At 44.3% G+C, this 144,179-nt stretch overlaps 2 protein-coding genes across 3 annotated transcripts; one reads left to right on the forward strand and one right to left on the reverse strand.

Moving 5' to 3' along the window:
• Positions 1–44,487: 44,487 nt before the first annotated feature.
• LOC121572437 (ataxin-2-like protein) lies at positions 44,488–93,344 on the forward strand. Its single transcript, XM_045222422.1, is given in 24 exon segments — positions 44,488–45,343; positions 59,285–59,324; positions 61,203–61,259; positions 61,528–61,599; positions 66,375–66,528; positions 69,746–69,867; positions 74,058–74,149; positions 75,066–75,308; positions 75,823–76,238; positions 76,623–76,709; positions 77,079–77,192; positions 77,558–77,635; positions 78,099–78,160; positions 78,570–78,892; positions 79,720–79,789; positions 82,585–82,722; positions 83,116–83,179; positions 83,665–83,840; positions 84,085–84,223; positions 84,515–84,588; positions 84,591–84,630; positions 85,012–85,190; positions 85,904–86,078; positions 92,713–93,344. Coding segments are annotated over 24 exon segments (3,081 nt in total). The 5' UTR covers positions 44,488–45,227; the 3' UTR covers positions 92,763–93,344.
• A 2,272-nt stretch (positions 93,345–95,616) lies between these two features.
• Positions 95,617–110,384, reverse strand: adprh (ADP-ribosylarginine hydrolase). 2 transcript variants are annotated; one of them, XM_041884548.2, is made up of 9 exons: positions 109,878–110,384; positions 104,666–104,780; positions 104,121–104,229; positions 103,898–103,996; positions 102,054–102,159; positions 100,878–101,144; positions 100,145–100,359; positions 96,707–96,770; positions 96,177–96,263 (listed from the first exon to the last, which is right to left on the reverse strand). In XM_041884548.2, exons 1-8 carry the CDS (start codon positions 109,883–109,885, stop codon positions 96,748–96,750), a joined length of 942 nt encoding a protein of 313 aa, XP_041740482.1. In that variant the 5' UTR covers positions 109,886–110,384; the 3' UTR covers positions 96,177–96,263; positions 96,707–96,747. The 2 variants fall into 2 exon arrangements, with proteins under 2 accessions (XP_041740477.1, XP_041740482.1); XM_041884543.2 differs by lacking the exon at positions 96,707–96,770 and having other exon boundaries at positions 95,617–96,263; positions 109,878–110,381.
• Between the last annotated feature and the right edge of the window lie 33,795 nt (positions 110,385–144,179).

Here is a 144,179-nt window from a genome sequence, read left to right on the forward strand (position 1 = left end):
TTCATTTTTTTTTTAAATAGTAAACTTGAAGGCAAAAAAGGGAAGCATGATGTAAGGTGCGAACCTGGCAATCCAACTGATTGTAGGCTATTTAAGCCAATGATTTACCGCTGCGCCATGGAGGGACGGAGTTTTGATGAAATTGGTAGAGAAAAAATAACCTTTATCTGATAATCACACATTGCTATTTATTGCTGACCAGCAGATGTCACTAATGAGCATTGTGATCGGATAATGAAGCTCAGAGTAATTAACCTATTTTCGACACAATTTCCTGGAAAGCCTCAATGCTTCAGGAAGCTTAGTTTCCCCATCACTACTAAACAGTTAATATTCTTGATCGCCAAACCATTTTTGGAGTTGCATATTTATTATTGGCAATTCTCTCCCTACAATTTTGATGTTTGCGCTGCATCCGAGCCACACGACCTGTGTTGATTGACAGTTTGTTGGTCCAATCAAAGGGCCGAGTCTGCGTTTCACTAGCCAATCTGTTGCCCAGTTTTTGTTGCAAGGGCGATGATGCGGCTACTTTCTCTGGCTGCGTGGAGAGTAAGTACGGAGACTGTGCCACAAAATGAATGACAAACGTTACGAAACCTGGCCAAATCAAATTTGTGACTGGAGTCAGTCGCGAGTCCAAGTCACAACTCTGCCTGCCATTTTATATTTACATTTTAGGCATTTAGCAGACGCTCTTATCCAGAGCGTCTTACAGTTAGTGCATTTATCTTAAAATAGCTAGATGGGACAACCACATATCACAGGCATAGAAATAAATGTTTTCCTCAATAACGTAGCTATCAGTATAGTCAGAGCTAGAAGGGCGGGTGGGGGGTGTCTAGTGCACGTGCTGGTTAAGTAAAGAGGAGGATTGTTTAAGATACTGTTTGAAGAGGTAGGGTTTCAGATGTTTTCGAGAGATGGGCAGGGACTCTGCTGTCCTAGCTGTAAGATAGCGCAAACAGACATGGCAGCTCTGCTTCTAGTTCCTAAGCAACTTTGCAGTATTTTGTTTTTTTGTGTGTTATTTCGTACATTATTAGTTCAGAACGTTTGTGTTATTACATACAGCCGCAAATAACGTTTGGATATCAGAGCGGCGGTAACTCACCAGCATTACGACCAAAAATACAACTTTCTCAAATTGGATCCTTTGTTCGTGCCCCCAGGGCAATTTAACTTATCCCAGAGGCTGCTCCAAGACACCGCCGGCGGAGAAGAGGTATTCGGAGTGGCCTTCTAGTCCGACTCAGGAGGCGTACACACCATCCACCGCGTCCATGTATATTACTCGCTAATGTTCAGTCCCTGGACAATAAAGTAGACGAGCTCAGGGCGAGGATCTCCTTCCAGAGAGACATCAGGGACTGTAACATACTCTGTTTCATGGAATCATGGCTCTCTCTGGATTTACTGTCCCAAGCCATACAGCCAGCTGGGTTCTCAGTACATTGCGCAGACAGGAATAAAGAACTCTCCGGCAAGAAGAAAGGCAGTGGTGTATGTATCATGATTAACTACTGATGGTGTGATTGTGATAATGTACAGGAACTGGAATATGTTCCGGGTTGCCTCCGAGAATAACATTGACCTATACACGTACACAGTGAGTTCATCAGGAAGTGTATAGGGGATGTTGTTCCCACTGTGACTATTAAAACCTACCCAAACCAAAAACCGTAGATAGATGGCAGCATTTGCGCAAAACTGAAAGCGTGAACCACCGCAGTTAACCACGGCAAGGTGACTGGGAATATGTTTGAATACAAACAGTGTAGTTATTCCCTCCGTAAAGAAATAAAACAGGCAAAAACGTCAGTACAGAGACAAAGTGGAATCGCAATTCAACGGCTCAGCACGAGACGTATGTGGCAGGGTCTACAGACAATCACGGATTACAAAGGGAAAACCAGCCACGTCGCGAACACCGACGTCTTGTCCCGAACAACCTAAACACCTTCTTCGCCAGCTTTGAGGATAACACAGTGCCACCGATGCGGCCCCCTCCCAAGGACTGTGGGCTCTCATTCTCCGTGGCCGACGTAAGACATTTAAGCATGTTAACCCTCGCAAGGCTGCTGGCCCAGACAGCATCCCTAGCTGCGTCCTCAGAGCATGCGCAGACCAGCTGGCTGGAGTGTTTACAGACATATTCAGTCTCTCCCTATCCCAGTCTGCTGTCCCCACTTGCTTCAATATGTCCACCATTGTTCCTGTACCCAAAGGTAACTGAACAAAATGACTATTGCCCCATAGCACTCAATTCTGTCATCATGAAGTGCTTTGAGGCTAGTTAAGGATCATATCACCTCCACATTACCTGACATCCTAGACCCACTTCAATTTGCATACTGCCCCAATAGATCCACAGACGATGCAATCGCCATCACACTGCACACTGGCCTATCCCATCTGGACAAGAGGAATACCTATGTCAAAATGCTGTTAATTGATTATAGCTCAGCCTTCAACACCATAGTACCCTCCAAGCTCATCATTAAACTCTGGGCCCTGGATCTGAACCCCGCCCAGTGCAACTGGGTCCTGGACTTCCTGACGGGCCGCCCCAGGTGGTGAAGGTAGGAAACAACACCTTCACTACGCTGATCCTCAACACAGGGGCCCCACAAGGGTGAGTGCTCAGCCCCATCCTGTACTCCCTGTTCACCATGACTACGTGGCCACGCACGCCTCCAACTCAATCATCAAGTTTGCAGATGACACAACAGTAGTAGGCCTGATTACCAACTATGACGAGGCAGGCTACAGGGAGGAAGTGAGGGCCCTGGAGGAGTGGTGCCAGGAAAATAATCTCTCCCTTAACTTCAACAAAACGAAGGAGCTGATCGTGGACTTCAGGAGACCCCAGAGGGAGCATGCCCCTATCCACATTGACGGGACCGCAATGGAGGTGGTGAAAAGCTTCATGTTCCTCAGAGTACACATCACTGACAATCTGAAATGGTACACCCACACAGACAGTGTCATGAAGAAGGCGCAACAGCGCGACTTCAACCTCAGGAGGCTGAAGAAATTCGGCTTGATCCCTAAGACCCTCAAACTTTTTCAGATGCACAATTGAAAGCATCCTGTCGGGCTGTATCACCGCCTGGTACGGCAACTGCACTACCCGCCACCACAGGGCTCTCCAGAGGGTGGTGTGGTCAGCCCAACGCATCACCGGGGGCACACTGCCTGCCCTCCAGGACACCTACAGCACCCGATGTCACAGGAAGGCCAGAAAGATCATCAAGGACATCAACGGCCTGTTCACCCCGCTTTCATCCAGAAGGCGAGGTCAGTACAGGTGCAACAAATCTGGGACTGAGAGACTGAAACAGCTTCTATCTCAAGGCCATCAGACTGTTAAATAGCCATCACTAGCTGGCTACCACCCGGTTACTCAACCCTGCTGCTGCCCTATGTACATAGACATGGAATCACTGGTCACTTTAATAATGCAACACTAGTCACTTTATTAATGTTTACATACTGCTTACTCATTTCATGTATATGTATTCTACTGTATTTTAGTCAATGCCATTCCAACATTGCTCATCCTAATATCTATATTAGGTTAGATTTGTGTGTATTGTTGTGAATTGTTAGATACTACTGCACTGTTGGAGCTAGGAACACAAGTGTTTTGCTACACCCGCAATAACATCTGCTAAATATGTGTATGTGACCAATAACATTTGATTTGATTTAGCTTCAGGGTTCCACCATCGGGGTGCCAGGAAAGAGAAGAGCTTGGACTAAGCTGAACGGGAGCTGCCCTCCCGTAGGGGTGGGAGGGCCAAGAGACTCGAGGTGGCAGAACGGAGTGCTCGGGTTGGGGTGTAGGGTTTGAGCATAGCTTGAAGGTACGGAGGGGCAGTTCCTCTTGCTGTTCCATAGGTAAGTACCATGGTCTTGTAGTGGATGCAAGCTTTGACTGGAACCCTGTGGAGTGTGCGGAGGAGTGGGGTGACTTGGGAAGGTTGAAAACCAGGTGGGCTTCAGCATTCTGGATAAGTTGCAGGGGTTTGATGGCACAAGCGGGGAGCCCAGCCAACAGTGAGTTGCAGTACTCCAGACGGGAGAGGACAAGTGCCTGGATTAGGACCTGCGCCGCTTTCTGTGTGAGGTAAGGTCGTACTCTACGGATGTTTTAGAGCATGAACCTGCAGGAGCGGGTCACTACTTTGATGTTTGCAGAGAACGACAGGGTATTGTCCAGGGTCACGCCAAGGTTCTTTGCACTCTGGGAGGACGACACTGTGGAGTTGTCAACCGTGATGGAGAGGTCTTTGAGCGGGCAGGCCTTCCCCGGGAGGAAGAGTAGTTCCATCTTGTCGAGGTTGAGCTTGAGGTGGTGGGACGACATCCAAGTTGAGATATCTGCCAGGCACGCAGAAATGGGTGTTGCCACCAGGGTGTCAGAAGGGGGAAGGAGAAAAGTAGTTGAGTGTCATTCGCATAGCAATGGTAGGAGAGACCATGTGAAGATATTACGGAGCCGAGTGACTTGGTGTATAGAGAGAAGAGGAGAGGGCCTAGAACCGAGCCCTGGAGGACACCAGTAGTCAGAGTATGTGGTGCAGACACAATTCCTCTCCACGTCACCTGGTAGGAGCGGCCTGCCAGGTAGGATGCAATCCAATAGTGTGCATAGCCTGAGACGCCCAGCCTTGAGAGGGTGGAGAGGAGGATTTGATGGTTCACAGTGTCATCTAGGATGATGAGGAGCTGAGGTGGTCAGCTTTGGCAGTGCGGAGAGCCTCCGTGACACAGAGAAGAGAAGTCTCGTTTGAGTGACCCGTCTTGAAGCCTGACTGGTTAGGGTCAAGAAGATCGTTCTGAGAGAGATAACGAGAAAGTTGATCAGATACAGCAAACTCAATTGTTTTGGAAAGAAAATAAAGGGACACAGGTCTATAGTTTTTGACGTCAGATGAGTTGAGTGTTGGTTTCTTGAGGAGGGGAGCAACTCTGGCCATTTTGAAGTCAGAGGGGACGCAGCCAGTGGTCAGGGATGAGTTGATGAGGGAAGTGAGAAATAGAAGAAGGTCTCCAGAGATGGTCTGGAGAAGGGAGGAGGGGATGGGGTCAAGAAGATCGTTCTGAGAGAGAAGGGAGGAGGGGATGGGGTCGAGCAGGCAGGTTGTCGGGCGGCCAGACAACCTGCCCGCTCGACCCCATCCCCTCCTCCCTTCTTTCTCTCAGAACGATCTTCTTGACCATAACCAGTCAGGCTTCAAGATGGGTCACTCAACCCTGCTGCTGCCCTATGTACATAGAAATAGAATCACTGGTCACTTGAATAATGTTTACATACTGCTTTACTCATTTCATATGTATATGCTGTATTACACTGTATTTTAGTCAATGCCATTCCGACATTGCTCATCCTAATATTTATATATTCTTTTACTTTTTGATTTGTCGCAGGATGTTGTCTGGAGAGAGAGGGGAGAAAAAGATCAAGGCTTAGGGTAGTTCTGTGTGAGTGAAACCAGTGGACTCAATAGTGAATGAGTAGCGGATGTCGTTAACCTTTTTTTCAGAGTGGTTGACAAAGTCGTCCGCAGAAAGGGAGGAGGGAGGGGGAGGGGTGGAGGATTAAGGACGGAGGAGAAGGTTAAGATGCAGAATCTTGAAATGTAAAGTGGTAGAAAGTGGCTTTAGCAGCGGATACAGAGGAAGATAAGGTAGAGAGGAGGGAGTGAAAGGATGATAGGTCCTCCGGAAGTTTAGTTTTCCTCCATTTTCGCTCAGCTGCCCGCAGCCTGGTTCTGTAAGCTCGCAATGAGTCACTCAGCCATGGAGCAGGAAGGGGAGGGCCGAGCCGGTGGGGAGGAAAGGAGCAGTGCGAGTCATCGGATGCGGAAAGGGAGGAGAGTAGGGTCGAAGAGGCAGAATCAGGAGACAGAAGGGAGAAGGATTTAGCAGAAGGGAGAAATTATAGGATAGAAGAGGAGAGAGTAGTGGGAGAGAGAGAGAAGATTGCGACGAAGCATGACCATCTGGGTAGGGGCTGAGTGGTTAGGTTTGGAGGAAAGGGAGACAGAAAAGGAAACAAAGTAGTGATCAGAGACCTGGAGGAGGGTTACAGTGAGATTAGTAGGTGAGCAGCCTCTAGTAAAGATGAAGTCAAGCGTATTGCCTGTCTTGTGAGTTGGAGGGGATTGGGAAAGGGTGAGGTCAAAAGAGGCAAGGAGGGGAAAGAGAGAGTTGGAAAGAAATTAATCGAAGGCAGACGTCGGGAGGTTGAAGCCTGGTCTCATAGACTAGACGTAACATAGTAAATGTAAACCCGAGATGTTACCTTTGGTATGGTTACATAAGACAGATGGTTACTTGAAAGTATGGTGGTTTAGATTTACGTACAGAATGATACGTAATTCATAACAGCCACACCTAAATTTAAGCAGCATATTTACAAAATAAGACATTCCCGGCGACCCTGTGTGGCCACCACATCAGAGGCAGGCAAACAGCAGTGTCAATACGGATGGCACGTCAGAGTAGGGTCAGTCCACTGTAACAAATCATGTGGTTGGGGAGGCTCCCCCACAGAGGCGAGCCAGGCCCCTAGACGGGCCAGGACAGCCCCTGTGACCAGAGCCGGGGAGGAGAGCAGGCCCAGCAGCAGCGGCTCCCCAACTGAGGCAGACCATACCATAGCAGAGAAGAGCAGATGTGCCCCCTTGGCAGGGGCAGCAGAGGAGAACAAGCCCAGCGGCGGAGGCTCTCCAACTGAGGCGGGCTGTGTCCCAGCAGAGGATAGCAAGCGTGTCGGCAGTGGATCCCCAACAGAGGTGGGCTGTGCACCAGCAGAGGAGAGCAGGCGCGGTGGCGATGGTTCGCTAACCGAGGTAGGCAAGTCCCCCTGCGCAGGAACCAGAGGTGGGCCCAGATCAGGAGGTAATGGTAGTAAGTCCAGTGCAGATGGCAGATCAGACTGAACCCCAAGAGCAGGAACAGGTAGTGTCCCTGGAATGGTGGTCGCCCCCGATGAGGTCTGGTGTGTCCTCCACAGTCACGTCAGCAGGACCAGGACTGGAGCTGGGTCAGGTGGTGCACGCTGGGCAGAGGCAGCCTGGACACCTGGAATGGGACCCAGGGCTGTGGCTGGGTCAGGTGAAGTTGTACTGTCAGCAGCTGGTTACAGTGGTGTGGCCGGGTCCCCCGATGGGCCCAGGTCAGGGCTGGACCGGTCATCGGAGGTAGCAGCAGACAGTTCCGGCGCTGCTGGAGGGCCCCATTAGTGCATGGACAGGCAGAGAGTCATAGGGAGACAGGGCCTCTTGCTGGCGACGGCTCGCCGGGTAACTTTGGCTGGTGATGATCTGGTGGCGGTGCGGAATAGGGTCTGGTCAGCAACATAGGCTCACTACCGCGTAGCGTTGCTGCCCGAGTCGCATAGGCCGCCCGAGCCGGGGAGAGGGTTCCCCCAGACTCCACAGCAGTCGAGGGGGGATTGGAAATGACATCCGGTGTGGGCTCAGTCTCTATAGCAGGCAGCTCCTGATGACCAGCGGGGGTTGGGGACATGACGTATCCCAGGGCCGAAAAGGTAGAAAGCTCACACCCTAGAGTCACAGTTGTAAATTGCAATGTTGCCAGGGCTGGAGAGAGGGCATCTTGCTGCCGCACTCCATATGACTGTCCCATGCCCTACAATAAAATCTGTCGGTTCTGTAATGTATACCGAATGAATACACCAGGGCATGCACAGATACAGAATCTTACAGAATAAATGGCAAAGGACTATAGATTGCATATGCTACCTGCAGAGTATTACACAACACAGTAAACACAGAGGGGCAATAGTAGTAATTAACTATGAAGAACAATATACAAACGTTAGACAACTCACTTTGCACTGGAAGTAGCTTTCTGCCGGAAAAACACCCTAATGACGCAAATCTGAATGGTAGGACACTATATCCTATTAGCAGAGTATCTGAGGATTTCACCTTTATTTAACTAGGCAAGTCAGTTAAGAACAAATTCTTATTTACAATGACTGCCTACACCGGCCAAACCCGGATGACGCTGTGCCAATTGTGCACCGCCCAATGGGACTCCCAATCACGGCCGGTTGTGATACAGCCTGGAATCGAACCAGGGGGTCTGTAGTGACGACTCAAGCACTGAGATGCAAACCTTAATGATATGACACTGGATCATATTAGCAGAGTGTCTGAGGATTCCAAATCACCCCCCTTTATTGGAGAAATCATCTACAGAATTAACAGTACAGTAGAAAATAGATGTATAGTACTGTAAGAGAGGTCTGTATTGCAAATGGCGATTTTCGCCAGAGGTGGCTGTAGTTTTCTGCCGGAAAAATACCCTAATAATGCAAATCTAAATGGTATGACACTGGATTCTTTTAGCAGAGTGTCTGAGGATTCAAAATCAACCCCCCTTATTGGAGACAACATCTATAGAATTAACAATACAGTAACTAAGACCTGTATAGTGCTACAATGAAAAAACGGTTTTGGTAACAGTTGACAGTGGGTTTTCCTCTAAATAACTATTGAACGTCACATATCTTTATGGTATAACACCAGATCCTATTAGCAGAATGTCTGAGGATTCCAAATCACCCCCCCTTTATTAGAGACAACTTGTATAGTTCCAACAGTACAGTTACTGTCACGATCGTCGAAGGAGGACCAAGGCGCAGCATGGAAGGTGAACATATTTAATTTAATTAGAGCATCACCCGAACAAAACAACAAACGATAACGTGAAGTCCTTGGTTTAACAAATATAAACCAACACGGAACAAGATCCCACAAACACTGTGGGAAAACTGGCTGCTTAAGTATGGCTCCCAATCAGAGACAACAAGCAACAGCTGATACTCGTTGCCTCTGATTGAGAACCACACTGGCCAACATAGAAACACAATACTAGAATAGAACGTAGAACCAAAACACATAGACTCTACACACCCTGGCTCAACATATTAGAGTCCCCAGAGCCAGGGTGTGACAGTAACAAATAGCTGTATAGTGCTGTCATAGAAGCCTTCATTGAAAATCAAAATGTTAATCAGCGGTGGCCGTAGTTTTCTGCCGGAAAAAGACCCTAATGACCAAATCTTAATCGTATGACACCAGATCCTATTAGTACAGTCTCTGAGGATTTCAAATCACCCCCCTTTATTAGTGACAACTTCTATAGAATTAACAATAGAGTAACAAATACCTTTATAGTGCCCCCAGAAGGTGATTTTGATAAAGAACCGAAGCAACTCAACAAACATGAGGCGCGTATATAACGTGAGAGAAAACAATAACACCTAGTGACTGAAGACAACTGAGGGCTAGATAAATGTGGAGTAATCAAGGAGAAAATGATGAGCAGGTGTGCCCAATGATGGTTGCCAGGTTTGCGCAATGTGAGATGCCAGGACCGGTGGTTAGTAGACCAGACCGGTTAGTAGACCAGACCGGCAACGTCGAGCGCCGGAGGGAGGGAGCAGGAGTAGGCGTGACAATGACAGCAAAGCCACTACACAACACAACACTAAACAATGCATTAATTGCACTATACCGGTGACAAATGGTGCCCACAAACTGTTAGGTCCTACATAAAGCTGTCCCAACAGTAGAGCTTTCTTTTCAGCACCATGGAGTGAATCCTTACCACTGCTACACCTGGCTATCAGCGGAGCCTTGTCTGGCAGCAAAACAGTTCATTCAGCCTCATTTACTGCCTTCTTAAAAAACATAGCTGATATGTCTGACTTGCTTAAACAAATGTGGTTTCTACTGACAATTGAGATGTACAAACTATGGCATAACGGAACGATGAGCGGATAAGAGGCAATCCGTAATTTCGATTAAGACATCAATGAGCAAGCTAAGACGAATGTAGTCAATATAACTATTTGTTCAGCACTTTTGAAATGTACAGAGACAGAATTCAGAATATGGGCCATTCTTACAGTATTCTCCCTGTACACCAAGTCAGAACCATAGAGTAAATAAAGGGGGCATATAAGCAGACAATGAAAGCTCTTACAATATTCAATGATGACATTTCTCTAAAACAGGCTATAGGCTACATGTGCACCACCAAGTCAGAACAGTAGGCTAAGTTATGAGGGGGAAAAGGAACCAAATTATTAGGGTGAGACACATGAGCTAATAACAGCTTACTGCACAACATAAACGTAGTATTACTTTTTTAGATACAGTATACAGTAGCTGGCATATTACATCATTTATGCAGCAGCATACAATACATTTTTGGACTCACCGTTGTGCCTTGCTCACTTGAACTGGAAGGTGGCACGACGGTCCTTCTTGTGGGCAAATTCTGTCATCAAAGTCTGTCATTCTTTGGATTTATGGTGCTTTCAAGACAACTGGGAAAAACAAGGTCAAATTATGACGTCAGTGATCTTCAGGTCGGAGCTCTACAAAGAGGCCTGAGTTCCCGACTTTGAATTCTAAGTTGGATGACCATTCAAAACATATTTTCCCAGTCGGAGCTCGTTTTTTCCGAGTTCCCAGTTGTCTTGAACTCACTGAAGTCTGACATTTCCCAGTTCTGAGTTTCCAGTTGTTTTGAATGCAGCAGAAGTCATGCTGGATTCACAGCATAGCCAATGTATTCAACCTTTTCTGGCCCATGGTGACCTGTGTGAATGTTTATCCTTTTAAGCTTGGAAAAGAGACACTTAAACCCATACTTAGACCACATACCCTCTCCACCTAATAGCAGGCAGGGGAAGCAAAATTGTGATTGCTTTGCAACGCTTGCAGTTAGCCACTGATTCCTTCCAAACCACTCATTGTTGAATTTGCGATTTCCAACTTTTTGTCGATGAGCACTGATACAGTGAGGGAAAAAAGTATTTGATCCCCTGCTGATTTTGTACGTTTGCCCACTGACAAAGAAATGATCAGTCTATAATTTTAATGGTAGGTTTATTTGAACAGTGAGAGACAGAATAACAACAACAAAATCCAGAAAAACGCATGTCAAAAATGTTATCAATTGATTTGCATTTTAATGAATGAAATAAGTATTTGACCCCCTCTCAATCAGAAAGATTTCTGGCTCCCAGGTGTCTTTTATACAGGTAACGAGCTGAGATTAGGAGCACACTCTTAAAGGGAGTGCTCCTAATCTCAGTTTGTTACCTGTATAAAAGACACCTGTCCACAGAAGCAATCAATCAATCAGATTCCAAACTCTCCACCATGGCCAAGACCAAAGAGCTCTCCAAGGATGTCAGGGACAAGATTGTAGACCTACACAAGGCTGGAATGGGCTACAAGGCCATCGCCAAGCAGCTTGGTGAGAAGGTGACAACAGTTGGTGCGATTATTCGCAAATGGAAGAAACACAAAAGACCTGTCAATCTACCTCGGCCTGGGGCTCCATGCAAGATCTCACCTCGTGGAGTTGCAATGATCATGAGAACGGTGAGGAATCAGCCCAGAACTACACGGGAGGATCTTGTCAATGATCTCAAGGCAGCTGGGACCATAGTCACCAAGAAAACAATTGGTAACACACTACGCCGTGAAGGACTGAAATCCTGCAGCGCCCGCAAGGTCCCCCTGCTCAAAAAAGCACATATACATGCCCGTCTGAAGTTTGCCAATGAACATCTGAATGATTCAGAGGAGAACTGGGTGAAAGTGTTGTGGTCAGATGAGACCAAAATGGAGCTCTTTGGCATCAACAACTCACTGTGTTTGGAGGAGGAGGAATGTTGCCTATGACCCCAAGAACACCACCCCCACCGTCAAACATGGAGGTGGAAACATTATGCTTTGGGGGTGTTTTTCTGCTAAGGGGACAGGACAACTTCACCGCATCAAAGGGACGATGGACGGGGCCATGTACCGTCAAATCTTGGGTGAGAACCTTCCCTCAGCCAGGGGCTCATTATAGGTGTCAACACAATGTGGCCGTCAGATCCCAAACAGCCAATGACAGAAGACTGTCAAAGATCACCTGCTGCGAGGCAATGATTACCTGTACTCTGCTGACATAGGCTGACAAGACCGGAAGATTGAGCAGGTGGGTCAGCGATTCACATGTCTAATAAACCTGTTTGTTAATCCAGTTATCCCTTCTTTGTTCTCTGACTCAATTTGACACAATTCTGTGTGTGGTTGGTCCCAGGAGCAAAGACCCTCATCTTCTGGAATATTCGGCCTTTGTGTGCGTGTACAATGTACACAACCACAACATGTTTGTGGCAGACGCCCTCGGGCACAGGGATGTGGGGGCCAAAGCCATAGAGACACTGACCCAGCTCTTTGAAATCGGGCACTCCCCCTCATCTGCCCTGACGGTCCTGAAGAACGACCTGCAGATGGAGTACTGAGAGGACTACATCTTCACCTCGGCAAACAGATCCCTCTGTCCAGACCTCCAGTTCTGTTACCGGTAAATTCATATTTTTTAAGATTGGTGACTATGAAACTGGGTGATATTTTTAGAATTCAGGACAGTCTTGTGTTATGATGATTATGATCATTTCCTTTTGTATCGTGGTAAGTGCTACAGTATTAGTAGCGAACAGGTGTAGGAAGTTCTGGACACATCGTTGTGCTACTTTTACCTTTTGCACAGATTGTACCACAAAGTGTTCAGGAAGGAGTATAGGGAACAGAATGGTTCTGAGATGCTCTCAGTCCTAGAGAGGCAGGTTGAGGAGTATAATCTCTGGTGTGGCGAGATCTGCGCCAGTATTGAGAAATCTTCTGGAGGAACCCCTCTCGTGGCTATCTGCTCCCCAATGATGAAGCATGTCCATCAAACCAGACACAGCTCTGCTTCATTGATTCCTCTGGGAACATGGACAGAGAAAACTGCAGAGTTTTTCTTCTCCTTTCCCACACCTGTGCTGGCGGTCTCCCCCTTGGGGTTATCCTGACTCAGTCTGAGGATGAGCCCACAATCCTTGAGGGCCTTCAACTGTTGAAGGACATGCTGAGGAAGGACGCCTTTGCAGGGAGAGATCAGGCTGGTCCTCGCCTCTTCATTACAGAGAATTAGGGAGGGCATTTCCAGGGGCCAAACTGCTCCTCTGCACCTTCCACCTACTCCAGGCAGTGGCTGTGGAGAAAGGCGAGTGGAGTAGACCTGAGAGACAGGCAGACCCTCTTCACTGTTGAGAAAGACATCATGTATGCCAGGGAAGAGATGGTTGAGCCCCTCTATCTGTAAGGAGTGCTGTATGTGGAATGTGGTGCAGGAATCAGGCGCAGGACACAGAAGCTTAGTCCAACAGACTTTAGTAAATCAAAACAAGAAACGAGCCTCAACGAGCCCGGAGATGAGCGATTACGCAACACGCGTAAACTAACACAGAGCAAACTAACGCGCACACACGTGCAACAAACTCTCCTAAACAAAGGAGCAAAAACACGCACAGTCAACAGACGACAGAATGAGCAACCACACACAACACATGACTAACAAAACGAGAACTTATAGGACACATAATAAACGCTAAACGATAACAGGTGTACACAATCAGACAAAACCAAACGAACATCGAAAACATACAACGGTGGTAGCTAGTACTCCGGGGACGACGACCGCCGAAGTCTGCCCGAGCAAGGAGGAGGAGCAGCCACATGGAACGAGGGGTTAATATTCTTATACTCAATAGGCAGTAGTAACCTGTAACACACCTCGTTCAATCTCCTCAGGACTTTAAAAGGCCCTACAAACCGCCGACCCAGCTTCCGGCAGGGCAGGCGGAGGGGTAGGTTTCTGGTTGAGAGCCAGACTCGATCTCCAGGTGCGTACACCGGCCCCTCACTGCGGTGGAGATCGGCGCTCGCCTTTTGTCGACAGATGGCCCGCTGCAGATGGACGTGTGCAGCGTTCCACGTTTCCTCCGAGCGCCTTACCCACTCATCCACCGCAGGGGCCTCGATCTGGCTCTGATGCCACGGTGCCAGAACCGGCTGGTAACCTAACACACATTGGAACGGGGTTAGTTTGGTGGAGGAGTGGCGGAGAGAGTTCTGGGCCATCTCTGCCCAGGGAATATACCTCGCCCACTCCTCCGGCCGGCCCTGGCAATACGACCTCAGAAACCTACCCACATCCTGGTTCACACGTTCTACCTGCCCATTGCTCTCCGGGTGGTACCCCGAGGTAAGGCTCACAGAGACCCCCAAGCGCTCCATGAACGCTCTCCAGACTCGGGAGGTGAACTGGGGACCTCGATCAGACACTATATCCTCGGGTACCCCGTAATGCCAGAAGACGTGGGTGAATAGTGCCTCAGCGGTCTGTAAGGCAGTAGGAAGACCCGGCATTGGGAGTAGACGACAGGCTTTAGAGAACCGATCCACAACGACCAGTATAGTGAACAGGAGGAGACATAGACCCTCACATCCCTGGCTAACGTTGGCCACCAGTACTTAGCGCTAAGGCAGTGCACTGTCCGGCCAATACCTGGATGTCCAGAGGAGGGTGACGTGTGAGCCCAATAAATAAGTCGATCCCGAACCTCGAGGGGAACGTACATCCGACCCACCGGACACTGTGGAGGGCTAGGGTCGGTACGCAACGCCCGCTCAATTTCAGCATCGACCTCCCACACTACCGGTGCCACTAGACAAGACTCCGGCAGTATGGGAGTGGGTTCAACGGACCTCTCCTCTGTGTCATACCGCCGGGACAGGGCGTCTGCCTTACCGTTTTGGGACCCAGGGATGTACGTGATCTTAAATACAAACCGGGTTAGAAACATGTTCCACCGAGCCTGGCGAGAGTTCAGTCTCCTAGCTGCCCGAATGTACTCCAGGTTACGGTGGTCAGTCAAAATGAGGAAAGAAAGTTGAGCCCCCTCAAGCCAATGCCTCCACACCTTTAGGGCTTGAACCACGGCTAACAGCTCCCTGTCACCTACGTCATAATTACGCTCCGCCGGGCTGAGCTTTTTGGAGTAAAAAGCACAGGGGCGGAGTTTAGGTGGCGTGCCGGACCGTTGAGATAGCACGGCCCCTATACCGGCCTCAGACGCGTCCACCTCTACCTGAAATGGTAAGGCGGGATCCGGATGCGCAAGCACCGGAGCCGAAGTAAACAGGGCCTTCAGTCTCCCAAAAGCCCTGTCCGCTTCCGCTGACCACTGCAAGTGCACCGGACCCCCCTTCAGAAGAGACGTTATGGGAGCTGCCACCTGTCCAAAACCCCGGATAAACCTCCGGTAGTAATTCGCAAAACCCAAGAACTGCTGCACCTCTTTAACGGTGGTTGGGATTTGCCAATTACGCACGGCTGACACCGGTCAACCTCCATCTTCACCCCTGACGCGGACAACTGATAACCCAGAAAGGAGACCGACTCCTGGAAAAACAGACATTTCTCTGCCTTGACATACAGGTCGTGCTCCAACAGCCTACCCAACACTCGACGCACCAGGGCTACATGCTCGGCTCGGGTAGACGAGTACACCAGGATGTCATCTATGTACACGACCACACCCTGCCCCTGCATGTCCCGGAAGATCTCATCCACGAAGGATTGGAAGACTGAAGGAGCATTCATCAACCCGTATGGCATGACGAGATACTCGTAATGACCCGAGGTGGTACTAAATGCCGTCTTCCATTCATCGCCCTCCCTAATGCGCACCAAGTTATATGCACTCCTGAGATCCAGTTTTGTGAAGAAACGGGCTCCGTGCAAAGACTCTGTCATAGTCGCAATCAGAGGGAGTGGATAACTGTACTTCACAGTGATCTGATTGAGACTACGGTAATCAATGCACGGGCGCAACCCTCCATCCTTTTTCTTCACAAAAAAAGAAGCTTGAGGACACAGGAGAAGTGGAGGGCCGTATGTATCCTTGTCTCAGAGATTCGGCTATGTAAGTCTCCATAGCCCTCTTCTCCTCTTGGGACAGAGGATACACATGGCTCCGTGGAAGCGCTGCTCCTGCTTGGAGGTCTATCGCACAATCCCCCTGTCTATGAGGAGGCAAACGCGTCGCCCTCGATTTACTGAACACAAGTGCCAAATCCTCATACTCGCAGTGCGGACACCTGGTTTGGACTCTCCACCGAGGTCGCCCCTACGGAAACACCCAAACATCGCCCCTCACACTGGGCAGACCACTCCTTAAGAGCCCTCTGTTGCCACGAAATAGACAGATTATGGGTACTCAACCAGGGAATTCCCAGCACCACCGGATACGCAGGAGAGTCGATCAGATATAGCTGGATAGTCTCCTCATGACCCCCCTGCGTACACATCCTAAGTGGCGCTGTGACCTCCCTGATCAACCCCGATCCCAACGGACGGCTATCTAGGGCATGAACGGGAAATGGGACGTCAACAGGAAGAAGGGGAATCCCTAATTCTAAACAAAACTTTCGATCAACAAAATTCCCAGCTGCGCCTGAATCTACTAGCGCCTTATGCTGGGAATGAGGTGCAACCTGTGGAAATCGCACAGATATACAGAAGTGCACAACAGAGAGCTCTGGGAAAGTGGGACGCCTACTCACCTGGAAGGACTCCCCAGTGCGTGGCCTGCCGTCTTCTCCCCTAGGAGACCCTCCCCAGCACCTAGCCGCGGTGTGTCCTCCACGGCCACAGTTGGTGCAGGGGACGGCCCCCCTCGTGCTCCTTCCCCTCCTCTCTCTAGCGCCAGCACCCCCAAGCTCCATAGGGCTCGGCTCGGAGGTGCTGGAGGGTGGAATGGACGAACCCCACTCGGAACGTCCGCGGGTGGCCAGCAGGGTGTCCAGCCGGATGGACATGTCCACCAACTGGTCGAACGTGAGGCTGGTATCCCTGCAGGCCAGCTCTCGACGGACGTCCTCCCGTAGACTACAACGGTAGTGATCGATGAGGGCCCGCTCATTCCACCCTGCATCCGCCGCTAGAGTCCGGAATTCTAAAGCGAACTCCTGGGCGCTCCTCTTCCCCCTGCCGGGAGGTAGAATAGACGCTCCCCGCCGCCTTCCCCTCAGGTGGATGGTCGAACACGGCCTTGAAGCGGCGGGAGAACTCCGCGTATGTGATCGCGGCGGCGTCTATCCTCCTCCATTCGGCGTTGGCCCACTCCTACGCCTTGCCGGTGAGACAGGTGATGAGGGCGGAAACGCTCTCGTGTCCCGAGGGTGCCGGGTGTACAGTGGCCAGGTAGAGTTCCACCTGCAGAAGGAACCCCTGACACCCGGCAGCGGTGCCATCATACGCCCTCGGGAGCGAGAGCCGAATCCCACTGGGTTCCGGAGCTTGGATGGGCGGACTGGCCGATGGTGATGGCAAGGTAGGTGGAGGTGTGGGTGTCCCTCTGTTATCCCATCGGTGCAGAGTGTTGATAACTTCCTGAAGGGCGGTCCCGATGCGAAGGATCTGGTCGTTCTGCTCGCGGACGCGCTCCTCCAGTGACTCGGGTGCTGCTGCTGCGCCTGCTGATTCCATCGTTGGTGTGTGATTCTGTCAGGAGTGCTGTATGTGGAATGTGGTGCAGGAATCAGGCGCAGGACACAGAAGCTTAGTCCAACAGACTTTAGTAAATAAAAACAAGAAACGAGCCTCAACGAGCCCGGAGACGAGCGATTACGCAACACGCGTAAACTAACACAGAGCAAACTAACGCGCACACACGTGCGACAAACTCTCCTAAACAAAGGAGCAAAAACACACACAGTCAACAGATGACAGAATGAGCAATCACACACAACACATGACTAACAAAACGAGAACTTATAGGACACATAATAAACGCTAAACGATAACAGGTGTACACAATCAGACAAAACCAAACGAACATCGAAAACAACGGTGGTAGCTAGTACTCCGGGGACGACAACCGCCAAAGTCTGCCCCGAGCAAGGAGGAGGAGCAGCCTCGGCCGAAACCGTGACACTATCAGCAGGCAAAACAAAACCCAGTTGTAGCCAGGTTAGTGTATTATAACAGTATAATGAGGCGCAATCTATTAACTCATGCTTTATTCTCAGTAACTTTTTTACGGTAAAAAAAGGACTTGCTGATCAGTTTTAGTCTTTTCTAATTGAAATTTGCCCAGTCCTTGTTTGAGATATGTTGTTATTTGGGATACATTTTCCCTTATATTTTGTAACCAATATGTGATAGTACTAGACATTGTTCATTACATATTTTACCCTAATTACAGGTACAAGAAATTCACAGCAGACTTCGATCGACTGTTCAGTAGTCAAGACTGTTGGGCACTCAGCTATTGGGAGGAGCTGCCAACCCGAGTGAATGACACAAATAACTTTGTGGAGGCAGCAATGCAGGTCCTTAAGGATAAAATCCTCCAGAGGACGAAAGCGTTCAATCTCCCTGCCTTATTTGACCTGCTGACATCGTGCCTGGAGAACTACTATGAGGCACGGGTGACCAGTGGTGTAAAGTACTTAAGTAAAAATACTTTAAAGTACGACTTAAGTAGTTGTTTTGGGTATCTGTACTTTACTATTTATATTTTTGACAACTTTTACTTTTACTTCACTACAGTCCTAATGAAAATAATAACAATAATTCCCTGACACCAAAAAGTACTTGTTACATTTTGATTGCTTAGCAGGACAGGAAATGGTCCAATTCACACACTTATCAAGAGAACATCCCTGGTCATCCCTACTGCTTCTAATCTGGCCAACTCACTAAACACACATGCTTCGTTTGTAAATTATGTCTGAGTGTTGGAGTGTTTCCCTGGCTATCCGTAAATAAATAAAAAAATTGAAAATTGTGCCGTCTGGTTTGCTTAATATAGGGAATTTGAAATGATATATACTTTTACTTTTGATACTTAAGTACATTTTAGCAATTACATTTACTTTTGAAACTTAACACTTTTATACTTTTACTAAAGTAGTATTTGACTGGGTGACTTTCACTTTTACTTGAGTCATTTTCTATTAAGGTATCTTTACTTTTACTCAAGTAAGACATTTGGGTACTTTTTCCACCACTGCGGGTGACTGACGTTGCCCTTGGCCGCTGGGAAACGTTCCAGTGCTCACGTTTTCTGGCCCAGGAGAGCAACGTCAACCCATCTGACATAGAGCAGGTAAAATAGTGATGAATACAGGTTTGTTATATTACAAAAATCCATCATGTGGTCTTTTATTATTTGTGGTATCTTATATTATATTAGAAGAATGTCTATCCTCTCTCTCCTAATGTCTGTCAGGTGGGGGAGAAGCAGTACAGGGTGAAGGGCACCACACCAGGCCAGACCTATACTGTGGACATGGAGATGGACCTCTGCAATTGTCCAGTAGGGCACACAGGAGCTCCATGCAAGCACCAGGCTGCTGTGGTCCAGATATACAAATGCCTGTCCAGCAACTTCCTCCTGACAACACCGGAGATGAGGGCTGAGTTGCTGAGGATAACAGGAAGTAAAATAGTGGCTATTTTATTTTTGTTTATGGCTAGACAATCATTTTCATGTGAATATTTTATGTACCAAATCAGAGTGCTGAAGTTGATTAAATATCTCTTACAGTAACAATACTTCTGGATTTTCTGCTGCCACTGAGACAGCCAAGTCAGTCATTAGATGGTGAGTGAGCACACAAAACAGACAATTTATGAATATGAGGCAACAATACAGAATGTCATGTTTTATTTTAGTGTATTTTTTTATAGATATCTATTTTAGCATTTCACAATGAAAACATGCAACTGGTTTGAAGAGTTTCAAATCCCCATTTGAAGAATTCATAAGCATCTGGACAAATTGGTGACGTCACACCCCAGCTCGTGACAAGTAACAAGTTTGATGCAGTCCTTTTATTACTTTAGAATTACCACAGCTATGTTACTTATTTGCTTTATGAAACAGTATTATAAAGTATAATATTTGTTTTATTATTGAATTTATACAGTATATATTATGTCTTTAACAGCTACAGTTCAGGCGACGCAACGACTTCCACAAGACGACCTTGCAAACGGTTGGTTAACAGATACATCATCTAATAATTTCAACATATCTAGATTCTAGACTAACAATCTTCTGTTCATGCCGAGACTAACAATGATGTTACTGCACTCACTTGACAGACATACCCACTGGCTTGGAGAGGGAAGATGCAACCTCCAGTGCTCCTGACCACCAGCCTCTCGCTGTGCCAAGCGACTCAGAAGGGGGTGAGTAAATAAGGCCAGATCTTCAAAGAATTTGCTATTTTCTGTTATTATAGGATAATATATATGTATCGCTACAGCACATATATAAATTGGTATATCAATAGTTAATGAGTTTAAGTAACTAAAAGTCCCAGCATACAACATTTGACTCAAATCCATTTGAATGATACTGTTTGTCTCGAAGAGTGCATGCAACATTTAACTCAAATCAAATCACATTTTATTGGTCGCGTACACATATTTAGTAGATATTATTGCGGGTGTAGCAAAATTCTTATGTTCCTATCTCCAACAGTGCAGTAATACCTAACCATACAAAACAAAACACTCAAATCAGAAAAATATAAAAGGAATGAAGAAATATATAAATATTAAATTTGAATGATACTGTTTGTCTCGAATAGTTTGTTTAAGTTCCCCTCTCATCTATATCATGTGTTTATGTAACAGACATTCTGCCCGATTCGTCTGACCTGGTGGAAGGCATGCTAAAGGGTTTTTGTTCCTTGACCAAGGATGACTACTACAGTGAGGCTTTGGTAGCAATGGCCAAGCAATACAGAGCAATGAAAACAAATCCATCAAGGCTGGTGTCTGCAATGCATTGCTTCGGCAAAGCCCATGTCAGCCCAGCAGCCAAGAGAGCAACTGCACTACGATGAGCAGCTAGACGTCCCGGCCCCATGATCCCCTGTCAACCTACTGCAGTTGGCTGTAGAGCAAGCAAGGTTGGAGCGAAGAGGCGTCTGACTGCTGGACGTCCCAAAACCAGGAACAGCGGTCCTGAGCGCCCTTACTACTTAGACAAAAAGAGGAAAAGGCCTGCCAGTTTTGGGCATCACAAGTTGTCAGAGTCTGTGGCAATGAATTGTTCACACCAGAAGTGAGGAGTTAGTTGTTAGTTTTTATGTGGTTGCTTCAAGTTGTCTATTTATGGTGTTTGATATTCTGTTGTCATAACATCTGGCAGGAGAGCATGCATGGATGGATGTTCATACTAGCCGTTGAAGATAGGCATACTAGTTTATTAAATATCATGCAGTAACCTAGCCCATTTCCCAGATCACAGTGGAACTCTGGTCTAGCTGTATAACATTTAGCCACCTTGCGAGTTATTTGCCGACCCGTACTTGTGCCTGTTTACCGACGCTTTTCCAGTGGTTGGTGGGCGGTTCTGATAAGGAATGTGTCATTTGCGTTGCCGAGCGGTGCCCAACAAAGAATGAAATCCAATTTTTAGATGCTACCACCACACTCCAAATCAAAAGCAAATATGGATGTCAATGTTTGCGTTTCATTCTTCCTGACATGGTAAAAGTGTCGCCAAACAGGCACAGGTTGGCAAATATCTCGCACGCTTCTCCAATGATATGCCCTAAGACAGGATTTTTACTGTTAAAATAACTGTACTTACTGTTATTAACTGTATACATGATGGCGAGCTATGTAGGACTAGCAGTAACCCTATAAAAGGCCTAGTTATAATAAATTCTATACTAACAATTTTCCAGTTCAGATAGAGCCCAACATATGTTTAATAATAATAATTGATATGTTAAAATATTTACTTATTTATTCATTTATTTATTAATACATTTAGTAAATTAATAGATTGCTTTATTGTGTTCCTCTTTTATCACATGGTATTTTGTATTGTGACAGATCTCTCATTACAAGGTGGATCCATTCCCATATTGATTGCACCTGTCAAATCCTTTCAGATCTCCACAAGTGCATATGGTCTGGGGGTCCATTTGGGATTGGGCCTTAATCTGAAACCATTGCTCCAATTGTGGACCCAGCTGCTCTCTATACTCCTACCTGAAAGACATTGTGGTAGGTTTGCTCACACATAACTTCTCAGGGAGTCCGGGGTTGATGAGTGAAGGGCGTTTGCTCAGGGAGAGTGGGATATACAAAACAACACATTTCAAATTCACACATGAGTATTAACACACTACATTTGTTAAATAGTACAAATATAAGCACCCACCAAAATTATTATTATAATACCAAAAGGTTTAACACAAGTCATGCATAATATCAAACTTAACCTGCCAGCCAGATTTTACTGAGTTATAGTTCATATAAGGCAGTGGTTGATGATTGTTGTCACACCAGCCTTCGCTTTGGCTGCCCTCCTGTCCAGCTCAGGCGTTCGGCGTCGCCGGCCTTCTAGTTGCTGCCGAACCTACTGCTGGCAAACGCCATTCACTCATCAACCCCGGACTTGTCTCATCATCATTACACCAGGCCCGGCGACAGGATTAACTCGGCAAGGGGGCATCAGAAATGACTAAGGGAGCACAACTATTTTCGCTTGCTTATAACACAGGATGGATAATAATTGATAGTACAATTACACACAATGTATTTGCAGCCACGCACGGCTGTCTTGCCGCAAAAATACAGGCTACTGCACCGCTTTACAAACATGGACAATTCATAACCGGCTCCAGAAATTGCAAGTTATGACAACGCTACACAGCTACATGCACAATACCCATCAATCCAATGCAAAACTGTTGCTAATTACCGTAATAACACTTCCCCATGCCAATACAATGCATTTCCAATCGCGGAAAGCAAACAATAATGTACAATGCACTACCACGACTTATCGGTACAATGCAGCTTGGACTCAGCTACCAAGCTGTCTTCCCACAAGAGTGCGGTACTACGCTGCGTATGATAACAGAGAAATTAGTGTTCCATAGCAACAAGTTGTTTATGGCAACACTATAGCTACATCATTACTCAACCATTGGTCAAGGTCTGCCCACCCTCATCAATGTAATGCAAAGCACCTCTTCTACTATATAAAACATTAAAAACAATCTGATTATAATATAAACCAAACATTTCCAATCCAATCACATCACAGAAATCAAGCAGTAGACTTGGCAGCAACGCCAATAAAGAAAATCACGTCTACGCCTATTTCTGACATTTGCCACGCATTTCCAAAAGCTAGCAAATAACAAAATAATACAAGCCCAGCCAGGCTGCCTGTTCTTACCAAGATTCAAAAGAGTTGCAGCCGCCTTGATGCTGTGTTGAACCTCCTCAGCAGTCTCTCGTTCCACTCCCCACGGAATTTGTTTGTAAGATCCCTCTCAAATGCCAGTTGAATCAGCTGCGCTTTCCTCCTGTGCAACATGCTCCATCTGTGCTCACTGAATACGTTTTTCAATGTTGAAAAAGAGTTCTCGCAAGTTGCCGTGGATGCTCCAAATGTTAATCCCAGCTTCAATGCCATCATCACAGTAGACATTGCTGTTAGAGGCCCGGAGTATCTATCCAAAATGCTCTGCATTGTCCTTTTTTCTACTACAGATCAGGCGATTTCAGTCTGTAGAAACTGGCGTGCGACAGTAAACTCAGTTTCCACAAAATCTCCTGAGATTAAGTCCAGCAGTGGTTTCACTTTTTCCAAATCCATAAAGGTTTCATTCTCTGGGTGCAAGGCACACAGGGCCTCAACAAGTTGGCTGTTTCGTTCGTTAAATCTTGCTGACATTTCTCCCAGTACAGCATCCAGAGTGCTGAAAAGCAGTCTTTTGCCCTCCCTCTCATTATCCTCTTCATTGTTGTTTCGACCACATACTCTTTCAGATTACTACTCACTACTCTTTGCCATTTGCTTGGAGTGGGGGTGTCCGTGTGCTTGTATTTCTCCCATAACTCATCAAATAGCATCTGCCTTGCAGGTATATTCCAGTTACTCTCTGCCTTTGAACCACGTGCTACAAAATACCAATTTTCTCCCACAGTACAGGTGGGTTAGGTATTTCCCCAACGGAGGCGTCGGTGCTTGTAATATACTGGTGGTGCTGCTGCTAGGTTCGGTCTTGGCGGCTGCAGGCCCCTCCTCGGGTTGGTTACCTCCTATGTCACCAGGCCGCAAGACGGTTGCGCAGGTGCCTTTGCTGCTGGGCTCGGCGGCCTTGGCTTCGGTGATTAGCGTCGGCTCAGCGGCCTTGGCCTCTGTGGCAGGCTTCTCCCCCTCCCCGCTGCTTTGATCCGATGCTGCCGTTGTGCCCTGGCGAAGCCACTTTCTAATATCCATCAAACTATCAGCTACCTACCTAACTGTTAACATTAGCTAAATTCCATCCAGCTGCGCTGTGATTATTTATCTTTTTTTGTAGTACGTAACTTTGAAAGTACACCTAAACGGTCAAATTGACCCCGCCCTTCTAATGTGAAGGCCAATCAAAAATATATATTTTTTTCAACAGGTAAAATGTGTATGACGTACGTATGATGCATGCAAGGGAGTTGCATGAATGAAGCATACACAACAAATCCGTTGGGCATGACGGAGGGGGCAGATTGTGGGACAGAATAGGGATACAAAACTGAGGGGGCACAATATTCCAACTAAGGGGGCATTGCCCCCTTTTGCACCCTCGTGGCGCCGGGCCTGCATTACACACACCTGGTTCCAATCCCCACTCTATCACTGTATATACAGTTGAAGTCGGAAGTTTACATACACTTAGGTTGGAGTCATTAAAACTCGTTTTTTTCAAACACTCCACAAATTTCTTGTTAACATACGATAGTTTTGGCAAGTCGGTTAGGACATCTACTTTGTTCATGACACAAGTAATTTTTCCAACAATTGTTTACAGACAGATTATTTCACTTATAATTCACTGTATCACAATTCCAGTGGGTCAGAAGTTTACATACACTAAGTTGACTGTGCCTTTAAACAGCTTGGAAAATTCCAGAAAATGATGTCATGGCTTTAGAAGCTTCTGATAGGCTAATTGACATAATTTGAGTCAATTGGAGGTGTACCTGTGGATGTATTTCAAGGCCTACCTTCAAACTCAGTGCCTCTTTGCTTGACATCATGGGAAAATCAAAATAAATCAGCCAAGACCTCAGAAAAAAATGGTAAACCTCCATAAGTCTGGTTCATTCTTGGGAGCAATTTCCAAACACCTGAAGGTACCACGTTCATCTGTACAAACAATAGTACGCAAGTATAAACATCATGGGACCACGCAGCCGTCATGCCACTCAGGAAGGATACGCGTTCTGTCTCCTAGAGATGAACGTACTTTGGTGCAAATCAATCCCAGAACAACAGCAAAGGACCTTGTGAACATGCTGGAGGAAACAGGTACAAAAGTATCTATATCCACAATAAAACGAGTCCTATATCGACATGACCTGAAAGGCCGCTCAGCAAGGAAGAAGCCACTGCTCCAATACTGCCATAAAAAAGCCAGACTACGGTTTGCAACTGCACAAGGGGACAAAGATCATACTTTTTGGAGAAATGTCCTCTGGTCTGATGAAACAAAAATAGAACTGTTTGGCCATAATGACCATCCCAACCGTGAAGCACGGGGGTGGCAGCATCATGCTGTGGGGGTGCTTTGCTGCAGGAGGGACTGGTGCACTTCACAAAATAGATGACATCATGAGGAAGGAAAATTATGTGGATATATTGAAGCAACATCTCAAGACATCAGTCAGGAAGTTAAAGCTTGGTCGCAAATGGGTCTTCCAAATGGACAATGACCCCAAGCATACTTCCAAAGTTGTGGCAAAATGGCTTAAGGACAACAAAGTCAACGTATTGGAGTGGCCATCACAAAGCCCTGACCTCAATCCTATAGGAAATGTGTGGGTAGAACTGAAAAAGCGTGTGCGAGCAAGGAGGCCTACAAACCTGACTCAGTTACACCAGCTTTGTCAGGAGGAATGGGCCAAAATTCACCCAACTTATTGTGGGAAGCTTGTGGAAGGCTACCCGAAACGTTTGACCCAAGTTAAACAATTTAAAGGCAATGCTACCAAATACTAATTGAGTGTATGTAAACTTCTAACCCAATGGGAATGTGATGAAATAAATAAATGCTGAAATAAATAATTATCTCTACTATTATTCTGACATTTCACATTCTTAAAATATAGTGGTGATCCTAACTGACCTAAAACAGGGAATTTTTACTAGGATTAAATGTCAGGAATTGTGGAAAACTGAGTTTAAATGTATTTGGCTAAGGTGTATGTAAACTTCAGATTTCAACTGTATACTCCCACTGCCATTTGTCTTTGTCGGTCATTGTAAATGTTACTTGTTTTGCTGAGAGGAATCTCTCCTACTATTTCCTGAGTACTTTATATTCCTTTGGGTTCGCCCTGTGCCTTTTGTTTATGAAGATATATTTTGAGCACAACAGCGTTTGGGTTTCATCCCGTTTTGATCTATGGTGCTTAAATAAATTCAGTAGTTCTAAACCTGCGACTGCCTCCTGTCTACTCCTCTCTACACCAGTGACAGAATGACCGACCCAAGAAAACAGGAAGCAGCAGGACATCCCGACCTCTCCGCTGTAGGAGTGAAGCTCCGCCACCACGACTCATGCCTGGAGCGCCTCTGGACTGCCATGGATGAGGTGCTCCGGGCCTAACGCCAACTGCAGGCTACATCACCACCTTCCCAGCTCCCCGCGGTCGTTCCAGCCACCCCACCACCATCTACATCACCCGGTCTGATCAGCAACGTCCACCTGCCCCTCCTGGAGCGGTTTGACGGCACCCCAGCTCACTGTAGGGGGTTTCTCCTGCAGTGTGACCTCCACCTTGCCCGTCATGCCGGGACGGCCTCTGTCATGCCTTGGTGATCCCTGTGCTGACAGGCCGGGCTCTGGAGTGGGCGCACGCTGTCTGGGAGAGGGGTGGTCCAGAAGTGCAGTCCTATGAGCGCTTCACCCAACTCTTCCGTGCTGTCTTCGACCACCCAACAGTGGGCCGAGAGGGAGGTGAGCGTCTCCTCCGTCTACGCCAGGGGTCTAGGACAGCGTTGAAGTACGCTCAGGATTTCCGGACGGTGGCTGCGTCCACTGGCTGGAACGACCCGGCCCTGTTGACAGTTTTCCACAGCGGGCTACAGGCGGACGTCCAGACCAAGCTGGCCTGTCGCGATGAGGACCTCACACTGGACCAGCTCATTGCCATGGCCATCTGCCTGGATAATCTCCTGCGAGCCCGTCGTCGCCCATCCCGGGGGGTCGGGTCTCTCCCAGAAACCTCCAGTGAGACTGAGCCCATGGAGGTGGGCACGACGCACCTTCCTTCTGCGGAACGTCAACGCCGCCGTCAACAGGGTCTCTGCTCCTACTGCGGGGAGTCGGACCACCCCTGGAACACCTGTCCCAGAAGGAGAACCAGGCGAGGAAGCGGCAGGCCGAGGAGCGCTCCTGCACCTTCCCAGGTAGGCGTGGATGTGCCTTGCTCCTCTCTGTCCACCCAGCCTGTCCTCCAACCTGTCACCTTCCCTGACTATCCTGGTCCCCCACTGAGTCCTGCCCTAGTGGACTCAAGTGCTGCAGGCAATTTCCTAGACCGGTCAGTGGCCTTATCATTACGCATTCCTCTAGTCCATAGGGTGAGCAGGTTCTCCGCTTTCTCTCTGTTTATCGCACTGGTGCATGTGTGATCAGGTGTGTGTTGCTTGTGTGTGTTTGCCATTTCACTGGCAGAGCTTATTTTTTCGGGAAGCGGGGTGTGGGTTGTGTTTGCGAACTCATTTTAGCTCAGAACAAGCTTGTAGCGTGGCTAATACGAGACAGAAAAACGCTGAAAAGCTCAATGCGGAAGAGGAATACGTATCAAGCACTACACTCCATTAACTACTCGATCAACAAAAATAGTTTATTTTTTATTTAACCTTTATTTAACCAGGTAAGCCAGTTGAGAACAAGTTCTCATTTACAACTTCGACCTGGCCAAGATAAAGCAAAGCAGTGCAGAAAAAACAACAACAACACAGAGTTACATATGGAATAAACAAAACGTACAGTCAATAACGCAATAGAAAATCTATATACAGTGTGTGCAAATGTAGTAAGTTATGGAGGTAATGCAATAAATAGGCCATAGTGCAAAATAATTACAATTATAATTTAGTATTAACACTGGAGTGATATATGTGCAGAAGATAATGTGCAAATAGAGATACTGGGGTGCAAATGAGCAAAATAAATAACAATGTAAATAACAATATGGGGATGAGGTAGTTGGGTGGGCTAATTACAGATGGGCTGTGTACAGGTGCAGTGATCGGTAAGCTGCTCTGACAACTGATGCTTAAAGATAGTGAGGGAGATAAGTGTCTCCAGCTTCAGAGATTTTTGCAGTTCGTTCCAGTCATTTGCAGCAGAGAACTGGAAGGAATGGCGACCAAAGGAGGTGTTGGCTTTGGGGATGACCAGTGAGATATACCTCTGGAACGCATACTACGGGTGGGTGTTGCTATGGTGACCAATGAGCTAAGATAAGGCGGGGATTTGCCTAGAAGGGATTTATAGATGATCTGGAGCCAGTGGGTTTGGCGACGAATATGTAGTGAGGGCCAGCCAACGAGAGCGTACAGGTCACAATGGTGGGTAGTATATGGGGCTTTGGTGACAAAGCGGATGGCACTGTGATAGACTACATCCAATTTGCTGAGTAGAGTGTTGGAAGCTATTTTGTAAATGACAACGCCGAAGTCAAGGATCGGTAGGATAGTCAGTTTTACGAGGGCATGTTTAGCAGCATGAGTGAAGGAGGCTTTGTTGCGAAATAGGAAGACGATTCTAGATTTAACTTTGGATTGGAGATACTTAATGTGAGTCTGGAAGGAGAGTTACCAGTCTAACCAGACACCTAGGTATTTGTAGTTATCCACATATTCTAAGTCAGAGCCGCCGAGAGTAGTGATTCTAGTCGGGCAGGCGGGTGCAAGCAGCGTTCGATTGAAGAGCATGCATTTAGTTTTACTAGCGTTTAAGAGCAGTTGGAGGCCACGGAAGGAGTGTTGTATGGCATTGAAGCTTGTTTGGAGGTTTGTTAACACAGTGTCCAATGAAGGGCCAGATGTATACAAAATGGTGTCGTCTGCGTAGAGGTGGATCTGAGAGTCACCAGCAGCAAGAGCGACATCATTGATATACACAGAGAAGAAGAGTCGGCCGAGAATTGTTCCCTGTGGCACCCCCATAGAGACTGCCAGAGGTCCAGACAACAGGCCCTCCAATTTGACACATTGAACTCTATCTGAGAAGTAGTTGGTGAACCAGGCGAGGCAGTCATTTGAGAAACCAATGCTATTTAGTCTGCCAATAAGAATGCGGTAATTGACAGAGTCAAAAGCCTTGGCCAGGTCAATGAAGATGGCTGCACAGTACTGTCTTTTATCGATCGCTGTTATTATTTCATTTAGGACCTTGAGCGTGGCTGAGGTACAACCAGCTCGGAAACCAGATTGCATAGCGGAGAAGGTACGGTGGGATTCTAAATGGTCGGTGATCTGTTTGTTAACTTGGCTTTCAAATACTTTCAAAAGGCAGGGCAGGATGGATATAGGTCTGTAACAGTTTGGATCTAGAGTGTAGGGGTCCAGATTTTGCAGCTCTTTCAGAACATCAGCTATCTGAATTTGGGTGAAGGAGAAGCGGGGGGGCATAGGCAAGTTGCAGCGGAGGTTACAGAGCTGGTGGCCGGGGTAGGGGTAGCCAGGTGGAAAGCATGGCCAGCCGTAGCAAAATGCTTGTTGAAATTTTCGATTATCGTAGATTTATCGGTAGTGACAGTGTTTCCTAGCCTCAGTGCAGTGGGCATCTGGGGAGGAGGTGCTCTTATTCTCCATGGACTTTAGAGTGTCCCAAAACTTTTTGGAGTTAGTGCTACATGATGAAAATTTTGGTTTGAAAAAGTTAGCCTTTGCTTTCCTAACTGATTGTGTATATTCGTTCCTGACTTCCCTGAAAAGTTGCATATCGCGGGGGCTGTTCGATGCTAATGCCGTACGCCACAGGATGTTTTTGTGCTGGTCAAGGGCAGTCAAGTCTGGGGTGAACCAGGGGCTATATCTGTTCTTAGTTCTGAATTTTTTTAATGGGGCATGCTTATTTAAAATGGAGAGGAAAGCACTTTTAAAGATCAACCAGGCATCCTCTACTGACGGAATGAGGTCAATATCCATCCAGGATACCCGGGCCAGGTCAATTAGAAAGGCCTGCTCGCTGAAGTGTTTTAGGGAGCGTTTGACAGTGATGAGAGCTGGTCATTTGACCGCGGACCCATTACGGACGCAGGCAATGAGGCAGTGATCGCTGAGATCCTGGTTGAAGACAGCGGAGGTGTATTTAGAGGGTAAATTAGTCAGGATGATATCTATGAGGGTGCCCATGTTAACGGATTTAGGGTTGTACCTGGTAATTTGTGTGAGATTGAGGGCATCTAGTTTAGATTGTAGTACGGCCGGGGTGTTAAGCATATCCCAGTTTAGGTCACCAAGCAATACGAATGCTGAGGATAGATGGGGGGCAATCAATTGACATATTGTGTTCAGGGCACAGCTGGGGGCTGAGGGAGTCTGTAGCAAGCGGCAACAGTGAGATACTTATTTCTGGAAAGGTGGAATTTTAGAAGTAGAAGCTCAAACTGTTTGGGCACAGCCCTGGATAGTATGATAGAGCTCTGCAGGCTATATCTACAGTAGATTGCAACTCCGCCCCCTTTGGCAGTTCTATCTGGACGGAAAATGTTGTAGTTGGGAATGGACATTTCAGAATCTTTGGGGGCCTTCCTAAGCCAGGATTCAGACACTGCTAGAACATCAGGGTTGGCTGAGTGTGCTAACGCAGTGAATAACTCAAACTTAGGGAGGAGGCTTCTGATGTTAACATGCAAGAAACCAAGGCTTTTGCGATTACAGAAGTCAACAAATGATAGCGCCTGGGGAGCAGGAGTGATACTGGGGGCTACAGGGCCTGGGTTAACCTCTACATCACCTGAGGAACAGAGGAGGAGTAGAATAAGGATACAGCTAAAGGCTTTAAGAACTGGTCTTCTAGTGCGTTGGGAAAACAGAGAAAACAAGGGGCCGATTTCCGGGCGTTGTAGAATAGATTCAGGGCATTATGTACAGACAAGGATATGGAAGGATATGAGTACAGTGGAGGTAAACCTAAGCGTTGGGTAAAGATGAAAGAGATAGCATCACTGGAGGCACTGATTGAGCCGGTCTCCACGTGTGTGGGGGGTGGGACAAAGGATCTATCTGAGACAGGTTGAGCAGGACTGGGGGCTCTACATTGAAAAAGTACAGTTAGAACTAACCGAAACAGCAATAGGCATATTGACATGGGAGATAGGCATAAAGCAGTCACAGGTGTTATTTGAGAGAGCTAAGACAACAGCTGGTAATGGCGACGAAAGTTTGAGCTGAGGCTAAACAGATCAACAGGATGGGGTACCGTATTAAGGAACAGTCCAGCAGGCATCAGCTGTGTAGTTGAGTGGTCATAAGGTCCAGTGAACAGCAATAAGTAAGTCCGGGAGCAGTTCAGTGGCTGCTACGCTACAGGCTCGGCTGTTGATTGCGTGTGCTAGCGGGCCGGAGCTAGCAGATGGATCTTCGTGGTCGTCGCAACGGGAAGCCTGTTGAAACCACATCAGACAATTACGTCGGCAGACCAGTCGTGATGGATCGGCGGGGCTCCGTGTCAACACTAGGAGGTCCCGTCTGGTTGACAGAGAGGTAGATAGCCGGGAGATGGGCCTGGCTCGAGGCTAGCTCAAGGCTAACTGGGGTTAGCTTCAGGACAGTGGTGATTAGCCAACAACGACAACAGCCATTCGGTTGCAGCTAGCTAGTTGCGATGATCCGGTGTTAAGGTCCAGTGATTCAGTGATTCCGGCAGAAAATCCGATATGCTCTGGCTCGATAGCGCGATGTGCAGACTGTGCAGACTGGCCGATAATTGTCCAGGCTAGAGCTGGCTGGTAAGTAGTGCAGGCCACGGACAATGGTGCTGTCACGATCGTCATTCATAGAGGAGGACCAAGGCGCAGCGTTGAATGCGAACATTTTATTTATTAGAATGATCACACGATCAAAACAACAAAACGAAAACGTGACGTCCCTGGTTACATAAACAAACCAACACGGAACAAGAAACCACAAATAATGAATGCCTAACGGCTACCTAAGTATGACTCCCAATCAGAGACAACGAGCTACAGCCGTCTCTGATTGGGAGCCACCCTGGCCAACATAGATATACAACAACTAGAACATAAACAAATGAAAACTCACACCCTGGCTCAACATACTAGAGTCCCCAGAGCCAGGGCGTGACAGTACCCCCCCCTAAAGGCGCGGACTCCGACCGCGCCAACCAAATACAACAGGGAGGGACCGGGTGGGCACTCCGCCTGGCGGCGGATCCGGCTCCGGACATGACCCCCACTCCTTCTCTAACCCCCCAAAGTATCCCTGGTCCGGTCTGGCCCTGCTGACCAGAGCTGAACTGAACACTGGTGGAGCGGATTGCTCTAGCTCCGGCGTGACGCAGCACCTGACCGGTGCCGGACCCGCCACCGGTGGAACAGGCACGGGCCGTGCCGGACTGACGACGCACACCACTGGCTTGGTGTGGGGAGCAGGAGCGGGCCGAGCAGGCTGACGAAACGCACCACTGACTTGGTGCGGGGAGCAGGAGCGGGCGGTCGGGCTGACGGAGCGCACCACTGACTTGGTGCGGGGAGCAGGAACGGGCCGTGCCGGGCTGGCAACGCGCACCACTGACTTGGTGCGGGGAGCAGGAGCGGGCCGAGCCGGGCTGACGAAACGCACCACTGACTTGGTGCGGGGAGCAGGAGCGGGCCGGACCGGGCTGACGGGCGCACCACTGACTTGGTGCGGGGAGCAGGAACGGGCGTGCCGGGCTGACGACGCCGCACCACTGACTTGGTGCGGGGAGCAGGAACGGGCCGGACAGGGCTGACGAAACGCACCACTGACTTGGTGCGGGGAGCAGGAATGAGCCGGACTGGGCTGGCGGCGCGCACCACAGACTTGGTGCGGAGAGCAGGAACGGGCCGGACAGGGCTGACGAACGCACCACTGACTTGGTGCGGGGAGCAGGAATGGGCCGGGCCGAGCTGGCGATGCGCACCGTAGACTTGGTGCGAGTGGCAGGAACAGGCCGGACCGTACTGGGAACACACACCACTGGCCCTACGTGGGGATCAGGAACAGGCCGGACCGGACTGGCAACACACGCCAGTACCTCTCGCCGTGCCTCTACATCTTCCACCCCCTCTTCGACCAGTGGCCCCCGTAACCTGGCGGCCTCCTCTGCCAATCCGCTGGGCCGCTCTGCCGCGGTCTCCTGCTGGCCCGTCGTCCACGGCGTTAGCCCCCCCATAAAAAAATTCTGGGCGTCTCCCCTACCCGTGGACCAGGTCTCCATGTCCCTCGCAAGCCTTTCGCCCTTCTGCCACAATGTCAAGCCCTTCTCTTCCTCACTCGGCTTGACCCAGTCGAGGAGGCGAAGGAGATCTGTTAGGGATCTCCTGGCGATGGCTCCTGGACACGCTGCTTGGTCACATCTTGGTGGTTTCTTCTGTCACGATCGTCATTCATAGAGGAGGACCAAGGCGCAGCGTTGAATGCGAACATTTTATTTATTAGAATGATCACACGATCAAAACAACAAAACGAAAACGTGACGTCCCTGGTTACATAAACAAACCAACACGGAACAAGAAACCACAAATAATGAATGCCTAACGGCTACCTAAGTATGACTCCCAATCAGAGACAACGAGCTACAGCCGTCTCTGATTGGGAGCCACCCTGGCCAACATAGATATACAACAACTAGAACATAAACAAATGAAAACTCACACCCTGGCTCAACATACTAGAGTCCCCAGAGCCAGGGCGTGACAGGTGCAGACCGCTAACAGTGGCTAATAGCAAGTAGAGAGTTAGCTGGCTAGTTTCAGCCAGAGGTTCTGGATACAAATGTATGAAGAAATAATAGATCTGCAGGAAAATAACTTTAAATCCTTCCTGCAACTCTTTATGGATTCTACCAACGAAAGGGTTGATGATCTGTTTAAGGATGTAATGGAACTTAAACACAGTTTGGAATTTACGCAGTCGGAGGTGGAGGAGCTAGAGGGCGGGATTGTCACCAGCCAGACCGCATTCAAAACCATTTCCAAACACCACTTGACAAGCACTCTTCCAAAGGAGACTACCTCGAAAACCAATCGAGACGCAATAACATTTTAATCGATGGAATTGAGGACGTAAAGACTGAAACTTGGCATGAAACAGAAGTCAAGGCCAAGAAACTCCTGGCAGATCACCTCAAACTGGACCCTAAACTCATTGAGATGGAGAGGGCGCATAGGAATGGCACTTACTTCCCCGATGGATGGCCCAGATCTATAGTGGGCAAATTGCTCAGGTTCAAAGACAAGGAGGAGATTCTCAGAAGAGCCAAGTGCCTGAAGGGAACCACAATCTTCATAAATTAAGACTTCTCCGAAAAGGTATGCTTCAATAGAAAGGAACTGCTTCCACAACTAATTGAAGAACGAAGAAAAAGGCTACATCTTATACCTGAAGTATGATCAGCTGGTTGTTCACCCCCCCGCCCCTCTCGTAGGCCTATGGCAAATAACTCTGCTATACAGTGCATTCAGAAAGTATTCATACCCCTTGACTTTTTCCACACTTTGTTATGTTACAGCCTTATTCTAAAATTGATTAAATTAATATTTTTCCTCATAAATCTACACACAATACCCCATAATGACAAAGCGAAAACAGTTTTTTAACAGGTCTGAATAAGGTCTGAATACTTTCCGAATGCACTGTAGTTGTGTTGTGTTTATGATAAATGTAATGTAAATGTAGAAGAATTTGTTTATGCAAACGGCTGTGCATCTACCAGGGCTAAGATATCCTGTGGTGTGCCACAGGGTTCGATAATTGGACCTTTGTTATTTCTAATCTACAGTGGGGAAAAAAAGTATTTAGTCAGCCACCCATTGTGCATGTTCTCCCACTTAAAAAGATGAGAGAGGCCTGTAATTTTCATCATAGGTACACGTCAAATATGACAGACAAAATTAGAAAAAAAATGCCAGAAAATCACATTGTAGGATTTTTAATGAATTTATTTGCAAATTATGGTGGAAAATAAGTATTTGGTCAATAACAAAAGTTTCTCAATACTTTGTTATATACCCTTTGTTGGCAATGACACAGGTCAAACGTTTTCTGTAAGTCTTCACAAGGTTTTCACACACTGTTGCTGGTATTTTGGCCCATTCCTCCATGCAGATCTCCTCTAGAGCAGTGTCGCTGGGCAACACAGACTTTCAAATCCCTCCAAAGATTTTCTATTGGGTTGAGATCTGGAGACTGGCTAGGCCACTCCAGGACCTTGAAATGCTTCTTACGAAGCCACTCCTTCGTTGCCCGGGCGGTGTGTTTGGGATCATTGTCATGCTGAAAGATCCAGCCACGTTTCATCTTCAATGCCCTTGCTGATGGAAGGAGGTTTTCACCCAAAATCTCACGATACATGGCCCCATTCATTCTTTCCTTTACACGGATCAGTCGTCCTGGTCCCTTTGCAGAAAAACAGCCCCAAAGCATGATGTTTCCACCCCCATGCTTCACAGTAGGTATGGTGTTCTTTGGATGCAACTCAGCATTCTCTGTCCTCCAAACACGACGAGTTGAGTTTTTACCAAAAAGTTATATTTTGGTTTCATCTGACCATATGACATTCTCCCAATCCTCTTCTGGATCATTCAAATGCACTCTAGCAAACTTCAGACGGGCCTGGACATGTACTGGCTTAAGCAGGGGGACACGTCTGGCACTACGTCTGGCGGCGTAGTGTGTTACTGATGGTAGGCTTTGTTACTTTGGTCCCAGCTCTCTGCAGGTCATTCACTAGGTCCTCCCGTGTGGTTCTGGGATTTTTGCTCACCGTTCTTGTGATCATTTTGACCCCACAGGCTGAGATCTTGAGTGGAGCCCCAGATCAAGGGGAGATTATCAGTGGTCTTGTATGTCTTCCATTTCCTAATAATTGCTCCCACAGTTGATTTCTTCAAACCAAGCTACTTACCTATTGCAGATTCAGTCTTCCCAGCCTGGTGCAGGTCTACAATTTTGTTTCTGGTGTCCTTTGACAGCTCTTTGGTCTTGGCCATAGTGGAGTTTGGAGTGTGACTGTTTGAGGTTGTGGACAGGTGTCTTTTATACTGATAACAAGTTCAAACAGGTGCCATTAATACAGGTAACGCAGTGGAGGACAGAGGAGCCTCTTAAAGAAGAAGTTACAGGTCTGTGAGAGCCAGAAATCTTGCTTGTTTGTAGGTGACCAAATACTTATTTTCCACCATAATTTGCAAATAAATTCATAAAAAATCCTACAATGTGATTTTCTGGATTTTTTTTCCTCAATTTGTCTGTCATAGTTGACGTGTACCTATGATGAAAATTACAGGCCTCTCTCATCTTTTTAAGTGGGAGAACTTGCACAATTGGTGGCTGACTAAATACTTTTTTTCCCCACTGTACATCAATGACCTTGCTGCTGTGTCTTCTACCGTACTTCCCATCCACTTTGCTGATGATACCAATTAGATTTTATAACACAAGAATTTGACTCACTAATTAATGAAGCCAACTCAGATATGGCCACATCTTCTGAATGGTTCCAGATAAACAAATGATCTTTAAATGTAAAAAAAAATAGAACTTTATTCTATTCACTAGTAAGAATACCTTTTTTTTTTTTTTTACCCTCCTATTATGTTGCGGGTCAATTTGACACATTTCCACTTTTGAGTTGTCTAAAATACTAGTTAACCTCTCCTTTTCTCCATGAAATTAAATTACTTTTCCTCATTTAAGTTCATGAACCTAACTGCAAAATGTGGACACACTGATGTGTTGTGGAATGTCTGTGTAGATTTTGTATACAAACATGATGTTGTCGGTCATTTTGACCTGGAGGCTTTCATGTGTATAGATATTTGCACAGGTCCAAAATAAACAAGTGTCTTTGATGTATTTTGTTTTGACTGGTTCTGGTTGCACTTTTATAATTATGTTTGGGTGAAAAGGAGCTTTCCCAAGCTTCTCCTTCTCAGTGCAAGAGCAGGAGATTTCTGACACAGACACTCAAAAATTAGCTCCAAAAGATTTTCAGTCAATGAAGCCTTATCACAAATTCTGGACCGTGACAGTGAAATAGAATTAGAGGTTTCAGAGCCAGAGGACATTTCAGAGACAGGGACTATTTTTGTTCAGTATATAATAGCTAAGGGATTTGGAAATAGTCTTACCTCACAGTACCGTGTTTGAAGCATCCATTCCTTGCTAAAATCTTGTTTTGAGAGCAAGTTTGGCAAGCCTCTATGGGTACTTCAATGTGTTCAATTGCATTTTCTCCTGTATTTTGACCAGTGCTTGACTTGGGGTGGACTAAGTGCAGGAGCTGTCTTTTTCCAAGTCGGTCCATTAGACTATGTTCACCGAAATTCACTAAATACATTATACTGATTATTCACTGTTAATGGTTTATACACATTTTCCATGACTTCTCCATGACTTTTAACCAAATTTTCATGACTATTATTATAGCCTACATAAAAAAGTAGAGCATAATTGACACTGGAAAGCTGCTGTGTCCGATCCCATGTAAACCTACCACCTCCTGCCATTGTGGCCTTGACCAAGAGAGTTAGCCCGCCACTGGGGCGCAATTTTTGTTTTAGAAGTGGGGGGGACATAACCTGGCGGTGGGTCTGGGGGGTCCTCCCTCCTAATTTTCTGGGGCATCTAAAGCCTACTAGGGCTGTCCCAACTAAAAAAAAAATTGGTCCACCAAGAGTAGTCTTTTCATTTGAACAAACGATTGGTCTAAATTTTAATACGTGTATCTTTTCCATATACAGCTGCGGAAAAAATTAAGAGACCAGTGCAAAATGATCACTTTCTCTGGTTTTCCTATTTATAGGTATGTGTTTGGGTAAAAATAACATGTTTGTTTTATTCTATAAACTACTGACAACATTTCTCCCAAATTCCAAATAAAAATATTGTCATTTAGAGCATTTATTTGCAGAAAATGACAACTGATCAAAATAACAAAAAAGATGCAGTGTTGTCAGACCTCGAATAATGCAAAGAAAATAAGTTCATGTTCATTTTTAAACAACACAATACTAATGTTTTAACTTAGGAAGAGTTCAGAAATCAATATTTGGTGGAATAACCCTGATTTTCAATCACAGCTTTCATGCGTCTTGGCATGCTCTCCACCAGTCTTTCACATTGATGTTGGATGACTTTATGCCACTCCTGGCGCAAAAAATTAAAGCAGCTCGGCTTTGTTTGATGGCTTAATCCATTTTCCTCTTGATCACATTCCAGATGTTTTCAATGGGGTTCAGGTCTGGAGATTGGGCTGGCCATGACAGGGTCTTGATCTGGTGGTCCTCCATCCACACCTTGATTGACCTGGCTGTGTGGCATGGCACATTGTCCTGCTGGAAAAACCAATCCTCAGAGTTGGGGAACAATGTCAGAGCAAAAGGAAGCAAGTTTTCTTCCAGGACAACCTTGTACATGGCTTGATTCATGCGTCCTTCACAAAGACAAATCTGCCCGATTCCAGCCTTGCTGAAGCACCCCCAGATCATCACCGATCCTCCACCAAATTTCACAGTGGGTGCAAGACACTGTGGCTTGTAGGCCTCTCCAGGTCTCCGTTTAACCATTAGACGACCAGGTGTTGGGCAAAGCTGTGAAGGGCCTTGGTCAAGGAGGTGACCATGAACCCGATGGTCACTCTGACAAAGCTCCAGAGTTCCTCTGTGGAGATGGGAGAACCTTCCAGAAGGACAACCATCTCTGCAGCACTTCACCAATCAGGCCCTTATGGTAGAGTGGCCAGACGGAAGCCACTCCTCAGTAAAAGGCACATGACAACCCGCTTGGAGTTTGCCAAAGGCACCTAAAGGACTCAGACCATGAGAAACAAGCTTCTCTGTTCTGATGAAACCAAGATTGAAATCTTTGGCCTGAATGCCAAGCGTCACGTCTGGAGGAAACCTGGCACCATCCCTACGGTGAAGCATGGTGGTGGCAGCATCATGCTGTGGGGATGTTTTTCAGCGGCAGGGACTGGGAGACTAGTCAGGGTCGAGGGAAAGATGAACGGAGCAAAGTACAGAGAGATCCTTGATGAAAACCTGCTCCAGAGCGCTCAGGACCTCAGACTGGTACAAAGTTTCACCTTCCAACAGGACAACAACCCTAAACACACAGCAAAGACAACGCAGGAGTGGCTTCAGGACAAGTCTCTGAATGTCCTTGAGTGGCCCAGCCAGAGCCCGGACTTGAACCCGATCGAACATCTCTGGACAGACCTGAAAATAGCTGTGCAGAGACACTCCCCATCCAACCTGACAGAACTTGAGAGGATCTGCAGAGAAGAATGGGAGAAACTCCCCAAATACAGGTGTGCCAAGCTTGTAGCATCATACCCAAGAAGACTCGAGGCTGTAATTGCTGCCAAAGGTGCTTCAACAAAGTACTGAGTAAAGGGTCTGAATACTTATGTAAATGTGATATTTCCGTTTTTTTATTTTTAATAGATTTACAAACATTTCTAAAAACCTGTTTTTGCTTTGTCATTATGGGGTATTGTGTGTAGATTGATGAGGGGAAAAAAACGATTTAATCAATTTTAGAATAAGGCTGTAACATAACAAAATGTGGAAAAAGTTAAGGGGTCTGAATACTTTCCGAATGCACCTGTCAGCAACGGGTGTGGCTGAAATAGCCAAATCCAGTAATTTTAAGGGGTGTTCACATACTTTTGTATATATAGTGTATAAGGCTCAAATATTCATGTTTCAGGGGAGATACATGCACAGCAAGTTATTTGTCAATATTTTTAATGTTTTTGCAATTACATGGCTACTGGTTAATAGAGGGAAATCCCAGCTTTCCAATGGTGCAGATATATTTAGGCTCTACAGTGCCGGTGGAAAGGCGACAACGAAATGAATGCTTAGTTAGCTATAGTTAACTAGCGAGATAACTGCTACGAGTTATGTTTTGAATTGGTGATCTAGTTAGTCTCTCTGTCATTATTTTATACCAGCTGCTGAAATGTCGCACTCTCTCTCCTCAGGCAACCGCCCACTCGCACTGGCACACACGCAGCGCCACAGACATGCACTGAATTGTTATTCCGATAATGGCTGATATGTCATTTTTTTATTGATTGATCATATTTAAAAGTGTGCTTTCATAAATTACATGAACAATTATGAAAAACATTTCCATTACTTTTCATGACCTTACAAACCCTAATTTGACCATTTGGAACAGCGCATCATGCCATTCAGGCTGGCGCTTAAAAAATTTTTTTGACAGCCTACTGTCACCAGTGTTGCCAACTCCTCAGTAAGGAAAGTAGCTATTGGCTGTCCTAAAAGTCGCTAGAAGTCGCTAAATGACGCCATCACCTAATTTGCATAATTGGCCATGTGCATGTAATTGTGATGGACGCTGTAGGAGAGAGGAATAACGTTGTGGGAAAAGAAAAAGTGAGTAATAAACACCCTACATTTACATCCCGCCCTGAATGTAAGCCAGGGTGGGATCAGCCAGCGGCGGCTTCCCGCATGCGCTATTCATTTGCAGTCTGGACGCGGAGGGGTGAACATCTCCTGCTCTGACTGCAGCTGGGAGGGACTGCTGTGCGAGGACTGGGCCACCTGTGAGTGCTTTGGGACGGGGGTGGGGCCCACGGCAGAGGCCCACGGCAGCATCCACGGCAGCACCCGCTGCTCGTTGAGAAGAGTAGGAACGATACGTGCTTTCACGTCAGAGTCTCCAAAAGTCTCGAATAACACCAGAAAAAGTTGCTAGATTTGTCGCTAGTCGCTTTTTGGAAAAAGTGTCGCTAAATTGGCAACACTGACTGTCACGCACAGATTCACAGACTAGCAGCAAATAAAGTTGAACAAAGCGGAATTAGGAAATGATTGTCCACTACCCCATTGCTATTCAATGAAGATCCCGCCTTCATTCCTCTTTGATCAACCTTTTTTGCCTCGATGTATGAATCTGGGCCAGCGATAGGCTACTTCGCTTTCATAAAGGTGCTGGTACACAATTCCCCAAAAATGACAAGTGCCTGTACGGCGTTCCAGACAGCCCCGGCCCAAGTCAAGCACTGACTTTGACCGCATTCCTGTACGAGCCTTATTTTCTCCAGGCTCTCCGCTCTTATGCTGTTGACTAAATACCTGGACTATGTAGGCTGGAATACGCCCCTAGTTGAAAAGGGGCGTGGCTTTGGCTAACCCTCGTTTGGGGGGAAAAAAGACGCCCTAGCAGCAATAAAGCCGTGACCCCGGCGATATCCCTTCAAAATAAAAGTCCCGCAATGAAGATGGTAAAAAATATTAAAATTGTCGAAATTCTTAAAATGTTATGAGGAAATGTTAGCAGACTTCGATTTTTTTTTACAGTATGAAGAAAGGAACAAAAGTTAATCGCCGTTATAGCATAAATAATTTTATAGCATTGACATGATTGTTAACAGCATTAAAAGTAATGATTACCAGATAGTTATTATGGTAACAACAGTAATACAAATAACAATATTCATATTATTGTTATAATTATAATAATCAACTTTAAAAAACACTTTTAAATCCCATTGTAAATTAGCCCATTCAAATTCCACAATGTTCAGTACGTTTTTCATATTGGACATACTCAGCAGCAACCCGTCATTCAGGGCAGATGGGGCTCCTTTAAATCTTTTTTTATTTTTTTTATGACAATAATTATTTTGCCTGTTTTGCATGTTATTTTGGCATTAATTCGTGTCATATCAGTTTGCAAACATTGTAAAAACACATTTATTGAGTGAATAAAGCCGCATACAAACATGGTCTCGTTCTTGCTTTCTTGAGTAAGGCAGCTCCAAAATACAGATGTTTCAGCCTAGCTCAGTGCTTTCTGTGGTGGAGAGACAGCCAGCAGAAAATACTGAGCGTAGGTGTTGGTAATCTTCTTCTTCACTACGTCACCGCATAATGCACAGGGAGAGATAGGCAGTTCAAGCCCCCTTGGGTGCTGCCATATATTTACATTAGAAGTGCCCATCCAAGAAGGCTCAAGGTCATTGGCCACAGATAAAATTACTACAAATCACGTTATATCTACCGTAGCTTTGATTGGCCTGATCATGTCAACATCATACTTTGAAAATCTTAGCTAGCAAGCAGTCATCATCATGAATCACGTCGACAATCTACTGGAAAATCCTTTTCAATTGTTGTCATATGAAGATAAATTATAGATAAAATGTATCGGTGCTCGTCGGCCATTGGACATAAACATTACACAACAAGTCGGAAATTGCAAATTCAACATTGAGTGGTTTGGAAGGAATCAGTGGCTAACAGCAAGCGTTGCAAAGCAATCACTATTTTGCTTCCCCTGCCTGCAATTCGGTGGAGAGGGTGTGTGGTCCATGTCTGGAGCTTAAAAAGGGTCTATTTTCCAAGCTTAAAAAGATCAACATTCACACGCAACACCATGGGCCAGAAAAGGTTGAATAAATTGGTCATGCTGTCAATCCAGCATGACTTCTGCTGCATTCAAAACAACTGGAAAATCTGAACTGGGAAATCTTAGACTTCAGTGAGTTCAAGACAACTGGGAACTCATAAAAAAAGCAAATAGTCCTGGTAGCCATGATTAGCTGTTCAGGAGTCTTATGGCTTGGGGGTAGAAGCTGTTAAGAAGCCTTTTGGACCTAGACTTGGCACTCCGGTAAAGTTTGACATGCGGTAGCAGAGAGAACAGTCTATGACTAGGGTGGCTGGAGTCGGTGACAATTTTTAGGGCCTTCCTCTGACACTGCTTGGTATAGAGGTCCTGGATGGCAGGAAGTTTGGCCCCAGTGATGTACTGGGCCGTACGCACTACTCTCTGTAGTGCCTTGTGGTCGGAGGCCGAGCAGTTACCATACCAGGCGGTGATGCAGCCAGTCAGGATGCTCTCGATGGTGCAGCTGTAGAACTTTTTGAGGATCTGAGGATCTGAGGACCCATGCCAAATATTTTCAGTCTCCTGAGGGGGAATAGGCTTTGTCATGCCCTCTTCATGACTGTCTTGGTGTGTTTGGACCATGATAGTTTGCTGGTGATGTGGACACCAAGGAACTTGAAGCTCTCAACCTGTTCCACTACAGCCCCTTTGATGACAATGGGGGCATGCTCAGTCCTATTTTTTTCCCTGTAGTCCACAATCATCTCCTTTGTCTTGATCACGTTGAGGGAGAGGTTGTTATCCTGGCACCACACGGCCAGGTCTCTGACCTCCTCCCTATAGGCTGTCTCATCGTTGTCGGTAATCAGGCCTGTTGTGTCGTCGGCAAACGTAATGATGGTGTTGGAGTTGTGCCTGGCCATGCAGTCATGGGTGAACAGGGAGTATAGGAGGGGACTGAGCACGCACCCCTGAGGGGCTCCCGTGTTGAGGATCAGCGTGGCAGATGTGTATGTTGTGTACTAAGCTATTAGTAGCCCATGTGCCTTCGCCTAATAATTTGGTTCCTTTCCCCCTCAGAACTTAGCCTACTGTTCTGACTTGGTGGTGCACATGTAGCCTATAACCTGTTTTAGAGAAATGTAATCATCGAATATTGTAAGAGCTTTCATTGTCTGCTTATATGCCCCCTTTATTTATCCTACGGTTCTGACTTGGTGTACAGGGAGAACACTGTAAGAACGGCACATGTTCTGAATTCTGTCGCTGTACATTTTAAAAGTGCTAAACAAATAGTTATATTGACTACGTCCGTCCTAGCTCGCTCATTAATGTCTTCATCGAAATTACGGATTGGCTTTAATCCGCTTGTCGTCCCCTTATGCCATAGTTCGTACATCTCCATTGTCATTAGAAACCACATTTATTTAAGCAAGTCAGCCATATCAGCAATGTTTTTTTAAAGGCAGTAAATGAGGCTGAATTAACTGTTTCACGGCCAGACAAGGCTCTGCTGATAGCCAGGTGTAGCAGTGGTAAGATGTTGGGACTGCTGTTGGGACAGCTTTACGTAGGCACTAACAGTTTGTGGACACCGTTTGTCACTGTTATAGTGCAATTAATGTATTGTGTTGTGTTGTGTTGTGTAGTGTAGTGGCTTTGCTGGCATGCATCCCACGTTTTTGTTTTTTTGCCCCACCAAGATTTACAAGCTAAAATCGCCACTGCCCCTTTTTTTTTTTTAAATCACTTATCTCATAGAAATACTTTTACTCATTGTATGATAACTAGTAGAAAATATATCGATAATTGTGCATCATTTTCACCTTAATTATTCATTTACAAAGTATACAGGACGGGACTCTTATTCTGAAGGATTCCAAAAAACCCTGACCCGGAACTACTTAGTTATTCTTGGCTGCTTCACCGCGGTGCCTGTGATGACCACTGAGCAGCGCGCGGTTGATCGAGTGAAACTTACCTCGAGAGGTGGTGACCGACCGCGGGTTTTCATCCCAAAACAAGTATACTAGCATCATAACTGGTAGTCTAAGGTTTAACCTTCAAGAAGAATACTTCAAGTCTACCTAAAGAAGCAAGTAATCCAGACAGGGAAGCTACCATGCGAATGTCCGAAGAGACTGCCAGCTAGCTAGGATCAGTAGAAGCCTAAACCACGATCTCGTGTTTAAACATTGTTGCTACTTAGCGAATAAATCGATACGAAACAGCAAAGTAGCCAGCCAGAGAATACAATCCGAAATCAAGGTATATTTTAATTGCGATCCACCTTGCAATAGCTTTCCCGTTTGCGAGGCCAATTGCTATTAGCGTTAGCTAGCATAGCTGTTCTCAGTCATTGAGGTTAATACAGGCTAACGGTATTGTTTTGATTGCTAGCTAAACGTTGGCCAGTCGGCGAATTATTTGGGACTCCCTAAAAGCACACCACTTCGATACAGTTACGTCCGGAAGTGACTATCCGTAGCAGGTTATGAGAGCATTTTCGCTAACCCTAAACCTTTTCCTTCTACGTTAATTCTCAAAACCTGCTACGTAAAAGTCATTTCCCGTTGTAGCTGTATCGAAGTGTGTTTTTAGGTTATCTCCAATTATTTGACTGGAATAATATTTAGTTTTATAAGCTTGCTGCTTGGCCATGTTGAAACAACAACAGCCCAGCTCCGGCGGGCGAAAAACCTCCAACGGGACTCCGGGCCCCGCCAGTATGTCGTCCACGGCCAGTGGGATCAACAACAGAGCACAGGTTGGGAGGTGAGTGAAATTAGGACGTCCAGATAGGAAAGGCTGAGCATTTTCTCATGGCTTCAAGGCCTACCGGTCAAAGCATGTGTAGCTTGTTAAAGTGGGCATGTCGTGGGAAATGGGATTTCGTTGATGGGCCTATGAAAATAGATTGCGGGTGATTGACAATAAATACTAATTGAAGCTATTTCAAGGCACCAAAAAAAGATAACGTAATCTATAAGCAGATAAGTGGTTACTACATGCCACGCCCACAACATGCCACGCCCACAACATGCCACGCCCACTGCCATTGAGTCTGCTAGCAGTGTCGCTGGCCCACACTCCAGCACAGTAGGTGGAGATAATGCACCAATAAGGTTGGATGCCACCCGCCGAAAACCCCACCGAAAGAGGCTGCTAGTTAGCTAGGGGACACCGGTGCATTATGAGAGAATCTCAATTGCCAACTCCTCGCATCCTCTGTCCTTTCACCTCGCTTCTTTCTCAAAACCCATTGGATGAGAAAGCCAGAGGTCCCTCCTCTCTGACCTTCTCCTCCAACGGGTTTTGAGAAGGAGTTGAGGAGAGAGGACACAGAGTATGAAATTGAGATTCTCCCAGTGTCTTTCGCCCCCGCCTGCCGAACACTGCTTTCAGGCAGCTCTGTTAACGTTACGCCAAGGGAAGTAGATAGCTAGCAGCCTCAATGGCATGTAGTAACTGCGGTCCGCAGATGGAGTTATGAGATAGTTGTGAAATAGTAAGTCGTAATTGTGAGTCAGTAAGTTGTTATTATGAGATACGTTTAGGCGATCTGTATCACATGCTGTATCACAACACTTTGCATCAGGCCCGCCTCAACTTTCAAGGATAACCTTATGGATATCCTATAGTCAATCACACAGTGTGTACGCGCGAGAGTTATTGTTCCGTATTAATGGATTGGAGAGTTTTGTTGATGTGAGTTGGTGCATGTTTGACATCTGCTTGACATCAGATTTAATTCAATTAAATCCATTAAAAGGGCAATCTGGTGTTGGTACATCACATTTTTATACAGTATAGCTATTGTTTCTTGAAGTATGGAAGCCCGTTCCTGCCACCCCTCCCAAACAAATCTGATTTACTATAATAGTAAGTCATAATTATGAGAGAGTACTGTAAGTCATAGATTTAGGCATTTTTAAACACCTTTAACTGCCATTTCCTGCAATCTACAGCCCAAAAAATATTGTATTAGGGTGTGGTGCCTGGTCTTAAATGGTGACAAATAAAAACAATTGTATTTACATTTACATTTACGTCATTTATGTATTTACATAAGGGCGCAGCCAGTCCACAAGGTGGTGCAGCGCCCCTCTTTCATTCTTTGGGGAGAACCCTGCAATAGCTGTATATTAAAGGTCCTGAACAGTGAAAATCATGTTTTTCATCAAATTGGATGATATTTGGATAAAACCAGTTGAAAGTAGGGTGACCTAAGTATGAAAAATGACTGTAGCTGGTACATTGATAAAGTTATTGGTCCCCTCCTCCCATGTCAAACGCTTGGATTCAGGAGGCAGGCATTACCATCGATTTTAAATGTACGCCAATGTAAATATGTACCGCCTTAAAGGAAAATTCCACCCAAAACCACTCATTCCTATAATAAGTTGCTCTGGATAAGAGCGTCTGCTAAATGACGTAAATGTAAATGTAATTCCTATAATTTACAGTTTTACGTAACACTAATATGTGAGAACAATATTTTTTGTGAACAAATGTTTCATATTGTCGTTATAATAGGGTTGGTAGCAACATGGGAAAATCATTGTGGAAATCTGTTAGACCCTCTGTTAAATTAAACATTTCTCGAGGTAGGAATATCACAAAAATATGATAAATGGCTCATTCAAGAGAAGACAACCTCCTGCGTTATGACATAGGCAAGTATTTAAATCTGACATGTATGATATACGTTTTCGCGATCTAAAAGTCGTATTCCTATTAACTTTCAGCGTAGTGAGAGCGGCTTTATCGCAATGCTACGTCATACCGGCCAAATTTCTGCCTGCTTGAACAGCAATAGTTCAGATAAACATGAAATGACCCAGGGAATTGATAGAACATCGCTCAGAGATGCACAAAAACAATATAACATTCAAAATGGGTGAATCTTTACTTTAAAACCGTCATCACGTGTGCCTATACCTTGCTTTGTTGGATAAAACCCACTGAGTCGATGATGGTTGCGAAAGCCTTTGAGTGGGTCTGTGGACTTCTCCATGTGAATATTGAAGTCACCAAAAATGTGCCTTATCTGCCATGACTATAAGATGCAATAGGAATTCATTGAACTCAGTGAGGAACGCTGTATATTGCCCAGGAGGCCTGCATAGATTTCATGACTAGAACCTCAAAAAATGAAAAAGCTGTTGTTTTTATAAATATAAATTTGCTCTCACAAATGTTAGTAACACCTCTGCCTTTTGAGGGATGTGCTGGGGGATATGGTCACTAGTGTAACCAGGTGGAGAGGCCTCATTTAACTCATCGGGCTTAAGCCATGTTTCAGTCAAGCCAATCACATCAAGTTTATGATCAGTGATTAGTTCATTGACTATGACTGCCTTGGAAGTGAGGGATCTAACATTAAGTAGTCCTATTTTGAGTTGAGGTATTATCACAGTCTCGTTAAAAAATGACAGGGATGGAGGAGGTCTTTATTCCAGTGAGATTGCTAAGGCGAACACCGCCATGTTTAGATTTTCCCAACCTAGATCGAGGCACAGACACGGTCTCAATGGGGAGCACTAAGCTGACTGCTAGTGGCAGACTCCACTAAGCTGGCGGGCTGGCTAACAGCCTGCTACCTGGCCTGCAGAGGAGTTAGAGCCCTGTCTATGTTGACAGGTAAGATGAGAGCTCCCCTCCAGCTAGGATGGAGTCTGTCACTTCTCAGCAGGCCAGGCTTGGTCCTGTTTGTGGGTGAGTCTCAGAAAGAGGGCCAATTATCTACAAATGTAATCTTTTGGGAGGGTCAGAAAACAGTTTTCAACCAGTGATGTTGTGAGACTGCTGTAGAGCTCATCACTCACTCTAAATGGCTAATTTACAGGCTGAAGTTATATTGCACTTGGTGACATCAATGTTTTTGGGGGGTGGGCAGGAACGGACTTCCATAGGCTTTCATATTGAAGAATGTGTAACTTAGAAATGCCTCATGAGCAATGGTCTTACCCCATCAGAACCCAACATATAAGCTTGTTTTACTCCATTGTTTGTAAACAATGTAATTATTAACAGATACTCTAAATTATATTAAAATTAACATTTAAGAAAACCACCAAAAAGCAACTACAGTACCTTCAGAAAGTATTCAAACCCATTGACTTATTCCACATTTTGTTGCGTTACAGCCTGAATTCAAAATGAATTTAAAAAAAAAAATATCTCACCCATCTACACACAATAACCCATAATGCCAAAGTGAAAACATGTTTTTAGAAATGTTTTCAAATTTATTGAAATACAGAAATACACTACATGGCCAAAAGGATGTGGACACCCCTTGACATTAGTGGATTTGGCTATTTCAGCCACACCCGTTGCTGACAGGTGTATAAAATCGATCACACAGTCAAGCAATCGCCATAGACAAACATTGGCAGTAGAACTGAAGAGCTCAGTGACTTTCAACGTGGCACTGCATAGGATGCCACCTTTCCAACAAGTCAGTTTGTCAAATTTCTGCCCTGCTAGAGCTGTCCCGGTCAACTGTAAGTGTTGTTATTGTGAAGTGGAAATGTCTAGGAGGAACAATGGCTCAGCCGCGAAGTGGTAGGCCACACAAGCTCACAGAACGAGTGCTGAAGCGCGTAGCGCGTAAAATACATCTGTCCTCGGTTGCAACACTCACTACTGAGTTCCAAACTGCCTCTGGAAGTAATGTCAGCACAATAACTGTTCGTCAGGAGCTTCATGAAATGGGTTTCCATGGCCGAGCAGCCGCACACAAGCCTACGATCACCATGCACAATGTCAAGCGTTGGCTGAAGTGGTGTAAAGCTCGCCACCATTGGACTCTGGAGCAGTAGAAACGCATTCTCTGGAGTGATGAATCACGTTTCACCATCTGGCAGTCCGATGTACGAATCTGGGTTTGGCGGATGCCAGGAGAACGCTACCTGCCCGAATTCATAGTGCCAACTGTAAAGTTAGGTGTTGGAGAAATAATGGTCTGGGGCTGTTTATCAAGGTTCGGGCTAGGCACCTTAGTGCCAGTGAAGAGAAATCTTAACGCTACAGCATTCAATGACATTCTAGACGTTTCAGTGCTTCCAACTTTGTGGCAACAGTTTGGGGAAGGCCCTTTCCTGTTTCAGCATGACAATGCCCCTGTGCACAAAGCGAGTTCCATACAAAAATGGTGTGGAAGAACTTGACTGGCCTGCACAGAGCCCTGACCTCAACCCCATCGAACACCTTTGGGATGAATTGGAACGCTGAGTGCGAGCCAGGCCTAATCGCCTAACATCAGTGTCCGACCTCACTTGTGGCTGAATGGAAGCAAGTCCCGCAGCAATGTTCCAACATCTAGTGAAAAACCTTTCCAGAACATTGGAGGCTGTTATAGCTGAAAAGGGGGGGGACCAACTCTATATTAATGCCAATGATTTTGGAATTAGATGTTCGACGAGCAGGTGTCCACATACTTTTGCTATGTAATGTATCTCATTTACATAAGTATTCACACCCCTAAGTCAATACATGTTAGAATAGAATCACCTTTGGCTGCGATTACAGCTGTGAGTCTTTCTGGGTACGTTTCTAAGAGCTTTGCACACCTGGATTGTACAATATTTGCACATTTATTCTTTAAAGAATTCTTCAAGCTCTGTCAAGTTGGTTGTTGATCATTGCTAGACAGCCATTTTCAAGTCTTGCCATAGATTTTCAAGCCAGTTTAAGTCAAAACTGTAACTAGTAGGGCTGACCCCATTTGGTCGATTGTTTGGTCGATAGGCTGTTGTAGACTGAGATTTCTTTAGTCAAGCAGTCGCAAAACACATTTTTCATGGTGCACAAGGCACCTGTCTAATTCGCGCCTGTCTCAGTGGACTAATCCATTGTGGAGGCCACGGGGATGGCACAGTCCATCACTCTTAAGACATGTTATACTGAAATTGTATATGGTTATATTATGTAAAAATAATGTTGCAACACTAATACATCTGCTAATATTTTATAACAAATGAACTTTCTCCCGCGCTGGATATGGTTGCTGTTCCCGGTCCTGAAACAATCTTGGCTCCTTTCCCTATGTTGCTATGGGCATGGTAGCAAAATTAAGCAGCATATTGGGATTGAGAACAATGAGGCGGATGCAGCAGAGACGAGAAAACAGCCCTTGCTTTAAACCCTATTAGGACAGGATTATTTTTATTGGGGGTGGTCGGGTAATGTAATTATGTGTACAAGCACAAAACACCACATCTGTGATTTTAGTCCGGTCCGAATCTGCCATGTCAGTAATTTTGTACATGGCAGGAGAGTAACAATTCTAGCCAGAATAACCTACCTTTTTTTTGGCAAACTCCAAAGTCCTCTGATAATACTAGTCCCGTGCGAATCAACATCCCTGTGTTTTGAGAGAAATATCTGAGTTTGACAGATGTTGCTCACGGTTTGAGCAAGAACAATAACTGATTTGATAAATTGAACAAAGTGCTGCGCATAGCCTATATATGAAGGGCCTACATGTATCATCTTTCACAGTGAATGCTTTTGCATATGAATTGAATATTGCCAAATGCATCAGCAAAACATTGCGCCTATTTAATGTAACCATTGCTGTCAATAGATCGCAAAGCAGCATACAACTGACCTAAACGTTTGGAAATGATAAATTCACTTTCGCATCCATAGCCTTAAAACGCATCTCAAGTGCAAGTTTAGCACACATCTGATGGCTGGGGGGCATTTAGGACGTCTACTGTGGATCGCTAAAATATCCTAATGATTATGAGCACACTTCCTCAATTCGAATATTATGGCAACACTATACTAAAGATGGTTTTGCATGGTTTAGAATCTTGGGAATCAAGCTCTAGTTATCAGTGTAGCCCTGTTATCACCTGGACTTGTTGAAATATCTTCACGCCTAGAAAAAAACATCCAGGCTTCCATCATAACTGTCAATTTATAAAATTACAGGGGGCAGTTTGGGGAAAAAAACTAATCCTGTCCTTATCGGCCTCTGGATTAACAGACATTCTGGGGTAATAATTACATAACCAACGTTTTCTAGTCATACTAGTCCCGTGCGAATAAGGCTTAGCCTAATTGTCAAAGAAAATTGAGGAGAGAGCATAAATCCCAACCTAATTAGTTCTATAATCAATAGCGTAACTGTTAAATGTGCCTGCCTTTATAAATCATCCATATCTACAGAAATAAGACAGATCTTCCTTCAGTTGCCTGTTTGAGTGTTTGTTTAATAGTCTACTGGTTCCGTGAGCACCAAGCCTCATGCAATAGCAAAATGTCGGATAAAGCAATATCACAGATTTGGCTGTTTTTAATCTTTGCTATGCTGTAATAAAGGCTTTATAAAAAAAATTCACTAGAACAGACTGGTATTTCTTATAATTTATTTAGTGTTTACACTGTTCCAAACAGGCAGAAAAATAATATTATAATCTAACAGCACCTGTTTGTCACACATAAAATGCATGCAGCTTTCGCTCCTATACCCTCATTTTTCTTGATCTCGTTGTTGTTGTTATTATTATGATCATCGTTATAATAAGTAATGTCGTTATCATTAGTAGGCTTTGTATAACCACCATCGAGCTGTAAGCCTAAGAGCGCGTCCTGTTTAGTCTTAATACCGTAACTTACTTAGGCCTACAGTGCATTCGGAAAGTATTCAGACCCCTTGACTTTTTCCACATTTTGATATGCTACAGCCTTATTCTAAAAATTTATTAAATTGTTTTTTCCCTTTATCAATCTACACACAATACCCCACAAAGCAAAACTGTTTTTTTATACATTTTAGCAAATGTTTTAAAAATAACAAACTGAAATGTAACATTTACATAAGTATGCAGACCCTTTACTCAGTACTTTGTGAAGCACCTTTGGCAGCGATTACAACCTCGAGTCTTCTTTGGTATGACGCTAAAAGCTTTGCACACCTATATTTGGGGAGTTTCCCCCATTCTTCTCTGCAGATCCTCTCAAGCTCTGGTTGAATGGGGAGCGTCGCTGCACAGCTATTTTCTGGTCTCTCCAGAGATGTTCGATCGGGTTCAAATCTGGGCTGTGGCTGGGCCACTCAAGGACATTCAGAGACTTGTCCCGAAGCCACTCCTGCGTTGTCTTGGCTGTGTGCTTAGGGTCGCTGTCCTGTTGGAAGGTGAACCTTCGCGGTCTGACGTCCTAAGCGCTCTGGAGCAGGTTTTCATCAAGGATCTCTCTGTACTTTGCTCCGTTCATCTTTCCCTCGATCCTGACAAGTCTCCCAGTCCCTGATGCTGAAAAACATCCCCACAGCATGATGCTGCCACCACCATGCTTCACCGTAGGGATGGTGCCAGGTTTCCTCCAGACGTGACACTTGGCATTCAGGCCAAAGAGTTCAATCTTGGTTTCATCAGACCAGATAATCTTTTTCTCATGGTCTGAGAGTCCTTTAGGTGCATTTTGGCAAACTCCAAGCAGGCTGTCATGTGCCTTTGGCTGAGGAGTGGCTTCCGTCTGGACACTCTACCATAAAGGCCTGATTGGTGGAGTGCTGCAGAGATGGTTGTCCTTCTGGAAGGTTCTCCCATCTCCACAGAGGAACTCTGGAACTCTGTCAGAGTGACCATCAGGTTCTTGGTCACCTCCCTGACCAAGGCCCTTCTCCCCCTTCGACCTCATGGCTTGGTTTTTGCTCTGACATGCACTGTCAACTGTGGGACCTTATATAGACAAGTGTGTGCCTTTCCAAATAATGTCAAATCAATTGAATTTACCACAGGTGGACTCCAATCAAGTTGTAGAAACATCTCAAGGATGATATATGGAAATAGTGTTTAGCTCTATTCCGTTTCTTTTTCCCCCTAAAAAACTTGCTGATGACGAGCATACCCATAACATGATGCAACCACCACCATGCTTGAAATGTTGTGTTGGATTTGCCGCAAATATAACGCTTTGTATTCATTACATTTTCTTTGCAAATGTACTTTTTCGCCTTATTGCAAACACAATGCATGTTTTGGAATATTTTTATTCTATACAGGCTTCTTCCTTTTCACTCTGTCATTTAGGTTAGTATTGTGGAGTAACTACAATGTTGTTGAGCCATCCTCAGTTTTCTATCATAGCCATTAAACGCTGTAACTGTATTTTGTATATATTTTTTGCTTTTTACCCCTTTTTCTCCCCGTTTTTGTGATATCCAATTGGTAGTTAGTCTTGTCCCATCGCTGCAACTCCCGTACGGACTCGGGAGAGGTGAAGGTCGAGAGCCGTGCTTCCTCCGAAACACGACCCTGCCAAGCCGCACTGCTTCTTGACACACTGCTCGCTTAACCCGGAAGCCAGCCGCACCAATGTGTCGGAGGAAACACCGTACAACTGGCGACCGTGTCAGCGTGCATGCACCCGGCCCGGCACAGGAGTTGCTAGAGCGCAATGGGACAAGGACATCCCGGCCGGCCAAACCCTCCCCTAACCCGGATGACGCTGGGCCAATTGTGCGTCACCTCATGGGTCTCCCGGTCGCTGCCAGCTGCGATACAGCCCGGAATCGAACCCAGATCTGTAGTGATGCCTCAAGCACGGCAGTGCCTTAGACCGCTGCGCCACTCGGGAGGCTCTGTAACTGTTTTAAAGTCACCATTGGCCTCATGGGGAAGTCCCTCAGGGGTTTCCTTCCTGTCTGGCAACTGAGTTGTTTTTTGTATTCTATTAGGATCCCCATTAGCTGTTGCAAAAGCAGCAGCTCCTCTTCCTGGGGTCCACACAAGACATGAAACATGACATAATACAGAACATTAATAGACAAGAACAGCTCAAGGACAGAACTACAATTGTTTTTTTCTATTTTAGTTTTTTACAAAAGGCACACGTAGCCTCTATCTATACATACACACAAACTATCTAGGTCAAATAGGGGAGAGGCGTTGTGCCGGGAGGTGTTGCTTTATCTGTTTTTTGAAACCAGGTTTGCTGTTCACTTGAGCAAAATGAGATGGAACGGAGTTTCATGCAATAATGGCTCTATATAATGCTATACGCTTTCTTGAATTTGTTCTGGATTTGGGGACTGTGAAAAGACCCCTGGTGGCATGTCTGGTGGGGTAAGTGTGTGTGTCAGAGCTGTGTGTAAGTTGACTATGCAAACAATTTGGGATTTTCAACACATTGCATCACTTCTTTTTATAAGAAACAGTCAGTCTCTCCTCAACTCTTAACCAAGAGAGACTGGCATGCATTGTATTTATAACCAGCCCTCTGATTACAATGAAGAGCAAGACGTGCCGGGCTGTTCTGGGCCAGCTGCTGCTTAACTAGGTCTTTCCTTGCAGCACTCTACCACACAGCTGGACAGTAATCAAGATAAGACAAAACTAGAGCCTGCAGGACTTGCTTTTTGGAGTGTGCTGTCAAAAAGCAGAGCATCTCTTTTATTATGGACAGACCTCTCCCCATCTTTACAACCATTGAATGTACAGTACCAGTCAAAAGTTTGGACACCTACTCATTGAAGGGTTTTTCTTTATTTTTACATAAAAAAGTAGCACAATAAAATGACAGTAATGAGGCTATATACAGGGGGTACAGGTACCGAGTCAATGTGAGGGGGTACAGGTTAGTCGAGGTAATTTGTACATGTAGGTAGGTTGAAAGTGACTGCATAGATAATGAACAGCAAGTAGCAGCAGTGTAAAAACAAAGGGGGGGGCTTAATGCAAATAGTCCAGGTGGCCATTTTATTAATTGATCAGCAGTCTTATAGCTTGGGGGTAGAAGCTCTTAAGGAGCCTTTTGGACCTAGACTGGGTGCTCCGGTACCGCTTGCCTTGCGGTAGCAGAGAGAACAGTCTATGACTTTGGTGACTGGGGTCTTTGACAATTTTTGGGGTCTTCCTCTGATACCGCCTAGTATATAGGTCCTGGATGGCAGGAAACGAGGCTCCAGTGTTGTATTGGGCCGTACGCACTACTCTCTGTAGCGCCTTACGGTCAGAATTCCGAGCAGTTTTCATACCAGGCGGTGATGCAACCGGTCAGGATAATCTCGATGGTGCAGCTGTAGAACTTTTTGAGGAGCTGGTGACCCATGCCAAATCTTTTCGGTCTCCTGAGGCGTTGTCGTGTCCTCTTCACGACTTTCTTGGTGTGGTTGGACCATAATATATTGTTGGTGATGTGGACACCAAGGAACATAACTCTCGACCTGCTCCACGACAGCCCTGTCGATGTGAATTGGGGCGTGTTCAGCCCTCCTTTTCCTGTAGTTCACAATCATCTCCTTTGTCTTGCTCACGTTGAGGGGAGAAGTTGTTGTCCTGGCACCACACTGCCAGGTGTCTGACGTCCTCCCTATAGGTTGTCTCATCATTGTCGGTGATCATGTTGTGTTGCCAGCAAACTTTATGATTGTGTTGGAGTCGTGCTTGGCCACGCAGTTGTGGGTGAACAGGGAGTACAGGAGGGGACTAAGCACGCACCCCTGAGGGGCCCCTGTGTTGAGGATCAGCATGGCAGATGTGTTGTTGCCTACCCTTACCACCTGGGGGTTGCCCGTCAGGAAGTCCAGGATCCAGTTGCAGAGGGAGGTGTTTAGTCCCAGGGTTCTTAGCTTAGTGATGAGCTTTGTGGGAACTGTGGTGTTGAACGCTGAGCTGTAGTCAATGAACAGCATTCTCACATTAGGTGTTCCTTTTGTTCAGGTGGGAAAGGGCAGTGTGAAGTGCAATTTGAGATTGCGTCATCTGTGGATCTGTTGGGGCGGTATGCGAATTGGAGTGGGTCTAGGGTTTCCGGGATGATGGTGTTTATGTGAGCCATGACCAGCCTTTCAAAGCACTTCATGGCTACCGACGTGAGTGCTACAGGGCGGTAGTCATTTAGGCAGGTTACCTTCCCTTTCTTGGGCACAGGGACTATGGTGGTGTGCTTGAAACATGTAGGTATTACAGACTCGGTCAGGTATAGGTTGAAAATGTCAGTGAAGACACTTGCCAGTTGGTCCTCGCATACTCTTGAGTACACGTTCTGGTAATCCGTCTGGCCCCGCAGCCTTGTGAATGCTGACCTGTTTAAAGATCTTGCTCACATCGGCTATGGAGAGCGTGATCACACAGTCGTCCGGAACAGCTGGTGCTCTCATGCATGCTTCAGTGTTGCTTGCCTTGAAGCTAGCATAAAAGGCATTTAGCCCATCTGGTAGGCTCGCGTCACTGGGCAGCTCGCGGCTGGGTTTCCCTTTGTAGTCTGTAATAGTTTGCAAGCCCTGCCACATCCGACGAGCATCAGAGCTGGTGTAGTAGGATTCAATCTTTGTCTTGTATTGACGCTTTGCCTGTTTGATGGTTCGTCTGAGAGCATAGCAGATTTCTTATAAGCATCCGGATTAGTGTCCCACTCCTTGAAATCGCTAGCTCTAGCCTTTAGCTCAGTGCAGATGTTGCCTGTAATCCATGGCTTCTGGTTGGGATATGTACGTACGGTCACTGTGGGGACGACGTCGTCGATGCACTTATTGATGAAGCCGGTGACTGAGGTGGTATACTCCTCAATGCCATTGGATGAATCCCGGAACATATACCAGTCTGTGCTACAAAACAGTCCTGTAGCATCCGCTTCATCAGACCACTTCTGTATTGAGCGAGTCGCTGGTACGTCCTGCTTTTAGTTTTTGCTTGTAAGCCGGAATCAGGAGGATAGAATTATGGTCAGATTTGCCAAATGGAGGGCGAGGGAGAGCTTTGTATGCATCTCTGTGTGTGGAGTAAAGTTGGTCTAGAGTTTTGTTTTCCTCTGGTTGAACATGTGACATACTGGTAGAAATGAGGTGAAACGGATTTAAGTTTGTCTGCATTAAAGTCCCCGGCCACTAGGAGCGCCGCTTCTGGATGAGGATTTTCTTGTTTGCTTATGGCCTTATACAGCTAGTTGAGTGCGGTCTTAGTGCCAGCGTCAGTTTGTGGTGGTAAATAGACAGCTACGAGAAATATAGATTAAAACTCTCTTGGTAGATAGTGTGGTCTACAGCTTATCATGAGGTACTCTACCTCAGGTGAGCAATAACTCAAGACTACCTTAATATTAGACATCGCGCACCAGCTGTTATTGACAAACAGACACACACCCCCACCCCCGTCTTACCTGACGTAGCTGTTCTGTCCTGTCCTTATCTGTGTCGTCGTTCAGCCACGACTCGGTGAAACATAAGATGTTACAGTTTTGAATGTCCCGTTGGTAGGATAGTCTCGAATGGAGCTCATCCAGTTTATTCTCCAGTGATTGCACGTTGGCCAATAGAACGGATGATAGTGGCGGGTTACCGCCGACTAATTCTCACAAAGCACACTGATCTGCGCCCCCTATATTTCCTTATTTTCTTCATATGAATGACGGGGATTTGGGCCTTGTCCAGGAGCAACATAATGTCCTTTGCGTCGACTCATTAAAGAAACAATCTTTGTCCAGTTCGAGGTGAGTAATCACTGTTCTGATATCCAGAAGCTCTTTTTGGTCATAAGAGACGGTAGCATCAACATTATGTACAAAATAATTTACAAACAATGCAAGAAAACACACACAATAGCACAATTGGTTTGGAGCCCGTAAAATGGCAGCCATCACCACCTCCGCCATTCTTCCTAATTGAGAATGTGATGAGGACAGGGCTGCATTCTTGGTGATGTGTATTTTTGATTATTTACTTATTCAAGTACGCTGGCTGTTGCAAGCTACTCACCGTCAAACCACAATGTCCACTCTCTCATCGTGACTTACGAGCTATATGATGTTCAATGAGTAGCTCGTAGAGCGCCCTCTTCAGACAACCGTTGAAAAAATCATAAAAATGACCAGAAATGAGCAGATGTATACATTTGTTTATTCTATGTATATAATATCGCCGCTTTATGTGTTGAATAAAAAATTATATAAATGTGAAAAAATAATATCGGCCAAATATATTGGTCGGGCTCTACTTACATCTCATAATAATGGCTTAGTATCCCATTAGTATAACTTGCTATCTCATAATTATGACTTGCTATCTCATAATTATGACTTGCTATCTCATAACTCCTAGTCAGATTTGTTTTGGGGGGTGGCGGGAAAGGTCTTTCATACATACTAGCCAATCCGAGTTTGCATATCAAGACTGGCCGAGTTTTGGCAAATAGACGATAAAAAGTTTAATTTGAAAGCTTTGTTGAGCAAATAAGGCGGGAGAATATGGGATATTGAACGTTCTGCCAACCACTCATTTTGTTTCCGAGGAGGAGGGCGTTGACTCTAAGCATTTTTTTTTTAGTGAAGCTAAAATAAATCATTTTTAACTGCATACTTTTTGCTAACAAAGCAAGAGCTGAGTCATAAATTCATTCAGAGATTGTCCGATGAAAAGGTATACAAGGTTATCTCGCTATTTTCCAATTGTCATGCTAGGTTTGTCAGGAAATAAGTTGTCTAACGTTAGCTGGTTGGTTTAGTCACCAAACCTTTGCTTTGTATTGCAATTTTAATGCTAAACAAGCAAGTTCTACATTCACAGTTTTGTCAAGTGCATACCTTTTGTAGGAGTACATTTAGAAATGTGACTTTCCTCATTTTTGTGGTTTGCATTAGGTGTGCTAATGTCATAGCAATGTATATAGTAGGACCAGCCTTTCATATACTGAAAGGACCGTTGCATTTTTGTTCAATGTCAAATCTGTTCTAACCCCATTGTACTCGTTTTCCCCCCAGGAGTCGAACCTCTGTGAAGCCACCTTTCCTGTCCTCTCCTGTGAGTATGACTGAAAGGTTGTAGAACAAATTAATCCAAAGCCCCATAGACCTACATAATTATTACCCCCAAGTTCCGTTTTAAAATACATCCCCTTTCAATACTTTTGTATGTTATGTCTTCAGCTGTTGTATTATATCAGTTAAGAAATAGGCACGCAATTAACATCTGTTCTCAGTTTTAAACGTGAAGCGGTGTAATTTTTTGTCCTTTGATATTTGAAGATCACATACAGTACCAGTCAAAAGTTTGGACACCTACTCATTCAAAGGTTTTTCTTTATTTTTACTATTTTCTACATTGCAGAATAATAGTGAAGACTTAAAAACTATGAAATAACACATAGTAACAAAAAAAGCGTTAAACAAAGCAAAATGTATTTTATATTTGAGATTCTTCAAATAGCCACCCTTTGCCTTGATGACAGCTTTGCACACTCTTGGCATTCTCTCAACCAGCTTCATGAGGAATGCTTTTCCAACAGTCTTGAAGGAGTTCCCACATATGCTGAGCACTTGTTGGCTGCTTTTCCTTCACTCTGCCGTCCGACTCATCCCAAACCATTTCAATTGGGTTGAGGTCGGGGGATTGTGGAGGCCAGGTCATCTGATGCAGCACTCCATCACTCTCCTTCTTGGTAAAATAGCCCTGACACAGCTTGGAGGTGTGTTGGGTCATTGTCCTGTTGAAAAACAAATGATAGTCCCACTAAGCCCAAACCAGATGGGATGGCGTATCGCTGCAGAATGATGTGGTAGCCATGCTGGTTAAGTGTGCCTTGAATTCTAAATAAATCACAGTGTCACCAGCAAAGCACCCCCACACCATAACACCTCCTCCTCCATACTTTACGGTGGGAAATACACATGCAGAGATCATCTGTTCACCCACACGCGTCTCACAAAGACACAGCGGTTGCAACCAAAAGTCTCCAATTTGGACTCCAGACCAAAGGACAAATTTCCACTGGTCTAATGTCCATTGCTCGTGTTTCTTGGCCCAAGCAGGTCTCTTCTTCTTATTGGTGTCCTTTAGTAGTGGTTTCTTTGCAGCAATTCGACCATGAAGGCCTGATTCACACAGTCCCCTCTGAACAGTTGATGTTGAGATGTGTCTGTGACTTGGACTCTGAAGCATTTATTTGGGCTGAAATTTCTGAGGCTGGTATCTCTAATGAACTTATCCTCTGCAGCAGAGGTAACACTGGGTCTTCCTTTCCTGTGGCGGTCCTCATGAGAGCCAGTTTCATCATAGCGCTTGATGGTTTTTGCGACTGCACTTGAAGAAACTTTCAAAGTTCTTGACATTTTCCGGATTGACTGACCTTTATGTCTTAAAGTAATGATGGACTGTCGTTTCTCTTTGCTTATTTGAGCTGTTTTTGCCATAATATGGACTTGGTCTTTTACCAAATAGGGCTATCTTCTGTATACCCCCCCCCCTACCTTGTCACAACAAAATTGATTGTCTCAGATGCATTAAGAATGAAAGAAATTCCACAAATTAACTTTAAGAAGGCACACCTGTTAATTGAAATGCATTCCAGGTGACTACCTCATGAAGCTGGTTGAGAGAATGCCAATAGTGTGCAAAGCTGTCATCAAGGCAAAGGGTGGCTATTTGAATAATCTCAAATATAAAATACATCTTCATTTGTTTAACATGATTCCATGTGTTTTTTCATAGTTTTGATGTCTTCACTATTATTCTACAATGTAGAAAATAGTAAAAATAAAGAACACCTTGAATGAGTAGGTGTGTACAAACTTTTGACTGCTAGTGTACATAGTTGTCGATTTCTGAATCATTGGCCATACTGCACATAGCTGTAGTCTCCTTCAAGGTGAATGACTCTGTGTGTGCTGGTCCCTTTCCTAGGTGTTTGAGGGCGTCTACAACAATGCCAGAATGATACATTTCCTCACAGCTGTGGTGGTGAGTCATTTTTACCACTGCTCAGTTTCTTTGTCTGTTTTAGTCCTGAGACATGGCTGTAGAATTCTGGTGTCAATGGAGTCTACAGCCAATTTTCAGGGCTATGTCTGCACGGACATTTAGCATCTTGTCACGTCTAACCATAATGTTGTTGAAATAGCTCATCATAGTATTTTCTTAAATCTAACACACTATCTCCTACCTCTTCTCTTATTCTCCTGCCTTCATTCCTCTCTCCACATCACTCTCTTTTTTGCCTCCTTTACAGGGCTCCACCTGTGATGTAAGAGTGAAGAACGGCAATGTGTACGAGGGCATCTTCAAGACCCTCGGCTCACGGGTAAGTACATGAGAACCTCAAAGATCCAAACCACACCCTGTAGTTCTCCTTGACCAGGGACCAGGGTTGGTGTTCGCGGCTCTGATGTCTTTACTAGTCCTTGCGGTCTAAAGAAGGTTGTCTTCCCTCTAGGGCTGACCCCATTTAGTCGACTGGCCAATTGTTTGGTAGATAGGCTGTTGGTCGACCAAGATTATTTTAGTAGAGCAGTCGCAATCGCAAATAGATTTATAGATAACCATTTTCATGACACACGAGACACCTGTCTTATTTGGGCCTGTCTCAGTGGACTAATCCATTGCAGAGGCCGCGTAGATGGCATGGTCCAAGAAGAAGGGGAGTGTGGGTAAGATGCACGGCTCTTTCCCGCCACTTTGTGTGCATTCGTATTTTCATAACTTCACTGTGTAAATTGTTTGCCCTTTGATTGTTAGTGTCTATCAATTCCCCATTACATATACAGTATCATCAGTAGTAGCCTACATTTACAGTTAATTCCCATAATTTCTCATCTACAATGTTTGTTTTGTTACGGTAATTTCTGTTAATGCGTTTAAAATTATAATTATTACAGTCGTTTACCGTTCTCATTGTCAGAGTGGACACGTTATTTTCAGAGCTCATAACCTATGCTACACTTGTGAGAAACAAGTTTAGGTTTATTTCATTCCATTTATGAGTTTTGTCAATTTATTCATTGTCTTTTGTTTGGAGCGCTCCTGTCAATGTTGAGTAATATAGAGGTAGGCCTAGGCTACCTGGCCTGCGCGCAAATGTAGGCCTATAAATGTGCCCATTTGTGGATGTCTGATAGCATTTCTGATTGTCTTAACTCACCACCACTAATGAGCTGTGGAGCTTCTCAAAGTAATTTTCTATTCACGTCACACAGCAAGTAAAGGAAGTCTTATTTTATATATTTTTTTTAAACAAGGAAGTCTGTTTTTAGAATACTTTGAGAATGACAATGGTTCCTCAATGTATTAAAACAATATTTTTCGATAACCACTCGAAAGGGAAAGAGCTGGAAATATAAAAAAAAATCCTCTTATCCAGTGGAAATCTCATAAAATACCTTATTACTTCTTATCCCTTGCACAAATAGACTACAGCTGTGTCTGTCCTGAGCTCACTAGCGCGGGAAACTCTGAGGGCCCACAATATCCCAGACAATTTCCATACAAACAAAAATATTATTAATCTCAAATTCTGTACACAATTGTTTTTGCATCCCTGTTAGTGAGCATTCACCCTTTGCCAAGATAATTCATCCAGCTGACAGGTGTGGCATATCAAGAAGCTGATTAAACGGCATGATAATTACACAGGTGCACCTTGTGCTGGGGACAATAAAAGGCCACTTTAAAATGTGCAGTTTTGTCACACAGCACAATGCCACAGATGTCTCAAGTTTTGAGAGAGCGTGCAATTGCCATGGTGGTGACTGCAGGAATGTCGACCAGAGCTGTTGCCAGAGAATTTAATGTTCATTTTTCTACCATAAGCCGCCTCCAACGTCGTTTTAGACAATTTGGCAGTACGTCTAACCGGCCTCACAACCTTAGACCACGTGTAAGGCGTCGTGTGGGCGAGCGGTTTGCTGATGTCAACGTTGTGAACAGAGTGCCCCATTGTGGGGTTATGGTATGGGCAGGCATAAGCTTCGGGCAACGAACACAATTACATTTTATCGATGGGAATTTGAATGCACAAAGATACCGTGACGAAGGCCCATTGTCGTGCCATTCATCCGCCGCTATCACCTCTTGTTTCATCATGGCCCCATGTCGCAAGGATCTGTACACAATTCCTGGAAGCTGAAAATGTCCAGTTCTTCCATTGTTTGCATACTCACTTGGGCTGCTCTGGATCGATGTGTACGACAGTGTGTTCTAGTTCCCGCCAATATCCAGCAACTTCACACAGCCATTGAAGAGCAGTGGGACAACATTCTACAGGCCACAATCAACAGCCTGATCAACTCTATGCGAAGGAGATGTCGCGCTGCATGAGGCAAATGGTGGTCACACCAAGATACTCACTGGTTTTCTGATCCATTCTCCTACATTTTTTCTTTAAGGTATCTGCGACCAACAGATTCATATCTGTATTCCCAGTCATGTGAAATCCATAGATTAGGGCAGGGTTCTTCAATTCCGGTCCTGGGGGGCCGAAACACCTCTGTTTTTCATCCTCTCCTTCTAATCAGGGGCTAATTCAGACCTGGGACACCAGGTGAGTGCAATTAACAACCAGGTAGAAATAAAAAACAGAAGTGTTTCGGCCCTCCAGGACCGGAATTGAAGAACCCTGGATTAGGGCCTAATTAATTGTCAATTGACTGATTTCCTTATGAACTGTAAATCAGTCAAATCTTTTGAATTGTTGCATATTGCGACCTGGGAGCTGTTATTTCAGCTCATGAAACATGGGACCAACACATTTATTTATTTATTTATTTATATATTTATATACAGTTGAAGTCGGAAGTTTACATACACTTAGGTTGGAGTCATTAAAACTTGTTTTTCAACCACTCCACAAATGTCTTGTTAACAAACTATAGTTTTGGCAAGTCTGTTAGGACATCTACATTGTGCAAAGAAAAAGCCATATCTCAGACTGCCCATCTTAATCTTTTATTTTTATTGGCCAGTCTGAGATATGGCTTTTTCTTTGCAACTCTGCCTAGAAGGTCAGCATCCCGGAGTCGCCTCTTCGCTGTTGACGTTGAGACTGGTGTTTTGCGGGTACTATTTAATGAAGCTGCCAGTTGAGGACCTGTGAGGCGCCTGTTTCTCAAACTAAACACTCTAATGTATTTGTTCTCTTGCTCAGTCCAAACAAGGACATTTCGAAGTGACCCCAAACTTTTGAACGGTAGTGTATATACAGTACCATTCAAAGGTTTGGACACCTACTCATTCAAGGGTTTTTCTTTATTTTTACTATTTTCTACATTGTAGAATAATAGTGAAGACATCAAAACTATGAAATAACACATATGGAATCATATAGTAACCAAAAAAGTGTTAAACAAATCAAAATGTATTTTATATTTGAGATTCTTCAAATAGCCACTCTTTGCCTTGATGACAGCTTTGCACACTCTTGGCATTCTCTCAACCAGCTTCATGAGGAATGCTTTTCCAACAGTCTTGAAGGTGTTCCCACATATGCTGAGCACTTGTTGGCTGCTTTTCCTTCACTCTGCCGTCCGACTCATCCCAAACCATCTCAATTGGGTTGAGGTCGGGGAATTGTGGAGGCCAGGTCATCTGATGCAGCACTCCATCACTCTCCTTCTTGGTAAAATAGCCCTTACAAAGCCTGGAGGTGTGTTGGGTCATTGTCCTGTTGAAAAACAAATGATAGTCCCACTAAGCCCAAACCAGATTGGATGGTGTATCGCTGCAGAATGCTGTGGTAGCCATTCTGGTGTCAAGTGTGCCTTGAATTCTAAATAAATCACAGACAGTGTCACCAGCAAAGCACCATAACACCACCTCCTCCATGCTTTACGGTGGGAACTAAACATGGAGAGATCATCCGTTCACCCACACCGCATCTCACAAAGACACAGTGGTTTGAACAAAAAATCTCAAATTTGGACTCCAGACCAAAGGATACATTTCCACCGGTCTAATGTCCATTGCTCAGGTTTCGTGGCCCAAGCAGGTCTCTTCTTCTTATTGGTGTCCTTTAGTAGTGGTGTCTTTGCAGCAATTCAACTATGAAGGCCTGCTTCACACAGTCTCCTCTGAACAGTTGATGTTGAGATGCGTCTGTGACTTGAACTCTGTGAAGCATTTATTTGGGCTGCAATTTCTGAGGCTGGTAACTCTAATGAATTTATCCTCTGCAGCAGAGGTAACTGGGTCTTCCATTCCTGTGGCGGTCCTCGTGAGAGCCAGTTTCATCATAGCGCTTGATGGGTTTTGCGACTGCACTTGAAGAAACTTTCAAAGTTCTTGAAAATGTCCGTATTGACTGACCTTCATGTCTTAAAGTAATGATGGACTGTCATTTCTCTTTGCTTATTTGAGCTGTTCTTGCCATAATATGGACTTGGTCTTTTACCAAATAGGGCTATCTTCTGTATACCCACCCAACCTTGTCACAACACAACTGATTGGCTCAAACGCATTAATTAAGAAGGAAAGAAATTCCACAAGTTAACTTTTTAAGAAGGCACTACCTCATGAAGCTGGTTGAGAGAATGCCAAAGCTGTAATCAAGGCAAAGGGTGGCTATTTGAAGAATCGCAAATATAAAATGTTTTTTTGATTTGTTTAACACTTTTTTGGTTACTACATGATTCCATATGTTTTTTCATAGTTTTGATGTCTTCACTATTATTCTAAAATAGGAAAAAAATTAAGAAAAACCCTTGAATGAGTAGGTGTGTCCTAACCTTTGACTGGTAGTGTATAATAATAACAATAATAATAATATGCCATTTAGCAGACGCTTTTATCCAAAGCGACTTAGTCATGTGTGCATAACATTTTTTTTGTATGGGTGGTCCCGGGGATCGAACCCACTACCTTGGCGTTACAAGCGCCGTGCTCTACCAGCTGAGCTACAGATATTTTTTTTGTGTGTAGGTATTTTAATTAAACACAGAGTGTTTCTATATATGGAAAAATACACGTTTTAAAATGTCAACCAATCGATTAGTCGAAAGAACAGATGACTCTTGGTCGATTTAAAGATAATTTTTGTGTCGGGGACAATCCTACTTCCCTCTGACTTAAATGTTCTTCTGTCTGCAGTGTGAGCTGGCGGTGGACGCAGTCCACAAGCGAGGCGAAGACGAGTGGCCCGCCCAGCCCCGGAGGGAGCAGATCACAGACACCATGATCTTCAGCCCCTACGATGTGGTCACCATGACCTGCCGAGACGTGGACCTAAACTATGCCACCAGAGGTACAGATGAGTGATTTTTCTCAATTGTATAAAATCCGTCATCCCCTCACCTCTCCTTCATCTTCACTGGTCTGTAAGAACAGACCAGGTGAAAGCCAACCTAATGATGATCTTACACCATATTGTTTTCACTTCTCAAGTGCAGAGGAAGAAGGACGAACTTTGAAGCAATTGAGACAGCTAGGGAGAAGTGAGATAGGGAGGGTTGGACAGAGGGAGGTTTGTGTTATAGGTTAGTGGTTGATCAACGTGTAGATTGTCTGCATTGTCCGGTAAGGGATGAGTGGTTTAATGCATTTGTAGGTCATTGTCGATGGTTACATTAACCAGGTTTCCATCCAACCATTTCATTTGGATGAATTTCCTGACGCATATAAAAAGTCATGACAGTCCTGATGGAAACAGGACATTTGTCAGTGAAATGTCCTAATGTCGACAAATCAGAATACGCTAGACGAGTGGATTATTTTTTTGCCGGTGAAATAGATAATGCGACAATTGCGGTGGACATGCTTTTGATACAGTGGGGAGAACAAGTATTTGATACACTGCCGATTTTGCAGGTTTACCTACTTACAAAGCATGTAGAGGCCTGTACATTTTATCATAGGTACACTTCAACTGTGAGAGACGGAATCTAAAACAAAAATCCAGAAAATCACATTGTATGATTTTTAAGTAATTCATTTGCATTTTATTGCATGACATAAGTATTTGATACATCAGAAAAGCAGAACTTAATATTTGGTACAGAAACCTTTGTTTGCAATTACAGAGATCATACGTTTCCTGTAGGTCTTGACCAGGTTTGCACACACTGCAGCAGGGATTTTGGCCCACTCCTCCATACAGACCTTCTCCAGATCCTTCAGGTTTCGGGGCTGTCGCTGGGCAATACGGACTTTCAGCTCCCTCCAAAGATTTTCTATTGGGTTCAGGTCTGGAGACTGGCTAGGCCACTCCAGGACCTTGCGATGCTTCTTACGGAGCCACTCCTTAGTTGCCCTGGCTGTGTGTTTCGGGTCATTGTCATGCTGAAAGACCCAGCCACGACCCATCTTCAATGCTCTTACTGAGGGAAGGAGGTTGTTGGCCAAGATCTCGCGATACATGGCCCCATCCATCCTCCCCTCAATACGGTGCAGTCGTCCTGTCCCCTTTGCAGAAAAGCATCCCCAAAGATGATGTTTCCACCTCCATGCTTCACGGTTGGGATGGTGTTCTTGGGGTTGTACTCACCCTTCTTCTTCCTCCAAACACGGCGAGTGGAGTTTAGACCAAAAAGCTCTATTTTTGTCTCATCAGACCACATGACCTTCTCCCATTCCTCCTCTGGATCATCCAGATGGTCATTGGCAAACTTCAGACGGGCCTGGACATGCGCTGGCTTGAGCAGGGGGACCTTGCGTGCGCCGCAGGATTTTAATCCATGACGGCGTAGTGTGTTACTAATGGTTTTCTTTGAGACTGTGGTCCCAGCTCTCTTCAGGTCATTGACCAGGTCCTGCCGTGCAGTTCTGGGCTGATCCCTCACCTTCCTCATGATCATTGATGCCCCACGAGGTGAGATCTTGCATGGAGCCCCAGACCGAGGGTGATTGACCATCATCTTGAACTTCTTCCATTTTCTAATAATTGCGCCAACAGTTGTTGCCTTCTCACCAAGCTGCTTGCCTATTGTCCTGTAGCCCATCCCAGCCTTGTGCAGGTCTACAATTTTATCCCTGATGTCCTTACACAGCTCTCTGCTCTTGGCCATTGTGGAGAGGTTGGAGTCTTTGAGTGTGTGGACAGGTGTCTTTTATACAGGTAACGAGTTCAAACAGGTGCAGTTAATACAGGTAATGAGTGGAGAACAGGAGGGCTTCTTAAAGAAAAACTAACAGGTCTGTGAGAGCCGGAATTCTTACTGGTTGGTAGGTGATCAAATACTTATGTCATGCAATAAAATGCAAATTAATTACTTAAAAATCATACAATGTGATTTTCTGGATTTTTGTTTTAGATTCCGTCTCTCACAGTTGAAGTGTACCTATGATAAATATTACAGACCTCTACATGCTTTGTAAGTAGGAAAACCTGCAAAATCGGCAGTGTATCAAATACTTGTTCTCCCCACTGTATGTCACGCAATGATATGTTACGTTGTACTACTACTACCACCACCACGACATGGAAAGGCATAGGCATTTAGAATAAGTTATTATGCACTTCATAACTTATTTCATAACTTCATAACTTAGTGTGGTTAAGTGCACGGTGATGAGCGCCATGCAAATAAATATAGAGGGTAGGCTATTATTTGAATGATGCTGGTGACATGATTGGTGCTTGGCTGCCAATTATCACATAAAAATGATCTTGCTTTTATCCATATCATCATATAACCTACCCTGTCCACTTTATCAGCGAACTATTGGCTGCAGTCCCCTGTAGCTCAGTTGGTAGAGCATGGCGCTTGCAACGCCAGGGTTGTGGGTTCATTTCCCACGGGGGCCAGTATGAAAATGTATGCACTCACTTAACTGGAAGTCGCTCTGGATAAGAGCGTCTGCTAAATGACTAAAATGTACAGAGCATGCGGCAAAACCAAATTGGACAAGTATGCTATTTATCGCAATAGTTTTTGTGACCAAACCATCAGTAGAAAATGCAATGGTATCACATTGAACTTCTGTTTCTTTTAGAATATTCACATAAATCTGTCACCAATTGGATGGAAACCTAGCTATAGAGTCCCAAAATGTTTTGCATGTCAGCAATCATATGTTTTCAAGATATAGGACTTTCAGAAAGCTAATTGTAAAAATGCATCATATGATGCAAAATGCATCGTCATCATGATGATGTGGCAAGTTGCAATTTGCTTTTTGAAAGTCCTATATCTTGAAAACATGATTGCTGTCATGCGAAACCTTTTGGGACTGTATCAACAATGTACCAATAAAAAATATAAAAGGGGATTTTGAGTGGATTATTCCTTAAAGGCAGAATTCCACGTTGAGATCCTAATGCACAACTGAGTGCTAAACTAATAAGAAGTCAAGGTAATTTGCATGGGGTCATAGTTATATTGTGTAAGAATGTAATGTGTTGTCTGCTTACGATAAACACACGTTGTGGGGACAGTCTATGGGTCGTATAAAGATCAATACCTCTTCTCTGTCTCACGCATTACTTTTTGGATAATGGTTGTGTTTCTACCCTGTATGTGCAGACACATTCATAGACACGGCCATCAGCTCGACCCGTGTCAATGGGGAACACAAAGAGAAGGTGCTGCAGAGGTGGGAGGGAGGTGATAGCAACGGAGAGGCCTTCGATCTGGAGAACGATGCTGTGAGTCTAACACACTCTTATATGTATGCACACACACAAACGCTCATACTCGCTCATTCACTCTGACAATCACACACATCATCACTCTTTTTGACACACACACACACACACCAGTGGCGGTCTGTGCCTTTTAAGATGAGGGAGGACGATTACATGTTTTATGCGCGAGGCCTTATTTCTATTACAGCATATTGGATGACTATCATTCATATTCCATTCACCCAGCTCAATGTAACATTGATAGGTTTAGGCTACCACATGATACTCACATTTTCCCTGTACTGTACACATCATGAGGTTGCTACAACCTACGAATGAAAGTTTACAACGTAGGTGCACAGGTCAAGAGAGAAATTTGAGTAAGCAAGGTGACAGTGACACATTCAATACTGCCTTGTAGAGGTCTGCACAGGACTGTTTTCGTCATCCTGCTCCCGCCCACACCTGCAGCTTTTCATACCGCACCCCGCCCGCACCTGCTGCCTTTCTGTCCGACTCCCACCCGCTACCGCAAGAACTGGTTCCAAACCAGCAATATTATTTTAGGCGTATGTGACGCAGCTCACTTGCCCGCCATGGTCTCAGCAATTTTGCGCCCCGTAGGCAATATCAAATGCACAAAAATAACTTGATAGGTTAAAGTATCAGATTCTCACGTGGCCCATTTATATTAGGCTATCTGTATTACTGGGCTATATCAGCCAATATGCTAGATTGGAGAGACTTGCACTTTCTCTTGAGCTATTTTTATAGCTTATCTTTTAGAAGTGGGAAGATTTTAAGACGGAGAAATATGGTTGATCAATATTTATTTCTAGGCAATGTGGTAAACTATAGCCTAATCATATTTAGGAAGTACATTTTCTTGGAAAGATAACTGCCCCGTGCTTCTCCGCCCATGCATAGGCTAAAGCCTACTCTATTTAATTGAGACCACACGCCCACCGGACCTCGCACGCATGGCTACTGAACTTGAAGCAGCAAGAATGATGACAGCGACACATTTTGCGTATAGAATATAGCCTACCTTCTAGGAGGCCAATTTGCAGGCAGAGACAAGTAAATGGGTAATCAATACTTATTGAAAATGAAAAGGTTGCAGCGCTCGCTTTTCAATGATTATATTTTCTAATTGCTCCTCGACTCACGTTGGTTGAGCGCCCTCCACTTCTTTCCATTATCAATATTTATTTACAGACACTTTAGTAAACTACAGTCGTGGTCAAAAGTTTTGAGAATGACACAAGTATCGGTCTTCACAAAGTTCGCTGCTTCAGTGTTATGAGATATTTTTGTCAGATGTTACTATGGTATACTGAAGTATAATTACAAGCATTCCATAAGTGTCAAAGGCTTTTATTGACAATTACATTAAGTTTATGCAAAGAGTCAATATTTGCAGTGTTGACCCTTCTTTTTCAAGACCTCTGCAATCCGCCCTGGCATGCTGTCAATTAACTTCTGGGCCACATCCTGACTGATGGCACACCATTCTTGCATAATCAATGCTTGGAGTTTGTCAGAATTTGTGGGTTTTTGTTTGTCCACCCGCCTCTTGAGGATAGACCACAAGTTCTCAGTGGGATTAAGGTCTGGGGAGTTTCCTGGCCATGGACCCAAAATGTCAATGTTTTGTTCCCTGAGCCACTTAGTTATCACTTTTGCCTTATGGCAAGATGCTCCATCATGCTGGAAAAGGCATTGTTCGTCACCAAACTGTTCTTGGATGGTTGGGAGAAGTTGCTCTCGGAGGATGTGTTGGTACCATTCTTTATTCATGTCTGTGTTCTTAGGCAAAATTGTGAGTGAGCCCACTCCCTTGGCTGAGAAGCAACCCCACACATGAATGGTCTCAGGATGCTTTACTGTTGGCATGACACAGGACTGATGGTAGCGCTCACCTTGTCTTCTCCGGACAAGGTGTTTTCCAGATGCCCCAAACAATCTGATGTTTTTCCTGGATAGAAGTGGCTTCCTCGCTGCCCTTCTTGACACCAGGCCATCCTCCAAAAGTCTTCGCCTCACTGTGCGTGCAGATGCACTCGCACCTGCCTGCTGCCATTCCTGAGCAAGCTCTGCACTGGTGGTGCCCCGATCTCGCAGCTGAATCAACTTTAGGAGACGGTCCTGGCGCTTGCTGGACTTTCTTGGACGCCCTGACACCTTCACAACAATTGAACCTCTCTCCTTGAAGTTCTTGATGATCCGATAAATGGTTGATTTTAGGTGCAATCTTACTAGCAGCAATATCCTTGCCTGTGAAGCCCTTTTTGTGCAAAGCAATGATGACGGCACGTGTTTCCTTGCAGGTAACCATGGTTAACAATGATTTCAAGCACCACCCTCCTTTTTAAAGCTTCCAGTCTGTTATTCTAACTCAATCAGCATGACAGAGTGATCTCCAGCCTTGTCCTCTTCAACACTCTCACCTGTGTTAACGAGAGAATCACTGACATGTCAGCTGGTCCTTTTGTGGCAGGGCTAAGATGCAGTGGAAATGTTTTTGGGGGATTAAGTTAATTTTCATGGCAACGAGGGACTTTGCAATTAATTGAAATTCATCTGATCACTCTTCATGACATTCTGGAGTATATGCAAATTGACATAATCAAAACTGAGGCAGCAGACTTTGTGAATATTAGTATTTGTCATTCTCAAAACGTTTGACCACGACTGTACAGTGTAATCATATTTAAGTTAACTTGATATGAAATTAACTGCCACGTGATTCTCCGCCCATGAACTCGCACGCCCAACTAGGAGAGGAGAGGTAGGCTACTGAAGTTGAAGCCATGAATTCTGAGTGTGTGAATAATCCGAAAAATATGTGCTTTTAATACAATAGGTAGGCTGAAAGGCTCTGCGCGGTCTGAAGTGGCCGTACAGCATTTACTGAGATCCAGACTTCAGGGCTTTCATACTTCTTGTGCTTAGCGGTGCAGAGCAGAGTTATTGTGTAGGAAGTTGTCAAGGAAGTGAGTTCGTGTTTATACAGGATGGACCGCCCCCACCTACCTTGAACACTCTTGCCTGCATCTAGCTGATCTAGGGTGTAATCATTAGTCCAACAGTTGCAAATGAGAGTTTCTATTGGACAAATTCAGTTATGTTTATCCCCGTTTCGTTCTGTTTAAGAAACGTTTTTCAACAGAATCGGCGGAATGAATACACCCCTGATCACCCGCAAACACAGTTCACTTTCATAGCTGCCATATACAAACCGCATGATCACTTTGTTCGTTGTATAATTCCTTCTCGCATCTACGTGCTCTCCTCCTCTCACCTTTTCCCTTCGCTTGTGGATTTCAATGCACAACAGCTATCTGTGACCAGGCGAGAGAACCTTTCCAAGCCAAACCTTCATACCATAACCGCTACACACTGCCTACATCGTTGTCAACATAGCTACTAGAACTAACGTGTTAGTAAACCCGCTACAATCATGCAGTACAGCAAGCAGTTTAGCAGTTACACCGGCGGGCTCTGGTGGCAATAAATTAATAAAACCAAACGCTTACCTTGACTCGGAAGAGTTCCAGTGTTGGATAGCCAGCTAGTTTACATAGTATCCCTCTCTGTTTGAGTAGGCTAAACTAGCTAGCTGCCTTCGCTAGTTAAGCAAGTGAAAAAATTTATAAAAATAAAACAAAATATAGCTAGCTCTCTCTCGGTCTCTCTCCTCCTTCATTTTTGAGGAAATTAATTTGTTCAAAACAGTTCAACTATTGTCTTTCTCTTTGAGTCAACTACTCACCACATTGTATGCATAATTCTCTGATCCTTTTGATTAGATGGACAAGATGTAAGTTCATGCTGCAAGAGTTCTGATAGGTTGGAGGACAGCCTCCAGAAGTTGTCATAATTATTGAAGGGGGTGAGAACCATGAGCGTCCTATGTATTGTATTGAAGTCAGTGTACCCAGAGGAGGACGGAAACTAGCTGTCCTCCGGCTACACCATGGTGCTACCCCAGAGAGTGCTGTTGAGGCTACTGTAGACCTTCATTGCAAAACAGTGTGTTATAATTATTTGGCAATATGAATATATTTAGTGTAGTTTTATCAAATTTACTGAGGAGGATGGTCCTCCCCTTCCTCCTCCGAGGAGCTCCATTGATGCACACAACCTGGAGCTTCTTACCGCCACACGCTTTGGCAACTTACTCACAAAGTTTTCTCGCTCCCTCTCAGTCCAACGGTTGGGATGCCAACGAAATGTTTCATTACAACAAGGTGAACTTCGGCGTCGAGTCTACCTACGACTCCAGCCTCTCAATGTACACGTAAGTCCACCTCCATGTCAACACACAAACCAATAAACCTTCAAGGTCTTCAAGGCCTAAACAGAGTCAACCTTTTGAAATTAATATGCCCCTGAATCTCTATCAGAGCTGGGTTTAAAATACTTGAAAGATCATTTCAAATACTTAATCTGTGCCTGTTTGAGCATGCCTGGCTTAATAAACCAATAGAGAAGTCCCAAAACTGCAAATCTCTCCCATCTGGCACTCCAGGCACACTTGAGCAATCACAAAGTATTTGAACCCAGATCTGATCTTCATACATGATTGTTTGTATGTACACTACTTGTTCAAAAGTTAGGGGTCACTTAGAAATGTCCTTGTTTTCGAAAGAAAAACAATTTATTTGTACATTAAAATAACATAAAATTGATCAGAAATACAGTGTAGACATTGTTAATGTTGTAAATGGCTATTGTAGCTGGAAAAGTTATTTGTTTCTGGCCATTTTGAGCCTGTAATCAAACCCAAAATTGCTTATGCTCCAGATACTCAACTAGTCTCAAGAAGGACAGTTTTATTGCTTCTTTAATCAGCACAACAGTTTTCAGCTGTGCTAACATAATTGCAAAAGGGTTTTCTATTGATCAATTAGCCTTTTAAAATGATAAACTTGGATTAGCAAACACAACGTGCTATTGGAACACAGGACTGATGGTTGCTGATAATGGGCCTCTCTACGCCTATGTAGATATTACATAAAAAAATCAGCCGTTTCCAGCTATAATAGCCATTTACAACATTAATGTCTACACAAAAAAATTGCTTTTCTTTAAAAAACAAGGACATTTCTAAGTGACCCCAAACCTTTGAACGGTAGTGTATGCATCTATGCATAGTGTTGATGTTCACAATCTCTCTCTTCTTTTCTCTCTCTGTCTCCCTCCCTGTCCTTCAGGGTCCATCTGGAGAGGGGCAGCACGGAGGGCTTCCGGCAGCGGGAGGCGCGTGCCGCCCGCATGGCTAGTGAGATCGAGTCCAGCCCCCAGTACCGCCACCGCGTCTTGCTGGAGAACGGGGAGGGCAAGAGCGAGGAGGACAAGTACAGCGCTGTGGTGCGCGGTGGCGAGCGGGAGGGGGGGGAGCGGGGGAGGGAGAGCCCCAGGGAGAAGGGCTGCGACAGCCCCGGCATAGTCAGCAGGTGAGTGCTCCGGTCAGGCTGTATTCTTTGGCTATGTCACAATTCACCACCCTTTTCCAGAAGTGTGCACTTCATGGATTCAACAATGGTGGAAATTAACTATTTCTAGCCAATTATTTAATGTTTTTAAATACACAATGGTGAGTGAAAAAGTGCACACTTGGAGAGAAGGGTGGAGAATTGCGATATAGCCTTTGGCTAGTGTGTGGGGGGGTGTCACTATTGGCTACTGCTAAGTGATTTGTGTATTTGAGATGGACCACATTTCAGTCGGACTGAGTAGAATCGCTGCTCTACAAATCAACTGGCATCCCAATTAACTACTCATTATGTGATCAAGATTAGTGATTCTGCGCCTCACCTTGCTCAAACTGATCCCCTGATCATGCTGGAAGTCTTAGTGCTTTGGCAGCAGTGGATGGTCAGATTGGGAAAAGCATGATATACAGTATTAGGCATGTTCCCATGGTACCCCGCCCCCCCCTTTCACTCTTTCTGTTTCTCACTCTCTCAGGGAAGGCAAATACATTTCGTTACCCCAGCGAGCGAGGGAGATGGGCGTGTCGGGGGGCAGCATGAGAGGAGAACGCGGGCGGGCAGAGCGAGGCCCTGGAGGAGGAAGCGGCGGACCCCAAGGTCACAACCGCATGAGCTACCGCTCTGCCATTCCCTCCTCTTCCTCCCCCAGACCTCCCCTGCCCTTTGCCACCGGCGGCCCCCAGCCCCCTCCCCCCTCCTCGGAGTGCAGCAGCCCCCTCTCTGGTAGAGGTTACTCCCCCCACCACCCCCAGGGCTGCCCTGGCACCGCCAGCCCCTACGCCCCTACCTCCACCGGGGGTCTGGCCTCAGCCAACGCCGCCCCCACTTCAGCTAGTCCCCCCACCCCCCATTCCAACTCGCTGTCGGACACTGGTAGGCCCGTCAACGGAGGTGAGTGAAAATATTGCTGTGTGTTTGGGGAGTTATCTGTGTTGTAATGGGATGTCTGTGTGCCTACGTGGATGTGTTACACCAGAAAGCATACATGGCAGTCATGAATTATTTGTTTTTATAAACTGGGGGGTTCTAGCCCTGAATGCTGATTGGCTGCTCTAATTACGTTGGTAACCAGTTTATAATAGCAATAAGTCACCTCAGGGGTTTGTGATATATGGCCAATGTACCACGGCTAAGGGCTGTGTCCTCCTCGGGCCTTATAACTTAAGTTTGCACTGTGTGTGCAGTCTTGAAAAGTAATAGGTGAAGCTTCCAATAATATATTGTCAGTTAATTGTAGGGAAATTGAACCTCCTCTCTTCCTTTTCCCTGCCCCAGTGTCTTCCAGGTTGTCCCCCAAATCACAGAGACCCGCCCAGTCAAACCGACCGGTCCGGACACCTAACTCACACACACAGTCCACAGGTTAACATACAACTATGCCTTTTATCTCACACTTTGTTTACACACTTGTTCAAGACACACTCCAGAACTCAAGACACAGACATTCTGCCTCATCATAGACTAAGTCCAATGAAAATTGCTACTAATGGTTGATGTTGGTTAGTAAACTAACTACTAACTCACATTTCATGTGCGTCTGATATGGCACACTATTCCCTATATATATAGTGCACTACTTTTGTCCCTACATAGGGAATAGGGTGCCAGGGCACAAAGTAGTGCACTTTAAAGGGAACAGGGTGCCATTTCAGACACAGCCAAAAATTCTAACCATTCATAACGACTCATTGTCTTCCACTCTGACCTCTGTTCTGTCTCGTCCTCCATCAGCCTCCCGCTCCCCGAAATCTGACTCGCAGGACTCAGTGCAGTACCTGGACACGTCATCCTTCTCCATGCCCGCCCAGAAAACATCAGGCCCCGCCCCGCTCTTCCCCATAGATGGTACGAACAATGACAACAATCAACAAACTATATTTATAAACAAGTGGAGACAGGTTTTGGTTGTTGAGTAGTAGTGATGACAATGAAATTGCTAATGATAATAAGTATTTATAAAACCGACTTTCATACATTTGGCTGAAAGCACAACTACATCTTCCATGTCCGGTCTCCATTTTTTTTCACATTACTTATTGAGTCTATATTAGGTAATGAAAAGGGCCCAACTGTCATCAGGACAGGGTCACCTGTACAATAACCAGACAGGTGTTTTGTGGGAATCTGTTCAAGTGGTTGGGGTTTTCCAGTGGCTAATTGGTCCCCTGTGTGTTTTTCTCTATCTCTCATTCCGTCTGTCTGTTCTACAGTGAACGAGATTCTCTGCACGGCTGCCAAAGAGCGATCAGCAGAGAGTCCAGGCAGCACGGAGGATGGCAAGAATAAAGGTGTGTCTCTGTGTGTGTAATTTGTGTTTTTGGGAGGGAGTTTGTGTGTATTAGAGGTCAGACACACCTCGACAACGAATGGCTAAAGCACCTGCTGGGTGTCGCTGAACGGTGACTGTTTGCGCTGATTCAACATGTAGACACCGTTGGGAAATTAACAGAAAATGACGGCAGATATTCTGGTTGGTAGGATGGCTAGTGGCCACCCCTTACTTTTAACGGTTTGTCGTCACGGTGTGTCTCGGCTCAAAAAATGTGCGCGTGTTAGTGTGTGCATGTTAGTGAGTCAGTCAACTGTTGTCGTAGATGAGAAGAGTATCCCTGTAGAAAAGCATTTGTTTGCCATAAGGTGCTGTCTGAAAGAAAAGTGCAGCCAAAAACAGCCACATCACTTTCTATCCTGCTTGAGAACTTGTAATGAAGTTGACTCTTTTGTACCCTTTCTCTCTCCCTTTCCTCTCAGCCCCCTCCATTCAGCAAAGGTCACAAATTGAAGAGCTGCGGAAATTCGGCAAAGAATTCAGGGTAAGACTTCTGTCGCTTCTCCTCAGCTAAATTCTCTTGATGAGAAGATTTGTTCTGTCAAGTCCTGAGCTGGTGGTATTTCAGGAGCAGGACCAAGTTGGACAGATGGGAACTTTTATAAGTAGTCGGAAATAAATTACTTGCATTTCTTGTTTATAAAGAATTCTGAAAATGGATGGCTTAGTATCAACCGTCAACTGTTTGACCCTTTTAAGCATGTATTTTTAAATTAACTTGGAAATGTGTTTTGAGAAATGCAAGCGGTCTAGCACCCCTTACTGAAGTTTCATACTCCTTGTCATTTTATTTCCCTCGTGTTTCTTTATTTTTAGCATAGAGTGCATTGGGATGCAGTTGCTTCATATGAATTGTGCTGTATAAATAAATATTGATTTGTGATTCTCCTCAGCTTCAGCCCAGCGGATGTGGCTCCAGTGCTGCAGCGGTATCTCCCTCCGACACGGCCAAGCCCTCTCCCTCGGACCCCAGCCCCGCCTCCTCAGACTCCAAACAGACCTTCGCCCCCCAAAGTCCCTCCCAGCCCACCGCTTCCCCCTCAGGGGACCCCGCCAAGGAGCCCAGTGCCAGCGCAGCCGCCACCACCAGTACAGCCGCCACCACCGCTGGCCCCATTTCAGACAGGCAATCGCCAGGACAATCCCAGTCCGCCAGGACCCCAGGAAGTGAGGAGTCCAGACAGGACAAGGTGGATCGAGTGGAGGGTGTGATTGAGTGAGTTTTGCGGAAGACAGAAAGGGGATTTCTTTCTGGTAGTGCTGAGCGATTAACCAAAATGTTGGTTATTTTTCATTTTTTAAGCAACTAATTGACCAACATCGGTTCAATTATTAGAATTCCATTTCGTTTGTTTCTCTAGAGATGAATCAGATCAAGCCCAAACTGTGCAATGTAGTAGGGAGTTGTAGTTCCCAACAGGCCAATATTCTACATAGTTTAGCGCATTGACCATAATCAATTGCACGTCTACTTGTCCAGACACTGAAAGGGAGAGAAGAGAAAGGAGACGTGCTATCCAGAGGGATAGAGAGCAGTTGCTTCACGAGGTATCTCTACCTGAAAAAACATAATCTAATGATCGATAGTTGGTATTTAGCAGTCATAAGTATGCCTTATTTACTTTGAAGAACTACTAAAATTGGGATTTTGTCACAGTATAGACAGCAGCTCTATAGAAATTAGAATTAAATAATAAAGTAATCAAATAAAACAAATATAATAATATACACAACTGAAATATTTTATTGAAGTAATGTGAATATATTATGGTTAATAAGTGTTAATGAGCAGTCACTACCATCATGGGACTTTTAATAATTGTTTTATTCTGTTAAAGCATTCAACTCACCATAGTGCATTTAATGTTTAAAATAATCTAAGCCTAAATCGAAAACCGTGATGATAAAAAATAAAATAATCAAAACCGAACCTACCTCCAAAAAGCTAAAATCGCTCAGCACTACTTTCTGGTTTATAGATGGATTTGGTTACAAAGCAGTGGATATCATTGTGTATACAGTACTAACAGTGTCCTCTCTCAGTGAAGTCAAGAAGTCAACTCTGAATCCCAACGCCAAAGAGTTCAACCCCAACAAAATCGCACTCACTCTGGTAAGCAAGAATGTGTAATGACACGTCAAGAAGAGCAAGATAATTAGGATCTAAAATGTCTTGACATGTCTACTAACCAAACAATGTCTTGATATGTCTTGACATGTGGCTCAGTTGGTAGAGCATGGCGCTTGCACACATGACTGTAAGTCGCTTTGGTTAAAAGCGTCTGCTATCTATCATCTATCTACTGTATCTATACTACCAAACACTGTCTAGACGCGCCTATGTACCAAACGATGTCTTGACGTCTACGTACCAAACAATGTCTAGACGTCTACTTACCAAACGATGTCTAGAGGTCTACGTACCAAACGATGTCTACAGGTCTACGCACCAACGTGTAGGGCAGGGATGGGCAACTTTGATGGGGGTGAAGGCCACAAAAGAAACTGAACTCATTATGAGGGGCCGCAGTGGCTCGCGGGTCTGCGTACCAACACATGCAGTCAGCCTTTTTTGAGGGCCCTAAGTGAAATTTAGATTTTAGAAATGTTTTGCATTTTTTGAGTTTCTAACCATTTCATGCAGATGATTTACCTGATGCGTGAGTCACGGCCGGGCAGATGGGAAAAAAGATATGCCAGTTCAATTTGATAAATGCCGACAGAGAATTTGTTCGTTATGATGAACTTCACAGGGTGGTGAAATTGCACGTGATGTGCTTGATGTTCCTTTCCAATAAATATCGAGGGTCTTATTCTTGTGACATGATGATCGATGCTTCGCTGCCGTTTGACAAGTAAAAATAATATCGCTCTTATCCATAATACAAGCATTTCGCTACACCCGCAATAACATCTGCTAAACACGTGTATGTGACAAATAAAATGTGATTTGATTTGAATAATCTCATAATGTACAGTGCTGTGAAAAAGTATTTGCCCCCTTTCTAATTTTCTCTAGTTTTGCATATTTTTTTATACTGAATGTTATCAGATCTTCAACCAAAACATAATATTAGATAAAGGGAACCTGAGTTTACAAATAACAAAAACAATTGATACTTATTTTATTTATTTAATTAACACATTTCTGCAACACCCAATTCCCCTGTGTGAAAAGGTATTGCACCCTTACACTCATTAACTGGTTGTACCACCTTTAGCTGCAATGACTCCAACCAAACGCTTCCTGTAGTTGTTGATCAATCTCTCACATCACTGTGGAGGAATTTTGGCCCACTCTTCCATGCAGAACTGCTTTAACATCGGCAACATTTGTGGGTTTTCAAGCATGAACTGCTCGTTTCAAGTCCTGCCACAATATCTAAATTGGGATTAGGTCTGGACTTTAACTAGGCCATTCCAAAACTTAAAATGTGTTGCTTTTTAACCATTTTTATGTAGACTTGATTGTGTGTTTTGGATCATTGTCTTGCTGCATGACCCAGCTGCGCTTCAGCTCACAGACGGATGGCCTGACATTCTCCTGTAGAATTCTCTGATACAGAGCAGAATTTATGGTTCCTTCTATTAAGGCATCCAGGTCCTGAGGCAGCAAAGCATCCCCAAACCATCACACTACCACAACCATGCTTTATGGGTGGTCCTCTGTAGCTCAGCTGGTAGAGCACGGCGCTTGTAACGCCAAGGTAGTGGGTTCGATCCCCGGGACCACCCATACACAAAAATGTATGCACGCATGACTGTAAGTCGCTTTGGATAAAAGCGTCTGCTAAATGGCATATTATATTATTATTATTTACCATTGGTATAAGGTTCTTACTGTGGAATGTTTGGTTTTCGCCAGGCGTAATGGGACCCATGTCGTCCAAAAAGTTATACTTTTGACTCATCTGTCCATAGAACATTCTTCTAAGAGTCTTGATGATCATCCAGGTGCTTTCGGCAAACTTGAGTCAACTTTTTGGACGAGATGGGTCCCATTTTATGTCTGGCGAAAACCAAACACTGCATATTAGGTTTTGGTTGAAGATCTGATAACATTCAGTATCAAAAATATGCCAAAATAGAGAAAATCAGAAAGGGAGCAAATACTTTTTCACGGCACTGTAGATGGTCTACCCCCACTGTATCTGCGAGCTGTTTGCTAGAGCGCACGTGCCAAGACCAGAGTAGGCACATTTGCTATATAACGCATCAGCTTTTGTGACAAAACCATCAGTAGAGTTGAAAATGCGATGGAAACCCATTTAACTTGTATTTTTCATTCGGTACATGGGAATTTGACAGCAAACGTTATTTTTATGTGTGCGACGTCATCTCGCACAGACTTTTATCCGCAATAAGTCAGTTTGATGGAAACACATCTCTGGTGGGGAAATGCGCATATTATTTTATGCAGATTTTAGACTTTGCATGAAAATCTGTCGCAAATTGGATGGAAACCTAGCTACTGTCTGACATAAGAGAAACTGCTGATGCAAAAAATAAATACAATTCACCGTGTGTATTCTACTATTCTGACTCTCAACAGTAAGTTGAGACCCCGAGTTCCCAATTTTTTAAATAATAATATTTTCCCATCCCTGGTGTAGGGTATAGTTGCCTCTAGATGCTGATTTTTGTGTCCGTTTTGGATTTCCCCCACTAATGGTTTAGGATTGGGGAAGGGATGGGCATTTGAAATAATTTCAATATTCAAATAATGTCATTAATTTCGGGGAGATATCGAATATTCAAATAACCGTGCCCATCCCTAGATTAGGGGAGGGGAAGCTGATCTTATCTGTATCTAGGGGAAACTTCACCCTGGAGTGTACCAAACACTGCCTAGACATCTACTTACAAAACTGATATAAATGGTTGTTCCCCTTCCCTCTGTTTCTGCAGACTAAGCCCAACCCTTCACCCACGCCCCCTCGGCAACCCCCTCCCAGCAACGCGGTGGTGCTGCAGCACCCAGGCAGCCAGGGTCCCATCTACAACGCCCCCTACCTCTCCTACGTCTCCCAGATCCACTCTGTACAGGTTACACACACACACACACACAGATCCAAACTGTACAGGTAACCCACACACACAAGACACTTCTTACACTGACACATTGATTGAATTGACTGCATGCTGTGGGGCATTCTGTTTCCCCATCAAATACTGCTCCTCCCCCTGTTTGTCTGAAAAGTTAGTCCCTATGAATGTGAGGCTTTGGGATTATTGGTAATATTATAGTCAATACTATACTTGAGTTTCGCCAGTAGTGATGTAGTGTGTGACTATATACAGTGTTATGCTATTGTTTGAGCGCAGTTTAGGGTCTAGTATTAGTTAATGTTAAAATTGCCTATATCCCCTCATTGAAAAGCCAATGTGGCTTGTAGCTTTGTGTTGACCTCTTGTCTCCTGGTTTCTGTTTCCCTCCAGCCGCCACAGATGTACCAGTATACCATGTCTACAGTCAGCCAGGGGAAATACCCCCGAGCCAAAGGTACACGCTCTCTGCACGCCTCTTCTCCGACTCTACCAGTGTGCATGCATTGTTTACACCTTGACATACTCTAGCTGATCCCAGATCTGTTTGTGCAGTCTGGCCAACTACTATGGTCTGTATCAAGTGGAGTTGGCAAGACATTACAAACATATCTGGGACCAAGCTATATATAACACATCTTACTTACCTTACAAATACATATTATTATTATTACTACTTCTTTGTATTCAAACTTCTTTATCTAGTAATGCATGGCAAACTGTTGTAGTTCTACAGTAAAGTTGAATGTCGGGCAAAACCAACTTTAAATCGTAAGCGTGTGACTTAATTTCCCCCTGGGGATCAATTCAGTTCTGTATTGTTCTTTTAAAGCATGTTCATAACTACTAGTGCGTCATTTCGGGCAGTGTGGTCTACGTGACTGTGAGCGAGTTCCCCTCCCTGTCAACGTTGTTATGCAGTCATGTTTTGGTCTCCCCCAGGCTCAGTGGTGGGGGCCCTCCGCTCGGACCATGGCAACTCGGGCCCGCCGCAGGCCATGCTACAGGTGGCGGCGTCTGCAGCCGGAGCCCCCCTGGTGCCGTCACCCTACCCCCAGTCCTACCTGCAGTACAGCCAGCAGCAGGTCATCCAGGCCATGACGCCTTACTCCGGACAGGTCAGTGTGTGGGTGGGAAAGTGTGTTTGTGCGTGTCTGTACTGTGTGTGGCTGTACTGTGTGGGGGCGGGGGGCAGGGGATAGACCTCAATTTCCTATCCCCAGAGTTTTGAATTGAACCGCCTCCCTTTGCCTTCGTGGTGATAAATCTCTATCCAGTTTTGGTCGTCATAACTGTAGCAGTCAGATACTGAAAACAATGTCTGTCTTTCTCTATGTATCTCACCCTCTCTCCCTTCCCCAGCCGATGTACTCCATGCTGCAGGGCGGTGCCAGGATGTTGGGCCAGGGAGGAAGTCACCCCCAGGCCATGGGCCCTCCAGGGGGCCCCCAGTTCCCCGGCCAAGGTGAGGGGCCTCAGGTGCCACAGCAGGGTATCTATGGTGAGTCCAAAACTCAAAGGCAACAACACTGGTTGGATCCTGAATTTGGACTGGATCATTGTTTTGAGGGTAGCCTAGTCCAAGATCTGTTTGCTGTTTGTGCTGTATAGCCAACCAACGACCATAGGAGTGTATGCAGCACAAACAGATCTTGTACCAGGCTACTGGATCATTGTTTTGGGGAATTTATAATAAAACATGAGTGTAATACGGAAAGTGTCTTCAGCCAAATAATATTTTCTGAAATCTGATTGTTTTTCTGCTCTCTCTCTCTTTCTCACCCCTCTCTAGCCCCCCAGTCGTTTTCCCATCACCAAGGTGCAGTGCATCAGCCCCAGCCCTCCAGCACCCCTACGTGTAACCAGCCCCCCCCCCTCAGCAGCACGCCCCCAGCCCTGGACAGGTAAGACCAACACCCCGCATCCCAGCTTCAAATCTCACCATCCCTCTCCTGACCACATACCAGTTCTAGAACATACCCCTTTTTATCTTGATCACGTTTTTTATCGACATACAGCATTGTTGGGCATTTTGAAGGTGTATGTTAAAGGTATACTCAGACAGCTATAGGAAGTGGGCTGACTTTCAATACAAAGAGCGTGAAGCAAGAGATTAATCTTCTCAACAGTTGTTGTCACACAGCTATCACAATCTGCAATATCTTTGTTTCACACCACTACTCGTGGTCATGTCATATCGCTGAGTCTGAGCTTTTATTCTCCCCTGACATTCTATGTTATGTCTTCTCTAAGTTTATCCTATGCTAATGATTTCCTTCTCTATCTCTGCCCAGTCGGGACCCCAGCCCCAGTCTCTATATCACTCCGGGTCCCTCTCGGCCCCCACCCCCCCTAACATGCCCCCCGGACACACGTCGCCCCAGGGCTCGTACCCCCTTCAGGGCTACAGCCTGCATGGCCACCAGGGAATCCCGCACACGTACGCCAGTCTGGGGCAGATAACACAGGTACATTAACACTGCTGGAGTTACTCTGGGTCCTGTTCATTAGTGTACTTTTTTTTTTTAATTTGATAAATAAAATGAAAATGTGCCTTATTGGAAAAGTCCATATTTTTTCCATTTTTCACACAACCCTGGTTATGACTGTAAGCAGAGATAATAATGTTGTTGATCTTATCAGGAATTCCTCACTTTTCTCAAGTCTTTCATAATTGAAATTGGCCAACCCGCAAACAGATATCCGTCTTTTCCTGGCTCTATTGCGTATCTATTCGAAGCCTTCAAAAATATATTATTTAATGCCAGATTAGTAAAGTAAACACCTTTTGGAAGGAGTGAAAAGAATTACACTCAATTCCATTCAAAAAGGGTGGCAGGTGGTCGTTGGTCCAGTAATTGAAAGGTAGCTGGTTCGAATCCCAGAGCCCACTAGGTAAAAAACTGTCGCTGTTTCTTTAAGCAAGGCACTCAACCCTAATTGCTCCTGTAAATCGCTCTGGATTAGTCTGCTAAATGACTAAAATGAAAAAGCATAACTGTCCATCAATAAGACATTTAGAGTGATTGTAAGAACAATGTCCTAATGTTTATATTTAGGCAAATCATGTCGTTATACCTGTGTTTTATATATTGTGTGACACATTTTATGTATATTTCTGCGTATGTACCAAGATGTTCAAATACACCTAAACCTAAATGTCCCTGGTCCCTCTCCGTAGGCTCACGTCCAAGGGGCCATGCAGGGACCCCACCACCAGGGCCAACACGGCCACCCGCAGGTAGTGATGCTCCAGGCCCCGCCCCCCCAGCAGGGCCTTGGACAGGTCTCCCAGCACCCCCAACATGGCCTCCAGCAAGGGGCCCACCAACACTTCTACATAGGACATCCACAAGGTATGAAGGTGCCCTAAGCTTGTATTACTGCAGAGAAGGGGACCAGAGTGTTATACTAGAGGGGCGACATTTCCGTAGTGCAAAATTGACCCCAAAAAAAGGGTGGTATACGCTCCAAATTCTGTTGTGGTTCGACGAGAACACTTTTGCCAAGGCGGAGATGAGTGGCCGAGATCGAGACGATGCGGAGATTAGTGGTCGAGACCAAGGCGCGCGCGGATAATAGTGGACACAATTAAATTATACAATCGCAGAATGTCATTAGAATAGACATACAGTTGAAGTGGGAAGTTTACATACACTTAGGCTGGAGTCATTAAAACTCGTTTTTCAACCACTCCACAAATTCCTTGTTAGGACATGTACTTTGTGCATGACACAAGTAATTTTTCCAACAATTGTTTACAGACAGATTATTTCACTTATAATTCACTGTATCACAATTCCAGTGGGTCAGAAGTTTACATACAGTGGGGAAAAAAAGTATTTAGTCAACCGCCAATTGTGCAAGTTCTCCCACTTAAAAAGATGAGAGAGGCCTGTAATTTTCATCATAGGTACACGTCAACTATGACAGACAGTGAGGGAAAAAAATCCAGAAAATCACATTGTAGGATTTTTAATGAATTTATTTGCAAATTATGGTGGAAAATAAGTATTTGGTCACCTACAAACAAGCAAGATTTCTGGCTCTCACAGACCTGTAACTTCTTCTTTAAGAGGCTCCTCTGTCCTCCACTCGTTACCTGTATTAATGGCACCTGTTTGAACTTGTTATCAGTATAAAAGACACCTGTCCACAACCTCAAACAGTCACACTCCAAACTCCACTATGGCCAAGACCAAAGAGCTGTCAAAGGACACCAGAAACAAAATTGTAGACCTGCACCAGGCTGGGAAGACTGAATCTGCAATAGGTAAGCAGCTTGGTTTGAAGAAATCAACTGTGGGAGCAATTATTAGGAAATGGAAGACATACAAGACCACTGATAATCTCCCTCGATCTGGGGCTCCACGCAAGATCTCACCCTGTGGGGTCAAAATAATCACAAGAACGGTGAGCAAAAATCCCAGAACCACACGGGGGGACCTAGTGAATGACCTGCAGAGAGCTGGGACCAAAGTAACAAAGCCTACCATCAGTAACACACTACGCCGCCAGGGACTCAAATCCTGCAGTGCCAGACGTGTCCCCTTGCTTAAGCCAGTACATGTCCAGGCCCGTCTGAAGTTTGCTAGAGTGCATTTGGATGATCCAGAAGAGGATTGGGAGAATGTCATATGGTCAGATGAAACCAAAATAGAACTTTTTCGTAAAAACTCAACTCGTCATGTTTGGAGGACAAAGAATGCTGAGTTGCATCCAAAGAACACCATACCTACTGTGAAGCATGGGGGGTGGAAACATCATGCTTTGGGGCTGTTTTTCTGCAAAGGGACCAGGACGACTGATCTGTGTAAAGGAAAGAATGAATGGGGCCATGTATCATGAGATTTTGAGTGAAAACCTCCTTCCATCAGCAAGGGCATTGAAGATGAAACGTGGCTGGGTCTTTCAGCATGACAATGATCCCAAGCACACCGCCCGGGCAACGAAGGAGTGGCTTCGTAAGAAGCATTTCAAGGTCCTGGAGTGGCCTTGCCAGTCTCCAGATCTCAACCCCATAGAAAATCTTTGGAGGGAATTGAAAGTCCGTGTTGCCCAGCGACAGCCCCAAAACATCACTGCTCTAGAGGAGATCTGCATGGAGGAATGGGCCAAAATACCAGCAACAGTGTGTGAAAACCTTGTGAAGACTTACAGAAAACGTTTGACCTGTGTCATTGCCAACAAAGGGTATATAACAAAGTATTGAGAAACTTTTGTTATTGACCAAATACTTATTTTCCACCATAATTTGCAAATAAATTCATAAAAAATCCTACAATGTGATTTTCTGGAGAGAAAAAAATCTCATTGTGTCTGTCATGAATTTATTTGCAAATTATGGTGGAAAATAAGTATGTCTTCCATTTCCTAATAATTGCTCCCACAGTTGATTTCTTCAAACCAAGCTGCTTACCTATTGCAGATTCAGTCTTCCCAGCCTGGTGCAGGTCTACAATTTTGTTTCTGGTGTCCTTTGACAGCTCTTTGGTCTTGGCCATAGTGGAGTTTGGAGTGTGACTGTTTGAGGTTGTGGACAGGTGTCTTTTATACTGATAACAAGTTCAAACAGGTGCCATTAATACAGGTAACGAGTGGAGGACAGAGGAGCCTCTTAAAGAAGAAGTTACAGGTCTGTGAGAGCCAGAAATCTTGCTTGTTTGTAGGTGACCAAATACTTATTTTCCACCATAATTTGCAAATAAATTCATAAAAAATCCTACAATGTGATTTTCAGGATTTTTTTCCCTCATTTTGTCTGTCATAGTTGACGTGTACCTATGATGAAAATTACAGGCCTCATCTTTTTAAGTGGGAGAACTTGCACAATTGGTGGCTGACTAAATACTTTTTTCCCCCACTGTACACTAAGTTGACTGTGCCTTTAAACAGCTTGGAAAATTCCAGAAAATGATGTCATGGCTTTAGAAGCTTCTAATAGGCTAATTGATGTCAATTGGAGGTGTACCTGTGGATGTATTTCAAGGCCTACCTTCAAACTCAGTGCCTCTTTGTTTGACATCATGGGAAAATCAAAAGAAATCAGCCAAGACCTCAGAAAAAATATTGTAGACCTCCACAAGTCTGGTTCATCCTTGGGAGCAATTTCCAAACGCCTGAATGTACCACGTTCATCTGTACAAACAATAGTACGCAAGTATAAACACCATGGGACCACGCAGCCGTCATACCACTCAGGAAGGAGACGCGTTCTGTCTCCTAGAGATGAAAGTACTTTGGTGCAAATCAATCCCAGAACAACAGCAAAGGACCTTGTGAAGATTCTGGAGGGAACAGGTATAAAAGTATCTATATCCACAGTAAAACGAGTCCTATATCAACATAACCTGAAAGGCCGCTTAGCAAGGAAGAAGCCACTGCTCCAAAACCACCATAAAAAAGCCAGACTACAGTTTGCAACTGCACATGGGGACAAAGATCGTACTTTTTGGAGAAATGTCCTCTGGTCTTTATTAAACAAAAATAGAACTGTTTGGCCATAATGACCATTGTTGTGTTTGGAGGAAAAAGGGGGCTGCTTGCAAGCCGAAGAACACCATCCCAACCGTGAAGCACGGGGGTGGCAGCATCATGCTGTGGGGGTGCTTTGCTGCAGGAGGGACTCGTGCACTTCACAAAATAGATGGCATCATGAGGAAGGAACATTATGTGGATATATTGAAGTAACATCTCAAGACATCAGTCAGGAAGTTAAAGCTTGGTCGCAAATGGGTCTTCCAAATGGACAATGACCCCAAGCATACTTCCAAAGTTGTGGCAAAATGGCTTAAGGACAACAAAGTCAAGGTATTGGAGTGGCCATCACAAAGCCCTGACCTCAATCCTATAGAAAATGTGTGGGCAGAACTGAAAAAGCGTGTACGAGCAAGGAGGCCTACAAACCTGACTCAGTTACAGGAGCTCTGTCTGGAGGAATGGGCCAAAATTCACCCAACTTATTGTAGGAAGCTTGTGGAAGGCTACCCGAAACGTTTGACCCAAGTTAAACAATTTAAAGGCAATGCTACCAAATACTAATTGAGTGTATGTAAACTTCTGACCCACTGGGAATGTGATGAAAGAAATAAAAGCTGAAATAAATCATTCTCTCTACTATTATTCTGACATTTCACATTCTTAAAATAAAGTGGTGATCCTAACTGACCTAAGACAGGGAATTTTTACTAGGATTAAATGTCAGGAATTGTGAAAAACTGAGTTTAAATGTATTTGGCTAAGGTGTATGTAAACTTCCAACTTCAACTGTAGGTGTTTTGTAACAGATGCCTCTTTCCATTCATCGAATTGCAGGTGCACAGTGTTGGGGTTTGGATGCTGGAAATATTTTATGAGTGGACGAACATGCACGGGTAGACTACAGGAGCCCCTTTTTTAAGTGATTGTCAAACAATCGGATGGAAACATGACTGGTTGTGTTTGTCACATTTAAAAGGCATAGGCGGCATGTCCATAAGGCTAGGGGAAGCTAAGCTTTCGCTAATGTAAATTGAATTATACTGAACAGAAATATAAATGCAACATGTAAAGTGTTGGTCCCATGTTTCTTGAGCTGAAATAAAAGATCCCAGAAATGTTCCATACGCACAAAAATATTATTTATCTCAAATGTTGTGCAGAAATGTGTTTACATCTCTATATTAAGCCCTATACAAAGTATTCAGACCCCTTTACTTTTTCCATATTTTGTTACGTTACAGCCTTATTCTAAAATTGATTAAATTAATTTTTTCCCTCAATCTACACACAATACCCCATAATGACAAAGCAAGATAAAAAAATAAATACAAATGTTTTCAATAAAACAGAAATACCTTATTTACATAAGTATTCAGACCCTTTGCTATGAGACTCGAAATTGAGATCAGGTGCATCCTGTTTCCATTGATCATTCTTGAGCTGTTTCTACAACTTGATTGGAGGCCACCTGTGGTAAATTAAATTGATTGGACATGATTTGGAAAGGCACACACCTGCCTATATAAGGTCCCACAGCTGACAGTACATATCAGAGCAAAAACCAAGCCTTGAGGTCGAAGGAATTGTCCGTAGAGCTCCGAGACAGGATTGTGTCGAGGTACAGATCTGGGGAAGGGTACCAAAAAATGTCTGCAGCATTGAAGGTCCCCAAGAACACAGTGGACTCCATCATTCTTAAATGGAAGAAATTTGGAACCACCAAGACTCTTTCTAGAGCTGGCCGCCTGGCCAAACTGAGCAATCGGGGGAGAAGGGCCTTGGTCAGGGAGGTGACCAAGAACCCGATGGTCACTCTAACAGAGCTCTAGAGTTCCTCTGTGGAGATGGGAGAGCCTTCCAGAAGGACAACCATCTCTCCAGCACTCCACCAATCAGGCCTTTATTGGAGAGTGGCCAGACGGAAGCCACTCCTCTGTAAAAGGCACATGACAGCCCGCTTGGAGTTTGCCAAAGGGCACCTAAAGGACTCTCAGACAATGAGAAACAAGATTATCTGGTCTGATGGAACCAAAATTGAACTATTTGGCCTGAATGCCAAGCTTCACGTCTGGAGAAAACATGGCACCATCACTACGGTCAAGCATGGTGGTGGCAGCATCATGCTGTGGGGATGTTTTTCAGCGGCAGGGACTGCGAGACTAGTCAGGATCGAGGGAAAGATGAACGGAGCGAAGTACAGAGAGATCCTTGATGAAAACCTGCTCCAGAGCGCTCAGGACCTCAGACTGGGGCAAAGGTTCACCTTCCAACAGGACAACAACCCTAAGCACACAGCCAAGACAACGCAGGAGTGGCTTCAGGACAAGTCTCTGAATGTCCTTGAGTGGCCCAGCCAGAGCCCGGACTTGAACCCAATCTAACATCTCTGGAGAGACCTGAAAATAGCTGTGAAGCGACGCTCCCCATCCAACCTGACAGCGCTTGAGAGGATCTGCAGAGAAGAATGGGAGAACCTATTTTTGCTTTGTCATTATGAAGTATTGTGTGTAGATTGAGGGAACAAAAACAATTTAATCCATTTTAGAATAAGGCTGTAACTTAAAATGTGGAAAAAGTCAAGGGGTCTGAATACTTTCCGAATGCACTGTATGTACAATTATGTAAATTATACAATTGTATAACATTGAGGTTCTTGAAAATATGAATGATTTGCTTGAAAAAGTCCCTGAAAGGTCTTGAATTTCACTTGCCAATTTATTTTTGAACCCTGCTTAAAGGATGTATAGTCCTAGGCCTATGTTGTTGTATAGGTGGAGTTATGGGTGGGTCAATTTGCTTTTATTCCTCTAGTACACGTGGAACTGCATGAAAATCCTTATCTTTGTTTCAAAACATTTAGACATGTTTATGCTAATGTAACACATTGGTCCCATTATTTATAGAAAGACCATATATTTAATTAATTAATTCTATATGTAATTCTATGATTACTCAAGCTTGCGTGTCCCATACCAGTAAGAAATTAAATCTACTTTCACCCCTGATTCAATGTCTTAAGTAGCTGAACATGTCATTACTGTAACCTTGTGAAAGTTACGAACTGACACGTTTAAATTTGTCCAAAACTATAGCGAATAAGTGCCTTTCATTTAACGGGCTTGCACATGCGTAGTTCGGCACGACATCGTTAGGTCCATGATGTGTTTTTGCGCATGAGCTTAGCTGCCATGACATCGCCTACAAGCGTGATCTGGGATTTCTATTGGAGAAGCAGTATCTGGACCTCTTCGCATATATTGTATTTGATGCAGTCTTGTTGTTGGCCGTTTATATGGAACTTGTCTAAAACTGTAGTTATAGATGCTGGTTTCTAATGTGTTTTGTGATGACTGTAGTTGAAAAGTACTTTTGTAATATTTTGTCTAAATATCAAATCGGTGCATGGTGCCCATTGAACTGAAACACTACTACTCATCTTGTTCTTTTTTCGTCCATAGTAATATTGTGTTAATCAATACTTGATTCTTACTTCTGTTTTTTTCCCCACAGCGATGCAGGTACAGACGCACCCCTCTCCCTTCCACCCTCCTGGAAACTGAGCCCCTCTGTTCTCCCCTCCCAAAAGAACTGTCCCTCCCTTGCCCTCTGGACATGACCACGCCCAACCAGGAAGTGACACAATCACGTGACACAGTGACGGGCTTGCAGGGAGAAGCGGCAAGACCTCATTGGTCAGGTACACCAACAGAAGCCGCACCCAATCCAAACCTTCCCTTCCAGCTCCTTCCATTTTAAAGACAAAGGCGACCATGTGAGATCATCATAGCGGAGAGAAAAGACATGGACGCCAAACGAGCGAAGGACACAATGTTTGACAATGTAAAATCGCTTTGTGACTGACTCCTTTAGTTAAGTTCCTTGATATTGGGCGAATGGACAGAAGAAAAACAAACACTTGCTCAGAAATCGTTGAGTGTCGCAAAAAGGAGGAGTGACCGAATGGAACGGCATAAAAGGAGGGAGTTGGAGGAGATTGGATTTTTACTTTACCCGGTATCAACCCACCCTTCCCCTTTCCTCTCTCTTATAGCTTATTATAAATAATAATTAACAAAATATGGAAAATACAAAAAAATACTTAAAACTACAATGACCAAAAAATAAAGTTTTAAACTTAACTACAGAAACATCTTGTTGAATGTATTACTTTTTTTATTGGAAGAATACGTTAGTTGTCAAGTCTTATCATCTCGTAAAAACCAATATGTTCAACCAAAGGGAAACCATTTGTAAGACACATTTCAATGTAAAGAAGACACTAACAAAGTAATCATGTAATTTCAACAAACAAATCAAATGCAGTTCCCACAGTTAAAACTGAGGTTTAAGCAGTTCTTACGTCATGGGTATCCATTGTATTTTAGCCACTTAAGAGGTTTTGGTTACACTTCTACTGGAGTTTTGTGTTTACTGTTTAACACTTGGCAGCTTAACAATTAACATTCACACATAAACCTGTCTACACATTACATGAATCGTGGTTCCAAAATGTCGCATTTGTCAGTCCAACCTGGAGTTCTTAAATGTTCACATTTTATGTAGTGATGGGGCAAGAAATCTAGAGTATCGTGATATAATTTTTGACAATTTTATATTGATACTGACTATCGATTTGCTAGGTAGTTAACATTAGCTAGCGCTAGTCGGCTGTACTTGCGCCAAAACTACGGTATTTCTCATCCTATAGCTTGTTCTCCATCTTCTTTTTAAATGGTGAGCCATCATGTTTTGAGTATTTATCTACAAAATGTGCTTTCTCATGGCTCTCTTGTTCCTCTGCAGCAGACATATAGTGAGCAATATGTTTGGAACATCAAATCGCAATAAAATTGCAGTATCGAATCGCATACATAGAATCGCAATACATATCGTATCGGTACCGAAGTATCATGGTAATATCATATCGTGAGGTCCCTGGCAATTCCCAGCCCTAATTTAGTCACTTATCTAGCTCTGATTATTGTAAATACAGTGCATTCAGAAAGTATTCAGACCCCTTGACTTTTTCCACATTTTGTTACGTTACAGCCTTATTCCAAAATGGATTAAATCATTTTTTTCCCTCAATCTACACACAATACCTCATAATGACAAAGCAAAAACTGTTTTTTGGAAATGTTTGCAAATGTATTAAAAATAAACAACTGAAATATCACATTTACATAAGTATTCAGACCCGTTACTCAGTACTTTGTTGAAGTACCTTTGGCAGCGATTACAGCCTTGAGTCTTCTTGGGTATGACGTTACAAGCTTGGCACACCTGTATTTGGGGAGTTTCTCCCATTGTTCTCTTCAGATCCTCTCAAGGTCTGTCAGGTTGGATGTGGAGTGTCGCTGCACAGCTATTTTCAGGTCTCTCCAGAGATGTTTGATTGGGTTCAAGTCCGGGCTCTGGCTGGGCCACTCAAGGACATTCAGAGACTTGTCCCGAAGCCACTCCTGCGTTGTCTTGGCTGTGTGCTTAGGTTGTTGTCCTGTTGGAAGGTGAACCTTCGCCCCAGTCTGAGGTCCTGATCGCGCTGGAGCAGGTTTTCATCAAGGATCTCTCTGTACTTTTCCCTCAATCCTGACTAGTCTCCCAGTCCCTGCTGCTGAAAAACATCCCCACAGCATGATGCTGACACCACCATGCTTCCCCAATAGGGATGGTGCCAGGTTTCCTCCAGAGGTGACACTTGGCATTCAGGCCAAAGAGTTCGATCTCGGTTTCATCAGACCAGAGAATCTTGTTTCTCATGGTCTGAGAGTCCTGCAGAGATGGTTGTCCTTCTGGAAGGTTCTCCCATCTCCACAGAGGAACCCTGGAGCTCTGTCAGAGTGCCCATCGTGTTCTTGGTCACCTCCTTGACCAAGGCCCTTCTCCCACGATTGCTCAGTTTGGCCGGGCGACCAGCTCTAGGAAGAGTCTTGGTGGTTACAAACTTCTTCCATTTAAGAATGATGGAAGCCACTGTGTTCTAGGGGACTTTCAATGCTACATAAATGTTTTGGTACCCTTCCCCAGATCTGTGCTTCGACAGAATCCTGTCTCGGTGCTCTACGGACAATTCCCTCGACCTCATGGCTTGGTTTTTGCTCTGACATGCACTGTCAACTGTGGGACCTTATATAGACAGGTGTGTGCCTTTCCAAATCATGTCCAATCAATTGAATTTACCACAGGTGGATTCCAAGTCGTAGAAACATCTCAAGTATGATCAATGGAAACAGGATGCACCTGAGCTCAATTTCGAGTCTCATAGGAAAGGGTCTGAATACTTATGTTTAGTTTTTTTTATACATTTGCAAACATTTCTAAAACCCGGTTTTCGCTTTGTCATTATGGAGTATTGTGTGTAGATTGAGGAAAAATGTAAGCAATTTTAGAATAAGGCCGTAATGTAACAAAATGTGGAAAAACTCAAGGGGTCTGACTACTTTCCTAATGCACTGTACTCCCTTTATTTATCATGTCTTGGCAATGCTCAATAGCATGCCTCTTCTATGACTGAATCCTCCTCCTCATTGTGCTTGGGTGTAGACTTTATATGTGTCCCAAATGGAACCCTATTCCCTACATAGTGCCCTACTTTTGACATAAGCCCATAGGGAATAGAGTTCTATTTGGGATACATCTTGCTCTAGGTCAGTGGGACGGAACCATTCCCTCTAGGCATCTACTTTGACATACGTTTTTCTATTACACTGTGTAAGCGCTACACCGGATCAATTGACTTCCTACCAAGCGTAGTTACTTTTGGGCAAGACTGAGTACAGCGACAATGCATGTGGTTAAGACAGTAAAACATTAGGGACTCTCATTCACTCACTCACACACAGTCTCCCTCTCTCACACATTTTCTCTCTTCGTCTCCCCCTCAGCGCTTTATGGATCGTACTTGTCACCTCCTCTGTGTGACAGGGCATAGAGCTTTTCAGCGCTGCTCTCCAGCCGCTCCCTGTACTCCAGGTGGGTGTAGTTGCCGGGCGGGACGCCCTCCGTGCCATGGAGCAGCCCCCAGCAGCAACAGGCGATCACCGCCGTACTGTCACTGTCACCTGGAATTGAGGGAGGAAGGGAGGGGGGAGAGGTAGGTGAATGGGGGAGTGAGATGGATATAGATGTGAATATAAAATAGATGAAAGAAAGTGAGAGGGGAAGGAAGAGGCGGGAGAGGGAGGTAAAGATAAGGAATGTGGGAGAAGGAGGAGGGGCGAGAGAGATGTGTGTACAGTTAGGAATCAAGTAGATGGAGGTGGGTGAGTTACTGAGGTGAAGTTATGTGGAAGTGAATTCTAATGCAACCATGTGGCCTGGGGTTGGTCTTGTAGTTTGTGCCACCACTTTCAGTGCACACAGGTACAAATCTGGCCCACTCCCCTTCTTGCACACTCCTATCTCTTGTTGACTGGCTATCTGTCCAATAAACACCCAACTATTATTAAGGAGTGGAAAGAAATATAGTTTTCAGAAATGTAAACCCAATCTGAATCGAACGCACCTCTTATTTGGTTTTGATTAGCAAGGGTGGGTTGTAGCATCTCACAATTGGATTTGCAGGACCTCTTCCGGACAAAAAAAAGAAAGGTAAGTAACATTATGCCTTCTCATTGCAGTCGCTGTACTCTTAATATACAGGAGAACTATCACCTTATGGTGAGGATAGCAGAGTTGCAAGCTCGGCTTCAGACGCAATCGTTAGGCAAGGGCAATTTAAGTGTAGGAAAGAATGATACAACATGTGAGCCACCAGTAAATACAGGTAGTATTGTTAATCCCCCTGCACAGTCCCCGCAGCCGGACAACTTCTAACTTCAGCGTGTAACTTCGCTAGAGATGTATTGGTATCGTGTAATTGTTTCTGGCCCCTTCCCAGGTGGGGGGTGATGAGCTCTACAGCTGACTCGCACAACTCAATCGCTGGTTGAAAACTGTTTTCTGCCCCTTCCAAAAGATAACTGGCCCTCTTTCTGGGACTCTCCCACAAACATGACCAAGCTTGGCCTGCTGAGGAGTGATGGACTCCATCCAAGCTGGAAGGGTGCTCTCATCCTATCTATCAACATACAGGGCTCTAACTCCTCTAGCTCCACAATGAGATAGGGTGCAGGCATCAGGCTGTTAGCCAGCCTGCCAGCTTAGTGGAGTCTGCCACTAGCACAGTCAGTATAGACAGCTTATTGAGACCGTGTCTGTGCCTCCATCTAGGTCGGGCAAAACTAAACATGACTGTGTTCGCCTTAGAAATCTCACTGGAATAAAGACCACCTCCATTCCTGTCATTAATGAAAGAGATCAAAATAGGACTACTTAATGTTAGATCCCTCACTTCCAAGGCAATCATAGTCAATGAACTAATCACTGATCATAACCTTGATGTGATTGACCTGACTGAAACATGGCTCAAGCCTGATGAATTTCCTGTGTTAAATGAGGCCTCTCCTCCTGGTTACACTAGTGACCATATCCCCCGCGCATCCCACAAAGGCGGCGGTGTTGCCAACATTTACGACAGCAAATGTCAATTTATCCCCCCCCCCCCCCCCAAAATACTGTGTTTTCGTCTTTTGAGCTTCTGGGTCAAGAAATCTATGCAGCCTACTCAATCACTTTTTATAGCTACTGTTTACAGGCCTCCTGGAACGTATACGGAGTTCCTCACTGAGTTCCCTGAATTCCTATCGGACCTTGTAGTCATGGCAGATAATATTCAAATTTTTGATGACTTCAATATTCACATGGAAAAGTCAACAAATCCACTCAAAAAAGGCTCCGGACCTACTCATTGCCACAGTAATACCCTGGATCCACATTCTTTTGGAGAGATTGGAAACCCTAATTGGTCTACACGGACATGTTCTTGCCTGGTTTAGATCTTATCTGTCGGAAAGATATCAGTTCGTCTCTGTGGGTGGTTTGTCCTCTGACAAATCATTTGTAAGTTTCGGTGTACCTCAAGGTTCCGTTTTAGGACCACTATTGTTTTCACTATGTATTCTACCTCTTGGTGATGTCATTCAGAAACACAATGCCAACTTTCACTGCTATGCGGACGACACACAGCTGTACATTTAGATGAAACATGGTGAAGCCCCAAAATTGCCTACCCTGGAAGCCTGTGGTTCATACATAAGGAAGTGGATGGCGGAAAATGTTTTCCTTTTACACTCGGACAAAACAGAGATGCTAGTTCTAGGTCCTAAGAAACAAAGAGATCTGCTGTTTGAGCTGACAATTAATCTTGATGGTTGTACAGTCGTCTCAAATAAAACTGAAGGACCTTGGCGTTACTCTGGACCCTGACCTCTTTTGACCAACCTAACAAGAATATTTCAAGGGCAGCTTTTTTCCATCTTTGTAACATTGCAAAAATAAACTTTTTTTTGTCAGAAAATGATGCAGAAAAGCTAATCCATGCTTTTGTCACTTCTAGATTAGATTACTGCAATGCTATACTCTCCAGCTACCCAGATAAGGCACAAAATAATCTTCAGTTATTGCTAAATACGGCTGCTAGTATCTTGACTAGAACTACTCCAGTGCTAGCCTCTGGCTTCCTGTTAAGGCTAGGGCTGATTTTAAGGTTTTACTGCTAACCTACAAAGCATTACATGGACTTGCTCCTACCTATCTCTCCGATTTGATCCTGCCGTACATACCTACACGTACGCTACGGTCACAAGACGCAGGCCTCTGTATTGTCCCTAGAATTTCTAAACAAACTGCTGGAGGCAGGGCTTTCTCCTATAGAGCTAAATTTTTATGGAATGGTCTGCCTATCCATGTGAGAGACGCAGACTCGGTCTCGACCTTTAAGTCTTTACTGAAGACTAATCTCTTCAGTAGGTCCTATGATTGAGTGTAGTCTGGCCCAGGGGTGCGAAGGTGAACGGCAAGGCATAGGAGTGACGAACCGCCCTTGCTGTCTCTGCCTGGCCGGCTCCCCTCTCTCCACTGGAATTCTCTGTCTCTGACCCTATTACGGGGGCTGAGTCACTGGCTTACTAGTGCTCCTCCATGCCGTCCCTAGGAGGGGTGCGTCACGTCATGCCAAGCATTTTTTGCTATACTCTACTTGACGTGATCTTCCTGTCCGGTCTTGCGCCCCCTCGGGCTCATGCGGTGGAGGAGATCTTCGTGGGCTATACTCAGCCTTGTCTCAGGGTAGTACGTTAGTGGTCTGTTGAGATCCCACTAGTGGTGTGGGGGCTATGCTAGTGGTGTGGGGGTTATATCCTGCCTGGTTGGCCCTGTCTGGGGTTTCGTCGTAAAGGGCCACAGTGTCCCCCGAGAGACCACACTAACCTTAATTTAAGCATATAGTAAATTATATGTATTTCCTCAATTCAGACAGTATTGTCAATATTGTCTGTTCTAAGATGGCCATCAAATCACTCACTACCTAGAAATTGTGACATAAACAGAGATATGTGTCGCATTCCTGGCGGATCACATTGCATTGCATCAACCAATGGTTGTATGCCACATCCTTTACTGCGCAGTCGAGCATGAGATTGCGATATCATATGATGTGGTTCGCTGAAATTTTCAACAGCTATCCAGGTGTTGTAAGATCTGGCATGCGTCTGCAATGTAGTCAGCCTGGAATGCGGCCAAACCATAGAGATAGATAGGACTCATCTTTGTATCTGTGCCATTATAGCGTCTGTGACAGCATGGGCATCGCCATTGAGGCAATCTCCATTTTGAAGTAGTCCATTTTCTTCTTCACGATTGGCTGATCCCTCCTGATGACCCAGTTGGACATGACTCCAACAGGGTCACCAGGAGGGATCAGCCAATGAAGTTGGAAGTCCCACCCAGTTAACTACATTAAAATGGTGGAAGCCCTCAATGGCGCTGCCCATGCTAATATGGCCTTTTGGCCACTAGAGGCCTCTATCATTCTCTTGGGCCAAACGCTGCACTGTGAACTGACCTCCATGGAAGGCCCCGCGGCTCATCAGCTCCTCCCAGTCTGAACCCGCCCCCAGCAGGGCATCCAGGGCGATCATTGGAGCGTCGTGGCCACTGCGGCCCGCCCAGCCCTTCAGGCTGAAGCTCTTATAGACCTTGTCTCTCTCAGCCGGCCCATAGGACGCTGGCCAAAGCACGGGGCCCGTCCTCTCTGAGAGGCCTCTCAGCTCCAGGTACCTATGGAGGGGGAAGGGGTCATAGAAGGGGATGGAGGTGTGGGGTGAAGTTGCCCCTAGATAATGATATTGGGTCGGTTTAGAATTTTACCCACTAATGGTTAAGGTTCGATTTGGGGGAGGGGAAGCTGATCCTAGATCTGTACCTCGGGGAAACGTCACTCCAGAGCAGAGACATGGATGCTTTTACATTGATTTTGTTTTTTCATTCCTTATATACTGTACATCAGCATGTAATTGATTTCACCTTTCAGCTGGCTGCCTTGACTTGCTGAAAGTTATGGTTTGAAATCATAAGCTAAGATCTGTATCCATCCACATGATTGAAATGGAATGTTGACAGTCATTTGATTCTGTATTATACTGTATAAATGTCATTCAATGTTTCTGACCTTAACATTAAAAAATAATCTATTGAATTAGCAAATAATTAACTTTAAATTATATGGCAGCTCAACCAAAACACACCCGCCCCCTATCGATTTTCATGTTATCATTGATGTTATTGGTTATTCTTACCACTCCCACTTCTCAGTGAAGTAGCCCCAGTCTCTCTCAGTCTCTCTGACAGCAAAGCCCCTCGACTGAACAAAGCTCTTGGAGATTGGACAGGCCTCCTTGACCAGGCCCAGCCCCCAGGTCGTGATTGGCCGGCGCTGGACAGCGTATGAGGTGAAGAGCGCCGACGCCACGGCACCGAGGAAACCAGTCGGGTGAGGGTGGGTCATCCTTCCTGTTTCCACAGCAATGGCCACCAGAGTGGACAGCTGCTCTGGCCACGGGTACCTAGAGAGGGAGCTATGTGGTGGTGGATCTGATCATGGTAGGCGCATGTATGATTATATTGTGACTCAATCCCTTACTATTATTCTACAATGTAGAAAATAGTTTAAAAAATAAAGAAAAACCCTTGAATGAGTAGGTGTGTCCAAACTTTTGACTGGTAGTGTATGTAAAATAGTTCAGCTGTGCAACTTTAATATTACCTGGGCCCGTATTCATAAAGCGTCCCAGAGTAGGAGTGCTGATCTAGGATCTGTCCATATAATCTTATTGATTATTATCTAAAAGGCAAAACTGATCCTAAAGCAGCACTCCTACTCTGAGACGCTTTATGGATACAGGCCCTGACTTCTAACCAGGTCTATCTACACTGAACAAAAAATATAAATGCAACATGTAAAGTATTGGTCCCATGTTACATGATCTGAAATAAAAGATCCCAGAAATCTTCCAGACGCACAAAAAAAAAAATAGATTTGTTAGTGAGTATGTCTCTTTTGCCAAGATAATCCATCCACCTGACAGGTGTGGCATATCAAGAAGCTGATTAAACGGCATGATCATTACAATTTACATTTTAGTCATTTAGCAGACGCTCTTATCCAGAGCTACTTACAGTTAGTGAGTGCATACATGTTTTTTTTCATTTTGTTTTTTTCATTACACTGGTGAAGAGTATTTCTGTGGGCCTGGCTCCCAAGTGGGTGGGCCTATGACCTCCCAGGCCAACCCATGGCTGCGCCCCTGCCCAGTCATGTGAAATCCATAGCTTAGGGCCTAATTTATTTATTTCAATTGACTGATTTCCTTCTATGAACTGTAACTCAGTAAAATCTTTGAAATTGTTGCATGTTGCGTTTTATATTTTTGTTCAGTGTATATAACCACACTCTCTCGACCTCTCACTCACACCTCAGACCGATGCACATAGACCTCATGGCTGCCCCACATCCGGTGCCATCAGGGTTGTAGGGCACTCTGAAGCCCCCTTCAGTTCCCGGCCTCAACTGGGACACTCCTTAGGGTACAAGAGAGTACAAATGAGGTCTAGAGCGTTTCTGTCAAAGTACAAAAAATACATTTAGGAACAAAGAAACATTTTGATATATAGTGCATTGGGAAAGTATTCAGACCCCTTGACTTTTTCCACATTTTGTTATGTTACAGCCTTATTCTAAAATTGATTAGTGTTTTTTCCCCCTCATCAATCTACACAAAATACCCCATAATGACAAAGCAAAAACAGGTTTTTAGAAATGTTTGCAAATGTATATAAAAAAAAAAAAAACGGATTACAGACCCTTTACTCAGGACTTTGTTGAAGCATCTTTGGCAGCGATTACAGCCTCAAGTCTTCTTGGGTATGACGCTACAAGCTTGGCACACCTGTATTTGGGGAGATTCTCCCATTCTTCTCTGCAGATCCTCTCAAGCTCTGTCAGGTTGGATGGGGAGCGTCGCTGCACAGCTATTTTCAGGTCTCTCCAGAGATGTTCGATCAGGTTCAAGTCCGGGCTCTGGCTGGGCCACTCAAGGACATTCAGAGACTTGTCCTGAAGCCACTCCTGCGTTGTCTTGGCTGTGTGCTTAGGGTTGTTGTCCTGTTGGAAGGTGAACCTTCGCCCCAGTCTGAGGTCCTGAGCGCTCTGGAGCAGGTTTTCATCAAGGATCTCTCTGTACTTTGCTCTGTTCATCTTTGCCTCGATCCTGACTAGTCTCCCAGTCCCTGCCAGTGAAAAACATCCCACAGCATGATGCTGCCACCACCATGCTTCACCATACAGATGGTGCAAGGTTTCCTCCAGACGTGGAGCTTGGCATTCAGGCCAAAGAGTTCAATCTTGGTTTCATCAGACCAGAGAAACTTGTTTCCTTTAGGTGCCTTTTGGCAAACTCCAAGCGGGCTGTCATGTGCCTTTTACTGAGGATTGGCTTACATCTGGCCAGTCTACCATAAAGGCCTAACTGGTGGATTGCTGCAGAGATGAGAGAACCTTCCAGAAGGACAACCATCTCCACAGAGGAACCCTGGAGCTCTGTCAGAGTGACCATTGGGTTCTTGGTCACCTCCCTGACCAAGGCCCTTCTCCCCCGATTGCTCAGTTTGGCCGGGAGGCCAGCTCTAGGAAGAGTCTTGGTGGATCCAAACTTCTTCCATTTTAAGAATGATGGAGGCCACGGTGTTCTTGGGGACCTTCAATGCTGCAGAAATTTGTTGGTACCCTTCCACAGATCTGTGCCTTGACACCATCCTGTCTCGGACCTCTACGGACAATTCCTTCGACCTCATGGCTTGGTTTTTCTTCTGATATGCACTGTCAACTGTGGGACCTTATATAGACACGTGTGTGCCTTTCCAAATCATGTCCAATTAATTGAATTTACCACAGGTGGACTCCAAGTTGTAGAAACATCTCAAGGATGATCAATGGAAACAGGATGCACCTGAGCTCAATTTCGAGTCTCATAGCATAGGGTCTGAATACTTATGTAAATACGGTTTATTTTTTATACATTTGCAAAAATGTCTAAAAACTTGTTTTTGCTTCGTCATTATGGGGTATTGTGTGTAGATTGATGAGGGAAAAAAAATATTGAATCCATTTTAGAATAAGGCTGTAATGTAACAATGTGGAAAAGGGGATGGGGTCTGATTGATTACTTTCCGAAAGCACACTACACAAAAAAATCTGAGGAGCTTTACTAGAAAAATTATTTTTATCAAAACATTGTTAGGACAAAGTAGTATGTGTTGCCTAAGATGCTTGATGGCCCTGGTTTCCTCCCTTCCATGTCTTTCATGCCCTCGACATAACGAGCGGCCACATCCTGCAGAAGCTCCTCCCCTTCCTTTCCTGCGAGAGAGTCAAACCAAACCTATTCACACAGAGACAACCCTCGAACACGACCTCAAACCAAACTCCTTTAGGTACGTAGAAATCTGGAAACTATGAGCAAACAATTTGATTTAGGCCTCACCGGTGGCGAGCGCTTCTGCAGTGGCCAGGTGCAAGACTGTGTCATCACTGACCGGCCAATCAGGAAGTTGTGCTGTGATGTTCTTCAGCCCACCAAGCTCTTGCAACTCCTGAGGAAACAAAGATGTGAGTGTTGCCCAATTCTAAATAACCCCTTTGCCCCAACACCTCGGTCTAGGTGTACTTCATGTAGAACTGAAAGATTGGATAGGTAGGCCTATTAGCAGTGGTATGATAATGGCTCAACCTTTCTCTTTAAAAGGCTAGCTAGGTGGTTACACATTATACCACTTACTGCTTAAACATTATCCAATCCTTTCAGACGTATACTAGTGCCTGGTGTCTATAGGTCCTAAGGTTAAACTTGGAACCAGTCATATGAATGTGAGTAGTACTGAATGCCATTGAATGATAACCTGAATCCAAACTGTTTCCATTTCACTTCACGATAAAGTCAAATAGTGCAATGCAGTTGGGAACCAGGCTACTGGAATGAGGGAACCCATCCTCCTGGGGATTTTATAGGGTCATTTCCAGATTGCCCACCTGGTGAATGGCTGTCCCTGACTCGTTATACTCCCACAGCTGGTTGCGGTAGCCCAGGGCATCGCCAACCCCACTCAGCAGCATGGCAGCCTTGTAGTCCTGGAGGGTGGCAGGCCTAGCAGAGGGGAGGCAGGGATGGGTGTACAGGAGGGAATGAGTTAATACCATCGGTTGTGGCTCTGAGTAGGTTTAGTTGACTGGGTTCAATCATGGTACGGCTCTAGTCTAGACATTTTTAAATATGAAGTATCAATTGAGTGGGAAAGAGCTCTGCCTGTAAGATGTAGGCTTACATGTCAAATAACCAATTTATAAGGTTCATTCTACTGTCTGATGCCTTTTCTGTCCACCTGAAATATCACTTCTTATTTAGTGTTAAATGTGGATTCCAAAAGGCTTTAAAGATAAGGTTACAGTGCCTTCAGAAAGTATTCACACCCTTTGACTTTTTCCACATTGAGTTACAGCCTTAATTTAAAATGGATTAAATTAAGATTGTGTCACTGGCCTAAACACTACCCCATAATGTCAAAGCGGAATTATGTTAGTAGACATTTTTACAAATTAATTACAAATCAAAAGCTGAAATGTCTTGAGTCAATAACTATTCAACCCCTTTGTTATGGCAAGCCTAAATAAGTTTAGGAGTAAAGATTTGCTTGACAAGTCACATAATAAGTTGCATGGACTCACTCTGTGTGCAATAATAGTGTTTAACATGAGAATGGCTTACCAAGGAAAAACTTCCAAAAGGACTAATTCGAGGTAAAAAGGAGTTGGAGCACTCAACAAAAAGGTAGTGATTTATTTTTGCTCACTTTAATCCATTGTACAGGATGCGAACAGATGACTGACGTTTCGACATCAAGCTGATGTCTTCCTCAGGTGTTTAACATGATTTTTCAATGACTACCTCATCTCTGTACCCCACTCATACAATTATCTGTAAGGTCCCTCAGTCGAGCAGTGAATTTCAAATAGATTCAACTGCAAAGACCAGGGAGGGTTTCCAATGCCTCGCAAAGAAGGGCACCTATTGGTAGATTGGGGGAAGAAAAAAAAAAGCAGACATTGAATATCCCTTTGAGCATGGTGAAGTTATTAATTACACTTTGGATTACACACACACATATATATATATATACACATACATACAGTGGGGGAAAAAAGTATTTAGTCAGCCACCAATTGTGCAAGTTCTCCCACTTAAAAAGATGAGAGAGGCCTGTAATTTTCATCATAGGTACACGTCAACTATGACAGACAAAATGAGAAAAAAATTCCAGAAAATCACATTGTAGGATTTTTTTATGATTTTATTTGCAAATTATGGTGGAAAATAAGTATTTGGTCAATAACAAAAGTTTCTCAATACTTTGTTATATACCCTTTGTTGGCAATGACACAGGTCAAACGTTTTCTGTAAGTCTTCACAAGGTTTTCACACACTGTTGCTGGTATTTTGGCCCATTCCTCCATGCAGATCTCCTGTGTCACCTGTGGATGCATTTCAAGGCCTACCTTCAAACTCAGTGCCTCTTTGCTTGACATCATGGGAAAATCAAAAGAAATCAGCCAAGACCTCAGAAAAAAAATTGTTGACCTCCACAAGTCTGGTTCATCCTTGGGAGATATTTCCAAATGCCTGAAGGTACCACATTCATCTGTACAAACAATAGTACGCAAGTATAAACACCATGGGACCACGCAGCCGTCATACCGCTCAGGAAGGAGACGCGTTCTGTCTGCTAGAGATGAACGTACTTTGGTGCGAAAAGTGCAAATCAATCCCAGAACAACAGCAAAGGTCCTTGTGAAGATGCTGGAGGAAACCGGTACAAAAGTATGTATATCAATAGTAAAACGAGTCCTATATCGACATAACCTGAAAGGCCGCTCAGCAAGGAAGAAGCCACTGCTCCAAAATCGCCATAAAAAAGCCAGACTACGGTTTGCAACTGCAAATGGGGACAAAGATTGTACTTTTGGGAGAAATGTCCTCTGGTCTGATGAAACAAAAATAGAACTGTTTGGCCATAATGACCATCGTTATGTTTGGAGGAAAAAGGGGGTAGCTTGCAAGCCGAAGAACACCATCCCACCATCCCAACCGTGAAGCACGGGGGTGGCAGCATCATGCTGTGGGGGTGCTTTGCTGCAGGAGGGACTGGTGCACTTCACAAAATTGATGGCATCATGAGGAAGGAAAATTATGTGTATATATTGAAGCAACATCTCAAGACATCAGTGGGAAGTTGAAGCTTGGTCGCAAATGGGTCTTCCAAATGGAAAATGACCCCAAGCATCCTTCCAAAGTTGTGCCAAAATGGCTTAAGGACAACAAAGTCAAGGTATTGGAGTGGCATCACAAAGCCCTGACCTCAATCCTATAGAAAATGTGTGGGCAGCACTGAAAAAGCGTGTGCGAGCACCTGACTCAGTTACACCAGCTCTGTCAGGAGGAATGGGCCAAAATTCACCCAACTTATTGTGGGAAGCTTGTGGAAGGCTACCTGAAACGTTTGACCCAAGTAAACAATTTAAAGGCAATGCTACCAAATATTAATGGAGTGTATGTAAACTTCTGACCCACTGGGAATGTGATGAAAGAAATAAAAGCTGAAATAAATAATTCTCTACTATTAATCTGATATTTCACATTCTTAAAATAAAGTGGTGATCCTAACTGACCTAAGACAGGGAATTTCAGGCAGTCTACTCTGAACAGCTGATGTTGAGATGTGTCTGTTACTTGAACTCTGAAGCATTTATTTGGACTGCAATCTGAGGTGCAGCTAACTATAATTAACTTATTCTCTGCAGCAGAGGTAACATGAGAGCCAGTTTCATCATAGCGCTTGATGGTTTTTGCAACTGCACTTGAAGAAACTTAAAAAGTTCTTGACATTTTCCGGATTGACTGACCTTCATGTCTTAAAGTAATGATGGAATGTCGTTTCTCTTTGCTTATTTGAGCTGTTCTTGACATAATATGTACTTGGTCTTTTACCAAATAGTGCTATCTTCTGTATACCACCCCTACTTTGTCACAACACAACTGATTGGCTCAAACGCATTAACTTTTAAGAAGGCACACCTGTTAATTGAAATGCATTCCAGGTGACTACCTCATGAAGCTGGTTGAGAGAATTCCAAGAGAGTGTAAAGCTGTAATCAAGGCAAAGGGTAGCTACTTTGAAGAATGTCAAATATAAAATATATTTTGATTTGTTTAACACTTTTTTTTGGTTAGTACATGATTCCATATGTGTGATTTCATAGTTTTGATGTCTTAACTATTTGACTGGTACTGTATGCGTGTGTGTAGAATATATAGCTAAGAGACCACTGCAAGTTTTTCTTAAATCAGCATCTCTACATGTATGACAGCAATTCCATTCCAGTGTCTGTTGAATTCCAACACAGGCACACTTCATTCTACTGAATTAGGTACTGATTAGGTGATCACCTGAACCAAATCTTATTTAACGAGGAAAAGTATAAAAACCACTGCTGTGGCCATCACTATCCTCTTGCAATAGGACCAGCTGGATGGCAAAAACTGTGCTAATAGTACCTCAAAAGTAATATTAATCAAAAAATAACTATTGACCATGCCAAAAGAGTTGAAAAGGAAAGTTGAGTGAGGAAAAGAAGGGTTCAATTCTGGCTATACTGGCAGAGGGATACAGTGAGCGTCAGGTTGCTTCCATCCTTAAAATGTAAAAGACGGCGGTTCATAAGAACAAGGTCAAGCAGCAGACATTGGGGACAACAAAGCTACAGACCGGCAGAGGGCGAAAACGACTCTCTACTGACCGGGATGACCGCCAACTAATTCGAATGTCACTCAAGGATGACATAAAGTGACCTCCAAAAAGAATGGCAAACAGCAGCTTGGGTGAAGTGCACGGCGAGGACGGCTCGAAACAGGCTCCTAGGGGCAGGGCTGAAGTCGTGCAAAGCTAGAAAAAAGCCCTTCATCAATGAGAAGCAAAGAAGAGCCAGGCTGAGGTTTGCAAAAGACCATAAGGATTGGACCGTAGAGGACTGGAGTAAGGTAATCTTCTCTGATGAGTCCAATTTTCAGCTTTGCTCAACACCTGGTCGTCTAATGGTTAGATGGAAACCTGGAGAGGCCTACAAGCCAGTGTCTCGCACCCACTGTGAAATTTGGTGGAGGATCGGTGATGATTTGGGGGTCCTTCAGCAAGGCTGGAATCGGGCAGATTTGTCTTTGTCAAGTCAATCAAGGTGTGGATGGAGGACCACCAGATCAAGACCCTGTCATGGCCAGCCCAATCTCCAGACCTGAACCCCATTGAAAACTTCTGGAATGTGATCAAGAGGAAGATGGATGGTCACAAGCGATCAAACAAAGCCGAGCTGCTTGAATTTTTGCGCCAGGAGTGGCATGAAGTCACCCAACATCAATGTGAAAGACTGGTGGAGAGCATGCCAAGAAACATGAAAGCTGTGATTGAAAATCAGGGTTATTCCACCAAATATTGATTTCTGAACTCTTCCTAAGTTAAAACATTAGTATTGTGTTGTTTAAAAATGAACATGAACTTATTTTCTTTGCATTATTCGAGGTCTAACAACACTGCATATTTTTTGTTATTTTGACCAGTTTTCATTTTCTGCAAATAAATGCTCTAAATGATCATTTTTATTTGGAATTTGGGAGAAATGTTGTCAGTAGCTTATAGAATAAAACAAAAATGTTAATTTCACCCAAACACATACCTATAAATAGTAAAACCAGAGAAACTTATATTTTTGCAGTGGTCTCTTAATTTTTTCCAGAGCTGTATATATAAATACAACTTTCCCCCAAAAAATGATGAGTTCCAAAAGGCACAGGATGGTAGGAATGACCAATAATTGTATTATAATTTTAAACAAACAGACTTAAATGAGTGTTCAGTTGGCATCTTGAACATTTACAATGGATAATCAATCATGTAAAAGTCAAAGTGGAGCAAATTATTAAACAATTGCTTACTTGTAAATATAGAGTTAATATAGGCCTAGATTAATTTGTGTATTTTGCTCGTATTTCATGATATCATGTCACATGACGTCTATACTTTTTTTAAAGACATGCAGTGGCATTATCTATGAATGGCAATTAACCCATGTTGTAGGAAAATAATGACATTACAATATGCATGATCTAAAATCCATATTCGGCGACACCCCAACTCACCGGTCCATTGCGACGCGTCTTCCAGAGATCGCGCTATAGAGGCAGTGACAAACTGAAGTTTACACCGCGGCTCCAAACTCTCAAATTGTGCGTAAATAAAATGTTTTTATGGATGTAGTCTGTGTCCTACAACCTCAGGTTCTTGTTCACTCCTTCACAGTTTTTAAAGACAGAAATCCTATATTGACAATATATTAGAAGGTAAGGCCTAGTAGCCGATTTAAATGTTGAATGTGAAAGGCACGGCGTGTCTATTATATGTTCTCCGTCTCAGGGACCACTGTCTTTCCAAATGTGTTTGCAGATTTTCAGCAAGTGTGCGGCAGAATCAACACGATCAGGGTTGCCAGGTCAAGCTAAGTTTTTGTATTCAAAGAGAACTCAAAACCCGCCCACAACTCCTGAAAACTAGCGTCCAATTTATTTGGGGCAGCAAGAGAGAAGTTTTTCTATAACGTTATCGAGAGAATTAAGAAGCAATATCAACATAACTTGTAACGGCGTATAAAGCTACATTCGGGTTTCCATCATAATAATAGCCTAAATCTTGTGCGCTAATGTTTCGTAATAAAGGAATTTGAATGTCGCAAGAGAGATCATTTGCACTTATTAAACTCGCCAGATCCTTTTCCATCAATGGATGTCGATTTAACTCATTTGACTATGATTGTAATTAAATCCCATTTGCGCAATTACACAAATATAGATAAATCCGACAGGAGAGTTTGAGTGATGAAAGTTGGACAGAGGATCTGTCTCTGTGAAATAAATACTTGTACAAACTTTAAAAAACCAATGTTAGGCTATTTTCAGTCAATTGTGCCATTATTATGTGCCAGATATTAAGACTACAAGCCCTTATAAATGGCATATTTGCGAGATTGACTTGTCATTTCAATAGGCATAGGCTAGCGGTCTGTGTATCCTCCGTTCATTGGTTATTCCATTCAAATCAGGAAGTGAAAAAACGGGATATGGCTCATGTATTGTTTGGTTTCAGAATTTTATGAACTAAAATCGGATATCAACTCGTTTTCTCATTTATGGTGTCCAAATGAGGCATAGATTAACAGAAAACAAATAATGACAAAATGTATCCCATTTTTCATTTTGTTCATATCTGGAAGTACACACACCCTAATTGAATATTTACTGGCATAGTAGGTGTTTGTTTACAGTCTGGGTTGAACTGCAGTGTCAGCAGCACAGCAAAGGGATTAGACATTTGTGTGACAGGAAGATAAAAATAGTAATGTTAGCTAAGATAGTTAACTTTTCATGTAGTTAGCATGCCAATAGAACTAACTCAACAACAAGTTGGCTTGCCCTACCTGGGTAGCTAGCATTAGCCAGCTGATGTTACTGCTGACTAGTTAACAAGCTGACTAACTAGCAGGCTGGCTGGCTGGCCAGCCCTATCTAGCTACTGGCTATAGTCATGCTAGCTAGTAGTAACTAGTGGAAGTAAGTTAGTCCCTCAACCTGCTACAAGATAAGCCTTTTTATTGGTGTGGGTATAATTTACAAACCTCCTTTCCTGCTTACTGAAAGGCAGATGTAGAAAAGGCATTCGTGTGAGGATACTACATTAATTACTAGGACAATTGGCCTACTTTTCTGAATGTATACCTACCACCTTTTGAGGGGCTGATAATCAATGATACGGATCCAGTCTGATATTACTTGATTACTGATTCCCCCACACTCTCTCTCCCTCTCGCTCATTCACAGTCCAGTCACTCAGCCCTATCCAGAAACTTGCAAGGTCCTACACTACTTCCTCCTACAACACCCTGATGAGAAGCAAAAAGCCTGGACCAATGACAGTTTGTGTATCTCTCTAACCCTGCTGTACTTTACAATGCTGAGACAATCTGACTCTAGAACAGTATTACACTATTTTTTTATGAAATGCTCTACAGTGATTATTGATCTCTCGCTCTGCCATCCTCACAGTTTACTCACTCAGATGGTATGTAGGCTGGTTGATGGCACATACAGGCCTGTTTGAGGGACAGCTGGACAGAACATATCAGAATGCTTGGACCTCGGCTGAGACCCTCCTCTCCTTCCCTGTCTTTCAAGGAAAGCACTTGACATGCTTTTTTCTGGTTTTGTTTGTTGTTATTCTGTCTCTCACTGTTCAAATAAACCTACCATTAAAATTATAGACTGATCATTTCTTTGTCAGTGGGCAAACGTACAAAATCAGCAGGGGATCAAATACTTTTTTCCCTCACTGTACATAATACATGTCTCATGGCTTTAAAATCCTTCTTTAACCAGTCTCCTCCCCTTCATCTAAACTGATTGAATTGGATTTAACAAGTGATATCAATAAGGGATTATAGGTTTCACCTGGTCAGTCTGTCATGGAAAGAGGTGTTCCTAATGTTTTGTACACTCAGTGTATTTCATAAGTGTTTCCAATGCAGGTTTAGAGAGAGACTTTTCTCTCATATTTAGCAGTCACTTTTTCTCCAGATCTAGTGTTTTTTTGTGTGTTTATTTATATTTAAGGGAAGGTCATCCAATTCTGGTGTTATATTTTACATGTAGCTTGTAAACTGCTATGTGTTCATATTTCTTTTTACCAAACAGGAGGATGTGTTGCACTTTAGGTTGAGAGTATAGTGAGCAGAGCACAGCAAGTAAAACATTTCAGAAATGTGGATTTAATGACTTCAATACCAAGTAATGGCACTCAATCTGCTTGATTTGGATTATATGCACATTTTGTGTGAATTCAAGGCCTTTGGATCTCAAGCCTAACCCTTGTGCACCCTGCTCTCTGCCCCTTCTCCTTTGGGCTGCTCATTTGGGCTACTCAGTTATTGACGGTAGATTACTGCCATCTGCTGGATCATAAAACATACTGCTGCTGTAAGTCATTACATTTCCACACTTACATTCGTACTGTTGATCACAACCAGTCATATTTAGTATCCATCAAAGCAACATTCACAGTGCAAATTAAGGGAATTTAATTCATTTGGACATTTGCTCAGTACATGAAGGGTATCATTTCCAATGCTACCGAGGTGCCAACACCGATTGGCTGGTGAGTGTTGAGACAATATTTTCTCTGTATCTACCTGCAGGTTCAGAGGCATCAGGCAGACACCATACGAGAGCTTTTAAACCTAAGTCCTACTTTCAGCGTTGTACACGTTTGTAATTACTATATCCTATGGGAGCAGCCAGAAATGTTTTGTACTGAAGTTGAAAATAGATATAAAAGTATGACGAGTTTACGGACAAGGGGCACACGAGCGAGATTTACTACAAAAAAATACCAGATATACCACATTGGTACACATTGTTGAAATTAGGACAGGGATTGGTGTGTGTAATTTGTTTTCCTTGGAGCCAAAAACCCAACTGGAAAATGGGCAAAGCTTCAAGTTACCCTTTTGAAACATCTAACTCAGTGTCATCTTGAAGCTAATGTAAACATTTAATTCAACCGATTTAATCAAAGAGCAGTTGAACAAGAGTTAGAAAAGTTTAGGATCGGGGGATAAAGTCGTTGATCTCTTGCAGCATGAGATTGGTGACAACAGCAATGCAACTTCCCCTAATGTATCCTGGAGAGAAAGAGTGAGCGCATGTGGCAGTGGAGGGATCATTCAAATTATGTGAAAGGGATACAGTATTCAAACACACAGGTAACAAGTACATAGCCTGAAGTGGATACCAATTCAGAGGCAAACTATGTGAAAGTGTCTAAGAGTAATCTATAGGTAATACCACACAACATGGAAAGAGACACACCTTGAGAGCATCATGCCAAACAGGAAGTGTAAAGAAGGTGCTTTCCTTGAAAGTCTGAGAAGGAGAGAAGGGTCTCAGCTGAGGTCCAAGCATTCTGATATGTTCTGTCCAGTTGTCCCTTCAAACAGGCCTGTAGGTGCCATCAACCAGCCTACATACCATCTGAGTGAGTGAACTGTGAGGATGGCAGAGAGAGAGAGAATGGCAGAGCGAAAGATCAAAAATCACTGTTGAGCATTTCCTTTAAAAATAGTGTAATACTGTTCTAGAGTCATATTGTCTCAAGCCTAGGATATAGCCACAGCCTGCAGCTACTGCAGAGGTTAAGGACAGCCCGGACGTTGGGGCCTCTCCAGTCATGGCCAGGTGGGATCAGCTCCTTCCGGTGTTTCAAGTTCAGCTTGCGGCCACAAGGACTCAGCCCGCTCCTGCTGGCCTGGCCACGTCAGCCCTTACCTGGTGCAACCTGCCGGTCATTGGCCTGTGGTCCCTGCTGGCCCCCTGCTAGCGCCAGTCTCGAGGGACCTGCAACTTCCAGACATTCCAGAACTCGCCTCAGGGGACCATCCAGTCCTTTCCATGGGTGACCCACCAGAAGTCACCCCGATGTCCCTCCTGACCTAGATGTCCAGTTCCCTGCCTCCACAGTAGGGTCAGAGTTCCATTCCTTCCCCGGCAGGGTCATCAGAGTTCCCTTCCTTCCCCGGCAGGGTCATCGGATTTCCCTTCCTTCCCAGCAGAGTCATCAGAGTTCCCTGCCACCATGGTAGATTCAGAGTTCTGGGCTTCCCTGCAAGATTTAGAGTTCCCTGCCTCTAAGGTTTTGTGTTTCCTGCCTTCCCAGTAATTCTAGACTTGCCTGCCTTCCCAGTAAGTCTAGAGTTCCCTGCCTTCCCTGTAGGTCCAGTCTATCCAGCCTCCTTGGTAGGTCAGGAGTATCCTGCCCCTTCGGTTGGTCAGACATACCCCTCCCAGTAGGCTCTCAGTTTCTGTCTGTACCCGGCCTTCAGTCTATGGCCCTAGTTGCAGGCTAACACTGTTCTGGCTTAGGTCAGTGGACTGCTGCCTTATTACTAGGGCCCCAGTCCTCTGCCGTTCTAAGTCCACAGTCCCCTGCAGTAGTAGCATCTAAGTTTACTTTCCCTGTCAGGTCCAAAGAACTCAGCACTAGGCTCCCAGCCTTCAGCCTTTCTAGTTTCGCTGTCTCCAGCTCTAGTCGTCTCTCAGTCCACTGCTCTGCCAGGCTATAGGTTCTCTGCCCCACTAGGTCTGAAGCCTCTGCCCTCAGTTGGTCCGCAGCCCCCAGCCTCAGTTGGCAAGCAGTCAAATCCCTCAGTGCTACATGCCAAACCTCCTGCCCTAGTTCTAGGCCCTGGGTCTCCTGTCCCGCTAGGCTCTGAGTAATCTATTCCTCTAGGTGTGCAGTCCCTGCTCCTAGCCAGTTTTCTGCCTCCAGCCTCAGCCGTCGCCCAGTCACCTATACTAGCGCTAGGCTACAAGTTCCTTGCTCTGCTAGGTTCGCAGCCTCCCGTCATACCTGACTAGCAGTCCTCAGTTTTAGTAGTAGGTTCCAAGTCACCTGCCCTGTCAGGCCCTGAATTACCTGCCCTGCTAGGCTCTCAGTCCCCTGACCCGGGGGGCCTGCTGTCTCCAGTTCAGGGGGGCCGCCCGCCTCCTGCACTGGAAGACCCTCTGGCCCTCGCACCTGGGGAACCACCTGACCTCGTCTCTGGGGCCCAGCCAGCCCCTGCCTCCGGATCCCTGATGGGCCTCAGCCAGGGGTCCCGACCTGCTCCACCATTGGAGCCATCGCCTTCAGCAATGGTGAGAGTCACCAATCCTAGCAGCAACCAGTGGGCTACCAACATTTGTGGGCGGCGTGCCACATTCCTCTGCCGCAGTAGGCGAGCCACCTCCTCCAGCCGTGGCCAGCTTCCGGCACCATACTCAGCAACAACGGATGGGCCCCAGAGGCCCTGCACCAGCTAAGTTAGTGTCCTTCACCAAACCCTTGGCGTTCCATGGGGCGGCCCAAGACTGCTTCTGTTTCCCTGTGCATCTCGCTCACAGGGTGGTCCCTAAGCCCCTTGCGTGCACTTGAGCCGGTACCCTCCTGGCCCCCATGGTTCTCTAAAGTGACAGTAGTAATCAGCTGCCCTTCTAGTTTGGACAGATGCACAGTAGGACTGGACCCGACCTTGTTTGGTCCCTTCACTGTTCTGCCCCCCTGCCTGTCCTGCCGGATAGGACTAGGCCATTTCATGACTAAGCACCCCATTGAGGCCTTTTAAGATGGGTGGATTTCCACAAGAAATCCAGGGGCAGATGTAAAAATGGCTGGCCCTCTCAATCTGATTGGTCTTCAGGTCTGTCAATCACCCACCCATTCCAATTTTGATTGGCGATTTTCTTCATTTATCAGAGTGCCATCAGGTAGCCTGATTTCAGATGTGTCCATGTAAACAGTATTAATAGGGAAATCATTCTTCTTGCGAAGCATTTACATTTTAATCAAATATTATATTAATATGACTATCCACAATAATCACATTATTGTGTGCATGTAACCCAAGTGATTGGATCCAAATAATATCATTACATAAACATTTCAAGTTGATCATCGATTTTGTGTAATAAATAACTAGCTAATAAAGTTTACTTTAGGCATCTTGTTAGTTTGCCTTGTGATTTGCTTATAGTTAACTTGGTTAGCCCACATTCAATGTCATTGAGGATAGCTAGCTAGCAAACGTTAGCTAGTAGCCTGCTTCAAATTTGCGTTAGCTAAATATCGTTAGCTTTCACAATCACTTAGCTGGCTAGGTAAACACCATTAATATTTTTCTATCTAGCTAGCTCGTTAATATTAGCTACAATTGGGCTGAGTGTAGTTACATTGGTCATTGTGTCTACATTGCCTGACAGCAAAGTTATTTGAGGCAAATCAGATGAAAACATGCTCATAAATGACGTGCTGGGGGGCTTTTTTCTCTTCAAATGGGTAAAGAATAGGCTACAACCTTTCAGTGTCAATTAAGGACCTCTTACACTATAAGAATGCGCTCTTGTGTCATTATTTTGTGTTTGGACACTGGACTTTTACTGGAAACCATTTCACGGTCTGTTTAATTTATCACCAGCGATGTTGGCCTTTCTTTGTGAAATGTTTAGTATAAATTGAAACCGCTATGCAACTACTAAGAAAAAGGATTGCTTCCTTTTCTAGTCTACTATTAAATACATCATCCTTTTCCATAGGTTTCCGTTTCATGCCAGGCCAAGGCTGCAGCAGTGTGTAGAAAATGTCAGGCGGATGGATTGGGAACACAACCGTCACTCTCAACTCTGTGCTCATCACTTTGAAGATTGGTGTTTTGCTGTAATTACATGGAAAGAGTCAGCCTCACCAGGACTGCTGTGCCCACCATTTTCTCCTTCCCAGCTCATCTATAAAAGCGGTCACAAGGCCCCAGGGAAAAACAAAGGAGTCAGGTAAGTATAGAGTGGCAATGTTTATGATGCTGCACATGATCACACTTACTGTGCTGAGGTTGAGGATCTTGATGAGGTAGAGGTAGTTGATAATGATGATACAGACATTGAACACAGCGATTTCACTGTGATGCTGGATATGCATGATGATACTACTTTTGTGTCAGATGTAGGCCTACATCACAATGATCTAGCTGTGACAGTGGATTTATGTAAGGAAAGTGTGGTGTCAGACTCTATCGATCTTGGTTATGCTGTTCAGGACACCCCTTGTGTTCCTGAACACAACTACACTGTGATGGAATCACCCAGAACACTCAAGCGTAACTTGAGTTCAGTAGGAGACAAACAGGAAACATGTCGAAATAAGTTAAAATTGGAGAAGGACATTTGTTGAATGTGCGCCAATGACGGCATCCTGCGTTTCCATTGATCTCTTTACCGCATCTGCTCTTAACTAACATTGTCTTTGTCTACTAACAACCCACTCGTGGCCTGTACCTTGACGTGGTGAGTGGGCTTCAAACAAAGACATGCCATTCATGTATAATTTCTTTAAAATGCTCAGATAACCACTTGTGTGTGTGTACCATTTCCCTCTCCCTTCTGCAGGACTACTTTCTGTATGGATCCAAGTGTGACTGTCGCAGCTGCAACATAACTATTCAACATGACAGAGTGAGTAGTTATTGGACAATGAGTGTAAATTTAACTATGAACTATGAATACTGCTCCAGTGTTAATGTTATTGTGTGCCACTAGGTGTGCTGTGTTTTGTTAGCTTTCGTTATATTCAGGTGACTTGACTCGGACGCAGTGTGGCAGACCTACCCACCTGGTGGCCTGTAATTGGCTGGTATCTTATCTGCAATAATAATGGAAGCAACAGAGACAATGGCAGGACGCCGCCCAGGAGGAAGCCCTACAAAGAGGGAATTTTTTTTATTTAGCCTGAGTGTCATTTTACCGTTTATCTTCACATGCCACTTACCTGAGGTCCTCCTGTGTGTTCCAGTCTCCTGACGCCCAAACAACGCTGCCACCACTGCTGCACCTTCAGCTTAGAGAAAGACAACCCTTCACACTCTGCTAGCTACTCACTTAAACAGGGATGGACTTCATTAGAGTGTGACAGCTAACGTTGTTAATCACATGCCATTTATCCTACTCCACTTGTGTTTTCCTGTCGCTGGAGCTCCAGACTACAGCTGACTGCCTAGCTGACTACAGTGGAGCTACCAGCTGCTGATTTTACCAGGCAAAGTTCCCACATCTTTGCTGAGCAGAGAGGATCCAAGACAGACAAACTGTGCAGAAAATCAGTGGTATATTAGTACAATGTATTGGTTAAATGCAAAGATTCTCTTTTTAATATTTTACTCTCTACATTTGGGTATGTGTTGTCTGAGTAGTACACCCTACTACCTGTCTGGCCCTACTGTCTGAGTTGGCTTTAGTTCTGTATTGATTGAATACATATTTATCATAGAATTTTGTTTTGTACTAAGTACATACGGTAAATTCAATGTTCAGTGTTCTAAATGGTGTCCCTGTGTGTCTGCTCCTACTGTCACTATGAGGTCGCTGAGCTGCTGGTGAGAAACGGGTCATCGGTCAACATAGCTGACCTGTGGAATTTCACCCCTTTCTTTGATGCTGCAGCCAAGGGCAAATAGCCAAAAGATCTGCTGATGCTCAAGGTACAGTTGAAGTCGGAAGTTTACATACACTTAGGTTGGAGTCATTAAAACTCATTTTTCAGCCACTCCACACATTTCTTGTTAACAAACTATAGTTTTGGCAAGTCGGTTATGACATCTACTTTGTGCATGACAGAAGTAATTTATCCAACAATTGTTTACAGACAGATTATTTCACTTATAATTCACTGTATCACAATTCCAGTGGGTCAGAAGTTTACATACACTAAGTTGACTGTGCCTTTAAACAGCTTGGAAAATTCCAGAAAATGATGTAATGGCTTTAGAAGCTTCTGATAGGCTAATTGACATCATTTGAGTCAATTGGAGGTGTACCTGTGGATGTATTTCAAGGCCTACCTTCAAACTCAGTGCCTCTTTGCTTGACATCATGGGAAAATCAAAAGAAATCAGCCAAGACCTCAGAAAAGAAATTGTAGACCTCCACAAGTCTGGTTCATCCTTGGGAGCAATTTCCAAATTCCTGAAGGTACCACGTTCATCTGTACAAACAATAGTACGCAAGTATAAACACCATGGGACCACGCAGCCGTCATACCGCTCAGGAAGGAGACACGTTCTGTCTCCTAGAGATGAACGTACTTTGGTGCGAAAAGTGCAAATCAATCCCAGAACAACAACAAAGGACCTTGTGAAGATGCTGGAGGAAACGGGTACAAAAGTATCTATATCCACATAACCTGAAAGGCCGCTCAGCAAGGAAGAAGCCACTGCTCCAAAACCGCCATAAAAAAGCCAGACTACGTTTTGCAACTGCACATTGGGACAAAGATTGTACCTTTTGGAGAAATGTCCTCTGGTCTGATGAAACAAAAATAGAACTGTTTGGCCATAATGACCATCGTTATGTTTGGAGGAAAAAGGGGGCCGCTTGCAAGCCGAAGAACACCATCCCAACCGTGAAGCATGGGGGTGGCAGCATCATGCTGTGGTGGTGCTTTGCTCCAGGAGGGACTGGTGCACTTCACAAAATAGATGGCATCATGAGGAAGGAAAATTATGTGGATATATTGAAGCAACATCTCAAGACATCAGTCAGGAAGTTAAAGCTTGGTCGCAAATGGGTCTTCCAAATGGACAATGACCCCAAGCATGCTTCCAAAGTTGTGGCCAAATGGCTTAAGGACAACAAAGTCAAGGTATTGGGGTGGCCATCACAAAGCCCTGACCTCAATCCTATAGAACATTTGTGGGCAGAACTGAAAAAGCGGGTACGAGCAAGGAGGCCTACAAACCTGACTCAGTTACACCAGCTCTGTCAGGAGGAATGGGCCAAAATTCACCCAACTTATTGTGGGAAGCTTGTGGAAGGCTACCCGAAATGTTTGACCCAAGTTAAACAATTTAAAGGCAATGCTACCAAACACTAATTGAGTGTATGTAAACTTCTGACCCACTAGGAATGTGACGAAAGAAATAAAAGCTGAACTAAATCATTCTCTCTACTATTACTCTGACATTTCACATTCTTAAAATAAAGTGGTGATCCTAACTGACCTAAGACAGGGAATTTTTACTAGGATTAAATGTCAGGAATTGTGAAAAACTTGGTTTAAATGTATTTGGCTAAGGTGTATGTAAACTTCTGACTTCAACTGTAAGTCTTCCTTCCTGTGCCTTTCATAATAGCTCTTCAAAAATAATTGTGTTTGATTGACTGAAGGCTACTAGGATGCTTTTTTTTTGTCAGTACCGTGCAATATGTATAACGATAAATGCTTCTCATACATTTTAATGACACATCTATCTGTTTGTGTGTATCCCCACCAAGAAGAACTGTGATGGTAACATGTCTTTGGACATGAAGGAGGAGGGAGACACGGGCACCCAGGACCTGCACGGAGATGCTGTCCTCCTGGAGCACGGGGCTGACGACAGTGCTCAGGTCAAAGGAGGCCTCATCTCCCTGCATAACTCAGCCAAAGATTTTTATAACTAAACCAAGATTGACCAGAGCCTGTCGTTTCCAATGGGAGCAAATTAATCATAGTCGGCAGCACAAGCAAGCAGGTGGGCAGAGATAAGCACGAGCTAGTGAGATCCTATTGGCGCGTTCTGGCATTTATTTGCATATTTCCATTAGGGAACGCCTACTCTGAGAAGTGCACGTGTGCAATAACTCAATTCTCCCTGGCACTTCTTCTAAACAATGCATTTTTTGAAACTTTGGCAAAGGGTAAAGTCTACAAAATGCAGTCCACTCTGTTTGTTACATATTATAGTTTTGGAAAAACTGTATGGCGATCAAATGTTTCATCGATGAAAACATTTGCAGAATGTTGGCCAAAATCCATTTAGCTCCATCTTCTCCCACTGCCCGCCACTGGGCTTCCTCTCATCACCATATTTGGTAGTGAGTGGAAACGCCAACCGGATTCTTCACATTTATACATCAGTTGAAATATCTGGCTCATTGTGATCATCTGTGATGCTGCCTTAAACGGGGTGAGTCACTACAAAGATAACATCAGGCCTTTGAAGACGTTTTACATGCTGTACGGTTTGCCATAAGATTTTTACATAGGCATAGACAATGCATACAAAACACATACTGTACGCTGTGACATTGTGGCCTATGTAACAGCTTGGAAGTCATCAGTCTTTAGAAGACGTATGCATTGTTTAGTTTACAAAACCTTACAGAAAACCATACATCACATAAAATAACATCAACTACACTGTGATGACAGAGACCTAGTATTAGCGTGGATGTCATCATTCTTTGGGCAAGTAATGAGGATTTTTTATTATGTCCTCTGTCTCTCTCACTCCACTCCTGTCTCTTCTGTCCTCTCTTCTCTCCTCTGTCACGTCTCTCCTCTACAGCACACGCACATAGCGGCCTTCCTGATCAAGTTCAATGCCTGTGTGAACCCAACAGACAACTGAACCTTCAACTCTCTCTCTCCAAAAGGCAGCTCAGAAGGTAAACAGTTTATGTATGCATGTGTTATATACACTATATATACAAAAGTATGTGGACACCCCTTCAAATTAGTGGATTTGGCTATTACATTATTATACACCTGTCACCCATTGCTGACAGGTGTATAAAATCGAGCACACAGCCATGCAATCTCCATAGACAAACATTGGCAGTAGAATGTCCTTACTGAAGAGCTCAGTGCCTTTCAATGTGGCACCATCATAGGATGCCACCTTTCCAACAAGTCAGTTCGTCAAATTCCTGCCCTGCTAGAGCTGTTCCGGTCAACTGTAAGTGCTGTTATTGTGAAGTGGAAACGTCTAGGAGCAACAACGGCTCAGCCGCGAAGTGGTAGGCCACACAAGCTCACAGAACGGGACCGCCGAGTGCTGAAGTGTGTGACAATCGTCTGTCTTGCAACACTCACTAACGAGTTCCAAACTGCCTCTGGAAGCAACGTCAGTACAACAACTGTTCTTCGGGAGCTTCATGAAATGGGTTTCCATGGCCAAGCAGCCGCACACAAGCCTAAGATCACCATGCGCAATGCCAAGCGTCGGCTGGAGTGGTGTAAAGCTTGCCGCCATTGGACTCTGGAGCATTGGAAACGCATTCTCTGGAGTGATGAATCACGCTTCACCATCTGGCAGTCCGACGGACAAATCTGGGTTTGGCGGATGCCAGGAGAATGCTACCTGACCCAATGCATAGTGCCAACTTGAAAGTTTGGTGGAGGAGGAATAATGGTCTGGGGCTGTTTTTCATGGTTCGTGCCAGGCCCCTTAGTTCCAGTTAAGGGAAATCTTAACGCTACAGCATACAACGACATTCTAGACGATTCTGTGCTTCCAACTTTGTGGTAACAGTTTGGGGAAGGTCCTTTCCTGTTTCAGTATGACAATGCCCCCGTGTACACAGAGGTCCATACAGAGATAGTTTGTCGAGGTCGGTGTGGAAGAACTTAACTGGCCTGCACAGAGCCCTGACCTCAACCCCGTCGAACACCTTTGGGATGAATTGGAACGCCTACTGCGAGCCAGGCCTAATCGCCCAACATCAATGCCCAACCTCACTAATGCTCCTGTGGCTGAATGGAAGCAATTGCCCGCAGCAATGTTTCAACATCTAGTGGAAAGCCTTCCCAGAAGAGTGGAGGCTGTTATAGCAGCAAAGGGGGGACCAACTCCATACTAATGCCCATGATTTTGGAATGAGATATTCGATGAGCAGGTGTCCACATACTTTAGGTAATGTAGTGTATCTCTAGTTGCACAAGTGTTTGACTTACAATGACGTAGACTGGTCACAATAATACCCATCAACTATATTTTCACACACATGGCTAGGGAAACCCTTTATCGCCCAGTGACTCTCCCTCTGACCATATTCTCCTCCTTCCTCCGGCTGATGATATCTGTGCCCTGTTAATGGACACTATGCCCCCAGGCACAGAGAAGAGGGATCACCAGCTCAGATCATCAAACTGTCCAATCTCTGGAGGGAACAACAAACATTGCTCAATCTGTGCTTGGTTTGGCCCATGTGCCACCCAGCCGAACAGACTAACATTTTAATGCATTAATCTTTTAGCTATTGTATTTTAACATATTGTGTGTATTTCATACAAGCTTGCAGGTTGTTATGGTATTATTGCTTTGTAACTCTCAGACAAATCTGTAATCATATCCTGTAATCATGTCCCTCAGGGCTACATTGTTAAACGTCAAACTCCATTGTCTTATACGCCAAGGCGAACTGATGGACAGTGGACCAGCAGCAGTCAGTATGTAACATGACACCACTGGAGGTGTTGATGGTATTTGTGTAGAACAAGAAAGAAGTAGGCGGCCAGTACAAGCAGAAAACTTTTGAACTATTTACATAAACAAAATAATACATTTAAGTAGAAGCAGATCAGATCAGATCAAAATCAAATCAATTGTTTTTTGTCACATGCGCCGAATACAACAGGTGTAGACCTTAACGTAAAATGCTTACTACAAGCCCTTAACAAAAAATGCAGTTCAAGAAATAGATTTAAGAAAATATTTACTAAATATTTGTGGAGACCAGGTGATTGTGGAGGCCAGGTCATCTGATGCAGCACTCATTTTACATTACATTTTAGTCATTTAGCAGACGCTCTTATCCAGAGCGACTTACAGTTAGTGAGTGCATACATTTTTCATACTCCATCACTCTCCTTCTTGGTCAAATAGCCCTTACACAGCCTGGAGGTGTGTTTTGGGTCATTGTCCTGTTGAACAACAAATGATAGTCCCACTAAGCGCAAACCAGATGGGATGGCATATCGTTGCAGAATGCTGTGGTAGCCATGCTGGTTAAGTGTGCCTTGAATTCTAAATAAATCACAGACAGTGTCACCAGCAAAGCACCCCCACACCATCACACCTCCTCCTCCGTGCTTCACGGTGGGAACCACACTTGCGCAGATCATCCGTTCACCTACTCTGCGTCTCACAAAGACATGGCAGTTGGAACCAAAAATCTCAAATTTGGACAAAAGGACAGATTTCCATTGGTCTAATGTCCATTGCTCGTGTTTCTTGGCCCAAGCAAGTCTCTTCTTATTATTTGTGTCCTTTAGTAGTGGTTTCTTTGCAGCAATTCGACCACAAATGCCTGATTCACGCAGTCTCCTCTGAACAGTTGATGTTGATGTGTCTGTTACTTGAACCCTTTAAAGCATTTATTTGGGATGCAATCTGAAGTGCAGTTAACTCTAATGAACTTATCCTCTGCAGTAGAGGTAACTCTTGGTCTTCCTTTCCTGTGGTGGTCCACATGAGAGCCAGTTTCATCATAGCGCTTGATGGTTTTTGCAACTGCACTTGAATAAACTTTCAAAGTTCTTGAAATGTTCCGGATTGACTGACCTTCATCTCTTAAAGTAATGATGGACTGTTGTTTCTCTTTGCTTATTTGAGCGGTTCTTGCCATAATATGGACTCGGTCTTTTACCAAATAGGGCTATCTTCTGTATACCACTCCTACCTTGTCACAACACAACTGATTGGCTCAAACTCATTAAGAAGGAAAGAAATTCCACAAATTAACTTTTAAGAAGGCACACCGGTTAATTGAAATGCATTCCAAAAAAGCTGTCATCAAGGCAAAGGGTGGCTACTTTGAATAATCTCAAATTTAAAATATATTTTGATTTGTTTAACACTTTTTTGGTTACTACATGATTCCATATGTGTTATTTCATAGTTTTGATGTCTTTACTATTATTCTTTAATGTAGAAAATAGTAAAAATAAAGAAAAACCCTTGAATGAGTACGTGTGTCCAAACTTTGGACTGGTATTGTACATACAAAGATATAGATATATATATATACACACATCTTTTAAAAATATTTTATTTATTTATTATTTTCCACTAACCCTACCATCCCTCCCCTAATTGGAGTAAACTAATGAAGAACAACACTTAAGCTTCTACTTCCATCTTATACACACTATATACATTTTACGGACACAATCTATTTTACAATAGTTATATGTTGTTTGTTTTTAGTCCTGTCCTTCCTCTACCCTCAACCTCTTCCATCTATTTCTGATGTCCATCCAGTTTGATTTCTATTTGCCATATATATATATTTCTTTGGGGGGGGGGGGTCTTTTTGGGTAAGTCTCTAAGAGATTTGCACACCTGGATTGTACAATATATGCTATTTTATTTTATTTGTTATTCTGCAAGCTCTGTCAAGTATGTTGTTGATCATTGCTAGACTTGCTAGATTTTCAAGTCTTGCCATAGATTTTCAAGCCGATTTAAGTCCAAACTGTAACTAGGCCACTCAGGAACATTCAATGTCGTGTTGGTATGCAACTCCAGTGTATATTTGGCCTTGTGTTTTAGGATATTTTCCAGCTGAAAGGTGAATTTGTCTCCCAGTGTCTGTTGGAAAGAAGACTGAACCAGGTTTTCCTCTAGGATTTTGCCGGTGCTGAGCTCTATTCGGTTTCTTTTCATTCTAAAAAAACTCCCTAGTCTTTGCCGATGACAAGCATACCCATAACATGATGCAGTCATGCTTGAAAATATGAAGAGTGGTACTCAGTGATGTGTTGTGTTGGATTTCCTCCAAACATAACACTTTATATTCAGGACAAAAAGTTAATTGCTTTGCCAATTTTATTCCAGTATTACTTAAGTGCCTTGTTGCAAACAAGATGCATGTTTTGGAAGATGTTTTATTCTGTACAGGCTTCCTTCTTTTCACTCTGTCATTTAGGTTAGTATTGTGGAGTAAGTACAATGTTGTTGATCCATCTCATATCACAACCGTTAAACGCTAACTATTTTAAAATCCCCATTGGCCTCATTGTGAAATCCCTGAGCAGTTTCCTTCCTCTCCGGCAACTGAGTTATGAAGTACGCCTGTATTGATACACCATCCAAAGCCTAATTAATAACTTCATCGGGCCCTTCTTAGCGAGGCATTGAAAAACCTCCCTGGTCTTTGTGGTTGAATCTGTGCTTGAACTTCACTACTTGATTTAGGGACCTTACAGATAATTGTGTGTATGTGTGGTACAGAGATGGGGTAGTCATTCAAAAATCATGTTTACCACTATTATTGAATACAGAATGAGTCCATCCAACGTATGTGATTTGTTAAGCACATTTCTACTCCTGAACTTATTTAGGCTTGCCATAACAAAGGGGTTGAATACTTATTGACTGAAGACATTTCAGCTTTACATTGTTTCTGAATTTCTGACATTTTCTACAAACAAAATTCCACTTTGACATTATGAGTAGATCAGTTACACAACATCTCAATTTAATACATTTTAAATTCAGGCTGTAACAAAACAAAAGGCACTATACCTAGCTAACTAGCTAATGTTGGACACTACAGATAGTTATAGCAGGCGATCTCGTCAGCTGTTTAGACGAACAACCAAAATGTAAATTAACTAGTTAATTCAGGAATGTGTCAATTATGAAGAACAGCTCAGTTTTAAAACCCTAAATTGGTGATCTGGCTAGCCAGCTAATGAGAACTGTTTGAACTGTTTTCTTTCATGGACTAAACAAGGCAATTGATTTCTTTAGCAGGACAAAGCACTCTTTCACGACTGATGTGGAAGTAAAGAATTGTAACAATATCTGATTAAAAACGTTGGAAATTCAGCTAAGCTGTTTTCTGCTCCAGGTAGGCTTGCTTGCTAGCTAGCCAAGTCATTTGTTGTGCATCCTTAGCTACATTTATTAAAATGTTGTTTCCTAGTCAATACATGCATTCCGTGTCTGATTACTGTCCGTTCCCTCCCTCACTCTGTATTGGGTTTCACCATTGGGTTTGAGGGGCTGGGCAATGTTACCAGTTAAATAAAAGGCAAAGTTATTCTATTCATACTGTAAATACTTTTTTCCTAAAAAAAGTATTATCCTGACAATAATAAAGTGAGGGTTTAATTGTGTAACAATGCACAGGCCATGTTATGTTATTGGTTCAAGATAATTTTATAATTTTATGAAGAAATGTTTAAGTATAAAATGACCAATTTAAAAGTAAACTTGTGACAACTTGATTGAATCAGTGTGGAAAACTGATTGCATTTGCAAAAAGCCCTCTACCTAAGGGCATTTCGTATTTTTTTCACCCAACTTTTAGCCTAAATCCAATGACATGGTGACATTTTTTTGTTGATTTCACATTGAATTCACATTAGTTGACAACACAACCAAATGTAAATCAAAGCTAGACGTTGAACTGATGTCTGTGCCCAGTGGGATGTTTCTTATGTATCATGTTCTCCTCTGCTGCAAAACCAAATGCCTTCAGGGACAAATAAAGTTTAAACTTGAACTTGAAACGGTCTGATATGTAAATAATACTGGAATAAAGTATTATGATATGGGGAAAAAACGCTGGTTAAAATAAGTGTTTAATACTTAATAATAAATACTTTTAAGTTATATCCTCTAGGAATACATTCTACCTCTTGTGGTATATGTTTTTTACCCAACTAAATGCAGTTCAATTGTATTTCTTCCTCCTGAACCCATACAAGAGGTTTCAACAACTGTAAGCATTCAATAGCTACCTGAACCATATTGAGAGGAGGGATCTCTGGCTTTCTCATCCAATGGCTTTTGAGAAGGAGACGAGAGAACGCGAGGAACATCCAATTGAGATATTCCCTTTGTTGCACACATTTGTCAGCTCACTAAGTGCCAAAATATAGAATAGAATACAACTTTATTGTCCATGTGTTACCACCCTCCCCTCTCAGACAGCACACATCACACTTGTTTTGAAATATTCCACATGTGCATTTACAATACATTTTGAATGAATATATTAACAAATTGATTCCGGTTTGAAGTCTATCAGTTCAAAGTATTAGGCTTATATCACCATGATTAGCAAATACCCATAATACTATCAGACTGGATTATCTTGTCAAAAGGCATTTGAATGATACACTGACATGTTAAACACAGAATGGATCAAGGTATCACTGTTTTCGTCTCTATAAGACTTGCTATAGGACTTGACATAGCCCCCAGGCCTCTTGAAAGCTAAAAATGCAAGATCATTTTCAATAAATATGCATGTTTGGCTGATTTGGACACAGGTTATACCAAGCTTCATGTAAGGTCATGCACCCTCTGTTTGACACAATAATTGGAAAGGATTCAAAGAGAGAAAAGACAAGTCATTTACATTAAGATTGTTATAGAAAACAAGAATAAGGTCCTCTCTATAATATCAATTTTAAAGTTTTATTAGCCGTATGTACGGGATAGACATGGTATACACCGTCCAATGAAATGCTTACTTGCAGGTTCCTTCTCGACAATGCAACAACAAGAAATAATAAAATATAAGAATACGGACATAAAGTAAATGGCTCAGTAAAATACAATTTTTAGCATGAGTACAATACAGGAAGGCACAATTTATAGTACAATATTTACATGTGATTTGAGGAAGGGGGAAATGGGGGCATGTGTTTAAATTGTGCAGTATTGCTAACAATCATAAGAGTATGGTAACAGCAGTGATGTGGGGTGGGGGGAGGGGGGAGGCATGCGTACTGGGCCATCTTCACCACCCGCTGGAGGGCCTTTCAGTTGTGGACGGAGCAATTCCCGTACCAGGTCATGACGCAACCGGTCAGGACGCTCTCTATGGTGCAGCAGTAGTATTTGGAGAGGACCCAGGGTGGCATGCCGAATTTCTTCAGCTGCCTTAGGAAGTAGACGCTATTGCACCCGATTGACGAGTGGTGGTGTTGTTGGTCTATGTCAAGGACACACTCCTGAGGGGCCCCCGTGTTGAGTCAGTGCGGAGGAGGTGTTGTTGCCAATCCTCACAGCCTGTGGTCTGCCCGTCTGGAAGTCCAGGATCCAATTGCAGAGGGTGGTCTCCAGACCCAGGGCTCTGAGCTTGAAAGGGAGCAATAGTGCTGAATCCTGAACTGTAGTCAATGAACAGCATTCTCACATAGGTGTTCCTCTTGTCCAGATGTGTTATCGGGCATTGCTTCAAGGTACAGCACTAGTTTAACATTACAAATTTGTATTATATTCTATATTTTGGCACTTAATGAGTTTGGTATTTTGGGTATTTATTCAAACACAGCAGCTACTCTTCCTGAGCTCCAGATGAAACATGACATAATACATAGTACAGAACATTATTAGTCAAGGCGTGCACTACATGCATGTAAAACGTCACACATAGCCTACATGTCAGTACAAACACACAATATCTAGGTCTAATACATAATACAGTGCAAATTACAGATATATAAAATGTCTCTCTTCAGAGTCCCCTTTGCAGTAAGGTGTTCTTTTATCTGGTTTTTGCATCTGGTTTTATTGCTAGCCTGAGTTACCTGGGATGGCAGAGAGTTCCATGTAGTCATGGCTCTATTAAATACTGTGCGTTTCCCAGCCTCTGTTCTGGACCTGGGGACTGTGAAGAGACCTCTGGTTAGATGTCTTGTGTTGTACAGACAGTTCGGTACCTTCAACACATTAATACCTTGCACAAAGACCAATAGTGATGCAGTCAATCTCTCCCCAATTTTGACCCAGGAGAGATTGACATGCATGTTACTGACACTTGCCCTCCGTGTATATCTAAGTGCGATACGTTCTGCTTTGTTCTGGACCAACTGCAATTTACCTTTGTCCCTCTTTGCCACACATGACCACACAGCTGGGCAGTAGTCCAGGTGCGACAAAAATAGGGCCTGTAGGACCTGTCTGGTTGACTCAGATGTCAAGAAGGCAGAGCAACGTCCTATCATGGTCAGACCTCTTCCCATTTTAGCAGCCATTGAGTCTATATGTTTTGACCATGACACCTTGCTATCTAGAGATACACCCAGCAGTTTAGTCTTCTCAACTTTCTCAATCGCCACATTATTCAATAATAAATCTAAATAAGGTTTAGCGTTGAGCAAGATTTTTCCCTAAAGTTATGCTTTTCATTTTTGAGATATTTAGCACCAGCCTATTGCTAGTTAACCATTCTAAAACTGACTAGAGCTCTATGTTAAAGGTGTTAGTTATTTATTTAACTGTTTCAGCCAACGTGTATACTGTTGAGTAGTCACTGTTAAAGGTCAGTGGAAGGTCATTAGTAAAAACAGAAAACAATAATGACCCTAGCCGGCTGCCCTGCGGTACACCACACTCAACTGAATTTGCATGAGCGAGGCTTCCGTTAATGAAAACCCTCTACGTTCTATTAGATAGGTACAGTAACTCTCAATCTATAACAAGGCAGAGGATGCAAATCCATAACACCTATGTTTTTTCAGCAATAGGTTATGATCAAAAGCTGCACTGAAGTCTAACAGGACAGCTCCCATAATCTTCTTACTATCAATGTCTTATAGCCAATCATTAGTCATTTGTGTCAGTGCTGAGCATGTTGAGGGCCTTCCCTATAAGCATTCTGAAAGTATGTTGTTAATTTGTTTTCTGTAAAATAACTTTTTATTTGATCAAACACAATTTTTTCAAAACGTTTGCTAAGCACTTGTAACAGGTTGATTGATCGGCTGTTTGAACCATTAAAGGGTGCTCTGCTATTCTTGGCTAGTGGAATGACCTATGCCTCCCTCCATGTCTGAGGGCACACACCGTCTTCTAGGCTTAAATTGAAGATGTGGCAAACAGGAGTCACAATATATTCCGCTACCAACCTCAGCAATGTACCATCCAGGTTGTCAGTACCAGGTGGTTTGTCCTTATTTATAGATAGCAAAAAGAAATCACCTCTTCCACACCCACTTTGTGGAACTCAAAACTACAGTGCTTGTCTTTCATTATGTGGTCCATTATGCATAAATATGAAGGCTCAGCATTTGTTGTTTGCATGTCATGCCTAAATTTGCTAATATTGTCAACAATATTTTTATTTATATAATTTATCTTTGTTCCATAGTATAGTTTCTTCTACTTTTTGTTTAGATTAGTTACGTGATTTCTCAATGTACTGTATGTTTGTCAGTCTGCTGTGTTGTCAGACTTATTTGCTATTGCCTTTGTCTCATCCCTCTCAGCCATACAGTTTTTCAATTAATCACCTATCCATGGGGATTTGGCAGTTCTAACAGTCAGTTTCTTGATGGACGCATGCCTATCAGTAACTGGAAGAAGCAGTTTCATAAATGCTTTAAGTGCAGCGTCAGGATGTTCCTCATTGCACACATCAGACCAACAAATATTTTTCACATCTTCGACATAGGTATGATTGCAAAACCTCTTCTATAATTGTTTATACATAATTTTAGGTCCAGTCTTTGGAACTTTGGTTTTTCTAGATGTGGCTATTCTATTATGATCACTACATCTGATGGGTGTGGATACTGCATTAGAGCAGATTTCTGCAACATAAGTAAGATTTGATCAATACACAGATGATTTACAGTACGTGGCAACACCTTCTCCATTTGCATTTCTATCTTTCCTATATATTCTATAACCGTGTATAGCTACTACTGCAGTATCAAAGGAATTATCTAAGTGTGTTTCAGAGATGGCCAGAATATGAAAGTTTTATGACGTTTCATGAACCTTGTTTCTCAGGCTACATATGTTAATATGGGCTATTTTTTGTCATTTTCTGGGTTGCTTGTTTGTTTTTAGTGCTATTCTGAGAGGCTGATTCGAGATAGACATGTCAGTGACATTTACATTTGAGTGAATGGTACTGAGTGGGCTGTGGGCTTCTTCCTAAGGCAGAAAGTTTCAGTGCAAACAGTGGAATTCAATTATGTGCAAATGATTATTGCAGATAAAACCCTCAGAGCTAAGATAGATTAGGTTACTTACATTCACTGTACTTCTATTTCTCTGGGATATAATATGATTTCCCTGTCCTCTGATGTCTATTATGACAGGGAGGACTGGAGCGCTACCAAACCCAGACCGTCAGTCTCTTAAGCAGTTCACTATGTAGATGGATATAATCCTGGAACCCCTGCGGTTAGGATGAATCCCATCTCTTTTAAAGAGTGTTGGTTGCTCCCACAGCAAAACAAAAGTCTTTGCAGAGTTTCTTCAGGAACTCGTTTAGGGCAGCAAGGCATCTGTAATGTTCCGAACCCCTTCTATAGCACAGCAGGGGGCCAGAGAGGATTGTTCTCTTCCCTGTGCAAACAAGGATGTTCAAGAGAATGTTGTAGTCCTCCTTCAGTTTCTCAGATTGCCGAAAGTGAATGTTGTTAAATCCAACGTGAGTGACAATGGTGCCAGTATTACAGTAGTTGGCTAAAACTGTGGGCAGGAGGGAGTTGACGTCTTGGACACGGGTGCCTGGGTGACAATGGACCTACCCACGACTATGGTGGTCGTGATGGAATCCGATGGGGAAGGAAGAGGGAACAGAACTGGCCTGCCTCTGTCAGGGTGGAGGAGGTGTGCTACAACTCATGCCAGCCTGACTTACCACACCTGTACCAGTAGCAGCAGATGGTGTCAGAGTCCTCGGGAGGTGGAGGAGGGCCCAAGACCTTGCTTCCTTTGGTCAGCGACCAGCTGAGCTGTGGAGGAGGCTGCCCCTGGACGGCTGCCGGCTGTTGGTGTACTCCCAGGATCAGAGCCTCCAGTGGGGCAAAGCTGTTTAATAGCTGGATCTGATCTTCTAGGATATTTGGAGGCTGACCAGACTGCCTCCCACCCAACCTCCTATGCCTTGCCAGTGTCCAGTCTTCCACTGGCCGCAGAGTTGAGCTTACCATCTGTCCAGTGGATTGGAGCAGGTCAGTACCGCCCGACTCATCGACCCCTTGGCTGTAGGAGGCATTCAGAACTGAAATTATGTGTACCTGAGCTGCATCAAAGTACTTAGAAAGTACATCTTGATTTTCCCGCAGCTGAGCTAGCCGCCAAAGAATCTCTTCCCTGAGCTGCTTGATGATGATACATTTTGAACAGACAAAGAATTTCTGTTCATTTATCAGTTCCATCTAGCGCAATTGAGCCCAGACGTAAACAGAAATACCACTGGTGTTTTGACTCTAGCACTGCTAGCATTATCTTACTCTGTTAGCATGATGGCTAACCACTAACTATTGTGCTTTTTTAGCTGGAATCTGGGACACAGAATTGCGGTCCCAGCCGAAAAAGCTAACCGGGTTGGGAATTCTTGCTATCAGAACTTCAACTTTGGGTAAAAAAAGATTTTTGGTAAAAACAACAAACTGAGTGTAGGACAGACTCACAGATTCCGTGATGCACAATAGGAATAGACCAGATGTGAAATGTGTGCAACCAATGGAAGATCTCAATTGCATGCTCCTCGTATCCTCTCTCCTAGTCTCTTTCTCAAAACCCATTGGATGAGAAAGGCAGAGGTCCCTCCCCTCTGACCTTCTCCTCCAATGGGTTTTGAGAAGGAGATGAGTGAAGACACAAGGAGTATGCAATTAATATCTTCTGAAGGACTTGAGGACTATGTCTGGAGGATTATATAACGTCTTATTGTAGCCAATGAAATGTGAGCATTAACGGCCCACTGTCCCATTATGTAAACCCCATCGAAAGACCTCTCCAGACTTCCAATGGTTGCTTTAAAATGGGACTTGGAAGCTGTCCTCTTAACAATATGGTTCAGCTGGCTATTGTATGCTTACAGTTGTTGAAACCTCTTGTATGGGTTCAGGAGGAAGAAATAGAATTAAACTTCATTTATTTGGGTATAAAACATATACCACAAGATGTACAGTGTATTCCGAGAGGATATAACTTTAAAATATTAATTATTAATTATTAAACACTTACTTGAACCAGCATATTTTTTTTTTACATCATAATACTTTATTCCAGTATTTAAAAAAAATATCATTCCCTTTCAACTCAAGTTCAAGTTTAAAATGTATTTGTCCCTGAAGGCAACTAGTTTTGCAGCAGAGGAGCACATAAGAAACATTCCACTGGGCACAGACGTCAGTTCAACGTCTAGTTTTGATTTACATTTGGTTGTGTTGTCAACTAATGTGAATTCAATGTGAAATCAACAAAAAAATGTCACCATGTCATTGGATTTAGGCTAAAAGTTGGGTGAAAAAAATACAAAATGCCCTTACGTTGATGACTTTCTGCAACCCAATCAGTTTTCCACGTTGATTCAACGTCATCACATTGATTTCTTTGGTTGAAATTACTTGGAAACAACATTGATTCAACCAGTTTTTGCCCAGTGGAATATAAAATCCACATTCACAATGATACTGAATTAACAATGGGCTAGTAAATCAGTGATGGGCTGACAACCATCAATGTAAATATGTGACCGACCGGCTCAAATCGTTCTTATGTAGCAAAATTTGAAATTGTGTTTTTTACATTGGATAAAAGTAGAGACTCAGAGCTAGAAAATGGTATATCATACACTACAGTTGAGGAACAATGGGAAAGTAATACTGCTTTGAAAATTGATAAACTTGTAACCTCACTTTTGAGAAAATGGCCTTTGAATGTTTTGGTACTACTACTGGAGAGCCCTTCTTTGTCTACACCCATTCAGCATCGTTCACACCCTCTTAAGCTTTAGCCCCACCAATCTCTTTAAGGATTGATCCGAGCGTTCTGTCCTAACAACAGCAGTCAAGCACCCAAGCTAACTGGCTAACGTTGGCTAGCTTGCTAGCTACTTCCAGACACAAATGAGAGAACAGTTCACTGACCATTTTACTCACCCTAGCAGAGCTGGTTAGACTGTTTTTATGTTATCCAGAGCATTGGTGACGGCAACTGTGCTGCTGGCAACGATGTACGCTTTTTTGCCAATGTTAACATTTACATTTTACATTTACATCATTTAGCAGACGCTCTTATCCAGAGCGACTTACAAATTGGTGCATTCAACTTATGATAGCAAGTGGGACAACCACTTTTTTTCTTCTTTTTTTATGGGGGGGAGGGGGGGGGGTAGAAGGATTACTTTATACTATTCCAGGTATTCCTTAAAGAGGTAGGGTTTCAAGTGTCTCCGGAAGGTGGTCAGTGACTCCGCTGTCCTGGCGTCATGGGGTAGCTTGTTCCACCATTGGGGTGCCAGAGCAACAAATAGCTTTGACTGGGCTGAGCGGGAACTGTGCTTCTGTAGAGGTAGGGGAGCTAGCAGGCCAGAGGTGGATGAACGTAGTGCCCTCGTTTGGGTGTAGGGTCTGATCAGAGCCTGAAGGTAAGGAGGTGCCGTTCCCCTCACAGCTCCGTTGGCAAGCACCATGGTCTTGTAGTAGATGCGAGCCTCAACTGGAAGCCAGTGGAGTGTGCGGAGGAGCGGGGTGACATGAGAGAACTTGGGAAGGTCGAACACCAGACGGGCTGCGGCGTTCTGGATAAGTTGTAGGGGTTTAATGGCACAGGCAGGGAGCCCAGCCAACAGCGAGTTGCAGTAATCCAGACGGGAGATGACAAGTGCCTGGATTAGGACCTGTGCCGCTTTCCATGTAAGGTAGGGTCGTACTCTGCAAATGTTGTAGAGCATGAACCTGCAGGATCGGGTCACAGCTTTGATGTTAGCAGAGAACGACAGGGTGATGTCCAGGGTCACGCCAAGGCTCTTTGCACTCAGCTCCGTCTTGCCGAGGTTCAGCTTGAGGTGGTGATCTGACATCCACACTGATATGTCTGCCAGACATGCAGAGATGCGATTCGCCACCTGGTTATCAGAAGGGGGAAAGGAGAAAATGAATTGTGTGTCGTCTGCGTAGCAATGATAGGAGAGACCATGTGAGGATATGACAGAGCCAAATGACTTGGTGTATAGAGAGAATAGGAGAGGGCCTAGAACTGAGCCCTGGGGGACACCAGTGGTGAGAGCATGTGGTGCGGAGACAGATTCTCAACACGCCAACTGGTAGGAGCGACCTGTCAGGTAGGACGCAATCCAAGAGTGAGCAGCGCCGGAGATGCCCAACTCGGAGAGGGTGGAGAGGAGGATCTGATGGTTCACAGTATCAAAGGCAGCGGATAGGTCTAGAAGGATAAGAGCAGAGGAGAGAGAGTTAGCTTTAGTAGTGCGGAGAGCCTCCGTGACACAGAGAAGAGCAGTCTCTGTTGAATGACCAGTTTGAAACCTGACTGGTTTGGATCAAGAAGGTCATTCTGAGAGAGATAGCAGGAGAGTTGGCTAGAGACGGCACGCTCAAGAGTTTGAGAGAAAAGAAAGAAGGAATACTGGTCTGTAGTTGTTGACATCGGAGGGATTGAGTGTAGGTTTTTTGAGGAGTGGTGCAACTCTCGCTCTCTTGAAGACGGAAGGGACATAGCCAGCGGTCAAGGATGAGTTGATGAGCGAGGTGAGGTAAGGGAGAAGGTCTCCGGAAATGGTCTGGAGAAGAGAGGAGGGGATAGGGTCAAGCGGGCAGGTTGTTGGGCGGCCGGCCGTCACAAGTCGCAAGATTTCATCTGGAGAGAGAGGGGAGAAAGAAATCAAAGCATAGGGTAGGGCAGTGTGAACAGGACCAGCGGTGTCATTTGACTTAATGAGGATCAGATGTCGTCAACCTTCTTTTCAAAATGGTTGACGAAGTCATCCACAGAGAGGGAGGGGGAGGAGGAGGAGGAGGATTCAGCAGGGAGGAGAAGGTGGCAAAGAGCTTCCTAGGGTTAGAGGCAGAGGCTTGAACTTTAGAGTGGTAGAAAGTGGCTTTAGCAGCGGAAACAGAGGAAGAGAATGTAGAGAGGAGGGAGTGAAAAGATGACAGGTCCGCAGGGAGTCTAGTTTTCCTCCATTTCCGCTCGGCTGCCCGGAGCCCTCTTCTGTGAGCTCGCAATGAGTCGTCAAGCCACGGAGCAGGAGGGGAGGACCGAGCCGGCCGGGAGGATAGGGGACATAGAGAGTCAAAAGATGCAGAAAGGGAGGAGAGGAGGGTTGAGGAGGCAGAATCAGGAGATCGGAGGGAGAAGGATTTAGCAGAGGGAAGAGATGATAGGATGGAAGAGGAGAGAGTAGCGGGAGAGAGAGAGCGAAATTGCGACGGCACATTACCATCTGAATAGGGGCAGAGTGAGTAGTGTTGGAGGAGAGCGAGAGAGAAAAGGATACAAAGTAGTGGTCGGAGACTTGGAGGGGAGTTGCAGTGAGATTAGTAGAAGAACAGCATCTAGTAAAGATGAGGTCAAGCGTATTGCCTGCCTTGTGAGTAGGGAGGGACGGTGAGAGGGTGAGGTTAAAAGAGGAAAGGAGTGGAAAGAAGGAGGCAGAGGGAAATGAGTCAAAGGCAGACGTAGGGAGGTTAAAGTCACCCAGAACTGTGAGGGGTGAGCCATCCTCAGGAAAGGAACTTGTCAAGCTCATTGATGAACTCTCCAAGGGAACCTGGAGGGCGATAAATAACAAGGATGTTAAGCTTGAATGGGCTAGTGACTGTGACAGCATGGAATTCAAATGAGGAGATAGGTCAGGGAAAAAAGAGAGAATATCCACTTTGGAGAGATGAGGATTCCTGTGCCACCGCCGCGCCGACCAGATGCTCTCGGGGTATGCGAGAACACATGGTTAGACGAGGAAAGAGCAGTAGGAGTAGCAGTGTTTTCTGTGGTAATCCATGTTTCCAACAGCGCCAAGAAGTCGAGGGACTGGAGGGTAGCATAGGCTGAGATTAACTCTGCCTTGTTGGCCGCAGAACGGCAGTTCGTGCGCGCAGGGACCACCAGATTAGAGTGGCAACAGCCACGTGGTGTGAAGCGTTTGTATGGCCTGTGCAGAGAGGAGAGAACAGGGATAGACAGACACATAGTTGACAGGCTACAGAGAAAGGCTATAATAATGCAAAGGAGATCGGAATGAAATGAACTAAACATCTGGGAAAGCGAGAGAGCGGGGCCTCCCTCACGTTTCACTGAAACACTCAAATATAACTCTCCCAACTTCCACTTTAGAAATCATAATTTTTGTAAACTACAGCGGTTCAATGTTTCTAGGAATAGACTCTAACTTAGTTTATTCAGCTAGCTAACTTGGTACATCAAATCATATGACGCCAAAGCCAACTAGCATGCCAGCCTCCAATAACACGGGTTTAGCACCAATACTCGGTTACAACAAACCACCAGTGTGTTAACACGCCAAGCAGATAATTTGTGTCCATGTCTAACGTTGTGTAAAGTTTTGGGGTAGTTTTGACAGTTTGAGTGAGTACGTCGTCAACTTATTCAGCCAGTTAGTTAGCTAGAATAGTTAGCAATTGCTCTCTGCCAACGAACTAACCCCTCCTCCCACAGCACGAACACACAGAGAGCCAAGCTAATGTTAGCTAGTCACCCATGTCCCGAATTCCCTTGAACGACTCTGGTTACCAGTATGTAAAAACAAAACAAAAATAAATGTAGGTTATAGCTTACCCTTAGTAGCTACTGTTAGCCAGTTAAGTGCAAAGCTAGCCACTGAATCGATTCAGCCAGTTCGCGTCTGTCCCAACAGAGAGAAAGCGTCTCCAAATATTAACGCTAGGTCGTTCCAGCTATTATTTAGTTAGCTATCCAGGTAGCTACATTTCGAGTACAGTAGCTACTAACTACCTAACGTTAACGCTTCAGATAATGAGGTTAGAAAAACAGCTGAATGGTAGGTAGCTAGCTGGCATAATTACAGGTACTCATAAGCGTGGAATAACATTGGAAACAACTATCCACAGTTGCTAATAGTTACCAGTAGCTACCCGCTAGCTAGCTAGCTTTATTGGTCCAGGTAGTGAGTTAGCTAGCCTCGTGCTTCACCGGGCTCAGCCGAATACAATACTTACCTACAATAATTACCTACAATAACCTACAATAACTACCTAGATAAACTACCTACAATACCTACCAATCTACAATCTAAATACATGGTTTAATCTTTACTCGACACCATATGAGCCAAGCTTACCTCCCGCCAGAGAGAGACACAGCCTCACCCGTCGCTGTCCCGTCATACACATGATCCTCAGAGATCTTTTCCATGAGGTGCCATGTTGAAATTCCAGTGAACTTCCAGTGACCAGTATGAGGTTTACTGACACAGGCCATATTCAACGGGTGTTGAGCGTTCGTAAATTTGTCAAATTTACCAGCTACGTCTATCAACAGTTTTCGCAAGGACATCATTAACATTCTATTGAAATGGTTACTTGCATAGTGGAGTATTTTGTTAAGACATGTAGCTAGCTAGCTAGCTAGCTAAACAAGAACCATAATCCCAACTCATGACGTTACTACCCTGCATGAATCTGCATGTAGCTAACCAACCAGGTTCAAAACCAGGTTCAATGTTACTTGCATAGTGGAGTCTTTTGTTAAGATATGTAGCTAGCTAGCTAAACAATTAACCATAATCCCAATTCATGACATTACTACGCTGCATGAATCTACAGGTAGCTAACCAACCAGGTTCAACGTTAGCTAGCTAACATTAGGCTTTAACTAGCAAATCAAATGGCTCTGAGATACAAATAATATTACTACACAGATCATATACGTAATGTAAGCTAGCGAGCAAGCCAGCTAACATTAGCTAGCTAGCTAGCAGTACACTAACTTGAAATAAACTACTTTCTGACAAAATTAGAAACGTGTAATATCTGAAAATGTAGCTAGCTAGACTATCTTACCCGTATACATGGATGGACGCTTCTCACTCTCTGTCATGGATGCCATGGTTGCCCTTAGTTTGAAGATGTAATTTGGAAACAGGTGTTTTCTCCATCTCCTTAGCTATCATACTCCAATTCCACTGATTTCAAAACTCGGTCCTCCAGAAAGTGGAGAGCAACACTTATGCAGTTCTACTACGCAATATATTTTTTTAAAGAGCTGCGTTAGACAGGATTACCCACACATACTGACCAGCTCAAATAGACAGAAGTGTGCAACATGGCAGACCAATCCGAACTCATCTCTCGGCATGTCCAGCCACTCATTATCTCAGCCAATCATGGCTAGCGGGAAGGTTGCTGTCTTTTTCTGTGGTTAAACCAACTAGGCTCGTAATTTACAGATGGCATACAAGTTTGTTGTTAAGGCACATGAAAGTTCACATGTTCCAAAAGGCATTTCTGCCAAAAAACGCATAAAAAAAAAAAAAACGTTTACCTTCAAATGGCTCTCAGTGAAGTAGTGACGCGCGACATACACCTAGTTTCCTGAAACGAGTCACATATCTACAATACTTTGATCAACATTAGCAGCAGCACAAAAGTATAGCAATAGTACAAAGTTACATAACAGTGCACTGTGCACATCCTCAAATCATCACGTCAATATCATAACAAATATGCAGAACATCAGCAACGTCATTATCATCACCATCATCAACCTCACCATCACATTACCATCATCATCCCCATGTTATGACAACCAAGGACAATGATACCAGTTTCGGACAGACTAGCCTACCTCCTCCTCTTCCTTGTATTCAAAGGACAATGGCTGTAAAATCATCCCTTAAAGTTATATGCTGAACCACACTTCTGACAATTTACGATATTCTTTAGGTCAGCGTTACCAAAACTCGAATCTGGGGACACCAAGAGGTGCATATATATATTTTTTTTACTTCATTACACAGCTGATTCAAATAATCAAAGCTTTATTATGAGTTGATTATTTGAATCAACCTCAAAATGTCCACCCCTTGGGGTCCCCAGGACCGAGTTTGGGAAACGCTGCTATAGGTTCTTGGCCGAGTCAGCAGTCAGATCAAATAACTCAGCAAGTGCCTGAAAGAAACGGGAGCTTGATTAGTGGGGAGTTGCAGTAGGGTCCAAAAGCAGCTGGTCAGTGGTAGAACCGGCCAAGCGGGGTCATGGTTCTAGGTTGACTCAGAATGGACAGCTCTTTGGGAACAGTAGCATTAGAATAACAATATTGAGTTAGATGTCAACTGGGCAGCACAGATGACTGCACAGATGACTTGTTACACAGAACAAGACATTTTAGTCATTTTATTGAGTCACTCAATAAAAGTAAATAAAATGAGGCAAGAGGACCAAATGCTGAAACCCAAGCCAATAACACACGGTTGCTGTTCCTGATGACTTGTTAACTCCTTCCGTGTGTGTGTGTGTGTGTGTGTGTGTGTGAATGGATGGATGACAGGGTGTGTCAATGTGTGTGAATCAGTGCATGTATTGTTTATGCACTTCAATGTGCCATCATTATGCAATTTTACATATAAGCTTGATCAAGTTGTCACAGGTTTACTTTTAATTGGTAATTTCATACATCGAAACATTTTCTTTATAACAATTATCAGATTATCTTGAACCAATAACATTCGAATAACAATAACTGCCTTTTATTTAACTGGTAACATTGCCCAGTCCCTCAACCCAATGGTGCAACACAATAAAGAGTGAGGGAGGGAACTGACAGTAATCAAACACGGAATGCATGTATTGACTAGGAAATTAACATATTAATAAATGTAGCTAAGGATGCACAACAAATGACTTGGCTAGCTAGCAAGCAAGCCTACATGGAGCAGAAAACAGCTAGCTGAATTTCTAATGTTTTTAATCAGATAATGTTCCAATTTCTTACCTTCACACCAGTCGGGAAAGAGTGCTTTATCCTGCCATCAAGCATCAATTGCCCTGTTTAGTCCCTGAAAGAAAACAGATTGAAAAATATGATTTCCAACATTTCTCATTAGCTGGCTAGCCATCAATTCAGGATTTAAAAACTGAGCGGTTCTTCATAATTTACACATTCCTGAATTAACTAGTTAATTTTATCTTTGGTTGTTCATCTAAACAGCTGACGAGATCGCCTAATATAGTTAGCTAGGTTGACTAGTGGGCTGAGGTCGAAAGCACACACTCGGCATTGCATGCCCCAATGGTCGAATTTAACATTCATATGAAAGTCATTAGTTGAACATTTCAACATAATTTTTTGAATAAATAAACATTATGCTCACCTTTCATGAAGTTGTTCTTTATTATTATAGCTAGCTAGAAAACGTTCTCCCAAGAAATGGCTGAATGAAACACTGCTTTGTGTCATGAAACAAAGATTATCCCAGTGAATGGAGATCGCCAACTCTTATCTGAATCCACATTTGTGGATTGTAATACATCGACAGGCAAAAAAATATATACAAAATTCTGTTAGCTCGACGTCGCCGGTCTACTAACAACCGGTCCTGGCAACCCATCATTACACACACACACCTGGCAACCTTAATTACGCACACCTGCGCCTCATCATTAGGCACACCTGGACTTCATCACTTCCCTGATTAATCCCCCTTTATCTAGCACTATAATACACAACTCTTGTTCATGTATTCACTCTATGTTCGTTCTTATTAAACTCACTGACTGCACCTGCTTCCTGACTCCTTGCGTCTACGTTACAGAATACTGCCTCCCAAAATGGAAACAGCCAACCGAGACATCTCCCAAATGGTCGGCGAACAGGGAGACCTACTTCGCCAACACCACGACCAGCTGGCGCAACTGGGAACGGCTATAGAAGAGGTCCTCCGCGTTCTTCAACGTCCAGATCTTCCTCAATGAGCGTCACCTTCAACAAGCGGAGGATTCTCCATCATGAGTCGACCCAGCGAGCCAGCACTTCAGCCCATTCAGCAGTCCGCCCAGAACAGCGATGCCCATTTATCCCTCCCGGACTAATATGATGGGACTCCATCCAAATGCCATGGCTTCCTCCTCCTTATTTCCCTGCTGACCGGGCGGGCGTTGGAGTGGGCTACGGCCATCTGGGAGAGTGGAGAGGAAGAGCTGGGTTCCTATGAGGGGTTCATGGCTCTGTTCAGAGGAGTCTTTGATCATCCACCAGAGGGCAGAAAGGGGGGTGAGCGCCTACTCCAACTACAGCAGGATGGCCAGACCGTTGCGGAGTACTCCCTCACCTTCCGTACAGTGGCAGCATCCAGCGGATGGAATGAGCCGGCGCTCCGCACCTTATTCAGAAGAGATTTGCATGAAGAGGTCCAGAAGGAGTTGACATGCTGAGATAACACCCTCTCATTGGACACACTCATCGCGATGGCCATCTGTCTGGATAACCTCCTTCGGGAGCGTCGGCACCCCCATCGCCTCTCTCCCTCCTTCGTTGACCGTTCTGAGTCAGAGCCTGAACCCATGGAGGTAGGGGCCACACCTCCCCGTGGCTGAGCGACGCCGTTGGACACAGCTGGGGCTCTGTCCCTATTATGGTCAGGAGGGGCACCAGCTTCAACTGTGTCCGCTACGACCCAACCCGGAAGCCACTAAAGCAGAGGGACGGCCTCATGATCATCCATCTCCTGAGGTAGGTGTGAGTATTCCATCATCATCACTTTCCACCAAACCCTTTGTAGTACCGATTTCACTAGCTGGCTGTCCCTCGTGTTGTTTCTACAGCTCTAATGGATTCCGGTGCCGTGGGGAATTTTATTGCCTCCTCCCTGAACATAACATCATACCCGCTCTCCTCTCTGTTTTCGGTTCAAGCGCTGGAGAACCGACCACTGGGATCTGGGATAATCACACACATCACAGCACCACTCACCATCACTGTGGGACCCCTGCACCAAGAAAGCATTCCCTTCCTCATCATCCAGGCACCCGTACACAAAGTCATCCTCTGCCTCCAATGACTCCAACGCCACGACCCCACCATTTCCTGGTCGAGGATGGAAATTACGGCCTGGGCACCCGGATGTCAGAATACCTTACCCTGTGGTTCCACATCGGTTGAGAGTCCTGTTGTTGCCCTCCAGGCCGACATCCCGGAGGTTTGCCAGGATCTCCGGGAGGTTTTCTCCAAGACCAGCACCACATGTCTCCCTCCTCATCGCCCCTGGGACTGTGCCATTGACCTGCTATCAGACTCAGCGCCTCCGCGCAGCCGTGTCTACCCCCTGTCGATGGCTGAAACTATGGAGGAG

This window comes from Coregonus clupeaformis, chromosome 1, assembly GCF_020615455.1.
Source record: "Coregonus clupeaformis isolate EN_2021a chromosome 1, ASM2061545v1, whole genome shotgun sequence".
In the NCBI taxonomy this organism is placed as follows: Eukaryota; Metazoa; Chordata; class Actinopteri; order Salmoniformes; family Salmonidae; genus Coregonus; species Coregonus clupeaformis.

Excerpts from the sequence above, each read along its gene's own strand:
- adprh (XM_041884543.2), bottom strand. Across the intron at positions 102,160-103,897 it reads AGGGCCATCAAGCATCTTAG|GAGTGTCCCAGTTGAGGCCG; the intron begins GCAACACATACT and ends TTGTACCCTAAG. Across the intron at positions 101,145-102,053 it reads TCTATGTGCATCGGTCTGAG|GTACCCGTGGCCAGAGCAGC; the intron begins GTGTGAGTGAGA and ends CTCCCTCTCTAG.